Raw genomic sequence first — 131,616 nt, forward strand, 5'->3', positions numbered from 1 at the left:
CTCCAAGCCGGTGTGCAGGACTGATCAACAGTTACCGGAAACGTTTAGTTGCAGTTATTGCTGCACAAGGGGGTCACACCAGATACAGAAAGCAAAGGTTCACATACTTTTGCCATTCACAGATATGTAATATTGGACCATTTTCCTCAATAAATAAATGACCAAGTATAATATTTTTGTTTCATTTGTTTAACTGGGTTCTCTTTATCTACTTTTAGGACTTGTGTGAAAATATAATGATGTTTTCGGTCATATTTATGCAGAAATATAGAAAATTCTAAAGGGTGCACAAACTTTCAAGCACCACTGTATATGCTCATAATAGTAAACATCTGTATATTGGCAACCATTTTTGAGTTATAATGGAAAATACTTTATTTTGACTGATGACCTTGACACCCCTGGAATTTAACCCCCAACTGCTACAGAGCCTGTCCAAGCTACCCCATCATGCAGCATATGGTTGGAACCAGAATTGAAGTATGCACATTTTGGTTTTCTTTGAAGTCAAAATGATGAATTTGAAGAAAGTTATCACAAAAAAAACAATTTTGACCTTTCTGGTGACCTTGACCTTAACCCAATCACCCCCCAAAATTTAATCAGGTAATCTAAAGACTACTACTCACCTACCGTGAAAATTTAAACTCATCTCATCTCCCATCTCATTATCTCTAGCCGCTTTATCCTGTTCTACAGGGTCGCAGGCAAGCTGGAGCCTATCCCAGCTGACTACGGGCGAAAGGCGGGGTACACCCTGGACAAGTCACCAGGTCATCACAGGGCTGACACATAGACACAGACAACCATTCACACTCACATTCACACCTACGGTCAATTTAGAGTCACCAGTTAACCTAACCTGCATGTCTTTGGACTGTGGGGGAAACCGGAGCACCCGGAGGAAACCCACGCAGACACGGGGAGAACATACAAACTCCACACAGAAAGGCCCTCGCCAGCCACGGGGATCGAACCCAGAACCTTCTTGCTGTGAGGCGAAAGCGCTAACCACTACACCACCGTGCCGCCCAAATTTAAACTCCATCAGTGTAAAGCTATAGCCCATTGAAAACCCATGACCTTGATTTTGAACTTGATGATGATGATGATGATGAATGAACCCTTTATTGTCACTTAGTCATAAGTACCAGCCAAATTAGCCGTCAACCCGTCCGTACATATACACATACATACAATTGACACAGGGGGAGTAGACAGGACAGGAAGACAGGGATGAAAAATACAGAGTAACATGAGGGGAGGGGAGGAGAAAAAAGCAACCCCCACACTATGCTCCTGAGGGGAGTACAGTGTGGGAACAATAAAAAAAAAACACCTCAGCACATAAGCATAAAAATAACACAGTACACTTTACAACATGAAAACTAGGGACTCAAGGGGTAAGGGTGTGAGGGAGGGGGGCGATCATGGGAGGGGGGAAGGGGGGAAGGGCAGAGGTATAGGTAACCCAGCGCAAACAAGCAGTCTGGTCCTGCAGCTGAAGACGGCGCTTACCCACTTGTCACACTGGGGGTAAAAGCGGCGACCATGGGAAGTGGGGGAAGGAATACGAGAGAGTCTCACAGCAGTGACCTCCAGGGGGAGTTGTTGTCCCAGCAATGGCCTTGGCCAAGGCCAGTGCTGTCTGAGGGATCTGAAAGCAGATAAGATTGGGATTGTTTGGTCTTGGGGTGAGGAGACGCATTCCTTTACATGACTACTCTGTTTGTCCATTCTGGTCTCCGAATCGATCCATTTTCTTTTGCAAAGCCAAAAGCTTCTCCATGATGTTATCCATGTTGCGGTTCAAGTTCTAATAGCCACAGTCTGAGTGCCGACAGCTCTGCCCACCGCTCAATCATGTCGGGCAGCTTTATGGGGCTTTGGACAGCTGTCACCTTTTTCTGATTTCCTCGATAAACCAGGGCAATGCTTAATCCAATCAGCAAAAGTCCTGTAATCATGGTTCCGAATAGGTAGATGTCTTCAATGTCCTCCACAGAAAGAACCGCCAGGCACACAACCTGCCATCTCTTCCACGCATTTATCGTGTAGCCAGCTGCGAACATTCCGGCAGGATAGGCTGGTTCCCCCAAACCCAGGCTTCTCATTGAGAAGATTGTGTCAATTGCATGAAGAGAACAGTTTATCAATTTCATGATTTTTAGTTTGGAGAGCAGTGCAGAGAGAGTATCTCAAAAGTATAGACAATAGACAGATGAGACAGCAGAAGCAGGAAAGATAAGGGAAGGGAGAGGCAGAGAAATGTGACCGCGTTCCGTGAGAGCACGGAGAAGAACTTTCAAGGTCACTCAAGGTCAAAGATCATGATTGCAACTGAAAGCCCATATGGGGCTTCTTATACGTTGATAATGGTAAACATCTGGCTATCATGAACCATTTTAAAGTTATCACCCTTTGAAAACCCATGACCTTGAGTTTGACCTTTCAGGGTCATTCAAGGTCAATGATCATGGTGCCAAATGAAAGGCCATATGGGAGTTCCTATATGCTCAAAATAGTAAACATCTGTCTATCAGCAACCATTTTTGAGTTATAATGGAAAATATGTTATTTTGACCAAAAGGTTGACCTTTCCCGTGACTTTGACCCAATTACCCCCAAATTTTAATGAGGTAATCTACATTCCATTGCCCACCTACCCTGAAAATTTGAACTCAATCGGTGCAACCGTCTAGACGCTAGAATGTTAACAAACAAACCACACTGATTACCTCACCCCACCTACTCTGTCATGGGTGAGGTAGCAAACTCTTTGGACATTCATTGTAAAAATATGAACTCATATCAAAAATATCAATTTATCGATCTCACATTTATCCATCATTTCAGTTTGTGAGTTGTGTAAAATTTTATTATTATTGTGTAAAATTTTATTATTCTGGGGACTTTAATCATGCTACTTTGGACTGTACTTTGGCTGCTTTTTACCAGGCTGTGGATTGTCCAACAAGGAACAACAGGAAAATTGACTTGCTGTATGCTAATGTGAGGGATGCATAGAGAGTCACACCCATCCCCCCACTAGGGAAGTCTGACCACAACCTGGTTCTTCTACAGCCAAAGTACACCCCCCTGGTTCAAAGGCAGCCTGCAACAACTAGCTCCATCAGGAGGTGGTCCCCTGAAATTGAAGATGCCCTCAGAGACTGCTATGACATCACGGACTGGGATGTGCTGCTTAGCCCACACTGTGAGGACATAGAGGGGCTGACACACTGTCTGATGGATTACATCAACTTCTGTGCAGACGTGGTCTCCCCTGCTAAGACTGTACAGTGTTACCCTAATAACAAGCCATGGGAAACACAGGAAGTCAAAGCTGTCCTCAACAGGAAGAAGGCCACCTTCAGGAGCAGAAATAGGGAGGTGATGAAAGCAGCACAGCAGGAGGTGAAACACTGTGTGAGGGAAGCTAAGGACAGCTACAGGAGAAAGGTGGAGCAGAAGCTGAAGGGGAACAGCATGAGGGAGGTCAGGCCACAATGCAAAGACCAGAGTCATTGAGGGGACAGTGGAGAGGGCAAACAAGTTGAATGACTTATTCAACCAGTTCAACCAGCCCACGACACCCCCACCCTCCCCCTCACTGCAGCCATCTCTCCTTCTTCCCTCAACACACCTCCCCCCAGTCATCACAGCAGCCCCCTCCTCCCCCACCTCAACACAGACTCCTCCATGTATTACTGCAGACCAGGTCAGAGGTCAACTGAGGAAGCTTCACCCCAGGAAAGCAGCAGGCCCGGACAAGGTGTGTCCCCAACTACTGAAGACCTGCACTGCTGAACTGGGTGAACCACTCCAATGCATCTTCAACCTCAGCCTACAGCTGGGGAGAGTGCCCACCTTCTGGAAGACATCATGTATCGTTCCAGTTCCCAAAAAGAATCGGCCCAGCGAACTGACCGACTTCGGACCGGTGGCACTCACTTCACATCTGATGAAGATGTTGGAGCGGCTCTTCCTCAGCCTCCTCAGACACCAGGTACAACATGCCCAGGACTGTCTGCAGTTTGCATTCGGGGCAGGTGTTGGTGTGGAAGATGCCATCCTCTACCTGCTACACCAAGCTCACTCGCATCTGGATAAGGGAAATGGCACAGTGAGGATCCTCTTCTTGGACTTCTCAAGTGCCTTCAACACCATCCAGCCCCTATTGCTTCAGAACAAACTGAACAGTATGCAAGTGGACCCCTGCCTGGTCACCTGGATCTCCAGCTACCTCACTGACAGGCTGTAGTACATCAGGCTGAAGGACATCATGTCTGACACTGTGATTAGCAGCACCAGAGCACCCCAGGGCATGGTGCTGGCCCCTCTTCTCTTCATCCTGTACCCCACAGACTTCTGCTACAACTCGGAGCTGTGTCACATTCAGACGTTTGCCGATGACACAGCCATCGTTGGGTGTATCAGTGACGACAGAGAGGAGGAGTATAGGAGCCTGGTGAGGGACTTTGCTGTGTGGTGCAACTGGAACCATCTGCAGCTCAACACCTCAAAGACCAAGGAGCTGGTCATTGACTTTGGGAGGTCCAGACCAAGGTCACGACCAGTTCTGATCGAGGGAGTCGAGGTGGAGACTGTGGATTCCTACAAGTACCTCGGGCTGTGGTTGGACAGCAAGCTGGACTGGACTTGCAACACCAAATCACTTATACAGGAAGGGACAGAGTAGGCTATACTTCCTTAGGAGGCTGCGGTCCTTTAACATCTGCAGGAAACTCCTGTGGATGTTCTATCAGTCTGTGGTCGCCAGTGTCCTGTTTTACTGGTGTGCTGGGGGGGCAGCACATCCAAGAAGGACACATCCCGGCTGGACAAACTGATCAGGCGGGCCGGCTCTGTGGTCAGCATGAAGCTGGACTCTCTGGTGACAGTGGCAGAGAAGAGGTCTATGGACAAACTATTGAACATCATGGACGATGCCAGGCACCCTCTGCACACCATCATCAGCAACCAGAGGAGCCTGTTCAGTGACAGAATGCTTCTTCCCAAGTGCAGGACGAACAGACTTAAAAACTCCTTTGTCCCTCACGCCATCAGACTGTACAACTCCTCTCTGGGGGGGAGGAGGGGTAACAGGAGGACAGAGGACGGGAAGGAGCAGTAGCCTAGCCTGACAATAAGCAATACCGGACAATGTGCAATATAATGTGCAATATAAAGTGTAATATCTCTCTTGCTTGCCCCCCTTTCCCCCTTTTTTTTCTCCCCCTCCTCTCTCTCCCCCTTCCTCTCTTCCCCATATCTAATTCTTTTTATATTTGTATACGTAAATACTTAATTTATTTTAATTTATCTAGAAGTTTTTCTCAATTTCTTTTCTCTGTTTATCTGTAATGATGCTCCTGGAATCTTAATTTCGCAGAGGGAACCCTCCCAAAGGGATCAATAAAGTTTTATCTAATCTAATCTAATCTAATCTAATCTAATCTAATCTAATCTAATCTAATCTAATCTAAACTAATCTAATCTAATCTAATCTAATCTAATTATTAGAAGACAAGTAGAAGCCTTGATTTATCGCACGTCCGCTCAAGTACAGACTTAAGCACAGTGAAATTCCTCCTCTACATTTAACCCAGCTGAAGCAGTGAACACACACACACATGCACACACAAGTGAGCAGTGAGCACACACACACACCCAGTGCAGTGGGCAGAGATGCTACAGCACCCGGGGAACAGTTGGGGGTTCAGTGCCTTACTCAAGGGTACTTCAGCCCAACCTCAGGCCCTGGCTGCCCCATGTTAACCTCATCACATGTCTTTGGACTGTGGGGGAAACCGGAGCACTCGGAGGAAACCCACACAGACACGGGGAGAACATGCAAACCCCTCACAGAAAGGCCCTCGCCGGCCACTGGGCTCGAACCCAGAACATTCTTGCTGTGAGGTGACAGTGCTAACCACTACACCACCGTGCATTTATTTATTTATATATTTATTTATTCCCAGACTTGTATGCCTTCTGCAAAATACAGAATAAAAAAACAGACAATAAAAACATCTGTACAAAACACAACAGGGGTGTATCACATTTATTAAATGTGTGAAGTGATTAAGTCATAAATAGATTTGTGGTTTTTGTGTAGTTGATTGTTAATAATCACTTTGATGGAAGAAGAAGAAGAAGAGGAAGCAGTTGTATAATATATTACAGTTTCATATACATCACTTCAGAGTACACCAACTTGTCTGAGAAACAAACTCCACTTCCCTTCTTGGGAAACTGTAAAGCTGCGTAAGTCCAGGAGTCGACATGAGAGTCCTGGGAAAGATAAATAAATAAATAGTACAGAGTAACAGATGGGATACAGCGTGTCAGTGGTTTGTATAATGTGAGTGAATCTTAAATCTAAACCATTATAATTAGCACTGAATGAATGTAGCAGCATATAAAGAGGATGAATGAGTCAGGAAATGTGATTGGAGGTGAGATTTCTCCAGAACTAAAGGACACATCGACATTTAACCAGAATTACAAAAGAGTATATAAATACTATATCACCTGTAATCTACAGACTCACCTCCCTCGTTCCTGCTGAACCTTCTGTTGAAGCCTTCAATATTAATATGGAACAAACGCCGATTAGTGACAGAAGTGAACTGAAGTCATCATTATCTGATCACAGAATCACTTACTTTTATCCCACTTTCTTCTCATCAGTATGAAATAAATGAGACAGAAAATCAGAAGTGCACACAAACCCAAAGCCGTTCCCAAACCGAGCACTGAGGAGTGGAGAGATCTGGTCACTTCTGAGAATGTTATTTCACTATATTATGAATTAAGGATGATTAATTAATCGTGAATTATCAGGCATCTTACCTGTTTTCTCTTGTGTGTTCATGTTCGTGCTGTTTCCATGCAGTGTTGGTTCACAGCCCACTGAATTATCACCCAGAGCTGGTTTAGATGTTTCTGATTCAGTAGTAACATGTTCACCTGGAAACATTCATCATCATTCACTGACTTATGGGGCTTTTCCACTACCAACGCGGCTGAGTTGGGCTGAGCCGTGCGGTGCTGAGTTGGGCTGAGTCGAGCTGAGTGGGGCTGTTGGGGTTGCATTTCGACTACAACCGCGCTGAACCGTGCTGGCTGGAAGTGGGTGGACACATTGGGTGGAGTTAGCGAAAGTGGGTGGACGTCACGTGATGTCGTTAGGCGGCGCAAACAGTGACATCAGTGACCTTTTAAGCGGTAGTCTCTTGACCCGGATAGTAAACAATAAACATGGAGGACATGGAGTCGTTAGTGTTGCTGGTCTTGGTGCTGTGGCTTGTTGTCACCAACAACGCCAACAGATACTGGCAAGAGCGTATACCTGTAGATGAGGCGAGGCGCATAAGGCTTCAGAAAATCGTAATTCTTCTTCTTCCGGGTTTACGGTGTTTACAGATCCCAGCGTGCTCGCGGGGCATGTGTGGGCATGTGAGGACACTCCTCCTCACCAATCAGTGCACAGGGGAGTGTCTCCTCACGCCCCTAGCCCCACTCGGCTTGGTTGGGCTCACTTCAGCCCCACTCCAAAACCATGCGAGTTTTGGGTGCTGAGTAAGGCTGAAGTGAGCTCAGTCGTTCTGCTCTGAGGTAGTCGAAACGCGAGCCGTGTTGGGCTGAAGTGAGCTGAAGTGAGCTGAAAAAGGGTAGTGGAAAAGGCCCATAAAAGCCTGTAACTCAGTGTAGTTGAAGAAGAAAACACAGTGAACATTTCACTACTTCAGGATTATTTGTCTTCCAGGTTGAACATGTTAATGATAATAAGGAAAAATATCACGACATTAAACCAGGAGTTTAAGAAAGTTTAGTGGAAATCCTACCTTTAATTTTTAAATAAGTTCCATCTGCAAACACGGGGTCGGGATCCGTCAGTGCACAGTAGTACATGGCTTCATCAGACTGAGTGGTGTTTAAAATTTTTATATTTAAGCAGTTTGAAGATCTTTCTATTTGGAAACCTGACTTTTGGGATTCATTGTAAAATGTTTCTCCAACACTTTTATACACCGTGACTATAATCTGAGGTTTTTGTCTGTTCAGTTGCTTAAACCGGGCGGCATGGTGGTGTAGTGGTTAGTGCTGTCGCGTCACAGCAAGAAGGTCCGGGTTTGAGCCCCGTCGCCGGCGAGGACATTCTATGATGATCCATGAGAGGATAAATACTTGATACTCCCTATTAGACAGGCAGAACTGAGGATGCCTTTCGGATGAGAGGCGAAACGTCTTCAAGACTTTTCAAGAAAGTCCAGTTGCTCTCTTCTACCAACTACAGATTTCTGTGTGGAGTTTGCATGTTCTCCCCATGTCCGCGTGGGTTTCCTCCGGGTGCTCCGGTTTCCCCCACAGTCCAAAGACATGCAGGTTAGGTTAACTGGTGACTCTAAATTGACCATGAGTGTGAATGGTTGTCTGTGTCTATGTGTCAACCCTGCGATGACCTGGCGGCTTGTCCAGGGTGTACCCTGCCTTTCGCCCGTAGTCAGCTGGGATAGGCTCCAGCTTGCCTGCGACCCTGTAGAACAGGATAAAGCGGCTAGAGATAATGAGATGAGATGAGTTGCTTAAACCAGGCGATTATCCCAATTTCCTTTTCAGAAATACAACACTGCACAGTCGCCGAGTCTCCAATATCCACATTGAGCTAATATCAGGCTGATATACTCCTGACTCTGTGAGGGATTGTCAGCGTCTACCAGGTTGGACTGGATCTAGAAAAAAAAAAACATTATTTAAGTAATGAATACATTTCTGAAACCAATGTATATAAACTGTTATTAAAAATCACATCAGGAGATCCTTCAACATTGTGGCAGTTCGTATGAGTGGGAGGAGCACAGAAGGACGGCAGGCCAGAATCAAGTTCTGCACTTTTCAGTCACAATATAACTCTCCCAGCCACGCACACACACAAGTCATCTGGTTGGTGAGAGAGCTCTCCCTCTGCTCTCGCTCTCTCTTTAAATAGGGCACGGTCACTGGGGAAGACACACAAACACACGTTAATAGACCTCAGGTGCAGTCATTCTGCCACTTACCTTCCCTGCCTCCACCCTCTGGTCACAGACCGACGCTTGACCACGCCCCCGCTGCCACATACCCCCACCGCCCGACTCAGGCCGGGCAGCTGTCCGGCCTGCAGCCGACTCCCCCCCCTTGACGGGAGAGGAAGTCCGCCATGACCTTCTGCACCCCCAGCCTGTGGATCACCTTGAAGTTAAAGGGTTGGAGTGCAAGATACCAATGGGTGATCCGTGCGTTGGCATCCTTCATGCGGTGGAGCCACTGGAGGGGTGCGTGGTCCGAACAGAGGGTGAAAGGGCATCCCAGCAGGTAGTAGCGCAGGCGAGGACCACCCACTTGATCGCGAGGCACTCTTTTTCGATGGTGCTGTAGTGCCCCTCACGTACCGACAGCTTCTTGCTGATGTACAGCACTGGACGGTCCTCCCCCTCCACCTCCTGGGACAAAACAGCCCCCAACCCCCTGTCCGACGCATCTGTCTGTAACATAAATGGGAGAGAAAAGTCAGGGGAGTGTAACAGTGGCCCCCCACACAGTGCAGCCTTCACCTCAGAGAATGCCTGCTGGCATTGCTCCATCCACTGGACCGGATCTGGTGCCCCCTTTTTAGTGAGATCAGTCAGCGGGCTGGTGACGTCCGAATAATTAGGTATAAACCTACGATAGTAGCCAGCCAGCCCCAGGAACTGTCTCACCCCCTTTTTGGTCTTGGGCCTTGGGCAGGCCGCAATTGTTGCTGTCTTGTTAATTTGGGGACGCACCTGCCCGTTGCCCAAGTGGAAGCCCAGATACCATACTTCCACCCGCCCAATCGCACACTTCTTTGGGTTGGCTGTGAGACCCGCTCGCCCCAGCGACCTAAGGACGGCCCTCAGGTGTTGCAGGTGCCGCAGCCAGTCATTACTATAGATAATGATATCATCGAGGTACGCAGCCGCATAGGTGGCGTGGGGGCGGAGGACTCTATCCATCAGCTGCTGGAACGTAGCAGGCACCCCAAACAGCCCAAAAGGAAGTGTGACAAACTGGTGTAAGCCAAATGGTGTGGAAAAGGCCGTTTTTTCTTGGGATAATGGAGTCAAGGGGATCTGCCAATAACCCTTTGTCAAATCCAGTGTGGAGCAAAAGTGAGCCGTGCCTAGTCAATCAAGCAACTCATCAATATGAGGCATTGGGTACGCGTCGAATTTAGACACCGCGTTGACTTTTCTATAGTCTACACAGAACCAGACTGATCCGTCGGCCTTGGGTACCAAGACCACCGGGCTGCCCCAGTCACTGTGGGACTCCTCGACGATGCCCATTTCGAGCATGGCCTCGAGTTCTTCCCGAACCACTTTTTTCTTGTGTTCGGGTAGCCTGTAAGGGCGGCTGAGCACTACCACCCCCGGGGGCGTCTCAATGTGGTGCTCTATGAGACCGGTGCGGCCAGGCAAGGGCAAGAACACGTCCGAAAACTCAGTCTGCAACTGGGCAACCTCCGTGAGTTGGGTCGGGGAGAGGTGGTCTCCACAGGGGACCGGAGAGGTATGCGATGCCAATGCTCCCTTTTGAACCTCCGGCCCCAGCTCTGCCTTCTCCGGAACCACCGACACCAATGCCACGGGGACCTCTTCGTTCAAGAGTTTGAGCAGATTGAGGTGGTAAATCTGTAGCGCCCCACCCCTGTCCGTTCGCCTCACCTCGTAGTCGACATCCCCGACTCGCCGTGTGACCTCAAAGGGTCCTTGCAACTTGGCGATCAATTTGGAGCTCGATGTGGGCAACAGTATGAGTACTTTATCTCCCGGTGTGAACTCCCTAAGTCACATACCCCTGTCATGCAGGCAGGTTTGCCGTTCTTGGGCCTGCCGCAAATTCTCCTGGGTTAGGTGCATGAGTGTGTGGAGTTTTGCACGCAGGTCAATAACATATTGAATTTCATTTTTACTTGGTGAAGGTCCCTCCTCCCAATTTTCTCGCAGCACATCTAGAATGCCGCGCGGCTTACGCCCGTATAACAATTCGAACGGGGAGAACCACGTGGAGGCTTATGGGACCTCTCGCACTGCAAATAACAAGGGTTCGAGCCATTTATCCCAATTACGTGTGTCCTCGCTTACGAATTTTTTAATTATATTTTTGAGGGTGCGATTGAACCGTTCAACTAAACCATCCATTTGTGGGTGATAAACACTGGTGTGGATCGGCTTAATTCCTAATAACCCATACAGTTCGTTCAGTGTACGTGACATAAACGAGGTGCCTTGGTCAGTCAGAATCTCTTTCGGGATTCCAACTCGGGAGATGACGCGGAAGAGCGTTTCCGCAATACTGCATGCTGAGATATTGCAAAGAGGCACTGCTTCCGGGTATCGCATTGCATAGTCCACCAGAACTAAAATAAAGCGGTACCCTCGTGTTGACCGATCCAATGGCCCGACGAGATCCAGCCTAATTCTTTCGAATGGGGTCTCGATTAATGGGAGAGGGCGCAAAGGCACTTTTGGAATGGCCGCTGGGTTTACTAACTGGCACTCGCGACACCTCGTACACCACCTATGGACATCGCCGCGAATCCCTGGCCAATAGAACCGGGCCATTATTCGGGCTAGTGTCTTATCCTGCCCTAAGTGTCCAGCCATGGGATTAAAGTGAGCCACCTGGAATACCAATTCCCAGTGGCTCTTTGGAATCAAAAGCTGCGTGACTTGCTCTTTAGTCTGAGTGTCCTGCGTCACTCGGTATAATCTATCCTTCATAATAGAAAAATAGGGGAAGGACGGGGTGGCGTTTGACCATCGATTACTCTCACTTGGTCAAATGCATGCCGCAGAGTCTCATCTCGCGACTGCTCTAACAGGAAATCTGCGAGGGATTCCCTGAGAGAGGGAGGAGGAGCCTGCTGCTCCTCACTCTGACGCGGAGATGACGTAGACGGCTTTGTGACAGCTGCTCCCGCCAATGCGACACTGGGACCTCCCCCTGCTGAACTACGGCAGGACCCACTCTTCACTAAATGGCTCATTAACTCCCCAAATCCCGGCCAGTCAGTCCCCAAAATTATCGAGTGGGTGAGGTGAGGATTAACCGCCGCATTTACTCGAAATTTTTCCCCTCGGAAAAGAATGTGGACCGACACTAAAGGGTAGCTGTGAACATTCCCAAGCACACACAACACCTTCACCCCCTGTGCTCCCCCCAATGCCTCATCTTGCACCAGGCTTTGGTGAATTGAGGTCTGATTACAGCCAGAGCCCACCAACGCCTGATATGTATCCCCTTGGATACTCACCGGTATGCGATACACTCCAGCCCGATCGAAGGCAGCTCCTGCTGCGTCGGGGATCTGAACCACCGCACCCACTTCCATTTCCGAGCACTGCTGTTGGAGGTGGCCCAGCTCCCCGCAGTGCCAGCAAACCGACCCGGGCTTCCTCTCTGCACTGGTGCTCTGGGGCTCACTCACCTGAGGGGGGGAAGAGACAGACAAAGAACGGAAAAACAGGAGGGCACCGCGGGTGCGACGGGCTGGCTGGGGTGGGGCCGGCCCCCGTCTCCGTGGTGGGGGAACAGGGCGAGGATGAGACACAGGAGGAGAAGGGGAGAGAGAGAGAGAGAGAGAGAGAGAGAGGAGAGGGAAGAAGAGGATGTCCGCTGTCCTGCTGTCGGAACAGCCACCAAATGGTCCTCCGCCAGCTCAATGGCCTGATCCAGCGACGCCGGGCGGTGGCACTGGACCCACTCCGCGGTCCCCTCTGGTAGGTGGACGATGAACTGCTCCAGTCCCACCTGATTGATGATTCCCTCGGCGTCGCGGTTGTCAGCCCTCAACCACCGCCAGCAGGCGTCCCGGAGCTGCTGGCCAAACACGAACGGCCGGCCGACTTCCTCCAGGCGCAGAGTGCAGAACCGCTGTTGCTGCTGTTCGGGGGTGCACCCCACCTGCTGGAGGACGGCCTGGCAAAGGTCCGCGTAGACCAGCCAGCGGTCGGCAGGGAGCTGTAGCGTGGCCAGCTGCGTCTCGCCCCTTAGCAGGGGGAGGAGGCGCGCCGCACGCTGTTCCACCGGCCAGCCCGAGGCCTCTGCTGCCTGCTTGAAGAGCGTGAGGAAGGCCTCGGGGTCATCATGCAGGCCCATCTTAGTTAGGGTGAGGGGAGAAGGGCCCACGGCGGTGGAGGTGGTGGGCCCCGCCAACGCGAGGAGGTGCCGGAACGCCTGTCGATCTTCCTGCTGTGTCAACACCAGGGCCTCGAACCGGTGCTCTTGCTCCTTCCGGAGGGTGACTAGCGCCTGGTGCTGGCTCTGCTGGGCCGTAGCGAGGGCATGGACCAGGTCTGCGAAGGGGGAGGACTCCATGGGGCTGTTCTTTTCCTGTGCTCCATCCCGGGTTTCAGCACCACTGTGGCAGTTTGTATGAGTGGGAGGAGCACAGAAGGACGGCAGGCCAGAATTAAGTTAAAAAAAACTCTTTTGCTTTGCACTTTTCAGTTGCAATATAACTCTCCCAGCCACACACACACGCACACACACAAGTTGTCTGGTTGGGGAGAGAGCTCTCCCTCTGCTCTCGCTCTCTCTTTAAATAGGGCGCGGTCACTGGGGAAGACACACAAACACATGTTAATAGACCTCAGGTGCAGGGATTCTGCCACTTACCTTCCCTGACTCCGCCTTCCGGTCACAGACCGACGCTTGACCATGCCCCCGCTGCCACAAACATAAACAGCTTCACAAAGTGGTTGAGAGTAATAAGCTCAATTGACTTTATTTTTTTTAAATCTGTGAAACTAGATGTGAATAATTGACTCATATTACTTACACATGGTGCTGAAGATCAAAATTAAAATCCACAAACAAGTCATTTTTCATTTCTTCGTACTTCTACAGTGTTTGTATCTCATTTATGAGTAGAATATGAATGCACTTGAAGCAGGGTTTGGATTTATATTTATACTCCAGGCGCTCTGTACTGAACACGCCCCAGAATATGACGTGATTGGGTATAATAAAAAAAAAGTCATGATCAGTGAGCACATGATATTCTGATCTGCCTACATCGACCCCACATTGTTCCATATTTGTGTTTTGGTGTTGCACAGTGAGGTCTTGATAAAGATGTTCTGACAGAATGGAAAGTGTGGTTTACTCGCACACTCTCGTGCGCCTACACTAATGCCTTATTGTTTATTTTAATTGCCCACTGCATTAAACATGTGTGGACAAAATCTCGTCTCGTCTTCTTCCGCTTATCCAGGACCGGGTCGCGGAGGCAGCAGTCTAAGCATGGAAGCCCAAACTTCCCTTTCCCCAGACACCTCGGCCAGCTCCTCGGGAAGAACACCGAGGCGTTCCCAGGCCAGCCGAGAGACATAGTCCCTCCAGCGTGTCCTGGGTCTTCCCCGGGGCCTCCTCCCGGGGGGACATGCCTGGAACACCTCCCCAGGGAGGCGTCCAGGAGGCATCCGAAAAAGATGCCCGAGCCACCTCAGCTGGTTCCTCTCGATGTGGAGGAGCAGCGGCTCTACTCCGAGCTCCTCCCGAGTGACTGTGCTTCTCACCCTATCTCTAAGGGAGCGCCCAGCCACCCTGCGAAGGAAACTCATTTCAGCCGCTTGTATCCGCGATCTTGTTCTTTCTGTCATTACCCAAAGCTCATGACCATAGGTGAGAGTCGGAACGTAGATCGACCGGTAAATTGAGAGCTTCGCCTTTTGGCTCAGCTCCTTCTTCACCACGACGGACCGGTAAAGCGACCGCATCACTGCGGAGGCTGCACCGATCCGCCTGTCGATCTCACGCTCCATCCTTCCCTCACTCGTGAACAAGATCCCGAGATACTTAAACTCCTCCACTTGAGGCAGGACTTCTCCACCAACCTGGAGAGGGCAAGCCACCCTTTTCCGGTCGAGAACCATGGCCTCGGACTTGGAGGTGCTGATTCTCATCCCAGCCGCTTCACACTCGACTGCAAACCGCCCCAGTGCATGCTGAAGGTCCTGGTTTGAAGAAGCCAACAGGACAACATCATCCGCAAAAAGCAGAGATGAAATCCTGTGGTTCCCAAACAGGATTCCTTCCGGCCCCTGGCTGCGCCTAGAAATTCTGTCCATAAAAATTATGAACAGAACCGGTGACAAAGGGCAGCCCTGACGGAGTCCAACATGCACTGGGAACAGGTCTGACTTACTGCCGGCAATGCGAACCAGACTCCTGCTCCGTTCGTACAGGGACCGGACAGCCCTTAGCAAAGAGCCCCGAACCCCATACTCCCGAAGCACCCCCCACAGAATACCACGGGGGACACGGTCGAATGCCTTCTCCAGATCCACAAAGCACATGTGGACTGGTTGGGCAAACTCCCATGAACCCTCGAGCACCCTATGAAGGGTATAGAGCTGGTCCAGTGTTCCGCGACCAGGACGAAAACCGCATTGTTCCTCCTGGATCCGAGGTTCGACTATCGGTCGAATTCTCCTCTCCAGTACCCTGGAGTAAACTTTCCCTGGGAGGCTGAGAAGTGTGATTCCCCTATAATTGGAGCACACTCTCCGGTCCCCTTTCTTAAAAAGAGGGACCACCACCCCAGTCTGCCACTCCAGAGGCACTGTCCCCGACCGCCACGCGATGTTGCAGAGGCGTGTCAACCAAGACAGCCCCACAACATCCAGAGACTTGAGATACTCAGGGCGGATCTCATCCACCCCCGGTGCCTTGCCACCGAGGAGCTTGCAAACCACCTCAGTGACTTCGGCTTGGGTAATGGACGAGTCCACCTCTGAGTCATCAGCCTCAGTCTCCTCAGTGGAAGACATGACGGTGGGATTGAGGAGATCCTCAAAGTATTCCTTCCACCGCCCGACAATGTCCCCAGTCGAGGTCAACAGCTCCCCACCCGCACTGTAAACAGTGTTGGCAGAGTACTGCTTCCCCCTCCTGAGGCGCCGGACGGTTTGCCAGAATTTCTTCGAGGCCGACCGATAGTCCTTCTCCATGGCCTCCCCGAACTCCTCCCAGTTCCGAGTTTTTGCCTCCGCAACTGCCCGAGCTGCAGCACGCCTGGCCTGCCGATACCCGTCGGCTGCCTCAGGAGTCCCGGAGGTCAACATGGCCCGATAGGACTCCTTCTTCAGCTTGACGGCATCCCTTACTTCCGGTGTCCACCACCGGGTTCGGGGATTGCCGCCACGACAGGCACCGGAGACCTTGCGGCCACAGCTCCGAACAGCTGCGTCCACAATGGAGGTAGAGAACATGGTCCACTCAGACTCAATGTCCCCCGCCTCCCTCGGAAGCTGGGAAAAGCTCTCCCGGAGGTGGGAGTTAAAGACCTCCCCAACAGAGTGCTCGGCCAGACGTTCCCAGCAGACCCTCACCATACGTTTGGGCCTGCCAGGTCTGTCCAGCTTCCTCCTCCGCCAGCGGATCCAACTCACCACCAGGTGGTGATCAGTTGACAACTCAGCCCCTCTCTTCACCCGAGTGTCCAAGACATAGGGTCGGAGATCAGATGACACGACTACAAAGTCGATCATCGACCTCCGACCTAAGGTGTCCTGGTGCCACGTGCACTTATGGACACCCCTATGCTCGAACATGGTGTTCGTTATGGACAAACTGTGACTAGCACAGAAGTCCAATAACAAAACACCACTCGGGTTCAGATCGGGGAGGCCGTTCCTCCCAACCACGCCCCTCCAGGTGTCACTGTCATCGCCCACGTGAGCATTGAAGTCCCCCAGTAGCACAATGGAGTCCCCAGTCTGAGCACCCCTCAGTACCTCTCCCAGGGACTCCAAGAAGGCCGGATACTCTATACTGCTATTTGGCCCGTAGGCACAAACAACAGCAAGAGCCCTCTCCCCAATCCGAAGGCGCAGAGAGGCGACCCTCTCGTTCACTGGGGTAAACTCCAACACATGGCGGCTGAGCTGGGGAGCTATAAGGAAGCCCACACCAGCCCGCCGCCGCTCACCATGGGCGACTCCAGAGAAGTGGAAAGTCCAGCCCCTCTCGAGGAGCTGGGTTCCAGAGCCCAAGCTGTGCGTGGAGGTGAGCCCGACTATCTCTAGCCGGTACCTCTCAACCTCCCGCACAAGCTCAGGCTCCTTCCCCCCCAGCGAAGTGACATTCCATGTCCCAACAGCCAGCCGCTGTGTCCGGGGGTCAGGTCGTCGAGGCCCCTGCCTTCGACTGCCACCCAATCCACACTGCACCAAACCCCTACTGCTACCTCTGTGGGTGGTGAACCCACAGGAGGTCGGGCCCACGTCGCCTCTTCGGGCTGAGCCCGGCCGGGCCCCATGGGCAAAGGCCCGACCACCAAGCGCTCGCATACGAGCCCCAACCCCGGGCCTGGCTCCAGGGTGGGGCCCCGGCTGCGTCCTACCGGGCGACGTCACGGTCCTGGATTTTTTCTCCATAGGGGTTTTTTGGTGAACTGCTCTTGGTCTGGCCTGTCACCTAGGACCTGTCTGCCTTGGGAAACCCTAACAGGGGCATAATGCCCCCGACAACATAGCTCCTAGGATCATTCAAGCACACAAACCCCTCCACCACAATAAGGTGGCAGTTCTAGGAGGGGTGGACAAAATCACAAATACGTATTTATTTCCAGATACGTTGTGATATTTTCCAAAATGCAATAAAAATAAATATTTTTTTAACTGACAAAAGTCCAAAGAAAAGATTTTCAGTAGTTTTACTGACCAACTTGATTGTATTCTTGAAATATGAATAAAGTTAGAATTTGATGCCTGTAACCCAGTCAAGAAAAGTTGGGACAGAGGCATTTTTACCATCGGGTTACATCATCGTTCCTTTAATCATACTTTTATTTTAATAATACTTTGGTGCAGTGGTTAGCACTTTTAACACATGGATGCCAGGACCCAAGGTTTCCCAGCGGATCATTGCCCAGTGCAACACACTGCCTCCACCAGCTTGCCTTCTTCCCATCGTGCATCGTGGTGCCATCTGCAGAGTCCATCGCTCTCCAAGCTTGATCAATGGACCATTTAGAGAAGTCAGTTTGCCTAAATGCATGATTTTGGACTGTGGGGGAACCCGGAGCACCTGGAGGAAATGTGCACAGACACGGCCATGCAAACTCCACACAGAAAGGCCGCTGTTGGCCATGAAGTTCAAACCCAGAACCTTCTTGCTGTGAGGCAACAGCATTAACCACTGTACCACTATGCTGCTAAATAGTGGACAATAAAATTTTAAATACAATTATGATTGAAAATTGATGATTATTTTCCTAATTTTAATGCAGGTTGTGGGAAAACATAGAAAAACCACATGTTCGAAAACATTTAATATCCATAATGTCCTGAAAACCTCTCTGTTGTTATAAAATGGGACACTGGACACAAAGCAAAATTTTAAAAATAAATAAATAAATAGAAACTTCCAAATCATGATGACAGTCTGATCCTGCAACAGAGTTAATCTAAGCTGTGCTTCTTTCCACCCAGCCACAGAAACACACACACACACAAAAAAAAAAAAAGATATATATATATATATATATATATATATATATATATATATATATATATATATATATATATATATACTTACATTTACTCATTTGGCAGACCATTTCATCTGAAGTCATTTATAACTGAAGCTCAACTATAAAAGAAGCTTTATCTGTTGGGTTTTTGTACTTTTTTCTTTTTTTTTTACACTTACATGAATTAAAGTCAACAAAGGTGCAACACAACAGTCTTTTTTTTAATCACAAATATGTTCATTATTAACTGAGGTGAAACACTGCACACTTTAAAAAAAAACATGCAGTGCATTAACATGTATACAGAAGCAAAACCTGTGATCATTAATGTTACATCAGAACATAGGATTTTATTTCACACCAGAGTAGATGCAATCCTCCGAGAAGTCAGTCTTCCTTTTTTCAGCTTTGGCTTTCCTTTTGGCAAACTGTAAAGCTGCATAAGTCACCATTTCAGCATCGGATTCCTGAAAATTAAATTAAAATGTATGCAAAGCTGAGCATAAGGGCTATTTACAGAACATTAAGACCAGTATAAGCAGCAGGAGATGACAGTGTTGTAGTCGAGTCACTAAACCTTGAGTCCGAGTCCAGTCTCGAGTCCACAGTGTTCAAGTCTGAGTCATTAAAGAAAATTTCAAGTCAAGTCCACTATTGATTCGCGTTGAGTCTGAGAACAAGACTCCAACCGCACCATTTGACGGTGGCTGTTGCTGCCTTTATGTGTAAGCGTCTCTGCTACTGTGTCGGACTAACGTTCCTGCTCGACTGCGCCATTTTAGTTAACAGGCTACAGATAAAAAGCTTGTTCATCGCTCATCAAGCCCCGCCCAATATCAACAGGGAAAATAACATGAGACAGGGTTAACACTAGCTAGTTCATCACTCAGCAAGCCCCGCCCACTATTGAAAGGGAAAATAACATGAGAGAGGGTTAGCGACAAATGCACGGAAAGCCCCGGCCGGGTCCTGATAACACTCCTGGTCGTGTCCTGAGAGACGGTGCCAAGGCGCTCACAGATGTCTTTACAGACATATTCAACATCTCATTGAGCCAGGCTGTTGTCCCAAAGCCACCACCATCATCCCGGTCCCGAAGAAGCTGTCTCCCTCCTGCTTCAATGACTACCGCCCGGTCGCACTCACTCCCATCCTCATGAAGTGCTTCAAGTGGCTTGTCATGCGGCATATCAAGTCTGCCCTCCACTCTGCCCTGGACCCTTTCCAGTTTGCATATCAGTCCAACCATTCGACCGATGACACCATCTCCACTGTCCTCCACTTAGCCCTCACCCACCTGGAGACAAAAGACTCGTACGTCAGAATGCTGTTCATAGACTTCAGCTCAGCATTCAACACAATCATTCCTCAGCAGCTCATTCATAAACTGGACCAGCTGGGACTCAACACATCCCTGTGCAACTGGCTGCTGGACTTCCTGACGGGAAGACCACAGGCTGTACGGGTCGGCAGCAACTCCTCCAGCACCATCACATTGAACATGGGGGCCCCCCAAGGATGTGTGCTGAGCCCCCTCCTCTTCACTCTGCTGACCCACGACTGCACACCAACATCCAGCTCCAACCTCTTCATTAAGTTTGCGGATGACACGACTGTGGTGGGTCTCATCAACAATGGCGATGAGACAACCTACAGGAGTGAGGTGAGCCGCCTGGCCATGTGGTGCAAGGACAACAATCTCTGCCTGAACGTGGAGAAGATGAAGGAGATTGTTGTGGACTTCAGGAGAGTGCACACCCAGCATGCTCCACTAACTATCGACGGTGCTGCAGTGGAGAGAGTGAGCAGCACCAAGTGTCTGGGTGTGCACATCTCTGAAGACCTGTCCTGGAGCAACAACACCGCATCACTGGCCAAAAAAGCCCAACAGCATCTGTACTTCCTCCGCAAACTGAGGAGAGCAAGAGCCCCAGGCCCCATCATGCACACATTCTACAGAGGCACCATCGAGCACATCCTGACCAGCTGCATCACCGTGTGGTACAGCGCCTGCACCGTGTCCTGCTGCAAGACTCTGCAGCACATCGTGAGAGCAGCTGAGAGGATCATTGGTGTCTCTCTCCCTTCTCTTATGGATATCTATAACTCCCGTCTCACCCACAAAGCCATCAGGATTGCAGGTGACCCCACCCACCCATCTCACAGCCTCTTCAGTCTGCTGCCGTCGGGGAGGAGACTGCAGAGTCTCCGGGCCAAAACCAGCAGGCTCAAGGACAGTTTCTTTCACCAGGCAGTCAGGACGCTCAACTCCCTCCCTGTTCTGCCCCTCCTCCCTCCCCCCTCTGCCCCCTGCTACAGATTCTGCCCGCACACCCCCCTGCCCCCCCTTCAGCATCTGACATCATGTCACCCTCACAGTCCCCCACACACACACAACACACACTCTCAACATTCATTTGCACACTGAACTCAGGGACTGCACATTTCACTTCACCTCGCTCATTTGCACTATTCTGCACTACCTCACCTTAACAGCTATTAGTTTATTGTTTATACTGCTTATTTCATGTTTACCTGCTATACCTCAAGTGCCCTTGACTGTTTATTTTATGTCCTTTGCTCTTATATATATATATATATACACCTGTGAGTGTTTAGTCTATGTCTATTTCTTATCTAGTGTTTATACTGTTTATATTGTTCATTTCAGTAATTCTATTTTTATTTATTGCATTGCCTGTTTGCACCGTGGGTCAGAGAGGACTGAAATTTCATCTCTGCTGTATGTCGAGCATGTATAGAGTGCTTCGAGGTCAGCGCGAACCCAGTGGTGGCCATATTGGAAGTCAAAGGTCGCTGTGTCAGTGCATTGTTGTTGTTGAGCGAAGCAAAAAGGGGTGACAATGCCGAATATGTGTGTCATTGTTGGCTGTAGTAGCCGGGGGGAAAAGGGTGGCAAAAGCTTCCACAGACTCCCTAAAGTTGTGACTAACCAGGGAATTGCAGCACAGGAGAAAAGCGAACGGAGGAGACGACAGTGGCTGGCTGCCATCAACCGATCAAATTTAGGACAACTTGACTGTATCCGGATTTGTTCTGATCACTTTGTGACAGGTACGTTAAATTGTCTTGAATTTCATAGTTACTAAAATAAATGTGATACAAACTATTATCTTTTCTATGTACTTTCAGCAATGATTAATGGATATATTTGTCACATTAGGTAGCTTATGTCTACTGCAGTGCATTGTTGCATCAAATGGCATTGAAGATCTAGGCCTAGTAATGTTTATGTACACATGCTTTAGTTCGCAAAATGGACTTGGGTGAAACACTAGATAGTTCACAAGATCGATGTATGTCACATGTGGCAACAAGCTGGGGTCAGCTTTCCATTCCTTCTCACTAACAGTGTATGGATCTACATTCCCAATGAAACGTACCTTCTCAGCATAACGCTCCCGTGCCTGCTTATCCAAACTTTCACAGTAGTGCTCCATCACTTCAGATATCTAAATTCTTAAAAAATCCAAGCTTCTAAGCCCTCTAACGCGGAAACGAATCGGTGAATGTGTACTCTATGATGTGTACTCTATGAGTGCTCTGGAGCGAGTGACTTCCAAGATGGCCGCGCAGACCGCAGTGTTACTATTTTTAGCATCATCTCGGAGCACTCTATAGCATATTTGACAATAAACTTGACTTGACTTTACTTAACATTAGCTAGTTCATCGCTCAGCAAGCCCCGCCCACTATCAACAGGGCAATGAACATAGCGTGTCACTTCCTTCTCTGGGTGGAGTCTTACCAAATGACGATTGAAGTTCGAGGTCGTCCCCGTCGTCTCCTCGATAGTTCTTCTACATATGGAACACATAGCAGTGCGTTTTTTCCCACTGCATGAGAAGTCTGTATAAGCAAAGTGGATAATCCTAGCCGCGTCTCTCCAGGCATTTTAGCGCCATTAACGTTAGTTTGTTCCTGAACATGACGTATGAACAGGTGAATGTGCATTCTCTTGCACCAAATTAGTATAAAAATTAATGTAAATATCTTATGCCAAATTATTATGGCATGTTACAAAAAATAAAGAAAAAATCTGAGCCCTCGTCTCCAGTTTACGAGTCGGAATGCAGTTAATGCACGAGTCTGAGTCCAAGTCCGAGTCATCAGTGTTCAAGTCCGAGTCAAGTCACGAGTCCTTAAAATTAGTGCACGAGTCGGACTCAAGTACTACAAGCCTGGTATATGACTGTCTCAGCATATTAATAATATCCATTAGAAGTGAACAGTGAGCCATAGAGACACTCTTTCATGAATAAAGTAGAGATTATCAAAGCGACAGAAATTACAAAATTAATTAAAGAGAATATAATCGTATGTAATCGATGTTATATTTTCTTACACACGTACCTGCTTCGTTCCTGGAGAATCTTCTATGGAAGTGTGCACTATTAATACACAAACACACTTATTCAGTCATTTTTAACAAAACTGAACTGAAGGAAATTATTATCTGGTGAACAAAGCACTTACTTTTATCCCATTTTCTTCTCCTCAGGATGAAATAAATGAGACAGAAAATCAGAAGTGCACACAAACCCAAAGCCGTTCCTAAACCGAGCACTGAGGAGTGGAGAGATCTGGTCACTTCTTAATGGGCATCAAACACAATGAAAATTACATTAGTCCAAAAAATAACATCTAAAAAAATCATAATTTAGACAAATAATTCATTATGATTTTCAGATTAATGCATTAAAACATAATTCTACAACATCTGACCTGTTTTCTCTTGTGTGTTCATGTTCGTGCTGTGATCACACAGAGCTGGTTTCGATGTTTCTGATTCAGTGGTAAAACTCTGACCTGTAAACATTTATCATGAATCACGGACTAAAAATAAACCCTGAATGCCGTGTTGTTAAAGTTACCAAACACAGTGAACATTTCACTCCTTCACACACTAACAGTAATGAAGAATGAAACGTTTCTACACTTAACCAGCACATTATTCATTTCAGTAGAAATCCTACCTTTAAATTTTAAATAAGTTCCTTCTGCAAACACAGGGTCGGGTCTCGTCAGTGCACAGTAGTACACGGCTTCATCAGACAGCGTGGTGTTTAAAATGGTCAGATTGAAGCAGTTTCCATGTTGTTTAATCTGGAAACGAGGATTTTGGAATTCATTGTAAAACTTTTCTCTAGAAGCTTTAAAGAATCTGACGACTATCCGAGTCTGTTTTCTGTTTTGTTGTTTAAAAAAGATCATTTCTCCATCTTTTATTCCAAAAATACAACACTGCAGACTCGCCGAGGCTCCGATATCCACACTGAGCTCTTTACCAAACTGATAAACTGGTGGCACTGAGGATTGTGCAGTAACCCAGCGTCTACCAGACTGGACTGCATCTAGAAAAACAAAAATTAATTCAGCAAAGAATGTAATTCATTTTATTATGCATTAAACATCACCTTAATGCTGAGTTTCTCAAAGTTTTTGCAAACAGGGATCTGTTTAACTTTATAATAAATTACACAGACCCCAAAGAGATTTATTTTTAAAAACCAAATTCAACAATTTAACATAAGGCTCGTAATTTAACTTCTTAGAATAATTCCTTTAAATATTCCTCAAAACATTGGGTCCAAATTATTATTATTATTATTATTATTATTATTATTATTATCGAACAATTTGTTTTTACTTTAGTGAGTTTTGGTTGATCCAAGTTCTCAGTCAAACAGATGAATAACTACAGTACAGTATATGAATATGTTTACATGATGAAAATTGTTCGATTTACTTACACATGATGCCGGTGATCAAAACTAAAATCCAGAAACCAGTCATTTTTCAGTTCTTAAAAATTACACAGAGTTTGTATCTCGTTTAAGGACAGAGGATGAATGTGCTTCAGGCGCAGTTTGAATTTATATTTATACTATAGGCGGGCCGTACTGAGCACATCCCAGAATGTGACGACATTGGCCCTAGAAAGAAAAAAAAGTGATATATGAAGCAAGCATATGATATTCTTGTCTACCTACATCTCCCCCACATTTTTCTCTCTTGGTGTTTTGGTGGTCAGCAGAGATATCAAAAAGAATAGAATGGAAAATGTGGTTCACATGAATTCTCACGTGAGCCTACACTCACATCAACTGCTATTTTAATCTGAATAAACACTTGCCTCAATAGTAACGGTTATCTGGGCCAAAGAAGGGTGTCTGGCATTTGAATTTCAGCATTTCTGGGGGGCGTTTATTATTGTAAAACAGTAGCTCCAAAAGGGCACAGTGGTCACTGTCAGTGTAACTGTTCCTAATAGTCCTGGGTATGACTTTAAACTGCAACCAGTGGTGAGTCTCAGGTCCAGGTGGACTTGACTATTGGGGAAAGTGGAGTTATTCCTTAATCACCATTGCATCCAGGTCCACTCTGAACCGGAGGAGTGGTAGCACCTGGCTGGGTTCCAGCTATGGGTTCATCACCAATAAGGCATTTGTTGGAGGGCGCTTTTCAGTACATTGTGGCCGATGAACCCAACAGGGTCAATGGCACACCACCAAATGGCATGCAAAAAAGCCACTCAAATGGACAGTGGATGGCATGACTCGGCAAGTCAGTTGTCACTGCGGGGCAACTTCCATACCCGTCAGGTCTGTGGCACTTTTGTGTACCACTTGGCATCAGGTCTGGAGGTCCAGAAAGACAACCCTATGTGGGCATGACATCGTTTGTCTTACCTTACTGTGAAAGGTGCTTCATTAGGAGAGGAGAATCATGTGTGGGAGCTAATAAGACGTTCTGTGGCTCGGCCGGGCTGTTCGTGCTGCTGCTGCTGCGGACAGCTCTGTCACTCTGGTGCGGGCCTCATGACCCATCTGCATTTCTGTGCACCCTAATGAAGCAGTCATCTTCACTAGCGATGGACAGCTGATGACAACACTGAACTGTTCCTAACCTGAATATTGTTATTTGGTTTATAATCTATTTATAATGTCAAGCTTTGTCATTTCTAAATGTTTATAGCTTGACTTGTAATAAGAACTCCAAATTAGCCAAACCTGTGAAAACTATCCATCCATCCATTATCCATAACTGCTTATCCTGTACAGGGTCACAGGCAAGCTGGAGTCTATCCCAGCTGACTATGGGCGAGAGGCAGGGTACACCCTGGACAAGTTGCCAGGTCATTGCAGGGCTGACACATAGAGACAAACAACCATTCACACTCACAGTCAATTTAGAGCCACCAATTAGCCTAACCTGCATGTCTTTGGACTGTTGGGGAAACCGGCGCACCCAGAAAAAACACACGCACCCAACATGCAAACTCCACACAGAAAGGCCCCTGTCAGCCACTGGGCTCAAACCCAGAACCTTCTTGCTGTGAGGTGACTGCGCTAAGTGCTACACCACAACATGGCCCCCCTCGTGAAAACTAGTCCAGAATAATATAAATCACTGGGAGTGAAAGATAGAATGCCATCAAGTTGATCTCCATCAAAATCATTCATCCACTGCTGGAAACTCCTCACAGGCCACAGCCCACAGCTCCAATGAGTAATGAGGAGCTGTGGCTAAGTGATAAGCTGGGACATGCACCTTCTTAGATTTTTTTTGTCACTTGAACTGGTGGAGATCTCTCGATGATTAGATAAATCAAGTAGGTAGGTTGGTTCTATTATAGGTGGTGATCTACAGGGTCTGGATTGTGAACTCAGGACAGGGTGTCTGCATTTATCAGTTCTAGACCATTAGGAAAGAGTGAGTGAGAAAGGGATAAAGAACAGAGCCCAACTTTATCTTATGTGCAGGTTATGATGATCCATGTAGGTAACTAAGGGATGGAGGTTCCCTTCCAGCTAATGACACTTCTAGCCAATTGCCAGTTTAACTGCAAGGAGGTTTCGCTGACATCATAGTGGGCTATTGCTTAACCAGATCCCCTTGCTTCTGGGAGTACACATTTATCTTAGAGGTATATATCCAAAAATGAAGGGCAGAGGTAACAAAAAAACAGGTATTCTGAGATAAACCTGCATGTTGTCCCAGAATCAATCAATGTGTACTTTAACTTCATTTCAATCATGGAAGAGGCCATGCTAGACCACCAGCAGCCAATAAAGGGCAACAGTGGTGAACAGTGAGTGCAGCTTTTCCATAGAACTCAGTCACCCAGAATCATCCAGGCTAATTACCTGGGATTGCATGCACCTGCCAGGCAGGATATTTAAGGACAGGCTATGCTGCTGCTTCCTGTTGCACCTTTGTAGATGGGTGACCGGTATGGTATGTTAGAGCTTTGCTTGAGATGAACTGAAGAAGAAATATAAGCATCTGAAAGAGAAGTTATTCCATGCAGTGGTGCGGCGCATGCATTGAAGCATATAGATCCCAGGTTTCATCTCTACTTGGGGCTGCCTAGTGAAAAGTGTACCAATCACTTGAAAATGTTTACCTGCTGCCTTATTATTCATGTCTACAACCCTTGTTTGTCCTTTCACTCATTAGCAAGAAGGGGGTTTTACTCTGCAACTGGGTCCACAATTAGCGATCCCATTAGAAGCTCATTTAATTGACCTTAAATAAGGTGTGTGCTATCATGTTTGCTATATAATGTGGTATGCGATGTTGCTCCCTGATCAGGTCTCTTTGGGCAGCTCTCTTCAATTCTGGGGCTGATTTCCATTGGGTTTTGAAATCTACAAAACACCAGCCACATCCTTTAGCAGCATAATTGCTGTATAACACAGTATTATACAAGGCTCTCTCCTGTTTTCTTTTTTGCTTGAAGTGATGATACACTGTAATGAAATTTCAGTACCAGTCCCTGAAGTTATTGAAGCATTATAACCAGAAATGTAATCCTGATGTACAAAATGTTCACACTAAGCTTATTTTATAGGGTAAAAACACTTTATTTGGTTGTCTATGTATATTTTTTTTCTGAAACATTGTTATAATCTCACACTTTAATACAAACATTTCTAAAGATACAGTATTAACTTGGTGAGAAATCAAAAAAAGGACATTTTGTTCAAATCTGATCACTGACTGTATAAACTACTTAAAAGCATTTAAAGGATTACGGAAGGGAAGTCAGGAATGGACTAAACCTGAAGGAGGCCATCGTTAGATTGAAAAAACAAAATGGACTTATCAGAGATAACACAAACTTTTTAGAAGTAGCCAAATCAACAATTTTGTGCATGCACTGGCGATCTTGGCAACTCAAAAGCTCTGGAAGACAACTAAAGTGGATGATCCTAGAATTTTTTCCTTGGGGAAAAAAAATAAATAAAACCACTTCACAACATCTAGCCAAGTCAAGAACACTTTCAAGGAAGTAGGCCTATTATTGCCAAAGACTACAATCCAGAAATCCCTTCATGAATGTAAATGGAGTTTATTGCTCACGATGCAAACCATTGGTAACACTCTAGAAAAGAAATGTGAGATTAGACTTTGCTAGAAAGCCTGCCCAGTTCTGGAACAAGATTATTTGGACAGATTAAACCATGATTAATGTGTACCAGAACGACTGGAAAAGAAGAGCATGGAGAAGCAAAGGAAGGACTTGTGATCCAAAGCACATCGCATCATCTGTCAAACATGGTGGACATGGGTGTGTATGGCTGCCAATGGAACTGTGTCATTGGTGTTTATTGATGAAGTGACTGCTGATAGAAATGGTAGGATGAATTCTGAAGTATATAGAGCTATAAAATTTCTCCGCAATCAAATACTGCACATCTGATAGGATAGACCTTCACAGTACAGATAGATAATGACCCTAAATTTGTGTTGACACAAATTTATGAGGAAGTCATGGTCTAAAGGTAAGAAAAGCAGTTTTGGGACCAAAACATTGCTGGTTTGATTCCCTGGACCAGCAGGAATGGCTGAAGTGTCCTTGAGCAAGGCACCAAACCCCCAACTAGGCGCTGGAGTATAGCTGATACTGCTCTGGGTGTGTATGTGTGTATGCTCCTTGCTCACTTGTGTGTTTACTGCTTCAAATGGGTTAAATGCAGAGGAAGAATTCTGCTGTGCTTGAGTGTTGAGTGTACATGTGACAAAAAGTAAAATTATTCATGTTTAGACATTTTATTTACAAGAAAGATTGTATTTCTACTCATTGCGCAGTTTATTGGGTACACCATCAGTGTCCACTGTCCATGAATTGTCCATTTTTTAAGATAAATCTACCACATAAGTCACTTTGTTGGTGTCAAGTCACTGATTGTAGATCAACTGTTGGTATACACAATCTATCAGCCTCCTTCAAGCCTGATTAATAATCAGGACATGTGTATGTGGGGTGGGTGGGGGGTTTGCTGATATGAGTGTATCAGGGATTTTGAACCACTGTATTAAATAAAATGTACTTTTATTTCACAGTCCATCTTGTAGTAGGTGTACATGTAGATTGTAAATCAGATTCATATCCAGATTCTTTGCACCTCAACATAATCATAAAATATTAAAGGTCCCATGGCATGGTGGTTTGTTGATGCTTTAAACGGGCTTGTGGAGGTTTCCGGATGTTATATCCGCAGCCTTTCTCGAAATGAACCCTCGGCACGTAGATATAGCCTCCTGGGAGAAAGCCCCATTTCAGCGCTTTTCCCAGTGCGTTGTTTTGCTAATGAGAAGCAGGAGGCGGGGAAGGGTAGAGGGTGGGGGCGGGTCTTATCATTAATATTCATGACATGTAAACGTGTTACCTCTGATTGGCTAACAGCACTGTGACGCTACCTCCAGTGGGTCAGAACAAGCGGATGTGGGTGTCTTACTATGGCGAGAGAGAAGGAACAAACCGCGAAGGGAAAAATACCGCGCGCTGACGTCATTAAGGTGTGACGAGAGGAAATAAAATAAATTCAACAAATGTTTGGGTTTTTACTGAACAAACAAACAAATAAAATGAACGAGTGACTTAAAAAAAAGAATGTGGGTGTCTTTGTAAAAACTGTTTTGATTGGCTATTATAACAGAGCATGCTGCATGCTTTTTGGTTTTGTAGCGCAGAGTACCTGGCTAACTGCAGGAAGCGGTTAGCTGCACAGCTAATGTAGCCATTGCAAGGCTAACGTGGCACCGATTTTAAAAAAACGGCAAAACGACTTAACAGTTATACACTTATTTGTTCGGTGTTTGTGGCTGATGCGGCAGGGATGCTTGGTACGGACCCAGGCTTCAGTGACAGTTGATGCGCAAAACCTGCCCTGTACTGTCCCAAGTTGTGGAAACATTCATCAGGAAAATGCTTCCGACAAACATACACCATCTTAGGTAGACTCGACAGCGTATTATTGAAGTAAATAAAATTAAGCCACTGCGTCTTCAGGGGCTCTCCCGTCGGCAGTAAAAACAGACTCCTTTCTGTGTTGTCACATCCATGTACAGCGCAACTTCCATGTTTGGTGGCAACTTTTGAGCTGGGCGGGGCAATCCATACAGTGGGTGGGAATCCAGAGGGGGGGCGTGGGGATCATCTCCCTTGCTGACGTAGGCAAGGGAAGAGTTTATCAACGCGCCGTTTTGACGCGCCATTCTCAAATGTTGGGCATAGTTTGGTTTACACATTATGAAATTTCTAGCCACTGGGGTGACTTAAGAAGGTCAGAGGAACTCATTTTAACATTAAAAAACCTCAGAAAGTGAAAATTTCATGCCATGGGACCTTTAAACAGTTCTTCCACAAAATCGAGTCGTACATGAGTTGATAGCCGATGAGCTGCGTAGCACCGAGTTAGCTATAAGCCATGTATGATGAGATGGAGTGGAATAACTGTTTTATTCTCTCCATATTCACTGGATTTTGAGAAATGGAGCATTTTTATTTTTTGCAAATTCGATAAATAAAAACTTTATACGAAATGTCTGACAAAATAATTTCTGCTTAGAATGTAAACAAACCAGCAAAATGACAGGAGCAATTCTGAAAAATGCTATAAAAAAATAAATAATAATAATAATAATAATAATAATAATAATAATAATAATAATAATAATTCTTGAAAAATAAAAAGATGCATTCTTGCCATCAAATACTTTTGTTCTATATTTTGTATTTTTGTGGTTTTATTTTCGAGTAGAGTTTTTATTTCGTCCTCGGTTGGTTCAGCAACACACTCCACCATTTAGTTTTTCTCTACTCATGGTATATGAGCTGATATCCTAGTAGTAGACTAGCCAATCAGAGCGTGCGATTGCTCATATCCAGTGAATGTGGATAGAATAATATATGCCCTCCAGAAAGGAGGAGAATTATACAAGGAGGTTTTTCTCATAAATGTCATCACCATGATACATCATGACCCATCTATTTTCGTGATCTAGAACCTTCTGGAGAGGTGTTACCATAACTCCATGGCACACATGGATAAAACTTAGATCTTCCACATACTACTTCCAGCAAATTTCAAAACCAGGGATTTGGCGGGAATTAGAGAACTTCAGAGTTAATCAGTGACGGTGAGACATCTCACTTCAGAGTACACAACATCTTGAGGTGGTTTGTTGTTCTTCTTCCTCCTGCTTTTGGTTTTCTTCTTATTGAAATGTAAAGCAGCGTAATTCATCTCCACATCATGACTCTGTAGGAATGAATGTGAAAGATTTTCCACTTAATAAATAAGAAATCGGCACAGACAGTAGTTCAGGCTGCTAACAGTAACTCTGCTTCATTACAGCACACCATCATTGATTATTTTCCTATAACAGCACAGCAGAGTGTATTCAATGCCTATGGGAGTGTATATATAAGCTGTACCTGATCAGTTGCCCTTTCTGTCACAGCACCTTGATGAAGTCTGTCTAAATAAAAAGGGGGAAAACAAATGTCCATACTGATTACAATGTATTATTTAGTTGTAATTTTAACCTGGATACCCGAATCAGTAACATTGTCTTTTGATTTTAAACATTTTTACAAAAGGATATTGAATAAAGAAAATGAACAGATTCTTGGAATTTTCCTGAATATTTCCAGACATGGATTTAATGTGTAATATGTTTAAAATTTCTTAACTTTTCATATTATTTGCTTAAACATCCAAATTTACACCATTTCTACACAACCTTAGTGAACATATAAAAATACTTACCACTGTGGTGTTTATCATTTGTCCGTTTACAAATTATAATGGTTTGAGCCATGATCAGAATCCCACACGCTCCCAAAGACGCTGCCAGGACAATCAGTGAAGGATTCGCAGACGTCGCTGTGTGATTAAAGAAAAGAAACAGTAAAAAGAAAGGTGTGTATATGGTCTCGTGTCAATCCACCAGATTTTCATACCAGATGATCGGATGATGGATTTTGAGTTCTTCCTGCTCTCATTACACTCCCAAGCCTCTGTATGCAGGAAATACAAACCAAAGTGAAATTGGACCAAAGGAAATTTACTGTAAATCTGACATGAAATCATGTGTGCGCAAACCAAAATGGTCCCTTCAACTAGGTCTAAAGTATATTTTTGGACCAAAATGACACTACTCCAGGGATGTGAAATGGAAAAATCCGAGGACAACTTGCACTATCTCATCTCATCTCATCTCATCTCATTATCTCTAGCCACTTTATCCTGTTCTACAGGGTCGCAGGCAAGCTGGAGCCTATCCCAGCTGACTACGGGCGAAAGGCGGGGTACACCCTGGACAAGTCGCCAGGTCATCACAGGGCTGACACATAGACACAGACAACCATTCACACTCACATTCACACCTACGGCCAATTTAGAGTCACCAGTTAACCTAACCTGCATGTCTTTGGACTGTGGGGGAAACCGGAGCACCCGGAGGAAACCCACGCGGACACGGGGAGAACATGCAAACTCCACACAGAAAGGCCCTCGCCGGCCACAGGGATCGAACCCAGGACCTTCTTGCTGTGAGGCGACAGCGCTAACCACTACACCACCATGCCGCCTCTCATTCAAAGTTTGAGGAATAAATCTTATATTGCTCAACATTAAGTCTGTTCAGCTTCATTTGCCTGAACTATGTAGTTTCTGGGGATATTTACATCTCATCTCATCTCATTATCTCTAGCCGCTTTATCCTTCTACAGGGTCGCAGGCAAGCTGGAGCCTATCCCAGCTGACTACGGGTGAAAGGCGGGGTACACCCTGGACAAGTCGCCAGGTCATCACAGGGCTGACACATAGACACAGACAACCATTCACACTCACATTCACACCTACGCTCAATTTAGAGTCACCAGTTAACCTAACCTGCATGTCTTTGGACTGTGGGGGAAACCGGAGCACCCGGAGGAAACCCACGCGGACACGGGGAGAACATGCAAACTCCGCACAGAAAGGCCCTCGACAGCCCCGGGGCTCGAACCCAGGACCTTCTTGCTGTGAGGCGACAGCGCTAACCACTACACCACCGTGCTGCCATATTTACATCTCAAATAATATTTTTTTAAACATCCTGTATTATTCATGCTGCCTTTTTTTATTACATCTGGTTTTACAGTTTCAATATAACATGAATAAATGAACAAATGAGAACTGTGAATTAGTGACTAGATCAATATAAATGATCATTTTATCTGCAAGAGTCCGGCGTGGCTGCAGGTTTTCATTTCTGTCAAACAGAAGTAAAACTGCACTGCAAAAAAAAAAAAAATCTTAATCTTCTCATCTCATCTCATTATCTCTAGCCGCTTTATCCTTCTGCAGGGTCGCAGGCAAGCTGGAGCCTATCCCAGCTGACTACGGGCGAAAGGCGGGGTACACCCTGGACAAGTCGCCAGGTAAAGGTAAGGATAAGAATTAGAAAATTATCTGCCAGTAGAAGAAAAAGCTATTTCAAGCTTGAAATTGCAAAAAAAAAAAAAAGAAAGAAAGAAAGGCTAGAAATAAGTTTAACAGTCATATGTTTGGGGTATTGTAATCTCATCTCATCTCATTATCTCTAGCTGCTTTATCCTGTTCTACAGGGTCGCAGGCAAGCTGGAGCCTATCCCAGCTGACTACGGGCGAAAGGCAGGGTACACCCTGGACAAGTCACCAGGTGTATTGTAATCTTTCAAAAAAAAAAATTTATAAATTTGATTCTTACCGTCTTAAAGAATTCAAGTCAATTTGTTTGTGAAGCATTTTTAAGAATAGACGTTGTCGCAAAGCAGCTTTTGAGAAAAATATAGATTTTAAACATATGAATTAATTAACATTTATCCCTGATGAGCAAGCATGAGGTGATGGTTTTGAGGAAAAACTTCCTCAGATGACACAAGAAAGAAACCGTGAGAGGAGCCAGACTCAAAAGGGAACCCATCCTCATCTGGGTGATAACAGATAGCATGATTATAAATAACTCGCTTTTATAACTGTGTCCTATATAGTGAAAAAAGTACAATTGTGTAACCAGGAAATTCATTATAGTTTTAACACAAAGTCTGTTTTGTTGAAGTTATAAACTGTTCATTGCTGGAGACTTCAGTGCAAAACTGTTCATGCCAGCTTCCATAAAGCCCCACACTCCAACAGAACAAAACCACAACATATCTGAAAACCCCATAAGATTCGCTACAACAGGTTTATCACTTTTTTTAAACTCTCCAAAGACTTACCCAACTGTACTCGAGTCCCGTTCCCAAAAATGATCTTCCCACACACGGCCACAGCGCAGTAGTAAGTTCCAGTATCATTGATGCTGAGGATGTTCTTGGAGAAGTCGTACACACAGGTGTGTGTAGAAGAGCCGCTCTCACACTGACGGCTGCTGTTGTGATGAGTGTAAATGATTTGAGGATGGGATTGTGGTGAAGCAGCTCTGAACCAGAGCACTTGGTGTTCTGCTGCTCTGCTCTCAGAGAGAACCGAGCACTGCAGAGTCACTGACGCTCCTGCAGGAACCGAGTCCAACACGCCGCTCTGGATCACGGAGATATCCAGATGTCGTTTATCTGTATAATAATAATAGAAAAATGTAAATTGGTAATGCAGAAGATTTATAACATACTGGAGCTGGCTAACTATAACTGTACGTATAGTCAGTTCATAAACTTTGTACAATGTAAGTGGCTCTGAAGTAAAATATTATAACAATACAAATTAAAAAATCATTGAGTATATTGATTACCTGTTACAGATAAAAATATTCCACTAGAAAACTCAATAACGTTCACTCGAGATGTTCCACAGAAGTACATCGCTTCATCATCTTGAGTAGCATGTAGAATAGTCAAAAAGTATTTATTTTCAGCTCTGTGGAGTTGAATGGCCGTCTTATTAAATGGTGGTAAAATCATTTCAGTGCTCAATAGTCCGATCATCCCGACTGCCTGAGGGATCCCTCCTAGTTTTTGCTTATACCAAAGTACAAGATTACTTGATTTTACTCCAAGTGTGCACTGAAAAGTCACAGCGTGACCAAGATCAGCAGAGATTAGTGAGACGGTTTCATCAAAATCCACAGATTGTGTGGAGTCTGCAAAAATATACACATAAAAATGAATATTAATGATAGCCATACAAAGAAAAGGCATGAAAGAGTCAAAAAGTCAAAATATTTCAATATATACAGTCCTGTGCAAAAGTCTGTAGAGCAAAAATGGCTTAAATACTATAAGCAGTAAGCCATAATAAATGAAAGTCAATATTTGGTGTGGGACGAAATTCTCTTTTGCTTTAAAAAAAAACAGAAATAGTAGTCTCAGGTTAGACAATGAGTGCAGTTTTATGTGGAAATGAGCTGTAGGTTTTACTGAGCATCTTCCAGAACCAGCCACAGTTCTTCTGGACACTTTGACTGTCACACTTGCGTCTTCATTTTCCACCAAACCCCATGCAGCAGCCTTCAAAGTGGTCTCTTATAGAATATACTGCTCAGATACAAACCTTTTTTTTTTCTGTAATTTTGTGCTGGGGAAAAAATGAACATTTGGGACTCTACAATGTTTTTGTAATGTTTTGACTCGATAATGTGGAAGGCATAAAATAGAAATCTATAGCAAAGTTTGTATGGAAAAAATATATATATATTTTAGGGTGCCAAGACTTTTGCACAGGACTGTGTAGTGTGTGCATGTGTGTGTTTGTATGTATAAAGATCAAACTCATAGTGAGGAAAATGTTAAATGTTGGTAAAACGATCAGCTAAAACCTTAACAGACTGAAATACCTCAATGCATTAATTGCTAAAAATAAAATAATAAATGTTCCGGTGTTAAACGTGCGATCTGAACTGTGTGTGACAGCGAACAGTAATGTCCATTTAAATGTGTGTATTAAAAGTTTACTTACACATTTTGTAGAAAGAGAAAATGAGAATCCAGACCAGAGCCATGTTCACGACAAAAACCATGAGTTCAAATGTTCTAATGCCAAAAGCACAAAGCACTTGAAGGTCAAACCCTTTTTGAACCTCACTGGCTCTTACGTCACAAGATCATATAAAATTTCCACTGTCATGCTGTGGAGCCTGCTTCAACCACCAGAAGTCAGTGGTGCGAACAAAAAAAAAAATCTGATTGATGTTTACTTTAGAGATGCAGAATGTACACTACCATTCAAAAGTTTGGGGTCACCCAGACAATTTAGTGTTTTCCATGAAGTCACACTTTTATTTACCACCATAAGTTGTAAAATGAATAGAAAATATAGTCAAGACATTTTTCTGGCCATTTTGAGCATTTAATCGACCCCACAAATGTGATGCTCCAGAAACTCAATCTGCTCAAAGGAAGGTCAGTTTTATAGCTTCTCTAAAGAGCTCAACTGTTTTCAGCTGTGCTAACATGATTGTACAAGGGTTTTCTAATCATCCATTAGCCTTCTGAGGCAATGAGCAAACACATTGTACCATTAGAACACTGGAGTGAGAGTTGCTGGAAATGGGCCTCTATACACCTATGGAGATGTTGCACCAAAAACCAGACATTTGCAGCTAGAATAGTCATTTACCACATTAGCAATGTATAGAGTGGATTTCTGATTAGTTTAAAGTGAGCTTCATTGAAAAGAACAGTGCTTTTCTTTCAAAAATAAGGACATTTCAAAGTGACCCCAAACCTTTGAACGGTAGTGTAGGTTTGCACAAACCAATAATATGTGAATATCAAATCATCGTACGGGAGAGCAGGATGAGTTTTCAGCTTTTGTATATTGTGTGAGATTCTTTGTAGGTCACGTGACCTTCATATTGCATTAGAGAGTATTTACTGTATCCTCTTAGCACAACATAACTTTCTCAGCTTGTCACATATACTGGCTTTCAGATTTCACTTTTTCTGTCATTATTTTTACAGGGAGACATGGGACGCTGAGGGGAGACATGGGACATTATGTTGGGGGACTTGGGACATAGTAGGGAGACTTGGGACAAATATAAAATAACTAGCTTAAGCCTAGATGTTTTAATTTTTATTTATTATCCAAACCTGTAACAGATATGAACTGTATGAACACACAATGCTGGTCCAAAAACAATGTCAGTTTACCCAAAACCTGACTCGACAAAACAGTTCCGTTCTCAAGAAGGAATAAAATAAGATTAATCTTCATACAGGGACACACCCACATTTTTAACAAACAGTTTAAACAATTTTATACTTGTAAACCACAAGAAAAAACCTGTAACATGAAGCACTGTAGGGCGGCACAGTGGTGTAGTGGTTAGCACTGTCACCTCACAGCAGGAAGGTTCGAGCCCAGTGGCCAATGAAGGCCTTTCTGTATGGAGTTTGCATGTTCTCCCCGTGTCCGCGTGGGTTTCCTCCGGGTGCTCCGCTTTCCCCCACAGTCCAAAGACATGCAGGTTAGGTTAACTGGTGACTCTAAATTGAGCGTAGGTGTGAATGTGAGTGTGAATGGTTGTCTGTGTCTATGTGTCAGCCCTGTGATGACCTGGTGACTTGTCCAGGGTGTACCCCGCCTTTCGCCCGTAGTCAGCTGGGATAGGCTCCAGCTTGCCTGCGACCCTGTAGAACAGGATAAAGCGGCTAGAGATAATGAGATGAGATGAGATGAGATGAGATGAGATGAGATGAAGCACTGTAGGGCAGCACAGTGGTGTAGTGGTCAGCACTGTCACCTCACAGCAGGAAGGTTCGAGCCCAGTGGCCAATGAAGGCCTTTCTGTATGGAGTTTGCATGTTCTCCCATGTTTGTGTGGGTTTCCTCCGGGTGCTCCGGTTTCTCCCACAGTCCAAAGGCATGCAGGTTATGATGTCATGAATCTGGTGTTAACAGCTACACCCATTTTGGGTTGAAAATGTCATATGTGAAAACAGAAATGATGGCATTCAATGTGAATGAAGACATTAAAAGTCAGAAGAGTATCATTTGCATCAGTGGTAACAGGATCAAGAATGTGCAAAGCTTTAAATGCCTTGGTATTTAAACAATCTAATGTCTAGACGGTTGCACCGATTTGACTTCAGATTTTCAGGGTAGGTGGTCAATGGTCTGTAGATTACCCAATTAAATTTTGGAGAGGCGGTACGGTGGTGTAGTGGTTAGCGCTGTCACCTCACAGCAAAAAGGTCCGGGTTCGAGCCCCGTGGCCGGCGAGGGCCTTTCTGTGTGGAGTTTGCATGTTCTCCCCGTGTCTGCATGGGTTTCCTCCGGGTGCTCCGGTTTCCCCCACAGTCCAAAGACATGCAGGTTAGGTTAACTGGTGACTCTAAATTGACCGTAGGTGTGAATGTGAGTGTGAATGGTTGTCTGTGTCTATGTGTCAGCCCTGTGATGACCTGGCGACTTGTCCAGGGTGTACTCCGCCTTTCGCCCGTAGTCAGCTGGGATAGGCTCCAGCTTGCCTGCGACCCTGTAGAAGGATAAAGTGGCTAGAGATAATGAGATGAGATGAATTTTGGGGATGATAGGATCAAGGTCACCAGAAAGGTCAAAATCTTTTTCTTTTTTTTTTTGGCGATAACTTTCTTCAAATTCATCCTGTTGACTTCAAACCAAAATGTGCATCTTTCAATTTTGCTTCCAACCATATGCTGCATGATGGGGTAGCTTGGACAGTCTTCATAGTGGTTGGGGTTAAAGGTCAGGTGGGTCAAGGTCATCGGTTGAAATAACATTTTCCATTATAACTCAAACAGTTGCCGATAGACAGATGTTTACTATGATGAGCATATAGGGACTCCCATATGGGCTTTCATTTGGCACCATGTTCTTTGACCTTGAGTGACCTTGAAAGGTCAAACACAAGTTCATGGGTTTTCATAGGACTATAACCTGACAGCTGATGATTGAGAAATATTACCATTATCAACAAATAGGGGCGGCACGGTGGTGTAGTGGTTAGCGCTGTCACCTCACAGCAAGAAGGTTGGGTTCGAGCCCCGTGGCCGGCGAGGGCCTTTCTGTGCGGAATTTGCATGTTCTCCCCGTGTCCGCGTGGGTTTCCTCCGGGTGCTCCGGTTTCCCCTACAGTCCAAAGACATGCAGGTTAGGTTAACTGGTGACTCTAAATTGACCGTAGGTGTGAATGTGAGTGTGAATGGTTGTCTGTGTCTATGTGTCAGCCCTGTGATGACCTGGCGACTTGTCCAGGGTGTACCCCGCCTTTCGCCCGTAGTCAGCTGGGATAGGCTCCAGCTTGCCTGCGACCCTGTAGAACAGGATAAAGTGGCTAGAGATAATGAGATGAGAGCAACAAATAGGTATAAAATAAGTGCTTCCAGGAGAGGTTTGTTTTGCCTAGCAACACTTGTTTGACGAGGGATAGAAATCAAATATACCATGCACTGAGAGGTGCCGGGAATTATAGATTCTCTTCGGTGACTGGTGTAGTACTGTTTTCTTCAGGGCTGTGTCTCTCAGAGAATCCATAATTTCAACCAGAGCCTCTCAGTGCATGATATATTTGATATGAATGAGTGCTTAATAAAACACATACAGTGCCTTTGATGAAATTCATTTTATTTCAATTAACATTGTTTTGCTCAGTAATCTCTCCATAGTGATGTTCATTATAGGTCAAAGTCAGCATTTGCATATTTAACCACATGAGAGGTCAAACAAACACATTTAGTTTGTTTCATCACTTTTTATTCCATACCAGTTGCTACAATGAGAAACGGAGTTAACCAATCAGGATTGTGCTTTTTTCCTGCTTCTGTATGGTAGTTACATACACTCTGAGCTGAGGGATATCAAGGCAACAGCAGAGGAAGTGTGTGTTCAAGGGTCGGAGTGGAAAGAAAGATGAAGGAAATCGGAGTAAATTTCAGTAAAAAAAAAACAGGATAATGTTTTGTTCACTTTTAACCTTATAGCTATCAGCTAACACTAGGTGAGGTTTTGATAATAACTCTCAGGCTCATTCAAGGAATTCATTCCGGGATATAAAATTTATGACATAACCTCCAGGAAAGTTGGCGGTTTTTATGTTTTCGCGTCTGTTTGTTTTTGTTTGTTAGATTGTTCCCAGTATAACTCAAAAAGTAGTGAACAGATTTGGATGAAATTTGGAGGAAAGGTGATGGGCTAAAGAACACTTTATTAGATTTTGGAGCAAATCCGGATATGTATGTGGATCCAGGCTCCAGATATGTATTCAGATCCAGGACTTTTTTTTCTATTCCCAATGTAACTCAAAAAGTCATGAACAGATCTGGATGAAATTTGGATTTGGAGGAAAGATGGGCCATTGGTTTAAGAAAAATTGTATAGATTTTGATGCAAAAAAAATCTATTACAAATATTGAAAAAATACAAATTATAAAATGCATATCTTGCAAAATAATATTCATAAAGGGAAAAACTGTAAAAATAAAGAAAAAGTGCAGTATTCAAGTCTTTAATACATGAAAGGACTCAGTTTCATGAAAAGTTCTTTATTTATGAAGGGGTTTTTTGTTTGGTTGGCTGTTTTTTTTAATGTACAGCCATATCGCTGATAGAGATTTTCTGTAATACCCATATAGTGCACTGGCTGACATGCTAACTAATCAACGTTCGTTATTAGTCACTAAAATTCAATGAGAAAGGTTTTATGCTTTGTCCTGATCCTCTGTACTGTAACTGCAACAGACACATAAAGTGTATAACAGTCTTTTCTTCTCTTCACACTTCTGTTACCCTGCAGAGACCTTGACCTCAATTACATTTAGTTTTTAATCATCACCTTGTAATGTTCCATGGTGTTAATTTCAATTTCCAATCAGGCTAAAGATTAAAAATATGAGAGGAATTAAGATTAGACACACTCCAATATTTATGACCTAAGAAAGAGGAGAGTAAATCACGTCAGTGTACACATTATCATGAGCTCGTTCTCTCTTCCCTCGTGTTTTACTGAAGTGTGAGGCAGCAAAGTTCAGCTCTACAGCATCACGTCTCTGTGGGAATGAAATATGAAATGATTACTTGATGGAAATATGAGCACATTGTAACAGTTAGCCTGTTTGAGCAGGATTAGATTTCCGAGGAATGTAATGTGGACAAGATGAAGTCAAGACACAGCTTTCATCTGAATCTGATACAAGGTTTAGGTCAGTTCATAATAATAATAATAATAATAATAAACAACTCAGCATTAGTGACCTGATTTGGTGTTTTCTTGACCCCAGAGTCTTGAGATCTCCCTATAAAAAGAAAAAGTATATTTATGTTGAGATCCAGATTTAATATACAATATAATGTTTAATGAGGACTCAATGTAGTAATAATAATAATAATAATAATAATAATAATAATAATAATAATAAACTTATATTGTGCCTTTCTCACAGCCAAGGTTGCTTTACAAATACAAAAAAAAAAAAAAACTGTCCACCAAAGAGGGTCAGGATGTAATTCCAGTGGCGTAGCTACCCACAGTCCAGCCAAAAGGTGCATGAGGGTATGTCCCACACCGCCTGCACGGCCGCCACGACACCGAACAACATCACTCAGAACACCGCGCCAAACACAGAAGCACCGCCACACAGAGCGCTGGATAACCCTGATGTTAAAAAGAGCAACGAGCTCACTGCAGTCCATAGTGAGCAGCACAGGCATCACCCACAGTGCACCAAGGCCTGAAGGAAACCGACACCCAAAACTGGGTCTGGAGCTACACCACAACCAGCAGGCAAAACATTCAAACAAAGAACAAACATCAAACTGTAGAAACACAAAAAGAAAAACAAAGGGGGGAAATAAAAATAAAAAGCTCCAGTGAGAAGTGGCAGACAAGATGCGCACAGCGTCGTCTCAACTGGAAACAGAAACGGAGTAAACGTGCAGCAGTTTGGGGGAAAAAACAAACCACTGGATGTGACTGAGGCTGAATTCTGGAGAAAAAATAATGTAAAATCAGGTTTTGAGAATTGGGTTGGGGGTTGTTTTTTTCTCCCTGTACATACTTTAACTCCTCATTTTACCTAAAATTATGTAGAAATGTTTAAAAAATTAACTTTCTGTCTTTGTGCGAAGATCATGTTGGATAGAACAGGATCCATTTTAATAAACACGATGAATAAAGATACATCGTTCTCATGTTCATGCTTATTACTTTGATATTTTATTTGTAAAATTAAATGGAAATTAAATCAATATATCCAGAAGCTGTGGCTTTTAGACAATGTTTGTGTGTTTCAGTGGAACTGGACTGAAATTGTAAAATGTAAATTCCTCCTTTTCACTTTTTTTTTTTTGCAGTAAACAGATTTTTCACAATTAAATGTTAGAAATTTATTGAGATAAATGCAAAAGCATATGTTTCAGTTCAGAAAACCAATTAGTTTTCATAAATAAACAGTAAATCGTAGTAGAACATATCAATATTTTGCCATGTGAAGGTTTCCCCAACCCCCCCCCCCCCCCCCCACACACACACACACACACAAGATTGTTTATATTGCAGAATATTTCAATCCACAACCTTACTGAAGACTCACCACAGCAATATTCACAGTTTCTCCCTTTACAGCTGAAAACAAGAACAAAGATCAGAGACACACACACTCCCAAAGCTACAGCGAGAAAGATCACTGCAGCAGGATCCCAGGATTCTGTAAATAAATAAATAAATAAATAAATAACATAATAAAATGCTACATCACATTTCATGTCGATATAAAATAATGATTTTGTCCTGTGGTTATAACGATCGTTATTGTACTGATTGATGGCAATCAAAATATCGACATTAAACACAAATTAAAGAAAACGTTACGATGGAAATATTATTATATGCATTCTCTGAGAAAGTAAATGTGATCTTACACTTCTTACCCAACTGTACTCGAGTCCCGTTCCCAAAAATGATCTTCCCACACACGGCCACAGCGCAGTAGTAAGTTCCAGTATCATTGATGCTGAGGATGTTCTTGGAGAAGTTGTACACACAGGTGTGTGTAGAAGAGCCGCTCTCACACTGACGGCTGCTGTTGTGATGAGTGTAAATGATTTGAGGATGGGATTGTGGTGAAGCAGCTCTGAACCAGAGCACTTGGTGTTCTGCTGCTCTGCCCTCAGAGAGAACCGAGCACTGCAGAGTCACTGACGCTCCTGCAGGAACCGAGTCCAACACGCCGCTCTGGATCACTGACACTTTTACATCTCCATCACCTGTTCAGAGTGACAGAGACAGAGTGAGTGAGATCTTTGTTTATTTTAGACTTAAACCTACAATACATACATCTCACACAAAAAATGACAAAAATCCAACCTTTAATTGGAATAAATTCATTCAGATGAAAACAAATCTCTTGTCAAGAAATAGTTTCAATTCGGGCATTGTCATAAATAAAGGACATACAGTCAGTTCTATCACATTATTTCAACCATTATATGGATAATCTGTATAATAAGTGGCAAAGTTGTTTGTTTGTTTGTTTGTTTGTTTGTTTGTTTGTTGTCTTGAGCTAGCATCACCATTTCTCAATGGGTTTTCACCAAATTTGGCAAGTAGGTCCAGGGATGACCTGGAATTTTGCAGATATAAACAAAATTCATGTATGGGCCCCAGGGAGGTCTCTGGGCGATACATCCACCCATCCCCTCCCTCAATACCTTTCACATTACATTTATCAACACAAACTCTTGACAGATCTTCACTAAACTTGGCACGTAGATATAGGAGATAACCACAATTTGGCAGAACTCATCTCATCTCATTATCTGTAGCCGCTTTATCCTGTTCTACAGGGTGACAGGCAAGCTGGAGCCTATCCCAGCTGGCTACGGGCGAAAGGCGGGGTACACCCTGGACAAGTCGCCAGGTCATCACAGGGCTGACACATAGACACAGACAACCATTCACACTCACATTCACACCTACGGTCAATTTAGAGTCAGCAGTTAACCTAACCTGCATGTCTTCGGACTGTGGGGGAAAACGGAGCACCCGGAGGAAACCCACGCGGACATGGGGAGAACATGCAAACTCCACACAGAAAGGCCCTCACCAGCCACGGGGCTCGAACCCGGACCTTCTTGCTGTGAGGCGACAGTGCTAACCACTACACCACTGTGCCGCCCTGGCAGAACTCAGAAATTCCATATTGGGGTTCCTGGTGGGCTGCTGGGTGGTGGATGTTTTGATTTTTGTTTGTCTTGGGTTAACAACATTTCTTGATGGATCTTTGCCAAATTTGGCATGGAAGTCTGGGTCAACCCAGAATTTTGCAAAACCCGGGCAACACCGGGTAACCTGCTAGTTTAATAAATAATGCAAGTTGAAACAAATAAGTATATACACTACCATTCAAAAGTTTGGGGTCACCCAGACAATTTTGTATTTTCCATGAAAAGTCACACTTTTATTTACCACCATAAGTTGTAAAATGAATAGAAAATATAGTCAAGACATTTTTCTGGCCATTTTGAGCATTTAATCGACCCCACAAATGTGATGCTCCAGAAACTCAATCTGCTCAAAGGAAGGTCAGTTTTATAGCTTCTCTAAAGAGCTAAACTGTTTTCAGCTGTGCTAACATGATTGTACAAGGGTTTTCTAATCATCCATTAGCCTTCTGAGGCAATGAGCAAACACATTGTACCATTAGAACACTGGAGTGAGAGTTGCTGGAAATGGGCCTCTATACACCTATGGAGATATTGCACCAAAAACCAGACATTTGCAGCTAGAATAGTCATTTAGCACATTAGCAATGTATAGAGTGGATTTCTGATTAGTTTAAAGTGATCTTCATTGAAAAGAACAGTGCTTTTCTTTCAAAAATAAGGACATTTCAAAGTGACCCCAAACTTTTGAACAGTAGTGTATACTGAGAGACTGTAACCCTGCTGGAGGTCAACAGCAATGTAGAGCATTGACAAGTTTGTCACACATAGTACATACGGTAGGTATGGAATATACTGCAATACATGGAGGAATGGAGGAAGCCATTGCCTAAGAGTTAAAGAAGCAGCTTTGAGACAAAAAGGTTGCTGGTTTGATTCTCTGAACCTAAGAGCAGCAAGAATGGCTGAAGTGCCCTTGAGCAAGCACCTAACCCCCAACTGCTTCCCAGGCTGCTCCGGGTATGTTGTACGTCGCTGTGGATAAGAGTGTCTGCTAAATGCCATTAATGTAATGCAATGAATAAACAAATTGTAATCATACAAATGGACAAATGTTCAAATTCTTACCTTTCACTGATAAAAATGTTCCATTTCCAAACCTTGTGAAAAAATCTCTCAGTCCGCAGTAATACATGGCTTCGTCTGATTTTTCCACATTCGCTATTTTTAAATGGAATCTCCTTTCTTCTTTCTTGATGCCGAATCTTGGTGACTTGAACTCATCTTCAAAACTGGGTTGGTGATGAACTGTGACTATTACATGGGGCTCCTGTCCTACTTTTTGCTTGTACCACATAATGACTCCGGTGTCATGTTCTCGCAGTTTAAAACAGTGTAGAGTCACGTTCTCGCCAACATCAGCAGCGATCATTGAGTTTGGCTGACTGATATCATTTATCTGTGTAGAATCTAATATAAATGGTTAAAGAATGAAACAAGAGCAAATAAACCAAAACATTATTCTAAATCTCATACACTGAGATCATCATCTTACAAATGGTGTAATAATAAATAAAATACTGTTTGTTTTTCCAGTTATGTGCACTTTGAATAAGATTCAATAATTTGTTGTACAACTTGAGCCATCGATTACAAAAAAAAATCTTTATGACGATCTGTATATGATCAAGAACACGTCCATGGACACTTACCAGTTTGATTAAAAAGCACCAGTGTGATCCATATCAGTGTGATCATCTTCGGTGTGAGCTCTGTGTGCAGGATGTCTCCTCTCGCTGCGCTGTCAGGTGGTCCGACTGAGCACTTCTCACTTTGGGACAAAGATTTATGGTGTGAAACTGACAGTGTGACTCTGAGCTGAATAACTGAGGCCCCTAGTGCTGTTCCTGGTGCTTTTGTGAAACGTTTCATGGTTTAGCATTTAAAGGCAAGTTCATATAAATCGTATTTTCTTAAAAAAAAAAACACTGCGCTGCTAGTTTAAATGCACCAATGTCGTTAGTAATAAACTGGGAAGTTGAAAGTTGTTGTGTTGAATGTATGTGGGGGTTTTTTTCCTTAAGAAAATAGCATTTATACACAACAACTTTCAACTTCCCAGTTTGTTAATGATGAGATTGGGATGGGCATGTTTTGGTTTTTTTTGAAGGAAAGAACAATGAAATCTGCTTAATCTCTTTCAACTGTTTGGTTGTACAGTTGGCTGTTTTGGGATTTCCCCCATGTGTGTGTACCAATGTAAAGCATGAACACACACTCCAGGTGTGTGTGTTGTGGCTCTTTGTGTGTAAGTGTGAGTTAATTTGTGTGGGTGGGTGTTTCACACTCGTGTCTTGTCCATTGGGGGGATGTTTGCTCTTGCAGTCATGAAATCTTCTCAAACATTACACTACGTTCCCTTTTATTAATTCCTGTCCTGGTATAACAAATACGCTACCGGCTACAGTATATTTATTCATCTTACAGTGTATTGGTACAGTTTAACCTTCTAATGACTAATAATTATCTCATCTCATTACCTCTAGCCGCTTTATCCTGTTCTACAGGGTCGCAGGCAAGCTGGAGCCTATCCCAGCTGACTACGGGCGAAAGGCGGGGTACACCCTGGACAAGTCGCCAGGTCATCACAGGGCTGACACATAGACACAGACAACCATTCACACTCACATTCACACCTACGCTCAATTTAGAGTCACCAGTTAACCTAACCTGCATGTCTTTGGACTGTGGGGGAAACCGGAGGCGACAGCGCTAACCACTACACCACCGTGCCACCCACTTGCCATCCACTTGCCAGTACATTCAAATGATATCTAAAGCTTCTTTTTCTGACATATGATCATGAATAGATGTGAGATGTCTGCATGTTTATGGGTGGAGTTTAATTCAGGCCTAAAAGCGGCTCCTCCTTCACTAGTGTGTGGCACGAACCAATCAAATTCTTTCTCTCTCTCTTTCTCCATTATGAGTCTGACAACTAAGAGCTGTACAAACTAACATCTCATCTCATCTCATTATCTCTAGCCGCTTTATCCTTCTACAGGGTCGCAGGCAAGCTGGAGCCTATCCCAGCTGACTACGGGTGAAAGGCGGGGTACACCCTGGACAAGTCGCCAGGTCATCACAGGGCTGACACATAGACACAGACAACCATTTGCACTCACATTCACACCTACAGTCAATTTAGAGTCACCAGTTAACCTAACCTGCATGTCTTTGGACTGTGGGGGAAACTGGAGCACCCGGAGGAAACCCATGCGGACACGGGGAGAACATGCAAACTCCACACAGAAAGGCCCTCGCCGGCCCCGGGGCTCGAACCCAGGACCTTCTTGCTGTGAGGCGACAGCGCTAACCACTACACCACCGTGCCGCCCACAAACTAACATATTAAAGAATTTATCATTATATAAAACAAATGTAATTTAAATGTTTCCTGGATTTTAGCACACAGTCGATGACCGTTCAGTTCGTATACACTCTGCACTGAGTTTACATGTCAGTATTCTTCATACCGTATGTAGTGTATATAAGGTGGTAAGGCGTGTGCTTGTGGTTTTGTAGCTCTGTTTGTCTCTTTGCTCCTTCACACACTGCAGCTCTGAGTGTTTCATCTCTGCAGGCCGCTCTGACCGCCCGAGTTGCTTTTCTCACAAACACCATCAGGTTCTCGCCTCTCAAACTTTCCACAGGATGTGCGGTTATTTTTTTTTTTCTCTCTCAGACCACGCTGTTTTTCAGACACGATGCAAAATTAGAAACATCTTCATAGCCTTCATATAGATGTGTGAAATTGTAACTCCTCTCTTCTAAAGCACCAGATTTCACTTTAATCTGCTCTAAACACACAGCAGCATGGTCACGGAGTTTATAAGCCGTCAGATAGAATGTTATTTACACACTCAGTTACTCAGATTCACTTCATCCTCATGATGATGAGCTTAAAAATGGAGTTTTGTTTATATCATTATTGTGTATTTACGGTACACATTACATAGAGTAGCTGTGTGTGTGCATGTGTGTAGTTTGTTGCAGGCAGAATTTTTCTTTCTTTTGCTAATTTGCTTGTTTTGCTGTTCAGTATAAATCTGTGTGCTCGGGTAAACAGGAAGGCACAGCGAGCAAAACCCACACTGACTGTTCCACACCACTCTCAGCTTTAACTTCCCACACCAGACCTGTGTGTGCATTCTGTGTGTGCTGAGGGACAGTGAAGGGGAACGAGCTTCTTATGAGGCCCAGAGCTGTGAGAAGTGCAAAGTGGTGTGACGGGTAAATGACACAGCCGGCTTGAATGCAGCAGAATGGAGAACTGATCAGTCAATAAAAACAACACTAGAAATACTCTGAGGAATTGTGAAATTATAATATAAAATGTACATAATGTCGTAAATCACCTTGCTGTCCATGGAACAATTTGTTTTATCTGTAAAATATGGAAAAATCCAAAGACGTTATAAAATAGAAGCCTCACTATCTTATCAGTCTTCTTCCTTCATTACCTTTTGTCGTTACAACAGCTTTCCACACTCTTTTTATTTTTTAAAACATTTTCTCAGCCAGTTTCATGACTCAGACCCGTGATTTCGTCATGAATTAATGAAGCTCTTTGTGCTGAGAACGTCTGGGTTTCTTCACTCTCTGCTGGAGAACATGTGCTCTGGTGCACTGGGTTTAGACCACATCACTGTCGAGTCCAGCTCAACTTCTTAAAAATCGTCATTTACCTTAAAAATGCATCTCAAATGTCTTTAAGTGCTAAGAGGTGCTAAAAGTCTTCACGCCTCCATGTGTGAGGTCGAGGTTCAGTAGCAGCTCAACAGCCTGCACTGAACTTCCTGAGAAGAGGCTTATGGGAGGAGCTTCTTATAAGCCACCAGATCACTTTTTTTTTTCTCTCATTAGCTGCTGAGTTGCTGCAGGGCTCAAAGATCATCTTTTATTTGTCCTGATCTCATTAAACATCTGCAGGTGTTTGTTTCTCAGGTACACTGATCCCTGTGACCTGCATCTCTTCTTTATTTATGAATGTTTTGTAAAAACTATGAATAGTTTGAAGTTTGCTTTGGTGTAAGAGGAATAAAACCCTTTGGGATGTGCTGATAAAGGAAAATGATCAACTTCAGAGTGGTAACAGTAACTTTGCTTCATCACCCCAACCCCATTATTGATTATTTTCCAATAACAGCACATCCTCGAATTGAGTGTTTTATTCCTTACATAGTCCTGAAGGCTTACTGAAAATACAGTTTCCTGTATTATATTGCAGGCAGGGCGGCACGGTGGTGTAGTGGTTAGCGCTGTCGCCTCACAGCAAGAAGGTCCGGGTTCGAGCCCCGTGGCCGGCGAGGGCCTTTCTGTGCGGAGTTTGCATGTTCTCCCCGTGTCCGTGTGGGTTTCCTCCGGGTGCTCCGGTTTCCCCCACAGTCCAAAGACATGCAGGTTAGGTTAACTGGTGACTCTAAATTGACCGTAGGTGTGAATGTGAGTGTGAATGGTTGTGTGTGTTTATGTGTCAGCCCTGTGATGACCTGGTGATTTGTCCAGGGTGTACCCCGCCTTTCGCCCATAGTCAGCTGGGATAGGCTCCAGCTTGCCTGCGACCCTGTAGAACAGGATAAAGCGGCTAGAGATAATGAGATGAGATGAGATATTGCAGGCATTTTGCAGACGCTTTTATCCAGAGTGACATACGACACACCCAGAGCAGTCTGGGGAGCAGTTGGGGGTTAGGTGCCTTGCTCAAGGGCACTTCAGCCATTCCTGCTGGTCTAGGGAATGGAACCAGTGACCTTTTGGTCTCAAAGCCACTTCTCTAAAGATTAGGCCATGGCTTCCCCTGGTTGGCCTTTTCTTATAGCAGGGTTCTCCAGAAAATCTGAAGTAGCTGGCCAAAAAAAATAAGTAGTAGGTGGCATACTAGTGGCGTCTGAGGGCATATACCCCCACCATCCCACCCCAGAAAATTTTAAAAAATTACATGCCTTCTGGTGGCTTCTGGCAGGCTTGTAGTACTCGAATCCGACTCGTACCCTAATTTTAAAGACTAGTGACTCGACTTGGACTTGAACTCGGACTTGTGCATTAACTGCATTCGGACTTGTAAATTGGAGATGAGGACTTGGATTTTTTTCTTTATTTTTTGTAACATGCCATAATAATTTGGCATATTTATATCTACATTAATTTTTATACTAATTTCATGCAAGAGTGTCACACCTGCACGCCTTGGCATGTGCATCAGATAGACTCTCGGGTGTGCTCCAGACAGCGCGAGCACTGAGCAAACTCTTGCACACACATGCCGTAAACGACTCGCACCTGCACAGGATTAAGGCACAATCAGTGCACCGATATAAAAACTGTGAAAACGCATTTACTTTGCAAAGTATTTAGTTGCATTGCTGACACATTACCGAGCCTTATTTCCTTGTTTGGTTTCCTGATTTCCTGTTTCTCGCCTTTGATTCTTCCAAATCTACGATAGCCTGTTTGTGCCTCGCTTGACCTATTGCCCATTTCACCGTTTTACGATTTTGCCTGCTGTTCTGGATTGTTCACCATCTTCACTTGTATTAATAAACACACCTTCTGCACTTACATCCGTCTCCCAACCATCTCTGACAGAATACTTCACACTCCCTGATAAAGAGAAGCACATTCACCTGTTCATACGTCATGTTCAGAAACAAACTCATGTTAATGGCACTAAAATGGCCACCATCAAACGGTGAGGTTTAGTGACTCAACTTTAACACTGACTCACGGTTTAGTGACTCGACTTTAACACTGGCTTCTGGTTCATTCTCAGCTCATAAATTATGAACCATTTCCCAGTAAAATACTTGCGAAATATGTATGAAATTTCCCTACAGATGTGTGTGTGCTTGGCTTTCTCAGTTCCCCTTTGTAGTACACTACCTGGCTCTGTAGCATAACTACATACGCTATGACGTGGTCACGTGGTCCGGCTCAGCCAATCAGAGTGTGAGATTCGATCAACAAATATGGCGTCGTTTTAGGTCATGCTAGACCCAAATCAAAGATGATTTCATGGTGAAAAAAAATTGTATTTGCAGTGAATTTTGGGCAATGAAGATGATCTAAATTGCTTGAACATTGAAAGGCAAGCTTTTATTTTTTTCTGGGATTGAGTAGCCAGCGCAGACCGTCTGTTTAGGCGGAGAAAACCACTGGTCGGAAGGCACTTGTGGACATCTGTGTTTCGAGCAATAAAAACAAATTTATCTTGACATGACTTAAAGCCACAGCATTGCAACCACAGGCCAAACCCAGAGTAACTCAAAAATCCCCAAATGTATCTCCATCATGAGGTCTGTGTGGCTAAAACACACTCTCACGGTTTCTGTGGCAGAGCACGTGACGTGACATGACATAACTTTTTTTTTGAGTATTGTTCTGATTCTTTTCTTTCACCCACTCAACACTTTACATGTCATGGGGTGTTTTTTTTTTTTCCTCCCTCAGTAAGCCCTGTCACACAGCACTGGCTCCATCTAGTGATACGGTATTTGCATTTTTTTTAATTATTATTATTAGCCAATATTATCCTGTGTTTGTGTTTTAAACTGTGTCTTAATCAGAAAAACATGAGCCATATAACTACTTCAGACTGTACCTTTATTTTTCAGCTATTCTATTGGCTTACAGCAGTTTCTCATAGCAGGTTTCTCAGCAGACAAACCAAATAAACCCTTCAGAAGCCTTAAAGGAAGCTATTTTCTGAAAGTATAAGCTGCTTGAAAATCTAGATTATTCCCACATGTGCTGTTATCTTAAGTCTCTCACACAGTGCTGTAAATCAAGTGTGGTTTTTAGTATATCAGGCCACGCCCACTGGGACACTTCTCTGGTGGTTTTACATTAAAATCATATACGTTGGAGAATCAGTGTATGTTCTGCTTCCTTGAACAATGAGATGTAGAGTGACTGTAGCAGGCATCCAGATGTTTCAGGCATAATGAAGTTTGCTTCTTTAGTTTTTCACTGGATCTGCGATGCTAATTTTGTGTGTAATGGACGTCTGTCTCAGCCAGAATAATTTCTATCACCCATGCACAAGTCTTTGTATACTTGGCTGAAATTACATCAGTCACTAATGTTATTTCTGATTGTGCAAGATGTCCATGTGTTCAACTACGCAGTATGATGGTGGTGATGATTATGATGATGAGGATGATGATGGTTGTGATTTATGATGGGGACGATGATGGAGATTTATGATGGTGGTGGTGGTGGTTTATGGTGGTGGTGGTTTAGGGTAGTGATGATGGTAATTTATGATAGTAATGATGATGGTGATTTATAATAGTGACGGTGATTTATGATAGTGATGATGGTGATTTATAATAGTGATTATGGTGATGGTGATTTATGATGGTGATTTATAATAGTGATTATGGTGATGGTGATTTATGATGGTGATTTATGATAGTGATGATGGTGATGATTTATGATAGTGGTGATTTATGATCATGATGAGGATGGTGATGGTGATGGTGATTTATGATGGTGGTGGTGATTGTGATGATGGTGGTAATTTATGATGATGGTGATGATTCTGATAAGGATGGTGATTTATGCTAGTGATGATTTATGATTGTGATGATGATTATGATGATGGTGATTTATGATGGTGATGATGGTGATTTATGATAGTAATGATATGATAATGGTGATGGTGAATGATGATGATGATGATGATGATGATGATCATGATGGTGATTTATAATAGTGGTGATGGTGATTTATGATAGTGATGATGATGATGATGATGATGAGGAGGAGGAGGAGGAGGAGGATGGTTGAACTGATAAAAAATACACTCATTTTCTCAACACTGTTACCCTAACAACTTCATACAGCATTCATAGATTAGGAACACACAAACACACACACAAGCAAATAAGCATCTGCCATCAACATTAACTTGTAGAAATGAAAAATGCCCAGTGTGCTCAGCACAGGCTCCAGATTCACCATTTTGTGCTTCCTGAAGGTGAGTGAGTGAGAATTAGAGCTCCGTTTCTGTTGCTAACTCCTGTGGACCTCGTGGACAAACTGAGGAAGACCTGCATTATTGAAGGAACTGACTGTATGAATATTTAACAAATGCTTCATCCTCTTTCTTTGTGTGCATGCAGTTATGGAGACATTCATGAGATGGAGATAGACGTTTTGGAAATAGTCCTTAATCTGACTCGGTGTTTTATACATGATTACTGATGAAAGGTGTAATTATCAGGGGCAGAAAGGACATTTAATTGACAGCAATTATCTGTTTGTTTCATCTGGGTTTCACTGAGCAGCATGTACAAAGCAGAAACACAATAGAGTGTGTGTGTGTGTGTGTGTGTGTGTGTGTGTGTGTGTGTGTGTGTGTGTGTGTGTGTGTGTGTGTGTGTGTGTAAATCCCCAGAAAATGTCTTATATGGGATTGAAAGGTGTGGGAATGGTGTCACACAGCCTTGGACACAGCTGCTTCCAAATGGAGCAGAAAATCATCTGAGCTGAGACCACACACACACACACGCACGCACACACACACACGCACGCACACACACACACACACACACACACACACACACACCAATAATCTGTGTTTCAACATGCAGCACAACAGATTCATGTGAAATAAAGCTGCATTCTCTAAAGCACTAGAGAGAAAATAATTAGCTTCTGATATACAGTCAATTCAGAACATAATAATGAAACCCGATTTTTCTTCTTTTAAATATAACAGCCTTAATTCATCAGAATTTTTTTGATATTTTAATCATTTATGGATGTGTATTCCCTCCAGGCAACATGAACAATTCTGGATTGCTACAGCAAAAATCAGCAACCAACTTTGTGTCCTAATATTTTACAGTTTTTCAATGAAATTGAGTCATACATGAGCTGATAGCAGCTATAAACCATATATGACGAGATTGAGTGGCATAACTATTTTAGTCTATCCACATTCAATGGATTTTGAGAAATGGAGCATTTTTATTTCTTTTTTTTTTTGCAAATTTGATGAATAAAAATCTTATAGAAAATATCCGACAAAATCATTTCCGCTTAAAATGTAAACAAACCTGTGAAATGACAGGAGCAATTTGTGAAGAATGCAATAATAATAATAATTCTTGAATAATAAAAAAGATGCATTCTTACCATCAAATACTTTCATTCCATATTCTGTTGGTCTTTTTTTGTATTTTTGGGGTTTTGTTTTCAAGTAGAGTTTTTATTTCATCCTCGGTTGGTTCAGCAACACGCTCTCATTTTGTTTTTTCTCTACTCATGGTATATGAGCTGATATCCTAGTAGTAGAGTAGCCAATCAAAGCACATGATTGCTCATATCCAGTGAATATGGATAGAAAAATAATCAATAGAAATAGAAAAACTTTGTCATGTGATCCACGGGCAGCCAATTTATTTTTTACTTGATCTATTTGTTTGTATAATAATAATAATAATAATAATAATAATAATAATAATAATAATAATTTTTGCTTGCTTGTTTATATGGTTACTGTATTACTTTTAATTTTTAATATTAAACATTTATTAACCTGTGATGACCTGGTGACTTGTCCAGGGTGTACCCCGCCTTTCGCCCGTAGTCAGCTGGGATAGGCTCCAGCTTGCCTGCGACCCTGTAGAACAGGATAAAGTGGCTACAGATAATGAGATGAGAACATTTATTAAATATCTGGGTTATCACATATCACATGTCTCACCCAGTTTGTTATTACTATTTTTTATCTTATTTTTTATTTATATTATTGTTACTTTTATTAAAATAATTTTAAGGATTTCTACTACATATTTATTTTATTTATTTTCCTTATTTTCTGCGTCTTCCCTTATTTTCTCTTATTTTCTTATTTTCTCTAAAAACACAAAATTAATTTTAATCCAGTTTAACAAAAAATATTTCTCTCTCTCTTTCTTTCTGTGTCACTCTCTCTCTCTCTCTCTCTCTCTGTGGCTGTTTGGCTCCTCCCACTTGCCATGCACTTTGCCTTGCCTCCTGGCTCGTGCTCTGAACACAAACCATGATAGTCAGTGAGATATTATGGTTTATAGTTAAATATTATGATTTATAAAAACCCTGAAAGTTCATTAATCCTCAAAAAAGGCTGCAGTTTGTTCATCGTTATTGATTTATTCGGTTAATTCTCCCTGGAGTTCCTGCTCATCACCTTTATGTGCTTGTTTTGTTCTATGGTGAGGACTGAAATGAAGTTATCTGGCTTCATTAACACTCTTTTCCTGCTGTTTTTGGTTGCCATGGTGACAGGTGAGCACTTGAGCTTCTTTTATAATCTCCTCAGAAACTGGAAACACTTTTAGCATAGCAGTTTAATCATTCGCTTATTTTAATACAAAAACATTCTTTGTCTTCTTGGTGTTTAGTCAGATTGTATTTTAAATCTGGTAAATTAACTAACAAATCCATTACTCATCAATACTTTCTTTAAATATCAAATTATTTAGTTTAAAAGGGAATTAAAGCTCACAAAGCTGTGTGTGAAAAGCCTTCTGCTGTCACTAAACATATTTAACATCAAAACCATCCAAAATATTCATTGTTTTATTTGTTTTTAGTGATTTAGTGATACAGAAACAACCGTGGCTGATTTCAAATTTGCTTCAGACTGCTCTCTATTTGTGTATAAATGCACATAACTGGGATAATGGTTTCTACTTTCTCGGCAGTGCACTCTATATCCAGTGAAAAGGTGATTGGGACTGAGCCATTGCCCAATCCGGTTATGCTGAATAAGAGAACGTGTCCAGTTTCCGTTTGTCCTTCTTTGTATTTCAGAGTGTCTCCTGCTGCTCCATTATTAAGTTCAGTATCTGAAATTACCAGTGTGAGGTTTATGATGCTAAAATAGAAGCAATAAGTGACACTGATCTGCAGATACTTGTGCATCTGATGACTGTGTGTGTGTGTGTGTGTGTGTGTGTGTGTGTGTGTGTGTGTGTGTGTGTGTGTGTGTGTGTGAAGCTGCAGGAGAGTTCATGTCCCTGGCTGAGAGGGAAGACGCCCTACTGAGGGACCTTTTTCAGAGTTATCAGAAATGGGTGCGGCCTACGCAGCATTCCAACAACACTGTCAGAGTGCGCTTTGGTCTGAAGATCTCACAGCTTGTAGATGTGGTAAGAACTTACACACACACACACACACACACACACACACACACACACATGCACAGTCAGACGTACACACACTCCAAATATTCGGCCCTGTATTCTGATTTAAACTGGAAATGTGAGTGTCTTAAACCAGAAGGATTTACCATCTTTGTTTCTTTAAAAATCTCTTTTTTGTTGGATCCCAGTCCTGATACACACCTCTCATCTCAAACATATGCCCTGTGAACCCCTCTGGCATTCTTTTTTTATGGGAAAAATAAACTCTATTCACTTTCAGTTCTGTCCCTAAAACAGTCGCTGTTCCTGGTGCTGGAACAGATCTGTGTTGCTCTCCATGGTGCTGAAAGTCACACAATACCTGCAGCAGCTCTTCCATTATCCTCTACCCTTTTACCTGATGTCAGTCTATCTTGGTCTCACATTCATCTCTGAGAGCTTTTCCTTGTTCAGGCCAATGTGATGGGGGAGTGAATTATTCACAGTGCTAACCCTCCTCACTCTGTCTCATTTTTACTTAATAGTGTCCTGTCGACAGAGGTGATCATTTTATATTTTAGGGCAAGGTTGCTGTGAGATTTTATTTTTAGGTGATGGTTTATTGTGTGCATCTGCACTGCTGAAATGGTTTTGTTAATGGACAGTGAGTTTAGTCAGATCTCCAGTCTCAACAAAGCTCTGAGAGGCCCAAGTTAAAACAGGGTTTTTTTCCTGGCCTTGGTTTTCCAAACCAGTCACAGTTCCTGGTCACTCTTAGTGCTTGCACTGATTCTCTGATTTGTGTTTTTGGCTTGGTTTCAGTGTTTCCTTGAATGTAGGATTCATATTTATTAAAAAAAAAGTATGCTTCCACACCCACTTCAGATTTAAATATAAATACAAAAAAAGTGAATATTTGATGCACTATACAGATAGTGGCACTGTGTAATACCCCTAATGAACAGTATGTGTTTTTGATTTGCAATTACTTGTGACTTTCAAGGGTTAAACAATTACAAGAGATAGTTTTCATGGAAAGTAAAATATTTGATGATGCACTGCCTAGGACAGTCATGTAGGGTTGGAATGACACATCGACATAATCCATTATGTTGATGATGTAACTACATCTATTTGTGTGGAATGTGTCTGTTACTGATAACTAGTTCATGGCAGCCTTCAAACATGGCCACCATGGACTACAATCCCCAAGCACCACAGCACCCTCCCTCTCCTGAATTCTGATTACTGCCACACCTGGTCCTCCTCCCAATCAGCACACCCTATTTAAAGGCAGCAATCACAAACACATGATGTGAAGTATCATTCTGTGTCCCTGGACCTGATCATACCAAGCTGTTTGCCATTCAGTGTGTCTTTAGTGACTTTGACCCTGTTTATATTTGTATTCGGACTCCGAGCCTGTTATTCTCCTCTGACACTCTGTTTGGCATGAACCTGACTTTGATTCTTGTCTCATGTCTTGGATTTGGCTACCAGTTTGCGATGCAGCAGCTCTCCCCTGCAACTGTGTCTGTAAGTGCCTGCACCCGCTGGCAGCATCAATGAGCCACACTATATACATTAATCCCCATTTTGGTGGCTCCCACTCCCAGTCTTGCTGAAAATGAGACTTTATCCCAAAAAACCCGTACCTGATCTTCCAAAGTGTGGGATTTTTTTTTACACAGACCTAATAAAATGGTGGTCTGTACCCTTTGTCGAACTGAAATGGCCTCCCACTGCAACACACCTGCTATGCATGTGCATAGCACACTTTGGACCAGGTTTTTGGGGAAAAAGTCTCATTTTCAGTATGCCCATAATTATTGATGAATATACGGTGTCTTGCAAAAGTATTCATCCCCCTAGGTGTTTGTCCTGTTTTGTTGCATTACAAGCTGGAATTAAAATGGATTTTTGGAGGGTTACACTAAAACATTTTAGATTGGTTTAACTAGGAAATGCAAGTTCACCTGCTGCCTTGAAAATGCAATTTAACTCAATTTGATGATTATCTTTGTTTCAGCTCAGAAAAAGTCTCAATTAGTCAAGACAACTAAAATATTTTAAGTCTAACCTTTTGAAAACGCACAGATTAGTTCAAATTAAAACACTTTTCAGAGCTCATTGAGTTAAAGAGAAAAAGTAAGTGGACATAACTAAACAAGGTTGAAATGTTTTACAGGGTAGCACCATTTGATTTACACAACATGCCTACCACTTTTAAAGGTGCAAATTGTTGTTTTATTGTGAAACAATAATTAAAATGAAAAAGCAGAAATCTGGAGTGTGTATAGGTATTCACCTCTTTTCATATGAAACCCCTAAATAAGAGCTGGTCCAACCAATTCACTTCATAAGTCACATAATTAGTTTATTAAGATCCACCTGTGTGCAATCAAAGTGTCACATGATGGCTGTATAAATCAACCTGTTCTGGAAGGACCCTGACTCTGCAACGCTACTAAGCAAGCAACATGAAAACCAAGGAGCCTCCAAACAGGTCAGAGACAAAGTTGTGGAGAAGTATAGATCAGGGTTGGGTTATAAAAAAAATATACCAAACTTTGAATATCCCACAGAGCACCATTAAATCCATTATAGCAAAATGGAAAGAATATGGTACTGCAAGCCTGACAAGAGAAGGCCGCCCACCAAAACTCACAGACCAGGCAAGGAGGGCATTAGTCAGAGATGCAACAAAGACACCAAAGATAACACTGAAGGAGCTGCAAAGATCTACAGTGGAGATGGGAGTATCTGTCCATAGGACCACTTTAAGCTGTACACTCCACAGAGCGGGGCTTTTTGGAAAAGTGGCCAGAAAAAAAGCCATTGCTTAAAGAAAATATGTTTGGAATTTGCCCAACAGCATGTGGCAGACTCCCCAAACACATGGAAGAAGATTATCTGGTCAAATGAGACCAATATTGAACTTTTTGGCCATCATGGGAAATGCTATTTGTGGCACAAACCCAACACCCTGAAAACACCATTCATACAGTGAAGTATGGTGGTGGCAGCATCATGCTGTGGGGATGTTTTTCATCTGCAGGGACAGGAAAGCAGGTCAGCACAGCAAGAAAGATGGATGGCACTAAATACAGGGCAATTCTGGAGGAAAACCTGTTTGAATCAGCCAGAGCTTTGAGACTGGGATGAAGGTTCATGTTCCAGCAGGACAATGACCCTAAACATACTGCTAAAGCTACACTGGAGTGGTTTAAAGGGAAACATTTAAATATATTGGAATGGCCTAGTCAAAGCCCAGACTTCAACCCAATTGAGAATCTGTGTCATCACTTGATTGTTGGACACCAAAGCAACCCATCTAACTTGGAGGAGTTGGAGCAGTTTTGCCTTGAGGAATGGCCAAAAATCCCAGTGGCTAGATGTGCTAAGCTAACAAAGACATACCCTAAGAGACTTGCAGCTGTAAATGCAGCAAAAGGTGGCTCTACAAAGTTTTGACTTTTGGGAGGGGGGAGGGTGAAAATCTATACACACTCCATATTTCTGTTTTTTTCATCTTAATTATTGTGTCAAAATTTAAAAGGAAAAAAACTATTTTCACCTTTAAAGTAGTAGGCATGTTGTCCAAGTCAAATAGTGCTAACCCTCAAAAATCCATTTTAGTTCTTGCTTGTAATGCAGCAAAACATGACAAACACCAAGGGGGATGAATACTTTTGCAAGACACTGTATACTGTGCAGTGCATCTACACATTCCATGCAGATATTTATGTAATAGATTACATCGATGTGTCATTCCAGACCTACAATCATGACATAACCTTGAGACATATTCTACAGGATGTATCCAGAACTGCTTTTTTGGGGAATTACAGTTTACTTGTAGCTGAATTGGGGTTATATACTTACTGAAGGCAAATATGTATTGCAAAGCTTCACTTTGCTTTAAAGAAAAATAATGATGTTGGTATCCCTTGTTGCTCCAGTCATGTTAATCTTTCTCTATACAGGATGAGAAGAACCAGCTTATGACCACTAATGTGTGGCTGTGGCAGGTAAATTTATCAACTCCAGCTGATATTGTTCATAATGAAAGTACAGTTACTGGTGTGATAAATCACTAAATCACTGAATAGTGTTGTGAATCGAAATTTCTGTAAACTCAGTTAACGGTTTAAACCTGTAGTGTATTAACACAATTAAATTCTTGACTATTGTGATTTTCTGTAAATTTGGACATGTAGGAGTGGGTGGATTATAAACTGCGCTGGAACCCAGAGGATTATGGCGGTATCACTTTCATCCGAGTTCCTTCCGAGAGCATTTGGCTGCCTGACATTGTTCTATATGAGAAGTATGTTTGCCTGATCACATCCCCTGAGACGCAAATGAACTTAAGCTCTTGGATCCAGATGAACACATTCTAATTGTTTGTTTACAAAAAAAAGTGCTCATTTTGGATACATTCTTCTTTAACATGACTTTGCATCATGTAGGAAGTCATAGGCTTGGAAGTCATGACCTTATGTCATCTTAAGTTAAAAATACTACACTTACTACACTTTAAGAAATGTTTATGCATGTTATGTCAAAGGGTTTATGGAGGTGATATGTGGCCTGATGAGCACTACTGTGTTTTTGCAGTGCTGATGGACGTTTTGAGGGCTCACTAATGACCAAAGCTATTGTCAAATATAACGGCGCTGTCACCTGGACCCCTCCAGCCAGCTACAAATCAGCCTGCACTATGGACGTGACATTTTTTCCATTTGACCGCCAAAACTGCTCCATGAAATTCGGCTCATGGACTTACGATGGCACCATGGTGGATCTGGTTCTTGTAAACCACAAAGTGGACCGTAGTGACTTCTTTGACAATGGCGAGTGGGAAATTCTGAGCGCCACAGGCACCAAGGGCAGTCGGCATGACAGCACACTCTCCTACCCCTTCATCACCTACTCCTTCATCCTGAAGCGCCTCCCTCTCTTCTACACACTCTTCCTCATTATCCCCTGCTTGGGGCTGTCCTTCCTCACTGTTCTGGTGTTCTATCTTCCATCGGACGAAGGCGAGAAGGTCACGCTCTCCACATCCGTACTTGTCTCCCTCACTGTCTTCCTCCTGGTCATTGAGGAGATCATCCCATCTTCATCCAAGGTCATCCCACTGATCGGCGAGTACTTACTCTTCATCATGATCTTTGTCACTCTGTCCATCATAGTGACTGTGTTTGTCATTAATGTACATCACCGGTCCTCAGCTACCTACCACCCAATGGCACCATGGGTACGTGTGCTTTTCTTACAGCGCCTGCCTCAGCTGCTGTGCATGCAAGCTCACACTGAGCGATACCTTTACCCTGAGCTGGAGCCACACAGCCCTGACTTCAAACCACACATCAGAAAAGCTCCACCAGGCCCCGAGGGTGAAGGTCAGGCTCTGGTCAACATGTTGGAGAAGGCCACTTTCTCTGTCCGATACATCTCACGCCACATTCGGAAGGAAAATTTTATCAGAGAGGTACGAGGAATGATGCTTACTGTTACAAATGTTCGCATGTAGGCTACATGGGGGGGGGACAGTTAGGTTGTTTTGAGGGATTCCTCAAAGGGTAAGGGTACTTGGACCTTGTCTCATAGGGACTGCATGACACTGCACTCTTTGAAAATGTCTGCCTCTTAAGACCTTAAGGTAGAACAAAATATTCCAAATACTTATAGGTGAATGCCTAACAAGTTTAACTTACTTACTTACTGCTCATTATGCCTCCTGGCATGTAGGGCTGCAATAAAGGTCCTCCACTCCTGTCTGTACTGCACCAGCTTCTGGACAGTACCCCAGGTCAGGTCCATGGTCTTCATTTTCTCCCCCACAGTTCGACACCAGGTGATTTTGGGTCTCCCTTTTTTCCTTTTGGTGTCCAGTGCAGGGTGTTCTTGGGATGCTGTCTTGTTTTGTCCTCAACAGATGGCCAATCCACATAGATGGGTGGCATGGTGGTGAAGTGGTTAGCACTGTTGCCTCACAGCAAGAAGGTTCTGGGTTTGAACCTCACAGCCAATGGGGGGCCTTTCCTTTCTGTGTGGAGTTTGCATGTTCTCCCCATGTCTGCGTGGGTTTCCTCTGGGTGCTCCAGTTGCTCCAGTTTCCTCCATAGTCCAAAAACAAGGGCACCTAACCCCAACTGTTCCCTGGGCACTGTAGCATAGCTGCCCACTGCTCTGGGTATGTGTGTGCTAATTGCTCACTCGTGTGTGCATGTGTATGTTCACTGTTTCAGGTGGGTTAACTGCAGAGGTTAAATTTCACTGTGCTTAAGTCTGTGCTTGAGTGTACATGTGATAAATAAAGGCTTCTTGGCTTTTCAATCTAGTTCCACCACCTTCTCATGAGGATGGTGTCCATGCTCTCTTGTTGGCATTGACCAAGGAGTTCTTGAGTGGATACTGTGTTGGGTCAAAATATTCTTAGCATTCTTAAGTTCTTAGTATGGAAGTAATGGGTTCAAGGCATTAAAAAAAATGATCAATTTGGAGTTTGTACCACACACCTGACCAGTTAGAAAAAAAGGGTTCTCCAAGGGTTCAGTGGAAAGTTAAGAACTCCAAAAATTTGGTTCTACTTGGAACCATGTCTGATAGGAAAATATTGTTGGATAATTCTACATGGAGCCTTTAAGGACAACTTTTATTGACAAATTAATGTACATATATGACAGTGATGATATACAGTGCCTTGCAAAAGTATTCATCCCCCTTGGTGTTTGTCCTGATTTGTTGCATTATAAGCTGGAATTAAAATGGATTTTGGGGTGGTGAGCATCATTTGATTTACACAACATGCCTACCACTTTAAAGGTGCACATTGTTTTTTTTATTGTGACACACACAATAATTAAGATGAAAAAACAGAGATCTGGAGTGTGCATAGGTATTCACCCTCCAAAGTCAATACTTTATAGAGCCACCTTTTGCTGCAATTACAGGTGCATGTCTTTTGGGGTATGTCTCTATTAGCTTAGCATCTCTAGCCACTGGGATTTTTGGCCATTCCTCAAAGCAAAACTGCTCCAACTCCTTCAAGTTAGATGGGTCACTTTGGTGTACAGCAATCTTCAAGTTATGACACGATTCTCAATTGGATTAAAGTCTGGGCTTTGACTAGGCCATTCCAAGACATTTAAATGTTTCCCTTTAAACCACTCCAGTGTAGCTTTAGCAGTATGTTTAGGGTCATTGTCCTGCTGGAATGTGAACCTTCATCCCAGTCTCAAACCTCTGGCTGATTCAAACAGGTTTTCCTCCAGAATTGCCCTGTATTTAGTGCCATCCATCTTTCCTTCAATCCTGACCAGCTTTCCTGTCCCTGCAGATGAAAACCATCCCCACAGTATGATGCTGCCACCACCATGCTTCACTGTAAGGATGGTGTTCTCAGGGTGTTGGGTTTGTGTCACACACGGCTTTTCCCATGATGGCCAAAAAGTTCAATTTTTGTCTCAGTCAATCAGAAAATCTTCCTCCATGTGTTTGGGGAGTCTGCCACATGCTGTTGCGCAAACTCCAAATGTGATTTTTTTAAGCAATCACTTTCCTGGCCACTCTTCCATAAAGCCCCATTCTGTGGAATGTATGGTTTAAAGTGGTCCTATGGACAGATGCTCCCATCTCTACTGTGGATCTTTGCAGCTCCTTCAGTGTTATCGTTGGTGTCTTTGTTGCGTCTCTGATTAATACACTCCTTGCCTGGTCTGTGAGTTTTGGTGGGTGGCCTTCTCTTGTCAGGTTTGTAGTGGTGTCATATTCTTTCCATTTTGCTATAATGGATTTAATGGTGCTCTCTGGGATATTCAAAGTTTGGGATAACCCAACCCTGATCTATACTTCTCCACAACTTTTGTCTCTGACCTCTTTGGAGGCTCCTCGGTTTTCATGTTCCTTGCCTAGTAGTGTTGCAGAGTCAGGGTCCTTCCAGAACAGGTTGATTTATACAGAAATCATGTGACAGATTATGTGACACTTTGATTGCACACAGGTGGATCTTAATCAACTAATTCTGTGACTTATGAAGTGAATTGGTTGGACCAGCTCTTATTTAGGGGTTTCATACAAAAGGGGGTGAATACCTATGCACACTACAGATTTCTGTTTTTTCATCTTAATTATTGTTTGTGTCACAATAAAACAACAATGTGCACCTTTAAAGTAGTAGGCATGTTGTGTAAATCAAATGGTGCTAACCCTCTAAAAATCTATTTTAGTTCCAGCTTGTAATGCAACAAAACAGAACAAACATCAAGGGGGATGAATACTTTTGCAAGGCACTGTATATTATAATGATGATGATGATGATGGATATTAATCATGATGCTCTTTTGTTCCTCCAGGTTGTGCAGGACTGGAAGTTTGTGGCTCAGGTGTTGGACAGAATCTTCCTCTGGGTCTTCCTCATTGTGTCTATATTAGGCACCATCCTCATCTTCACTCCTGCTCTAAAGATGTACTTGCTGGCTTCATCTCCTCCTTTAGCTCCATAGAGCACAAAATACATTCATTCCCTCACCACACTTACGTTACAGCAGATACAGCAACATTCTACTATTAACAACATTATACAGCATTCGTAAATCAGGAGAATGCACACACACACACACACCAACACCACCATCTATACTGAATAAAGTAGTAGGCTACAAAACATTTGACTCATTTTCATATTACATGTTTACATTCCACAGAACCACGAAAGTCTTCTCTGTCCGTTTTCCCGCACAGACGTCTATTCCGCAGCATGAGTTTTAGGAATGGCGTGATATCCTTTTTCTTCACAACACATCGCACAGTCAAAGCATCCCAGCTGAGGAGCACAAAGACACAGTGATGTCAAACTCAAACAGAAAAACGGACAGATTCTGTTCATAATAAACAAGGCAGGATTGCAGGATGTGAATCTCTGTGAACTTGCAAATGAACAAAATAAATATCCACTCATCTGCTACTACAAGAGGGTTTTTGCTGAAGCAGCATGAGCTTTTTTTTTCTTTTTTTTGCTGTCCGAAAATAAATCTTTATTATTAAAGAATACACTATTTAAAATCAAAACAATACATACATTTGTGTGTGTGTGGGGGGGGGGGGGGTTGTTTTTTAACTGTGAGGTATTTCAAATGGGAAGCTACCCTCACTGGCCGCTTTAATAGAAACTTTCCACCTACACTACCGTTCAAAAGTTTGGGGTCACTTTGAAATGTCCTTATTTTTGAAAGAAAAGCACTGTTCTTTTCAATGAAGATCACTTTAAACTAATCAGAAATCCACTCTATACATTGCTAATGTGGTAAATGACTATTCTAGCTGCAAATGTCTGGTTTTTGGTGCAATATCTCCATAGGTGTATAGAGGCCCATTTCCAGCAACTCTCACTCCAGTGTTCTAATGGTACAATGTGTTTGCTCATTGCCTCAGAAGGCTAATGGATGATTAGAAAACCCTTGTACAATCATGTTAGCACAGCTGAAAACAGTTGAGCTCTTTAGAGAAGCTATAAAACTGACCTTCCTTTGAGCAGATTGAGTTTCTGGAGCATCACATTTGTGGGGTCGATTAAATGCTCAAAATGGCCAGAAAAATGTCTTGACTATATTTTCTATTCATTTTACAACTTATGCTGGTAAATAAAAGTGTGACTTTTCATGGAAAACACAAAATTGTCTGGGTGACCCCAAACTTTTGAACGATAGTGTACAGAACTGTCGCTCATTCAACTCAGTGTTTTTTGTTTTTCGCACCATTCTGTGTATGGAGACTGTGTGAGGAGTGAAAACCCCAGGAGATCAGCAGTTTCTGAAATATTCAAACCTTCATGCTCCATGTGGCTCAAACCAACACCCATGCCACAGTGAAAGAAAGAAAGTCACACTTCACTGTGAGATCACAATTTTTCCCATTTGGATGTTTGAACATTGTGAACATTAACTGAAGTTCTTGATTTGGATCTGCATGATTTGATGCATCGTGATTGGCTGATTTAGAGAACTGCATCCAACAGCAGATGAAGCAAAATCAGTATGTGACTGTAAAACTGTATGAGTTCTTTCAGATAAACAGTCATGCAAATTCATCAAAACATCAACTGGCAAGTTTTTCCAAGCAACTTCGAGAACCTGTTCTGGTTCTTCCAGGTACTTTGGCTCTCAGTTGCTTTTTTCTGCAGGTAAAACCAAATAGCTTTCATTATTTATTTATAAGAATATTTTTCACAGTTATTTGTGAGTTTGAATCATGACAACGCCATCAGGAGTCCGAGAGAGCAAAACTGAGCATGCTTGAGGGAGATGGAGAGTTGGCTGGTGGGGGAAAGTGGCCAAGAAAATAGTGGGGGAAAGAGTCATATGTGTGTGTGTGTGTGTGTGTGTGTGTGTGTGTGTGTGTGTGTGTGTGTGTGTGTGTGTGTGTGTGTGAGAGAGAGAGAGAGAGAGAGAGTATTACATACACAGTGTTATTACCTTGGACAGGAAGTAGATCAGGAGGCTGAGTAGTAACAGTGCGAGCACCACACTGAGCAATATCACCCACCAGGGGACTCGACTGAGAAAAGTCAGCTTCTTCTCTGGGAACACTGTTAGTCTCACCTGCATATAACACACACACACACACACACACACAGAGAGAAAGAGATTTAATATAATTGCATCAGCTTAATTGATTTACATATATCATGATAGATGAGCAACTTATAATTATAACACTAATTAATAATAATATGTATTTATTCTATCCACATTCACTGGATATGAGCAATTGTGCACTCTGATTGGCTACTCTCCGACTAGGATATCAGCTCATATACCGTAAGTAGAGAAAAACAAAATGGCGGAGTGTGTTGCTGAACCAACCAAGGACGAAATAAAAATTCTACTTGAAAACAAAACCCCAAAAATACAAAAAAAGCAACAAAATATGGAATTTGATGGTAAGAACGTATCTTTTTTTTATTTTTCAAGAATTATTATTATCGCATTTTTCACAAATTGCTATTGTTATTTCACCGATTTGTTTACATTCTAAGTGGAAATGATCTTATTTGTATAAAGTTATTTATCAAATTTGCAAAAAAATGAAAATAAAAATGCTCCATTTCTGAAAATCCAGTGAATGTGGATAGAATAAAAGTCATTCCACTCAATCTCGTCGTACATGGATTATAACCAACTCCGTGCTATGCGGCTCATCGGCTATCAGTTCATGTATGACTTTAAACTTTATAGAGTTTATTTATTTGTAGACAAATTGCTCTTCATCCACATCTGTCATGGATCTTGGCCATTTCAATAGCAATGTATTCATAAATATATTTTAAACACACATATATCTCATTATCTCTAGCCGCTTTATCCTGTTCTACAGGGTCGCAGGCAAGCTGGAGCCTATCCCAGCTGACTACGGGCGAAAGGCGGGGTACACCCTGGACAAGTCGCCAGGTCATCACAGGGCTGACACATAGACACAGACAACCATTCACACTCACATTCACACCTACGCTCAATTTAGAGTCACCAGTTAACCTAACCTGCATGTCTTTGGACTGTGGGGGAAACCGGAGCACCCGGAGGAAACCCACGCGGACAACATGCAAACTCCGCACAGAAAGGCCCTCGCCGGCCACGGGGCTCGAACCCGGACCTTCTTGCTGTGAGGCGACAGCACTAACCACTACACCACCGTAACGCGCGCACACACACACACACACACACATATATACATATGCATATATTATAAATCCTATTTAGCAGTTTTTTTCATGCTCAGGATCATTTTTTATCAAGCTTAACATCACCTAAAGTTTGACCTTGACCTGATATTCGTTTCAAGTGACCAAGACAGATATTTACTGAGCTTCCAGTGTATTAAGATCTTTTTTATGCTGTTCTTTAATGACAGTAATATCTGTATCATTCAGCATGACTTGTTCTTTGTGCACTATCTTGAACTGGTAGAAAAATAGTCCAGATCTCATCCACACCCCAATGTTCCAGTTTAGTTCCATTTTTAATTTGCAGTTGGACAACACTTTTAGTTGTTGCTTCTGCTAAACTAGAGTGCGTTTAGTTCTATACCTGTGTTTGAGACTCCTGAAGCCTGATGTTCTTCTGAGATCCATCGAGACTGAGAGAAGCGTTTAATCCAATGTCCAGATAATTCAGGGAGCTGTATTCCTGTTCAACAAATCACATTTAGTATTTGCACACTATTTAATGAAACCATTTTAAATACTAATTTTTTTATGCACAAAAAAAAAATCTGACCGCATGCAAGTTCAGTCCAATTCACCTCAACAAAAGTTTTGCTCCAAAGTCGTGAGTGCAGAGTAACTGCAGTTCTGTCTGCTGCCTTTAGGGGGCATCTGAGCTCCACACACTTTAATTCATCACCACATTTCTACAATAAGCAGAGAAAGAGTAAATAGCTGATGTGAGGTGGTGTGTTGTACTGCTCTGTTCCTCTGTTTCAGCTGCCCAAAGTCAGCATGACGTATGATCAGTACTTCTATTGCTGATAGTGAACAGGATATAAGGGTTAAAGGGGCCGGATCAACCTTCCCAGAATCCTCTGCAACAGATAGCAAGTTGCAAATTTCAATGCATGCAATTCTTTGTTTGCATGTAACGTCATAGCTAATTATGATAACTATGAGGCTTTGACCCAGAAGTGGGCCATGTTGGAGGATATACACAAACTCACGTGATGCACACTTACTAGAGAAGATATCCTCGAGAGGTTGTTATGCTCAAGAATTCCTTTAGTTTCTTCACTATGCTACTCTTTGTGCTGTAATTGGATGTGGGCACAACTCTATTCGATACAAGGGGACTTGTAAGTTCTTTAGAATTCCAGCAGTTATAAATAATCAAGGAGGAAAAAAAAACAAGAGAGTTGTCCATGGAGCGTAGACATCAATTGCTGTCCAACATAAACCGGGCTGATCTAAGCGATGAGAAAGCAAAAACCACATGAGTCTGCAGTGAACATTTTATCAATGGTAAATGCTACAAACTAGTTATTAATGAAAGATCGCAATATATAAGAAATATTGGATTGTTTAATAGCCTGGTCATGCAGAAATGTGAAAGACTGATGACAGTAATGGAAAGAAAGCGAGAAGAAAAGATATGTTATAAACGAAGGAAAGGAAATGCAGGACCAAACTAATAAATATGGGCGGTCAGCGAGCACCTCGGTGTGATCAGCTGTTCGTTTAGCGACAGAATGATGGAACTGTCAATGCACGCTCAAAGGTAAACCTGTAGATGGCAGTAATGCAACACTGTGGCTGCCAGCTGCTGTAAAACCCAAAAGAAGAAGGTACCGTAAACCTGTGCATGCGCACACGGACTTCCTCTGTCTGCTTGACTGCACCAAGCGAGCGATTTCATGCACATTTATTTGCTTTAATCCCCTCAAATTAAATAACTTCCCAGCCACAGAATGGCCTGATATTTTGTGAGATACAGTGGTGCTTGAAAGTTTGTGAACCCTTTAGAATTTTCTATAGTTCTGCATAAATATGATCTAAAACATCATCAGATTTTCACACAAGTCCTAAAAGTAGATAAAGAGAACCCAGTTAAACAAATGAGACAAAAATATTACACTTGGTCATTTATGTATTTATTGAGGAAAATGATCCAATATTGCATATCTGTGAGTGGCAAAAGTATGTGAAACTTTGCTTTCAGTATCTGGTGTGACCCCCTTGTGCAGCAATAACTGCAACTAAATGTTTCCAGTAACTGTTGATCAGTCCTGTACACCGGCTTGGAGGAAATTTAGCCCATTCCTCCATACAGAACAGCTTCAACTCTGGGATGTTGGTGGGTTTCCTCACATGAACCCCTCACTTCAGATCCTTCCACAACATTTCGATTGGATTAAGGTCAGGACTTTGACTTGGCCATTCCAAAACATTAACTTTATTCTTCTTTAACCATTCGTTGGTAGAACGATTTGTGTGCTTAGGGTCATTGTCTTGCTGCATGACCCACCTTCTCTTGAGATTCAGTTCATGGACAGATGTCCTGACATTTTCTTTTAGAATTCGCTGGTATAATTCAGAATTCATTGCTCCATCAATGATGGCAAGCCGTCCTGGCCCAGATGCAGCAAAACAGGCCTAAACCATGATACCACCACCACGTTTCACAGATGGGATAAGGTTCTTATGCTGGAATGCAGTGTTTTCCTTTCTCCAAACATAACACTTCTCATTTAAACCAAAACGTTCTATTTTGGTCTCATCTGTCCACAAAACATTTTTCCAATAGCCTTCTGGCTTGTCCACGTGATCTTTAGCAAACTGCAGACGAGCAGCAATGTTCTTTTTGGAGAGCAGTGGCTTTCTCCTTGCAACCTTGTCATGCACACCATTGTTGTTCAGTGTTTTCCTGATGGTGGACTCATGAACATTAACATTAGCCAATGTGAGAGAGGCCTTCAGTTGCTTAGAAGTTACCCTGGGGTCCTTTGTGACCTAGCTGATTATTACACGCCTTGCTCTTGGAGTGATCTTTGTTGGTCGACCACTCCTGGGGAGGGTAACAATGGTCTTGAATTTCCTCCATTTGTACACAATCTGTCTGACTGTGGATTGGTGGAGTCCAAACTCTTTAGAAATGGTTTTGTAACCTTTTCCAGCCTGATGAGCATCAACAACGCTTTTTCTGAGGTCCTCAGAAATCTCCTTTGTTCGTGCCATGATACACTTCCACAAACATGTGTTGTGAAGGTCAGACTTTGATAGATCCCTGTTCTTTAAATAAAACAGAGTGCCCACTCACACCTGATTGTCATCCTATTGATTGAAAGCACCTGACTCTAATTTCACCTTCAAATTAACTGCTAATCCTAGAGGTTCACATACTTTTGTCACTCACAGATATGTAATATTGGATCATTTTCCTCAATAAATAAATGACCAAGTATAATATTTTTGTCTCATTTGTTTAACTGGGTTCTCTTTATCTACTTTTAGGACTTGTGTGAAAATCTGATGATGTTTTAGGTCATATTTATGCAAAAATATAGAACATTCTAAAGGGTTCACAAACTTTCAAGCACCACTGTATTACAGAAATAAACATGTATCACAATGACCGAATCTCAGAGGGAACTAAATTTCACCGATTTTATGAAATCGAAAGGCCGTCTAGCACTTGTTCTAATACGTTATCTTTTCATTTTTAATACAATATCACACCACGACTTACATGGCGGACATGCCGCATAGCCTACAACTAAAAATAAACAGATTTTTAAAAGTGTTGCTGATGTTTTTCCAATGTATAATTGTTGAGAATGTGAAGTTTATTTCACATTTATGGAAAGAGTTATTTACTGACATACTAAACCAAAATAGCCTCCACGAACATCTTCTATACTGCGCCATATTGGCACGGCAGAAATTTTGGTGTGTTTTATGTGTTCCATTCCTTCTGTTGCCAAAGGTGTGTAAACTGCTGTCGTTCTTTCCAGCACAAGTTCTAACCCATCCACTGTGCTTTAATAAAAAGTGTGTAAAAACTTTACCAGGTATTTGTAATGTCTCTTGCTTCCAAATAAGGACAGGAGTCCATCAGTGCTCAGAGCTGAGATCTTCGCTTCATCTTCTGCTTTCCGTTTTCGTCTGAACACCACCTGCACAGAGTCAACAAAGTCCAGTCACTGAGATCCAGGAAGGGGAAATGAGAATAACAGATGAGGCAGGATGGATAAAAACACTGATACAGTGTGGTGTGTGAAGTGTCCTTGACCTCCTGAGTGTGTTTCAGAGAGTTGATTTCTGAGGCTGGACTGCATGCGATGATCTGGTTGTTCGGTCCAGTGATCTGCAGCAGGTACAGGAGCCACTTGCCTTCTTTATTCTCCTTTGGCCACTGGATGTTGAGGGTGACCGAGGCGAAGGACTTCAGAGGTCGACCCATGTTACTGATCTGAATTCGCAACAGTGATCAGAGACTGTAATTACTGTATAATAAAGTGTATCAATAACACAAATGTGTTCCATTCATCCTTCCATCCCTCCATCCATCTTCAATAAGTACTTTATCCTGGACAGGGAGCCTATCCCAAATCCAAATTGGACAAAAGGCGTGTTGTTAAATTGCTATTTATAGCTTTCGACACACTAGAATATTCATTTACTGTAGTCAGTTGTGTTTCACCAACTAAACAACACCTTCAAAAAACTTAGATGATGGAATATTATTGTGTGTGAAATGACCTTGACCTGAAGCCATGGCCTTAAGGTTAGAGAAGCAGCTTTGTGACAAAAAGGTCACTGGTTTGATTCCTAAGAGCAGCAGGAATGGCTGAAGTGCACTTGAGCAAGGCACCTAACCCCCAACTGCTCCCCAGGCTGCTCTGGGTATGTTGTACATCACTCTGGATAAGACTTACTTACTTATCCTCTTTGCTCCCACTGGAGCATAAGGTCTCCACAAGATCCCTCTATCCGGCACAGTCTTTTGCCTTGGTCTCAGCCTCACTCCAGGTGATCCCAGTTTGCCTAAGTTCTGCTTCAACTGTCCTTTGCCAGGTGTTCCTTGGCTTGCCCCTTGGTCTCTTGCCTTGTGGGGTCTATCGCAGTGCAACCATCACAATACTTGTCTGTGGCATCCTCAGCACATGTCCTAGCCATCGAAGTCGTCTATACTGTATTTCGCCAGCGATGCATGTGGTCTGGCTGAGCTGGAGAAGGTCTTTGTTAGAGAGCTTGTTGGGCCAAAATATTCTGTTTATCCTCCTGAAACACCCATGGTGGAAACTGGATAATGTTTCCAGGTTGAACTTGGTGACTCTCCAGCATTCACTCCCATATAGAAGGATGGCCTTGACATTGCTGTTATAAATGTGGATCTTGGTCTTGCAGCTGTACTGCTTGGACTTCCAAATGAACTTGAGCTGATGAAATGATGCTCTTGCCTTTACCAGTCTGTTCTTGATGTCTGTCTTTGTTACATCTTCTGTGCTGATTACTGACCCCAAGTATGTAAAATCACAGACTTGTTTGATGGTAGTCCCTTCTGTGCTGATGTTACTGGCATTGGTGGTATTGAAACACATCTATTTGGTCTTGGCACCTAACCCCCAACTGCTCCCCAGGCTGCTCTGGGTATGTTGTACATCGCTCTGGATAAAAGCTTCTGCTAAATGCCTGGAATATAATTTGCTTATGGCATGGTGAGAGTGTGGAAATTAAAGAAATTGTCACCAAGAGGGGGTGCTGTCTTATAACCCTGACCAGTTTAAATCACACATTATACTCAAGGATTTTAAAAATGATGTGCCTATATCTACATTATTAACAAACAAGAGACAGCAGGGATTGTTGAGATGTAATCTGGGGTTAGTGTAAAGATCAGGGAAGGATTTTTCCTTTTTTTTTTAAGTTTGATTTGGGTTAATGGATTTACCTCTGATGAACACTTGCCATAACTTGGAATCACATGAAAATGTAGTAATAATAATAATAATAATTAGAGGTACTGTGCCAAGGGTACAGTGGTATCCCATTTCCACACCTGAGGCCTTGGGACAAAGTTCAAGGTCACAGAACTGAGAGAAATGAGGCCACTTGTCTGGAATCTGATGACAAAGGGAAAAGTATATAATACTTCCATGGTTAATAATATTAACTAAGTTCCTATCTTTCACCAATTTCTTGATGCAGGCCAGTGAAAAATATGCAGATCATTGATCTGACCTGTCAAGGTCACTCCAAGGCAAAACCAATGTTCCCAAATGAAAGCCTATATATGACTTCCTATTCATGGTTAATAGTAACTATGGCCTTATCTTGCTCTGTTTTTGAGATATAGGCCATTGAAAATATGTGACCTACAGTAATATTGACCTAGGTCAAAGGTCAAGAGGTCAAAACTATAAATATCCATTAAAGTGTGTTTTTCTATGGCAAAGGAGCAAGCCTAGCTCAAAGACCATGAAAAAATATACAAAACTCTGACTTTTTGCTACAGAGACACTTAATTGACAAGTTCAAGGTCACGTAACTCAATGAAAATGGGTCAAATCGCTTAACTGATGTGAACTGTTTTGAAGCCCCCCAAATGGGTTCTCTGTACCCAATGTGGTGAAAATTCATGAAAAAATGAGGGAGGAATAGCGATTTAACGCATAAGTAACCTTTGACCTAATTATGTCAAACGGTCAAGGTCAGAGGTTAAATGAGTGCAAAAAAGTATTAAGGTACACCACCATTCAAAAGTTTGGGGTCACCCAGACAATTTAGTGTTTTCCATGAAAAGTCACACTTTTATTTACCACCATAAGTTGTAAAATGAATAGAAAATATAGTCAAGACATTTTTCTGGCCATTTTGAGCATTTAATCGACCCCACAAATGTGATGCTCCAGAAACTCAATCTGCTCAAAGGAAGGTCAGTTTTATAGCTTCTCTAAAGAGCTCAACTGTTTTCAGCTGTGCTAACATGATTGTACAAGGGTTTTCTAATCATCCATTAGCCTTCTGAGGCAATGAGCAAACACATTGTACCATTAGAACACTGGAGTGAGAGTTGCTGGAAATGGGCCTCTATACACCTATGGAGATATTGCACCAAAAACCAGACATTTGCAGCTAGAATAGTCATTTACCACATTAGCAATGTATAGAGTGGATTTCTGATTAGTTTAAAGTGATCTTCATTGAAAAGAACAGTGCTTTTCTTTCAAAAATAAGGACATTTCAAAGTGACCCCAAACTTTTGAACGGTAGTGTACAAGAGCCATGGAAAGAATGAAAGAGCATGAAAGAATTTTCTCTAGCTTGTCCTGGTACTGTACCAGGTGGTCCCATTCATAGCCATTCCTGAAAACTTTATGATGTCATAAAATGATGACATGCGCCATGTGATGTCATGCATGATATGGAGATCACAGATGGTCACTACCTATAAGCACACCAAGTTTCACCCAGATATCTTGAAAATTGAGCGAGAAATGACCCTTGTCTAACTACTACTATGACGTGTACACTAAACCTAAGCAATTTCAAGATCCCATTTACACTGAAGTGGAAATGGGATAATAATAATAATAATAAAAATAATAATAATAATAATAATAATAATAATAATAATTCTTAAAAATATTCAATGCAGAATTCAAGACAGTGGTTCTCAGTATGGGATATAAGGACCCGTAGTGATCTGTGGGTTTTTGTTTTTTTAGTTAGTTAGTTAGTTAGTTAGTTAGTTAGTTAGTTAGTTAGTTAGTTAGTTAGTTAGTTAGTTAGTTAGTTAGTTAGAGTGGTGAAAATCACAACCCAACTTTATCAAGCATGTAATATTTACAGTTGAGTTTTTCACTGTGTGTGACTGGCCTCTTCAATTGAACAGGTTTTTTTGTTTTGTTTTTTCCACTTTTTTATTTATTTTACTTTATCATTTTTTATACTTTTAGTGCACTCTATTTTTGTTACTGTCTATTCCTGACTCTTTCTATCTGTGAGCTGCTGGAACATGTAAATTTCCCCACCAAGGAATGAAAAGTTTATCTTATCTTAATTCAATAATTCAAAATCATTCTTATTTTTATTTTTTTTAAATGTCAACTGGTTCGGTAGATTAAAAAGCACTATGACTCTAATAAATGAGATTTTTATCAATGGAATATAAATTTTATTCATGATCATAATGTTTGTCTCAGAAATATTATATATTACTTATTTTATTAGTTATATATTTTATGAATTTAATAATGCAGATCTAGATTGTTAGCATAAGTTTATACCAGGGATGAGAATGAAAAATATTTAAAAAGTCTGAAAAAACCAGGGCGGGGCCCATGGCCCAGGGGGGCGGGGCCCATGGCCCAAGGGGGCGGGGCCCATGGCCCAAGGGGGCGGGGCCCATGGCCCAAGGGGGCGGGGCCCAGGGGTTCCAGGGGCTAATGATTTTTGGCTTTTTTTTTTTTTAACCCCAAAACCATTAATTTTATCAGCAAAAAGTTGCAATGTATTTGAAAATAAATTCCCCTTCTTGGTGGACTACCAGGTGAAAATGGTTAATATGGTACAAGAGACTTGTTTTTAATCAATTCACATTTGATGATTTCAAAAAATCAATGCACCTTTTAATATAAACGAGCTCTACAGTATTATATTTCTGCATTTTAGCTATTCATGTCTTTGAATATTCTAATCCTTTACAATGAAGTGCAAACCAGAAAAAAGTTCTGTCATATAATTCTCTGAAGCTTTCTTCTGATGTTATCATGGTAGCAGGAGGTCTTGCATATTAAGCAGGCAACATTCAACATCACTCATCACTTCCCTTTCAACTGTTGTGTGTACTAACTAGGTTTTATCTGGACAGGATGTTGTGTAATGTAATACAGATACCATACGGTCAATTTGAAGATCGAGATGGTGATTTTGAGTTAAAGAACAGGCATGTACAATGGGCATTACAAATTGGAATTTTTTTTTTTAAATCAAAAACTATAAGTTCATCTCGGCCTAAAAAAATGTGGGCAGACGCTCCCGCGCGGCACATCCCAGCAATTCCCCCTCATGAAATGAGCAATAAGTAGGAGAGTTATACACGGTATCATACCTAAAATTTTATCAGAAATATAGATATGATACTATGATTCTCCCCAACATGCTACATTAGACAAGCTAACCTCATTTATAAAAAGATACACACTTTTATATATGACGTGTATTTGATATATATATGATGTATATTCATACATTGTTACTTTACGGAAATCTTCAATAAGTTTGGTCTTTTCATGACAGCCTGTTGTAGACCTAAATACAGAGGTGTCAGAAGTATTACCATTTATTACTCAAGTAGAAGTATAGATACTGTGGTTTAGAAATACTTTTCATGAAGTAAAAGTATCAACTGAAGCTTTTTACTCAAGTAAAAGTAAAAAGTATACTGATTTCTAAACTACTTTAAAGTACAAAAGTAAAAGTAATGAAAGAGGAAAAAATGCTATTAAGGACAAAGGCGCAGCCTAGAAGTCCACGTACAGTACATTCTCCTCCTGACCCATTAAAATGTGTTTCATGGAGCACAAGTAATAATGACTTGTTGTCTGTAAGTGTTGCAATGGTGTAAAACTTCATACCTCAGAAGTAAGTTATCAATCCATTTTTATTGAAAATGTATATATTAAAAAAAACATTGTAATGTCCAAAATATTGTATAACGCAATATTTTTGCAGTATGCTGGCAATCATTTTGTGTCCAAAGTTGCATTGCATTCACTGTCTAAACGGCAGTAATAATACAGTATTTGAATGCTATGAATGAATGAATGAATGAATGAATGAATACTACACTAACACTACTGTAAAATTGCAGTTTTTTTCTTTTTCATATGGGACGTGCAGTAGAGGCAGCAGGTTCCAGTTAAAATGCAAGAAAAACACTTTCTCATCCCTACTAGTTACTGGCTCACCGAGAGAAGTCAACAGAATGTTTGTGTTCCAGCAATGCGAGGCTGAACACAAGCGAGGAGAGAAAGGGCGGCCGCTGGAATGCCGACACACTACAAGCTAATATAACGTTTACTAAGCTAAGACCTGTCACTTTACTCACTAACACCCACCAAGATACCATAACTGCGTTTGTAAACTTAACCTGACTCAGAAAAGAGAATGCCGCATATGGTTCGGGGGGGGGGATTCCGCTCCTGACAAACGAACGAGAGCCCGCAATTTACTAACGGTGTCGAAGTCAGAGCTCTGACTGCTGTGTGCTTGGAGCGCCCTGAGTGGCAGTTTATTAGGTGGACAAAGTAATAAAGTAATATAAAGATTGGCGCAATGAAATGCAAGTAACGAGACTATTATAAATGTAATGAAGTAAAAGTAAATGCTTGAAAATGTAACGAGTAGAGATAAAAAGTAGGTTGAAAAATTATTACTCCAGTAAAGTAGAAAGTACCAAAATTTCTACTTAAGTAAAGTAACGAAGTATTTGTACTTCGTTACTTGACACCTCTGCCTAAATATAATGCACATGAAATGACACTCCTCACCTCAACATGTCCTTTACAATCATTTAAGCCACCATGGGCAATGCTGAAATCACTGCTGCAAACAGTACATCGCGCGAAACTGTCATTATTTTCTAACTTTATTAGACAGGGAGATTCTTTTGTGTAATCTGAGCTGAAGTGGGTTTTGTACTTTCGTTTTTTGGGGCACGCGCTCTCTCTCTGATATGCCGGTCCTGTAGGCTGCACTGACTCAACTGAAAACTTCGGTCCTCGAGAAAAGGGATAAAAGCCCGCCCACACTGAAAGCTGATTGGCTTATTTTGCTGAGTAACCCAATCAGGATGCTCTTTGTCTGGCATGCGCTACATGAACAGGCACACAGGCAGTGTTGCCACATTGGGTGGTTTTAAGTGCATTTTGGCAGGTTTTGAACATATTTTGGGATGGAAAACGTCAGCAATATCTGGCAACACTGCACACAGTCTCCCTCGCGCACACACATTCTAAGATGCGTGATGCAGACCTTAATGTTGCGCGCGCACGCTCTTGCTCGCTTCTATCAATATGCAGGAGACTCCCGGAAGCTCTGGGAGACTTGGGATGTCTGCATTATAAGGTGACCACAGATCGTTAATCATACCCCCCCCCGAAAATTTCTCAACGGATTTACATCGATCTCAAAAACGATCATTTTGGTCTGAAAAAGTCGGAAATCCGCCGATCGGCGGAAAATTCTCATCCCTGTTATACACATATCCAATGGAAATCAGCATCAGCTGAGTGGATCTTGTGTTTAATAAAGATATCTATCAATTAATCTACTCTTTGAATAGCTGAAATATATATATTTCAGGGTTTGTGGAATTTATTTCCCAGATAAATGAAAGCTAGAAAAAGTTTGAGAATGCCTGATCTAAGAGACTTTTTACAAAATGTCATGGACATACTGTAAACTCGTACTGCACAGGTTCTCCGATCTCATGGGATTTGTTCTCCTCCACTTCTCGATAGTACACTTGAGAAGGTTTGGCCAGTCTGCAGAAATAAAGCAGTAACACAGAGAGGTGAGTAATCCTGAGGAGGCATGTTTACACAGGGAGAGGAGTGGCAGGAGTTCAGCAACACAAGACCACACCATCTGTCACATGAGCATCATAAACCAATATAACGAGACACTTTATTTTCTATAATGGAAAGTTGTACTTACCCAAACACTTTCAAATAGAGCTCAAAGAAAACTCGAGCCTCTGCAACGATCTCTGAAATATTTTGCACGCTGATCCTAAAGCAACATAAATATAACAACGCTCATCATGAATTCAGGGATTACATTCCAGGCATGTAGCAGATGCTCTTATCCAGATCAGTATACAACATACCCAGAGCAGCCTGGGGATTAGGTGCCTTGCTCAAGGGCACTTCAGCCATCCCTGCTGGTTCAGGGAATCAAACCAGCAACCTTTTGGTCCCAAAGCATTAGACCATGGCTAATGATTTAATTTCAGCTTGCTTGAGCAAGGATGTCTCGAAAACATACTGCCCAGACCACTACATCCTGTATTTCTGAGCATATTACAGCTGAGGACAAAAGTTTGCACCCCCTCATGTTTTTTTTAATAGAAATAAATGAATATACAAATTAATTATAAATGACGGTGAAAATAAAATATGGGAATATAAGAAGACAATAACCAATAAGGTGAAACAAAAAAGATTTCCGTAAAGTGTCAGATTTCAGAAAGAGGTCTGTGTGAGGTGAAGTGGTGGACCATGGGAGATGGTTTGAGGGTTTGGAAAGGAAAGAGAACTAAGATGATCTAAAATCTGTTCAGAGGGTATGAGATTGTTATAAAGACAAAGGGCCTTACAGCCCAGTTCCACAATGCCAATAACTATAAATAAATGGGTCCCCTGCAATTTATGTGGTTGGTGGTCACACCAGACTGATAACGATACCTATATCCCAGGCCTGGGTTTATCCATATCGGTGAAATTGCTTCTGGAGCGATTTTTTTTTCCCCAGGCCTGGACCTGATAAGGTAAGATATTTTAATTGTGAACTTCAGTAGTCCAAACATTTAACTGTTTTCTACTTCTTAATTTTTTATCCATATGAACTCAGGAATCAATCTGTAATATACTGAAACATCCATGACCAATTCGTAAATTATTAGCATCCGTGATGCAGCCGTATTACAATCCGTAACCACTCTGTATTTTGCATCCTTTTTTATTAGATTTCCATAATTCGTGACCTTTCCGTATTTTATCATGGGTTGTTTTGAAGTCCAAGCTTTACAGTATGACCTGGAATAATGTGCTACTACATGGAAAAAACTTCCATGACTATTCCTAAGTTGCATGTGTTTATTTCCCTGAGTGTCAGGACCAAGTGATATAGTCAGGATTATAGTTGTGGTGTTTCTGCTCCAGACTGGAACTAAATTCAGACAGAGGGAGAGTCAGAGTTGTAGTTATAGGTATAGTTATAGTTATTGGTGTTGTGGGATCGGGCTCTTATTTCATAAACATTTAGTAGAATTGTTTGTAGATGTTTTCACAGTCCATATGAAATTAACATTTCTCCCAGATTCTCTTAGATGAAAAGAAACATCTGTAAACCCAACACACCAAATGTCACCAAAGAGTTGCTTAATTTTGTCCTAGGGTATGCAAACTTTTGCACTTGACCTTCTTATATAATATAATGTAATTTTTAGTATAAATACAGAGGTGATTATAGAAAATCACGTGCACTGATTGGTCGAGAAATTCGGACTATGTCTCGATAATCACCTCGAGCGACTCGGCAAAATGGCGGCTGATCGCTTCATCGCCATACATGAGGAAGAATTACAAATGATGAAAGAAAATGCTGTTCCTAAAAGCACTAAAGATGCTATGAAGTTTGGTCTAAAACTATTCAAAGGTAAGGTGGAATTGTGATTTATTTAATCGATTTCAAAACAAACAATTTTATGTGACTCGGCATAGATAAGTGATGCAAGTCTGTGCCGTTATTGCATTTGCATGACGCTTTTGAAGTTTGAAATAATTTTTTTTAATATGATTTTTTTAAATAATCACCTGTGTATTTATACTAAAACAATTATCCACCTCAGACTCAGTGAATATCAGTGAATAATAACCTCAACTTCATCTCAGCTATTATTCACTGATATTCACTTCATCTTCAGTGAATAATTGTTAAAGATTATATTATGGAGTAATTTTATGTTAAATAACTTAAATATTGTGTCTCACGTCTGGAGGTTCAGTGTCACGTTGACATCCGTTATGCTCGGGGTCAGACGATCAGTGTTTAGCAAGAGATAAAATGTTTCCTAGAGAATTAATAATTAATCATATTCAATAAACAAAACCAGGGTAAGTAAATACAATAAATATAATTAACAGTTATTCCACGAAATCAAGTCGTACATGAACTGATGGCGGCTATAAGCCACGTACGACGAGATTGAGTGGAATAACTGTTTTATTCTATCCACATTCACAGGATTTTGAGAAACAGAGCATTTTTTTTTGCGAATTTGATCAATAAAAATTTTATACAAAACGTCTGACAAAATCAATTCCGCTTAGAATGTAAACAAACCGGCAAAATGACAGGAGGAATTTGTGGAAAATGCTATAATAATAATAATAATAATAATAATAATAATAATAATAATAATAATAATAATAATAATTCTTGAAAAATAAAATAAAAAAGATACGTTCTTATCAAATATGTTCATTCCATATTTTGTGTTTTTTTGTGTTTTTTAGGGTTTCGTTTTCAACTAGAGTTTTTATTTCATTCTTGGTTGGTTCAGCAACATGCTCCGCCATTTTGTTTTTCTCTACTCATGGTATATGAGCTGATATCCTAGTAGTAGAGTAGCCAATATCAGAGTGCATGATTGCTCATATCCAGTGAATGTGGATAGAATATATATTTTACCTCTGCATTTCTTTTGACAGGATTTCCTAAATCACATTCCACTCTCGTTTTATGCCCATCCACGTCACACTGCACTTTCTGCTTAAAAGAGACAAAAAAAAAAAAAGATTGGCATGGAGATGAAAACATGGAGTCACTGTAATGCCTGTGATGAAGAACACTTCAGACTTCAGGGAGTGCAGTTGGAGAACAATATCCACCATCAGTGTGGAGACTTTTCTTCCAATTTCAAATTTAATTCTAATTTTATTCTATATTGTGGCGGCACGGTGGTGTAGTAGTTAGCGCTGTCGCCTCCCAGCAAGAAGGTCCGGGTTCGAGCCCCGTGGCCGGCGAGGGCCTTTCTGTGCAGAGTTTGCATGTTCTCCCCGTGTCCGCGTGGGTTTCCTCCGGGTGCTCTGGTTTCCCCCACAGTCCAAAGACATGCAGGTTAGGTTAACTGGCGACTCTAAATTGACTGTAGGTGTGAATGTGAGTGTGAATGGTTGTCTGTGTCTATGTGTCAGCCCTGTGATGACCTGGCGACTTGTCCAGGGTGTACCCCGCCTTTCGCCCGTAGTCAGCTGGGATAGGCTCCAGCTTGCCTGCGACCCTGTAGAACAGGATAAAGCGGCTACAGATAATGAGATGAGATGAGATTCTATATTGTATCATCCATAACAGCCCACACTGGTCCACACTCATGTCCTCAATGTCTAAGTCAGCATTATTCCTTGACTTTCATTTTGATTGAGTTTTGTTTTATTCGGAAACTTACACTATCTTGTTTGAGGATGACCGATGATAAAGGTAGAGATTCTGGGAAGGTTGCAACCAGTTGAGCGAGATGAGCATCATCTCCTCCATGATTCGTGATTGTGATCTCCAGAGCTGTGTTCCCAGCACCGGGTGAGATTACAGCCATGCCATTCTCCCTTTAATACACAACATGGAGATCAAGCACAGAAAAAGCAAAGCACACTGAAGAGGGCTCTCTTTTCTGAGGCCCTGATTTGTTGAAGTTGTAAAGTATTAATGGAGGATTGCGTCTTTCAGATGAGTGAATTAGCTTGTTGTAAAACTGTATTAGGAGAAAAACAACCCTCCCATAAAAAAGCTAAGAACTCTTAATTTTCCAAAGAATATTGAAAGAACGTTTTGTTTTTTTCTAAAAGTCTACTTGTTATAAATCTGTAATCCGATGACTATTTTCTCTAGTCCAGCTGCCAGTTAAAGTATCCTAACCCTTTTAGTTAGGATGAACCTTAAAGGTCACCTATTATACCCCTTTTCCACAAGCTGACATGGTTCTCTGAGCGCTTAATGAAATATCTGAGATGCGCTTTGATCAAAATACCACAAGGATAAAACACCACAGCTCCTTCTCACCCTGTCTAAACAGCCCTGTTTAAAAAAAAACAGCTGATTTGAGTGCCTGTTCCTTTAAATGATAATGAGCCACTGTTTACCCCACCCCTTTTCTGTCAGCCAATCAGATAGCACTCTGCTCCCCTCGAGTTCACTGATGCCTCTTTTCCACCAAATCAGTTCCAGGGCTGGTTCAGGGCCAGTGCTGGTGCTGGTTCACAACTCGTTCAACTTGCGAACCAGCTGAGAACCAGTTTGCTTTTCCATAGCTCACGGTGCTAAGGGAAGCCACGTCATTACGTCGCTGTATACGTCAGTTACGTCGTTGTATACGTCATTACGTCGCTGTATACGTCAGTTACGTCGCTACGTTTGCATAAACCTTGGCACGAATATCGAAGCAAAAACAACACAGAAGAAGCAGCAGCAACAGCAGCAACAACAATAATAATAATGTTTCGATTACGTTCATTATGTCTTATATTAAATATAGTTAGTTTTTTTTTCTTTTTTTATCAGACATCTAGTTTTTGGGTTTGTTTACCTGACATGTTTCGACGTACGACTGTCGTCTTCCTCAGAGTGTCACCGGATGTTAATTGGTGACGCATCTTTTATCAGCTGATGTTTCTGAAGGCGTGGCCTTCCTGTCTGGATTGACAGGTCGGTCACGCTTTCTACTGTCTGTTCGTCCCCTGCAAGATGGCACTCTAGGTGTGGGAGAGCATGTATGCTCCCTCATCCCGGTTGATGGTCCTCGGGCTTCGCTTACGGATCTCTATGGCCTCCCTGATCCAGCACTGATGTTTGGTATCTTCTGGGGGAATGCCAGAGTCATCCGCACAGAAGATAACAAACATCAGCGCTGGATCAGGGAGGCCATAGAGATCCGTAAGCGAAGCCCGAGGACCATCAACCGGGATGAGGGAGCATACATGCTCTCCCACACCTGGAGTGCCATCTTGCAGGGGACGAACAGACAGTAGAAGGCGTGACCGACCTGTCAATCCAGACAGGAAGGCCACGCCTTCAGAAACATAAGCTGATAAAAGATGCGTCACCAATTAACATCCGGTGACACTCTGAGGAAGACGACAGTCGTACGTCGAAACATGTCAGGTAAACAAACCCAAAAACTAGATGTCTGATAAAAAAAGAAAAAAAAAACTAACTATAAATAATAATAATGGATGACTTCGTGTTTGTACAGCTGCAGCTTCTCGTCGCTTAAAAATGGCGATCTTTCGCGGTCTTGTTATTGTTGTTGGTCTTAACAACTCCGCCCCCCTGCTGACGTAAGCGGTTCTTTCCTCTGGCCCAGCAGAGAGTTGGTGCTAGCCTGGAACCAGTTTTTCTGGCCCCAGAGCCAGTTCTTTGTCAGTGGAAACAGAAAACCCGGTTCCAAACTAAGCACTGGCCCCGAACCAGCCCTGGAACTGCTTTGGTGGAAAAGGGGCATGAGAGGTTCAAAATCACTTTTCTCGACATCTTTTTGTGAAATCCTGTGTTCATTCACCCTTTTTTATTAGTTCACGGGGAACCATGAAGAAACTTTTTATCAGTTTTACGGTTTGATCAAGTCAAACAACCTAAAACAACGCAAGTGTGAGGCATTTTTCATGCAAGCAATGCACCTTCTCCATACAAATCCTTTGTCAACTGAGCTTTGGTAGACCACCAGCTAAAGATTTGAGTAACTAATGAGGCGGATGTGACGTCACATGAAACAGGAATATTTCTCGAACATTTTCCACCTGTTAGTTTAAAAAAATTTTAAGTATTTTAGGCAGCAGAACAGTGAAGTTACCTGGCTAGTGGTGAACATGAGTCCTGATGTCGGTCTTTGGTGCAGAAGTTGTACCTGAGCTGCAGGTTACTCTGACAGATATTATCACTTCCACAGCCAGGGTTCAAAAACGTGAACTGAAAATGTGAGAAAAGGTTCATTACAAAAAGCCGGATACGTCAGAGTTCATCTTTAATCATGATACACACTTTGGCTGTGCTTTCCTGAGGCTGGAGATCATTGAGCACTGGCTGGAGAGCAGGTAGAGAGCTTTGGCTCAGTGTCTGAGGAGGACTGTCCTGCGGCAGAGACACTGACACACTGACAGGGATTTCTGTAAGCTTGTCCTTGGTGTTGGCCTGGAGGTACAGACAATATTTCAAACTACAAAAAAAAAATATATATATATATATATATATATATATATATATATATATATATATATATATATATATATATACACAGTGGTGCTTGAAAGTTTGTGAACCCTTTAGAATTTTCTATATTTCTGCATAAATACGGCCTAAAACATCATCAGATTTTCACACAAGTCCTAAAAGTAGATAAAGAGAACCCAGTTAAACAAATGAGACAAAAATATTATACTTGGTCATTTATTTATTGAGGAAAATGATCCAATATTACATATCTGTGAGTGGCAAAAGTATGTGAACCTCTAGGATTAGCAGTTAATTTGAAGGTGAAATTAGAGTCAGGTGTTTTCAATCAGTGGGATGACAATCAGGTGTGAGTGGGCACCCTGTTTTATTTAAAGAACAGGGATCTATCAAAGTCTGATCTTCACAACACATGTTTGTGGAAGTGTATCATGGCACGAACAAAGGAGATTTCTGAGGACCTCAGAAAAAGCATTGTTGATGCTCATCAGGCTGGAAAAGGTTACAAAACCAGGATGGCTTGCCATCATTGATGGAACAATGAATTCTGAATTATACCAGCAAATTATAAAAGAAAATGTCAGGACATCTGTCCATGAACTGAATCTCAAGAGAAGGTGGGTCATGCAGCAAGACAATGACCCTAAGCACACAAGTCATTCTAGCAAAGAATGGTTAAAGAAGAATGAAGTTAATGTTTTGGAATGGCCAAGTCAAAGTCCTGACCTTAATCCAATTGAAATGTTGTGGAAGGACCTGAAGCGAGCAGTTCATGTGAGGAACACCACCAACATCCCAGAGTTGAAGCTGTTCTGTACGGAGGAATGGGCTAAAATTCCTCCAAGCCGGTGTGCAGGACTGATCAACAGTTACCGCAAACGTTTAGTTGCAGTTATTGCTGCACAAGGGGGTCACACCAGATACTGAAAGCAAAGGGTCACATACTTTTACCACTCACAGATGTGTAATATTGGAACATTTTCCTCAATAAATAAATGACCAAGTATAATATTTTGTCTCATTTGTTTAACTGGGTTCTCTTTATCTACTTTTAGGACTTGTGTGAAAATCTGATGATGTTTTAGGTCATATTTATGTAGAAATATAGAAAATTCTAAAGGGTTCACAAACTTTCAAGCACCACTGTATATATATATATATATATATATATATATATATATATATATATATAGACAGTGCATACGGAAAGTTTTTTTTTTTAAGTTTTCCAACCATTGGTGTCATCTTACAATGGATTCAACTCATTTTTTTCATCAAGCTACACAAAATTCTCCACAATCCCAAAGCAATCCAAATCAAAGTGTTTTGGAATGTCTTCTAAACATAATAAAAATAAAAGACTGATATCACATTTACATCAGCATTCATACCCTTCACTTCGTACTTGTACAATGACAGCATCAAGTCTTCTTAGGAATGATCCAACAAGCTTATCAGACCTTTCTTTCAGAGGTTTCTCCCATTTATCTTGGCAGAATTGTTCAAGCTCAGCCAGGTTAGATGAGGAACATCAGTGCACAGCTTTATTTGTTCTCTTGTTGAAACGTAAATCTTTGTCCCAGCCTGAGATCTTGTGCACTCTGGAAGATCTTCACCCAGGATTGCTCTACATGCTTCTGCATCTATCTGTCCCTCTATCCTGACTAGTCCGCCAGTCCATGTCACATCCTTGAAGCATGATGCTACCACCACCAGCATGTTTGACTGTAAGGATGCGATAAATGAGATGATGCTTAATGCCAGGTTTCCTCCAGAGTGGAACCGTCAGGGTCTTCTAGGCATTCAGAGAAGGCCCAAACATATCAGCGTTTCAAATTTAATTTCTTTCATTCTTTCATAATTTCATCATAATTATTCTCTTCTAATTTGGCCCCATTTTCTGTCAAATTTGCTTCAGAAATGAAAGGATTCAAATCCTGAAAACATTAAAATCGAGTTATCCAATGAGATTTTTTTGCTTATTGTGTCTAGGCTGAGAAGAGTTTAGAGCTGCTCACTCATTGGTTAGGATTTCATTGCTGGAACAGAAGGCCATGGCAGTGTATGTTATGTAGGAAGTGACAGATGAATTAACCAATCAGATTTTGATTTATAGTGGGAGGGACCAAAATTTTATCACCCTAGACCTTCTCGAAGGCCAATGCGAGTTTAACCATGAGTCGGCACCATCAGCGCAGCAGTGAAGTCACCTTCCAGCCAGTGTAGCATTCATCAGTAGTGTTAGCGAATGCTAATAAAGCAGTCAAGCCAGTGCTATCGAGAGCAAGTAGCACAGGCTAACGACCAAGAAACTAAGATTTCTGTCTCCAGACCCTTCTTCCACACTGCACACTCGCTACAGTATTTTTCACTCAGACTTAAGTATTCATCTCCCTATGTAATTTACTGAGTTATTTTTTAAATCAACACCGACAGCTACACACAATGGAGCGACCTGGCAGCCTGCCGCTAATCCCTTACAAAATCCTTTGCCCTGTTTCTTTTTTGGTGTCTGGCTAAGTTTTGGCTGAGCTCAAGTCCTAGCTCTAATAGTAACAGTTCTCCACTGACATCCTCCATGCATACCACTGGAAATTGTGGCCAAATAGATCAATCCTTTTTCATCAGCCCAGAGGATCTTGTTTCTCATGGCTGAGAGTCACTCCAAGTGGGCTCTGATGTGAGGGATGTGCTCTCTTCATGAGGAAAAGCTTCTGTCCGGCCACTCGCCTGGTGGACTGCTGCGCTGATGGTTATCCTTCTGTAAGGTTCTCTGTAAGATTCTGTCTCCACAAAGAAACTCTGGATCTCATTCAGTGACCTTTGGCTTCTTGGTTACCTGTTTGACCAAAACCCTTCTAATCTACGGTTACTCATTTTAGCTGGATGGCCAGATCCAGACTGGATGAGTCCAGATTTCTTCTGTTTGGGAATGATGGAGGCTCTTGGGTGCTTTCAATGCTGCAGAAGTTTTCTTTTGACCCTCCCCAGATCTGTGCTTTGACAAAATCCTGTCTCACAGGTCTACAGACAATTCTCTTGACCTCATGGCTTGGTTTTCTCTTTGACATTTTGGTTTTGGTGTCTTCATGGCAGATTTTATCCCTTTATTTGGCAAACACTGTCCTATATGTTCATATAAGTTAGGTAAGAATAAATATGATGAAAAGCCATGGATCACTAGGGGGTTACAAAATGCCTGTAAAAAGAAAAACCTACTGTACAAGCAGTTTCTAAAAACCAGAACCAAGGAGTCTGAATGCAAGTATAAAAAATATAAGAATAAACTTACTAATATATTAAGAATTAGTAAGAAGGACTACTACCATGGAAAATTGGAACAATATAGAAATGCTACTAAAGACACTTGGAAAATTCTAAATAGCATCCTTAAAAATAGTACTGGTAAACTAGGATATCCTAATTATTTTCTTAAGAATAATCAACCGATCTCAAGTGTAACAAAAGAGACAGCAAATTAATTTAATCACTACTTTGTCAATGTTGGATACAACCTAGCCAAGGATATTGATGACCCGAAAGAAAAGGATGGGATTGATCAAAACATTATTGATATAAATCCAGACACCATCTTCCTAAGGAAAATAGAAGAGAAGGAACTAGTAGATGTTGTACGTAAATTTAAAAATAAAAGATCAACTGATTATACTGATATTGATATGACATTAGTAAAAGATATTATTGAATATATTGCAAAACCACTAACATACAGTGGTGCTTGAAAGTTTGTGAACCCTTTAGAATTTTCTATATTTCTGCATAAATATGACCCAAAACATCATCAGATTTTCACACAAGTCCTAAAAGTAGATAAAGAGAACCCAGTTAAACAAATGAGACAAAAATATTATACTTGGTCATTTATTTATTGAGGAAAATGATCCAATATTACATATCTGTGAGTGGCAAAAGTATGTGAACCTCTAGGATTAGCAGTTAATTTGAAGGTGAAATTAGAGTCAGGTGTTTTCAATCAATTGGATGACAAATCAGGTGTGAGTGGGCACCCTGTTTTATTTAAAGAACAGGGATCTATCAAAGTCTGATCTTCACAACACATGTTTGTGGAAGTGTATCATGGCATGAGCAAAGGAGATTTCTGAGGACCTCAGAAAAAGCGTTGTTGATGCTCATCAGGCTGGAAAAGGTTACAAAACCATCTCTAAAGAGTTTGGACTCCACCAATCCACAGTCAGACAGATTGTGTACAAATGGAGGAAATTCAAGACCATTGTTACCCTCCCCAGGAGTGGTCAACCAACAAAGATCACTCCAAGAGCAAGGCGTGTAATAGTTGGCAAGGTCACAAAGGACCCCAGGGTAACTTCTAAGCAACTGAAGGCCTCTCTCACATTGGCTAATGTTCATGTTCATGAGTCCACCATCAGGAGAACACTGAACAACAATGGTGTGCATGGCAGGGTTGCAAGGAGAAAGCCACTGCTCTCCAAAAAACTTGCTGCTTGTCTGCAGTTTGCTGAAGATCATGTGGACAAGCCAGAAGGCTATTGGAAAAATGTTTTGTGGACGGCTGAGGCCAAAATAGAACAATTTGGTTTAAATGAGAAGCGTTAAGTTTGGAGAAAGGAAAACACTGTATTCCAGCATAACAACCTTATCCCATCTGTGAAACATGGTGGTGGTAGTATCGTATTTTGGGCCTGTTTTGCTGCATCTGGGCCAGGACGGCTTGCCATCATTGATGGAGCAATGAATTCTGAATTATACCAGGGAATTCTAAAGGAAAATGTCAGGACATCTGTCCATGAACTGAATTTCAAGAGAAGGTGGGTCATGCAGCAAGACAACGACCCTAAGCACACAAGTCGTTCTACCAAAGAATGGTTAAAGAAGAATAAAGTTCATGTTTTGGAATGGCCAAGTCAAAGTCCTGACCTTAATCCAATCAAAATGCTGTGGAAGGACCTGAAGCGAGCAATTCATGTGAAGAAACCCACCAACATCCCAGAGTTGAAGCTGTTCTGTATGGAGGAACGGGCTAAAATTCCTCCAAGCCGGTGTGCAGGACTGATCAACAGATACCGGAAACATTTACTTGCAGTTATTGCTGCACAAGGGGGTCACATCAGATACTGAAAGCAAAGGTTCACATACTTTTGCCACTCACAGATATGTAATATTGGATCATTTTCCTCAATAAATAAATGACCAAGTATAATATTTTTGTCTCATTTGTTTAACTGGGTTCTGTTTATCTACTTTTAGGACTTGTGTGAAAATCTGATGATGTTTTGGGTCATATTTTTGCAGAAATATAGAAAATTCTAAAGGGTTCACAAACTTTTAAGCACCACTGTATATTTGTAATCAATCACTTCAGACCAGCATATTTCCCAAGACAATGAAAATAGCAAAGGTTATACCTATGTACAAAAATGGTGACACATATTTTCAATTTATAGACCAATTTCTCGTCTTCCTCAGTTTTCCAAAATACTTGAAAAATTATTTGTAAACAGACGGGATAAATTCATAGAAAAACAATGTCTTGACCGACCATCAATATGGCTTTAGAACAAATTGATCGACTACCATGGCAGTTATGAATCTAACAGAACAGATATCAACAGCAATAGACAAAAAGGAATTTACAATTGCATGTTCGTTGATTTAAGAAAAGCATTTGATACAACTGATCATAAACTACTTATGGACAAACTTGAAAGATATGGTATCAGAAGAATGGCTTATAAATGGATTAATAATTATCTAGAAAACAGAAAACAGGATGTACAATTAAATAATGTGAAATCAGATTTTATGAATATAACTTGCGGAGTGCCTCAAGGTTCAGTCTTGGGACCCAAGTTATTTATATTATATATAAATGATATTATGAACATATGAAGGGTTTTAAATTTTGTTTTGTTTGCTGATGACAAACTTATTTTGTTCCAGAAAAGACTTGGAGAAACTGCGTAAAACAGTACAAAAAGAATTACTAACTTTGAAAAGATGGTTTGATATTAATAAGTTATCACAAAATCTAAATAAAACAAAATTTATAATTTTTGGAAATTGTAAAATTAACTGTCTAGTACGTATTTTAATAGATAATACAGAAATAGAACATGTATATGATAACAAATTCCTAGGTGTACTTATTGATCACCAGCTCTGCTGGAAGGCACATGTTAAACATGTAAAAACAAAAATGTCCAAGTCTATTGCAGTACTTCATAAAAATAAACACATTCTAAGCCAAAAATCATTGCACTTACTTTATAATTCTCGGCTTGTTCCATACATAACTTATTGTGTGGAGGTCTGGGGAAATGCATGTACAGTGGTGCTTGAAAGTTTGTGAACCCTTTAGAATTTTCTATATTTCTGCATAAATATGACCTAAAACATCATCAGATTTTCACACAAGTCCTAAAAGTAGAAAAAGAGAACCCAGTTAAACAAATGAGACAAAAATATTATACTTGGTCATTTATTTATTGAGGAAAATGAACCAATATTACATATCTGTGAGTGGCAAAAGTATGTGAACCTCTAGGATTAGCAGTTAATTTGAATTTTAAATTAGAGTCAGGTGTTTTCAATCAATGGGATGACAATCAGGTGTGAGTGGACACCCTGTTTTATTTAAAGAACAGGGATCTATCAAAGTCTGATCTTCACAACACATGTTTGTGGAAGTGAATCATGGCATGAATAAAGGAGATTTCTGAGGACCTCAGAAAAAGTGTTGTTAATGCTCATCAGGCTGGAAAAGGTTACAAAACCATCTCTAAAGAGTTTGGACTCCACCAATCCACAGTCAGACAGATTGTGTAGAAATGGAGGAAATTCAAGACCATTGTTACCCTCCCCAGGAGTGGTCGACCAACAAAGATCACTCCAAGAGCAAGGCGTGTAATAATCAGCTAGGTCACAAAGGACCCCAGGGTAACTTCTAAGCAACTAAAGGTTTCTCTCACATTGGCTAATGTTAAAGTTCATGAGTCCACCATCAGGAGAACACTGAACAACAATGGTGTGCATGACAGGGTTGCAAGGAGAAAGCCACTGCTCTCCAAAAAGAACATTGCTGCTCGTCTGCAGTTTGCTAAAGATCACGTGGACAAGCCAGAAGGCTATTGGAAAAATGTTTTGTGGATGAATGCGACCAAAATAGAACTTTTTGGTTCAAATGAGAAGCGTTATGTTTGGAGAAAGGAAAACACTGCATTCCAGCATAAGAACCTTATCCCATCTGTGAAACATGGTGGTGGTAGTATCATGGTTTGGGCCTGTTTTTCTGACTCTGGGCCAGGAGGGCTTGCCATTATTGATGGAACAATGAATTCTAAATTATACCAGCAAATTCTAAAGGAAAATATCAGGACATCTGTCCATGAACTGAATCTCAAGAGAAGGTGGGTCATGCAGTAAGATAATGACCCTAAGCACACATCATTCTAGCAAAGAATGGTTAAAGAAGAATAAAGTTAATGTTTTGGAATGGCCAAGTCAAAGTCCTGACCTTAATCCAATGGAAATGTTGTGGAAGGACCTGAAGTGAGCAGTTCATGTGAAGAAACCCACCAACATCCCAGAGTTGAAGCTGTTCTGTATGGAGGAACGGGCTAAAATTCCTCCAAGCTGGTGTGCAGGACTGATCAACAGTTACCGCAAACGTTTAGTTGCAGTTATTGCTGCACAAGGGGGTCACACCAGATACTGAAAGCAAAGGTTCACATACTTTTGCCGCTCACAGATATGTAATATTAGATCATTTTCCTCAATAAATAAATGACCAAGTATAATATTTTTGTCTCATTTGTTTAACTGGGTTCTCTTTATCTACTTTTAGGACTTGTGTGAAAATCTGATGATGTTTTAGGTCGTATTTATGCAGAAATATAGAAAATTCTAAAGGGTTCACAAACTTTCAAGCACCACTGTAAAACAACCACAAACCTGATCTTCATATTGCCGAAAAGAGCTATTAGGATCATATACAAAGTATGTTATAGTGAACCAACCAATCAACTGTTTATAAACTTGAATATCCTTAAATTTTGTGATTTTGTGGATTACAAAATTGCTCAATTTATGTTTAAAATCAAAAACAAAACTGCCCCTGACTGTTTTCAGAGGTTCTTTCAAATCAGAGAGAGTCATTATGAATTGAGAGGAACTCATATGTTAAAACAAAGTTCAAAACAAATGTGAAACAGAGGTGTAGATCTATAACAGGAGTTAATTTATGAAATGATCTTGAAAATGAAATTAAACTGTGTAACACACTTAAATACGGAAGCCGCGAGAGGCCCTTCATATAATCTTTTTTTATTCACCTTGTTATCCCGAGATAACGACATAATTAATTCAGGATCTCGAGAAAACAACACAACTAATTCGAGATCTCGAGAAAACAAAACCGTTATTTCGAGATCTCGAGAAAACAAAACAATTATTTCATGATCTCAGCTGGATCACTGTATCTCCTTCGGTAGAGACGAAGCCGGGCCAGTCTTCTGTGGAGGTGCCGCGGACTAATTTTGAAATTATCCCTTAATGCAATCTCTCCCTGTGTCAACCCCTGATCAAAATATTGCCTTATTAGGTGATCGATTATTCCAGACATTCTAATGACCAAAGTTGCGTCTATACAGAATGAGAAATAGCCCCAAAGTCAGCATATCACAAGTCTCTTGGCGCACCTGAATGAACCATTTCTCAGCTGTTTACTCAAGATCATGAAATAATTGTTTTGTTTTCTCGAGATCACGGAATAATTGTTTTGTTTTCTCGAGATCTCGAAATAACGGTTTTGTTTTCTCGAGATCTCGAATTAGTTGTGTTGTTTTCTCGAGATCCTGAATTAATTATGTCGTTATCTCGGAATAACGGTTTTGTTTTCTCGAGATCTCGAATTAGTTGTGTTGTTTTCTCGAGATCCTGAATTAATTATGTCGTTATCTCGGGATAACAAGGTGAATAAAAAAACAAGGATTATATGAAGGGCCTCTCTCGGCTTCCGTACTTAAAGGCTTTAAAAAAGCATACAAACATAAGACTATCAGTCAATACAAAACCGAGATATGAAATATGTTTGGGAAAAAATGATTTGATTTAAATTTGATCCAGCTACTTGATATGTAATGCTACAGAATCCGAAAACGTCAAAATTAATACGTATGTTTTGGTGTTCATTTGAAATTGAAAGCTGTAAAATTGTATTGAACAAAATGTAACAGATACTATTGTTACTATTATAATTTTATTTTGGTTTTTTTTCCTTTTTGTTTCTTTCCTTAATTCCTTTGGCATAAAAAAAGAAAAAGAGAGTCTTTAAATTATGAAATGTGATAAGGGTAGACGCAATAAGCTTTTGCTTCAGTCGAATCCTTTTCGGTCTTTCTTGCTGATATGTATGTAGCCAGTGTGTATGTTATTGAAAGTTGAAATGACCGAAATAAATAATTAAATCTAAATCTAAACATACACTTTATATAGACAGGTGTTGCTTTTGTAATTATGCCCAATCGGTCAATTAGGCACAGGCTGATGGAAGAAGGATCATCCAGAGGTCAATGGTGAATATCATAACCAAGGGTTTGAAGACTTAAATGTGATATTTTGGTGCTTTATTTTAGATAAATGTACAAAACATTCCATTTGTCATTGTGGAGTGTTGTGTAGATTGATGGGAAAAATGAATTGAATCCATTTTAAGATGAGTCTGAAACATATCATCGCTGCCATTCGTATATGAGTATGGTGTCTGAATGGATTAATGGAACACAGGTTCAGCTATGACCAATCTGTTGATTGTCTCATCACCATTGGGTGGTGGCCTTCCTATGTTCATGGCGCACGGATTCTTCAATAAGTCTAGTTTCCTCAAAGTGAAGGACACCGTCGCGGGTTATGTTTTTCCAAACATGCAGATCCATTGCTAGTTGATCCTACTCTTTAGGATTGATTCCACATTTCAGCAGGGAGGACTTTAGAAGGTCCTTGTGCCTTTTCTTTGGAGCGCCCACTGGCCTACTACCATGAGACAGCTGCGAGAAGTAGATTTGTTTAGGAAGACGATAGTCTGGCATTCTACAGAGGTGACCAGCCCACATTAGCCAATGATGCAGAAACATAAAGTGTGGAAAACATACGGTACCAAAGGGTCTGAAAACTTTCTATACACACTGTAATAACACAGTGAAAAGAAAAGGAAACGCAGAAGGTTTAGTACCCGGAGCCGGAGGCGGCTTTGTACACATTGTTTTTGACCTTGTGTCTGGAGCACAATGTTTCCTTGAGGATTGTTCTGGAAAACTAGGCGGGACCGATGACCATCCTGAACCCACTGTTCATCAGCATTCAGCTTGTACAGGATCTCTACAGGAGCATAGAGATGAAATTAAAAGGCTCATAAAGCAAACTGAGTAGTCTGAACTTACACGGGTCATTCTAGAATTCGGCGTACATTTTGTGTTGCCAAGAGAAACCTTCAGTTATTTTTTCAATGATGCAAATTATGACAAACTTTCACCAATAGCAATGCTTGATGTACATTTTGGACCCAATTTATCCATAAAATATTAACTAAATGACTCCCACCCCTCCCCCCACATTATTGGCCATCTTCAACTCCTGATTCATCGATTCAACTCGAATAAAAATAAGTGATTCGGTCTAACAATCTGGTTTTGGGGGCTTATTCTATTAACTGTTATAAAATCATCTCATCTCATCATCTCTAGCCGCTTTATCCTTCTACAGGGTCGCAGGCAAGCTGGAGCCTATCCCAGCTGACTACGGGCGAAAGGCGGGGTACACCCTGGACAAGTCGCCAGGTCATCACAGGGCCGACACATAGACACAGACAACCATTCACACTCACATTCACACCTACGGTCAATTTAGAGTCACCAGTTAACCTAACCTGCATGTCTTTGGACTGTGGGGGAAACCGGAGCACCCGGAGGAAACCCATGCGGACACGGGGAGAACATGCGAACTCCACACAGAAAGGCCCTCGCCGGCCCCGGGGCTCGAACCCAGGACCTTCTTGCTGTGAGGCGACAGCGCTAACCACTACACCACCGTGCCGCCTGGAATATTTTTTAACGGTTCTAATGGTCTTGTCAACTCTGTTGACTCTGTTATAAAATCCACAAAGATTTTTAATAATAATCCACATGACACCTGCACCAAGTGATGTCACTTCCTCTGGCGGAAAATTTCAGAAAGGCAATGAGGTATGTTATATGTCTTCTTTCATTAATTTGAACAAAATGTTGAGGATTTTACACCAACAGTAGATTAATCATTCGTCAAATCTGTTACTGTGATATCGCCGTGAATATCTCACTCATTTTGTAAAAACAATAATGTGATTAAAATCCATAACGATTTGTTTTTATACATGCCGTGTGGTAGCTAGTTTGAGGTTAGCATGTGGAGTTAAGACACAAAATGGTGGACACTGTCAACTCTGTTATTGTCGAGTCTGTTTGTGGATTGCCCAGTTTAGTGATAACAGAGTTGACAATGACTGACTTTTTTTTTCTTCTTTCAACACTTGAAATGTACCCGCAATTATAGAATGGACCGTATACATATCATCTATATAATAAGCAGCATTGTTTGTCTTGAGCTAACGTCGCCATTTCTCGATGGATTTTCACCAAATTTGGCAAGGAGGTCCAGGGATGACCCAGAATTTTGGAGATATAAACAAAATTCATGTACGAGCCCCAGGGAAGTCCCTGGGGGGCACAACATCCACTCACACCCTCCCTCAATGCCTTTCACATTACATTTATCAACACAAACTCTCGACAGATCTTCACTAAACTTGGCATGTACGTACAGGAGATTGCTAAATTGTGGTTGAACTCAAATTCCATATTTTGGCCCCAGAGGGTCCCCAGTGGGCCCCTGGGTGGTGGATGTTTGTATTTTTGTTTGTCTTGGGTTAACATCACCAGTTCTCGACGGATCGTCACCAAATTTGGCATGGAAATCTAGGTGCAACCCAGAATTTTGCAAAACCTGGGTAATGTTGGGTAACCTGCTTGTTACATTATATACATAATATCAAAGCTATGGGAAGCCATGGCCTAATGGTTAGAGAAGCAGCTTTAGGGCCAAAAGGTTGCTGGTTTGATTCCCTGGACCAGCAAGAATGGCTGAAGTGCCCTCAAGCAAGGCATCTAAACCCCCAGGCAGCTCTGGGTATTTTGTATGTCGCTTTGAATAAGAGCAACATACTAAATGTCTGTAATGTAATATTTCTTCACTCATCCATCGGGCTTCATCTGTTCTACAGAAATGTAAAGTATTTATCAGTCATTTATAAAGCTGTGTGTGATTGGTGTCAAAGGTCAAACAGGGAACTAAAACTTCTCTCCAGATTAGATTAGATTAGATTAGATTAGATAAAGCTTTATTGATCCCTTTGGGCGGGTTCCCTCAGGGAAATCGAGATTCCAGCAGCATCATTACAGATAAAAAGAGAAAAGAAATAGAGAAAACTTCTAGATAAATTAAAATAAATTAAGTATTTACAGATACAAATATATAAAAAGAATAAGATATGGGGAAGAGAGGAAGGGGGGGAAATAAATAAATAAATAAATAAATAAATAAAGGTGGGGGGGTGGCGGTAGGAGAGATATTGCACATTGTCCTGTATTTACACAAGTTTAGTAACAGCTTTATCCTGATGAGGGTGGATGGGATGCCAATGCATCACAGGGCACCGTGCACACATACTGTACATTCACATCTTGGACAGAGAATCCACCTCCTGGGATGTGAGAGGAAACCAGAGAACGTCCTTTTGTAGCGCGCCATTTAATTTGTATGTTCATAACCAAACAGTATTGCACTCACCCAGTCTGGGGTTATACGTCTCTGGGTAGGTCGTGTAGGAGAAGCAGGATTCAGCTGTTATAACACTGAAAGATTTCCATGTAGGCATTAAGTAAAAATGCCAGACACATTTTCCAAAGTCCAGAATGAAGATGAAAAATTGGACTGCAAAGAGTTTGTTTTTTGTATGTGTGGTTTTTCCTCACCAGTGACCTTTCTGGCAGTCTCCTTCCTGGAAGTTAATTTCACGAGGTGTTAACGTCAAGGTTTTCTCCATGCTAATGATTGGTTTAGCTCTTAAACATAAAATGAAATCCAGTATTACAAAATCACAAAAGCCAAGTTTGCTGGACATAGGATGTGTGTGAAAGGAAACTGAAAATAGTGTGTTACCTGTAGACCAGTACACTGTCAGAAAGTGAGCCCACGGCTAAGTCTGGATAGCTGTTCCCATCTATATCCATGTTTCCAGCCAGGGAATAGCCAAACAGCTTGATTCTATGGGGTTTACCCTGTAAAACCTCCAGAAAGAGAACATTACAGATGAAAATGGTTCTTTCCACTGGCACAGCATAGCATATTTCAGACTGAATAAATAATTTTCACCTACTTGGTTCTCTTTTTGTGAAAAGTGTCCAGTTTTGCCAAGGTAAATGTACACTGCACCATCACCATCATTATCATAAGGTGCTCCAACTGCAAAATCTGTCAAAATCAATCAAGATTCTTCAGACTCCTGTGAAATATAATCACTCGGTAATTATATTGAGTTAATTAGACAAGATGACTAACAATGTCTGTACTGCACTGTGTCTGGTATAAGAACATGAGTCTTGGTGTGTTTGCCTTTTCTGATACAAACCATTGTATCCATCGTGATTGATGTCCCCAATGTTTGCTACTACTAGTCCAAACATGGACTCTTTATTGCCGGTAAGAATGTCTGGTTGTAATCTGTCCCAGTCTTGGCCGTCTCGACGGTTTATGTAGACGTAAACAGCACCTCCAATTCCTGCCTCCATATCCGTCGAGCTGTACTGAGGAGCACCGACTACAAGATCATCCCATCTGGTAAACCAACCAGAAGAAATAATGTTAGGTTTTTAAAATTAGAGTGGAAAAAATAAACAAGAACAACAACAGCTAATGATAATTATAATTTAGTTTTGGAAGGACTGGAATAAATAAAAAAATAAGTTTCACAACATTATTTATTTTGAATTCTGATTTGACATGAATATATTTATTTACTCAGCATTATTTCTTCCCATTGTCACATTTTTTTTCCTTTCTCAATCGATATTAAAACAATATTTTATTCCTAATAAATAAGAACAAACATTTCAGATTTGGCTTTTCCACTATCACAACCAAAACCAAGTTACAAAATACTGGTCTTTCTCTTTCAAAATTCTCTCAAAATCTTTCATCTTTAATGAAGCAAAGCTGGCAGCCATGTTTGTTTACAAATTGTCTCAGTCGCTCGCTAGTGCAGGAAGTTTTACATCTCCGACGTGTGGTGTCATGTTGTCTTGACAACCATGAAATATCGTAAACCATATTCAACGCTCATTCTCTATTGGGTAGAGTGATGTAATACACGTAGGATAAGCGATATGCTAACAATATTGCATGCTATCAAACCAAATGAATGAAACCCGCTAGAAGGGAATACAGTTTTTATTCTATCGAAAAAGTGTCCTGTATGAATAATAATAATAATAATAATAATAATAATAAGCAAATACAATGTAAGTAAGAGCCAAGTACAGTATATTAGATCAAGTGTGATGGGTCTCTACCTCTAGACATCTTACCCGTCTGCATTAAGGTCCATTATAGCCAGTGAGTAGCCAAAAGAGGACGCCAGACCCGGGCCTTGGAGAGTGTGAGCTACCCTCAGACTGCTCTCAGACTTCACAGTTTCAGGTTTTAAGATCAGAACCTCACCGCTGAGATTGCCACGTGGTGCTCCCGCCACGATAACCTGCTCTCCTTTCTTTAACAGATTCATTCCTGAGTCCAGAGCAAAGCCTGGAAAAGTGTAAAATATCAAAGAACAACGTGTCAAATGGATCTTGGATTGTCTGATTCTATGACTGGGATCATGAGCCTTCAAATGAGAGTCCATGGACCAAGAAACCATTGATTACATTTTGACGCAAATCCGAATATGTATTTCAACACAGTAAACATCTGTATATTCTAATCTCTGGCTTGGAGGAGGGATATACTTGGCAGACTTCCCTTCTCGTATAATATCTTTTATTCTATCCACATTCACTGGATATGAGCAATCATGCGCTCTGATTGGCTACTCTACTACTAGAATATCAGCTAATATACTGTGAGTAGAAAGCAAAATGGCGGCGCATGCTGCTGAACCAACTGAGAATGAAATAAAAACTCAACTTGAAAACAAAACCCGAAAAAATATCAAAAACCAACAAAATATGGAATGAAAGTATTTGATGGTAAGAACTTTTTTTTTCAAGAATTATTATTATTATAGCATTTTTCACAAGCTGCTCCTGTCATTTCACCGGTTTGTTTACATCCTTCATCTTTAAGCATTAAAATTTGTTGAATTTTTTTTTAGACTGGTTCAAAAACTCGAAGTTTGAAAACTACATTAATGAAATGTCCAAGGAAGGATAAAATAAATGTCGAAAGCTATTCTATGCCTCGGCACGACAGCAAGATGGCACTTTCTACAAAAAAACAACACTAAATTCAATTCATGCAGCCATTGATAGGTTTTTAAGAAGTCCACCAAAGCGGAAATGATTTTGTCGGACATGTATAAAGTTTTTATTTATCAAATTTGCTAAAAATAAAAATGCTCTGTTTCTCAAAATCCAGTGAATTTGGATAGAATAAAACAGTTATTCCATTCAATCTTGTCGTACATGGATTATAACCGTGATCAGCTTATATATGACTCGATTTTGTGGAATAACTGTTAATTTTTTTTTTCGCGGTCTGGTTTCCATCAAATCCTGCGCGCTCATTGGCTGGCGAGCGGGTCTGTATCCTACCATACCGACCCCAGTTACGGACCCTGGTTACGGACCTCTGGTGACTCACTCGTTCACAACAACAACAAACATAGTAGCATTTTTTGTCAACATTTATTTTTTTTATAAGATTTATTTATAAGATTATCAAAAATCTTATAAATTTTTGCCAGCATTTCTCAGGAGACTAGCATTAATTTTACATCATGGATAGCGATAATGACAGTCTTTACAGCGAAAGCAAGTTTTACTACCCTGAGGAAGAAGAAATAAAAGAAAACATTTCAGGAGAAAGCTAAAAACCTCTAACTGTTGCTAATGCCAAGCAAAAACATGGCTGAATCCTGAATGACTCAATTTTGTATAAATAGGGGACTACATAGGCGGCAAAATGTAGTTTTTTTTTCCTGCCATGGAAGTGCACTTGTATACCGAGGAGGAAGCCATTTGCATTACAGCCGTGAATGAGGACTCAAAATGGCAGCTCGGCTCGGTTTTCCCTTTCGGGCGCTCTCGTTTTCTGTTCGAATTTGGTAAAGAAAACAATAAATATATTATTTACCAGCTTAAGGTCGGTCTGTATGGTGAAATACCGTGACCTCGGCCTTGAATACTGACCTCAGCCCAGAGGGCCTCGCTCAGTACTTTCAAGACCTCGGTCACGGTATTTCACCATATGGACCTCCCAGTTGGTAAATAACATATGTATATTTTATGCATAAAAAAGTTGATGTTTTCCAAACGGGATCGAGAGAGGACTTTCTTTCAAGTGGGAAAAATAACATCATAATATCTTACTGAAAATGAAATTGATAAGATGTTTATATCTTTTAGGCATGCAGTGTGATTTACTGCAACCTGAAAGCTGCTTCAACAATAATGATTAAGTTTGTAAATTAATATGACTGAAGGGCAGGTATTACACTTACAGAAGCACTTTTTTGACAGTTTGAAGTAATTCAGGAGATGGTTTTAAGTCATTTAAGTGCTGAAAATGGTCTGAAACTATGATATCATTACAGCAAAGTGTATTCATTAAATTGACCCCGATAAACATACAGGATTTGTATTTGGAAATGTATGTCAGAAAATTGAACTCATCAGAGAGCAAATGAAAGCATTGAACGTCTCACCTAAATAGCTGCTGATGCTCAGAGGAATGTGCCTTTCATTAAACATATTCTGGTCTCTGGTTTCATAGGAATCCAGAAAAAAGTTTTCAATCGGCTCCATGCGGACAGTACCTGCAAAAAGTCAGGAAGTGAAAATGATTTCTGTTTTGCCTTCAGGAAGACTGCAAACTATTATAATTGTCTAAGGTAGATAGATAATGTAACTGCAAACTGTACTTTTCCTTGTCACTGGTGTAGCACCAAGTACTCTACAGTGTCTTGCAAAAGTATTCATCCCTCTTGGCGTTTGTCCTGTTTTGTCACATTACAAGTTGGAATTAAAATGGATTTGGGGGGGTTAGCACCATGTCATTTACACAACATGCCTACAAGTTTAAAAGTGCAAATTGTTGTTTTATTGTGACACAAACAATAAGATGAAAAAAACAGAAATCTGGAGTGTGCATAGGTTTTCACCCCCAAAGTCGATACTTTGTAGAGCCACATTTTGCTGCAATTACAGCTGCAAGTCTCTTGGGGTATGTCTCTATTAGCTTAGCACATCTAGCTGCTGGGATTTTTGCCCATTCCTCAAGGTAAAACTGCTCCAACTCCTTCAAATTAGATGGGTTGCGTTGGTGTACAGCAATCTTCAAGTTATGCCACAGATTCTCAATTGGCTTGAGGTCTGTGCTTTGACTAGGCCATTCCAAGACATTTAAATGTTTCCCTTTAAACCACTCCAGTGTAGCTTTAGCAGTATGTTTAGGGTCATTGTCCTGCTAGACCGTGAACCTTTGTCCCAGTCTCAAACCTCTGGCCGACTCAAACAGGTTTTCCTTCAGAATTGCCCTGTATTTAGTGCCATCCATCTTTCCTTCAATCCTGACCAGCTTTCCTGTCCCTGCAGATGAAAAATATGCTGAGAGCATGATGCTGCCACCACCATGCTTCACTGTAGGGATGGTATTCTCAGGGTGTTGAGTTTGCGCCACACTTGGCATTTCCCATGATGGCCAAAAAGATCAATTTTAGTCTCATTTGACCAGAGAATCTTCTTCCATGTGTTTGGGGAGTCTGCCACATGCTATTGGCCAAACTCCAAATGTGTTTTCTGAAGCAATGACTTTTTTTCTGGCCACTCTTCCATAAAGCCCCACTCTGTGGAGTGTATGGCTTAAAGTGGTCCTATGGACAGATACTCCCATCTCCACTGTGGATCTTTGCAGCTCCTTCAGTGTTATCTTTGGTGTTTTTGTTGCATCTCTGATTAATGCCCTCCTTGCCCGGTCTGTGAGTTTGGGTGGACGGCCTTCTCTTGTCAGGTTTGTAGTGGTGCCATATTCTTTCCATTTTGCTATAATTGATTTAATGGTGCTCCCTGGGATATTCTTTATAACCCAACCCTGATCTCTACATTTTCACAACTTTGTCTCTGACCTGTTTGGAGGCTCCTTGGTTTTTATGTTGCTTGCTTAGTAGTGTTGCAGAGTCAGAATCCTTCCAGAACAGGTTGATTTTTACAGACATCATGTGACAGATCATGTGATACTTTGGTTGCACACAGGTGGATCTTAATCAACTAATTATGTGACTTATGAAGTGAATTGGTTGGACCAGCTCTTATTTAGGGGTTTCATATGAAAGGGGGTGAATACCTATGCACACTCTAGATTTCTGGTTTTTTCATCTTATTTATTGTTTGTGTCACAGTAAAACAACCCCCCCACCCCCCACCAAAAAATCCATTTTAATTCCATCTTTTAAAGCAACAAAACAGGACAAACACCAAGGGGGATGAATACATTTGCAAGATATTGTACATGTTTTGTACCTTTTGTGTGTATAGTATACTTTTACAAAAAAAAATTATAATAGTAAGGGTATACTTTACCGCCAAAGTTTTGACACATTTAATATCCCAATAAAATATGTTGTGTACCTTTCCAGTCATAGGCTCCTGGCCCCGAGAACACGATATAGTCCTTATCCTTGGTGAAAGCTGCAGAGACGCCCTGCTGGCAGTAACCGAACATGTCTTTAGCTTTGTGCCGATTGAGGCAGAATGTCCTCATATCTTCAACAATCAAGTTCTGTTCCAAGATGAAGCACCTGCCCAGAACCAGCTGACTGTCTTCTATCCACTGCTGGTAGCGGTGAGCACAAACCTGAGTGGATGGAATTCCAGCAAATTCAACTGGAAATCAATGTCAAGTTTATACCTTAATACCACTGTAAAATTTATTTAACAGACCCAATACGCTGTGTCTTATCTCCATTTGCTTAATAAACAGTGCGTATAAGAGGAATGGGAACTGATTAAAAATACAGTACTAGCCTAAAGTTTGTATACCCCTACTCTACTCATTCATAGGGCTTTTTTCCTCTCGCCCATGACAGAGTAAGTGGGGTAAGGTATTGTAATCAGTGCGGTTTGTTTGTGTGTCTGTTAACAATCTAGTGTCTAGCCGGTTGCACCAATTGACTTAAATTTTCAGAGTAGGTGGGCAATGGTCCATAGATTACCTGATTAAATTTTGTGGGTAATCCAATCAAGGTCAAGGTCACCCGAAAGGTCAACCTTTCAGTCAAAATAACATATTTTCCATTATAACTCAAAAACGGTTGCTGATAGACAGATGTTTACTATTATATGAGCATATAGGAACTCCCATATGGCCTATCATTTGACACCATGATCTTTCACCTTGAGTGACCCTGAAAGGTCAAACTCAAAGTCACGGATTTTCAGAGGGCTAGAAGTTGAAATCGGTTGATGGTAGACAGATATTTACCATTATCAACTTATAGGAAGTCCCATGTGGGCTTTCATTTGGCACCATGATCTTTGACCTTGAGTGACCTTGAAAGGTCAAACTCAAGGTCATGGGTTTTCAAAGGGCTATAACTTTACACCGATTGACTTCAAATTTTCAGGGGAGGTGGGCAATGGTCCGTAGATTACCTGATTAAATTTTGGAGGTGATCAGGTCAAGGTCACCAGAAAGGTCAAAATAGTTTTTAGAACAGGATAAAGCGGCTACAGATAATGAGATGAGATGAGATCTTGCTTCAAATTCATCATTTTGACTTCAGACCAAAACAAAAATGTGCATCTTTCAATTCTGCTTCCAACCACATGCTGCATGATGGGGTAGCTTGGACAGTCTCTGTAGTGGTTGGGGGTTAAAGGTCAGGTGGTTCAAGGTCATCGGTCAAAATAACATTTTCCATAATAACTTGAAATCAGTTGATGGTAGATGGATATTTACCATTATCAACTTATAGGAAGTGCCATATGTACTTTCATTTGGCACCATGATCTTTGGGGCGGCACGGTGGTGTAGTGGTTAGCGCTGTCGCCTCACAGCAAGAAGGTCTGGGTTCGAGCCCCGTGGCCAGCGAGGGCCTGTCTGTGCGGAGTTTGCATGTTCTCCCCGTGTCCGCGTGGGTTTCCTCCGGGTGCTCCGGTTTCCCCCACAGTCCAAAGACATGCAGGTTAGGTTAACTGGTGGCTCTAAATTGACCGTAGGTGTGAATGTGAGTGTGAATGGTTGTCTGTGTCTATGTGTCAGCCCTGTGATGACCTGGCGACTTGTCCAGGGTGTACCCCGCCTTTCGCCCGTAGTCAGCTGGGATAGGCTCCAGCTTGCCTGCGATCCTGTAGAACAGGATAAAGCGGCTAGAGATAATGAGAATGAGACCATGATCTTTGATCCTGAGTGACCTTGAAAGTTCAAACTCAAGGTCATGGGTTTTCATAGGACTATAACCTCACAGCTGATGACTGAGAAATATTACCATTATCAATATATAGGTATAAAATAAGTGCTGCCGGGTGAGGTTTGTTTTGCCTGGCAACAGTTGTCTGTATTTTGTATTTTCTACATTGTAGAACAACACTGAAGATATCAAAACTATGAAATGACATCTGGGACATGTATGAAATTACACTCACTGGCCACTTTATTAGCTACACCCATACTGTACATCCACCTGCTGTTTGATGCAGTTCTCTGATCAGCCGATCCCTTTACAGCAGCACAGTGCATCAAATCATGCAGATACAAATCAAGAGCTTCAGTTAATGTTCACAATGTTCAAATGTCAGAATGGAAAAATTGTGACCTCACAGCGTGACTTTCTTTCACTGTGGCATGGGTGTTGGTTTGAGCCAAATGGTCTGGTTTGAGTATTTCAGAAACTGCTGATCTCCTGGGGTTTTCATACACACAGTCTCTATACACAGAATGGTGTGAAAAACAAAAAACACTGAGTTGAATGAGTGACAGTTCTATGGGTGGAAACAAATGCCTTGTTGATAAGAAAGGTCAGAGGACAATGGCCAGATTTTAGGTGTTTCGAGCTTTTTTGCCAGGAAGGCTATAGTAACTCATATAATCACTCTTTACAACCGTGGTGAACAGAAAAGCATCTCCGCATCCAACAAAAACAGAAGACCACATTGGGTTCTGCTCCTGCATCCAAGAACAGGAATCTTAGAATCAATAACAAGTCCCTATTAAAGTGGCCAGTGAGTGTATGTGGCAAACAAAAAGTGTTAAAAAATCAAAGTTTGAAATTTTAGGTTCTTCAAAGTATCCAGTGTTTACCTTAACCCTTGCAAAACATATGCACGCCCCTTCTAATGCACAACATGGGTCAAAAATGACCCGCATTCATTTTCCAGGTTATTTCATGCTGACTGAGATTTTCTTTGCTCTATCTTTTGAAATCAATTTATTTTATGATTGAATATTCCAAGTATTCTTTAAATATCTTGTTTTTAATTACCACAAATCATTCATTTAATTTTTTCTTTCCTACTTTATGAACAAAAATACTTTTTATATGACTACACATGGGTCATCCAAGTGTGATTTAAAATTAAATGTCTTAATACTATAATAATAATTTGTTTCAAGTAATTACTTTAGCAGTGAATGGGGCCAGTTATTTATTTATTAACTATGTAGTTAGCTAAGCCAACTACAATAAAATTAGCTAACTAAAGTAGAATATGTCGACAGCTAGGTAGCTAATAGTAATTACTTGTAACTTTCTGACAAGTAATCTACTCACTCTCAAGGGAACCTAAACATCATCAATTTTTTTCTAAGGTAATGTTAGAACAATTGAAAAACATTACTTCCATGTATTAGATGGGTAAAGGGCGCTGTGCTGAGCTGTGAAATGTCTGACACAAGCACAATTCACAGTTCCCACCAAACGCTGGAGTAAATGCATGCGGGTCAGTTCTGACCCATGTGTGTAAACTTGATGTAGAATTACAAAAGCTGTGCTTGTTCATAACTTAAGAAAGGAAAAATAAAAATGATGATTTGTACTAAACAAAAACAAGATATTTACTGCATATTTGGAAAAGTAAATGACAAAATGAATTTATTTCAAAAGTAGATCATAGAAACACTCAGCCATACATGAAATAACCTGGAAAATGAATGCAGGTCGTTTTTGACTCATGTTGTGCATTAGAAGGGTAACGATACAAAAACGGTTTTTATTCAAAAAGTAAGAAAGGAAAAAATAAAATAAGGATGTATGATGATCAAAAACAAGTTAATTGAGGAATACCTTGAATACTGAATGATGGAATTAATTTATTGCAAAGATATAGAAGATAAAAACTCAGCTGGGTCACTTTTGACCCATGTTTTGCATCAAAGGGTTAAGGATGTTTTGCACACTATTGACGTTATCTTAACCAGCTTCATGACGTAGTCACCTGGAATGCTTTTCAATTAACAGATGTGCCTCGTCAAAAGTTAATTAGTGGACGAGTTTCTTGCCTTCTTAATGCGTTAGAAATCATCAAACGGTAAATAATAAATCATAAAAATACTCTCTAAAAAACAGCCCTATTCAACATCACACCTGTAGTAATCCATATTTTGTCAAGAGCAGCTCAACTAAGTGAAAAGAAACGACATCTGTCATCACTTTAAGACATGAAGTGACAATTTATAAAAATTAAAAAGAAACCATTGAAGTACAAGATGTGTCCAAACTTTTGTCTGGTACTGTGTGTATATTTTGAATTTTCAGACATGTTGCTAATTTTAATGTCACTGTAATCAAATATTTTAAATTCAGTATCTGAAATGAAACTGGATGATGTGTGTGTGATGTGTGTATGATGTTAAATCAAATGCAACATTAACGAGTGTTGTTATTATTGTGTGACATTTTATGAATGAACTCACCACCACTTTTCCTCCTGGGCCTTGGCTTTTCACATGCACACCCATCCACTGGTTTTCCCGGTGGTCCAGTCCCTGTTCTGGCTTTGAATCTGTCAGTCAGTTATGACACATAAGAAGGATGGATATGAAATCTGAATATCATAAATCATTCATGTCATCATGAATATTTACAGAGAATCACACAAACCGTCAGCGTCCACTGGGATCCGTTCACAGTCATCACTCTGTGTTGTGAACTTACAGCGATAGAGACCTCCAGTGATGTTGGCTTTCTGACTGGGTAAGGCTTTCGCATGTGGAGCACCAATCAGCAAGCTGAGGTCAGAAATGATTTTGTTACGACAGTGACAGATGATGATGATTATTATTATCTCATCTCATCTCATTATCTCTAGCCACTTTATCTTGTTCTACAGGGTCGCAGGCAAGCTGGAGCCTATCCCAGCTGACTACGGGCGAAAGGCGGGGTACACCCTGGACAAGTCGCCAGGTCATCACAGGGCTGACACATAGACACACACAACCATTCACACTCACATTCACACCTACGGTCAATTTAGAGTCACCAGTTAACCTAACCTGCATGTCTTTGGACTGTGGGGGAAACCGGAGCACCCGGAGGAAACCCACGCGGACACGGGGAGAACATGCAAACTCCGCACAGAAAGGCCCTCGCCGGCCACGGGGCTCGAACCCGGACCTTCTTGCTGTGAGGCGACAGCGCTAACCACTACACCACCGTGCCGCCTATTATTATTATTATTATTATTATTATTATTATCTGAACGATGTCTGAAGAATTAAAGGCAACAAATTAATTGTATCTCAAGGTGCTTTGCTCCTCTGGAGGTTCTTTAGGCAGGTGATGAAAACACAACAATTGCATGCTGATGTGGACCAAAACAAGGCCAGGTTGTATATGTGTAGGACTAAAAATCAGTTACATGTTATAGTTATATCGAACATATGGCAATTTAGAGTATATACTCAATATAGACCGGTGACAGTGTTGTAGTCGAGTCACTTAACCTCAAGTCCGAGTCCAGTCTCAAGTCCCCAGTGTTCAAGTCCGAGTCATTAAAGAAAATTTCAGTCGAGTTCGAGAACAAGACTTCAACTGCACCATTTGATGGTGGCTGTTGCTGCCTTTATGTGAAAGCATCTCTGCTACTGTGTTGGACTAACGTTACTGCTCTACTGCCCCATTTTAGTTAACAGGTTACAGATAAAAAGCTTGTTCATCGCTCAGCAAGCCCCGCCCACTATCAACAGGGCAAATAACATGAGAGAGAGTTAACACTAGCTAGTTCATCGCTCAGCAAGCCCCTCCCACTATCAACAGGGCAATGAATATAGCGTGTCACTTCCTTCTCTGGGTGGAGTCTTGCCAAATGACGATTGAAGTTCGAGGTTGTCCCCGTCGTCTCCTCGATAGTTCTTCTACATATGGAACACACAGCAGTGCATTTTTTCCCACTGCACGAGAAGTCTGTATAAGCAAAGCGGACAATCCTAGCGGCGTTCTCTCCAGGCATTTTAGCGCCATTAACGTTAGTTTGTTCCTGAATATGGCGTATGAACAGATGAATGTGCATTCTTTTACAAGAAATCAGTATAAAAATTAACGTAGATGTAAATATAAATATCTTGTACCGAATTATTATGGCATGTTGCAAAAAATAAAGAAAAAATCCAAGTCTTTGTCTCCAATTTACGAGTCCGAATGCAGTTAATGCACGAGTCCGAGTCCAAGTCCGAGTCATCAGTGCTCAAGTCCAAGTCAAGTCACGAATCCTTAAAATTCGGGCATGAGTCGGACTCGAGTACTACAAGCCTGACCGGTGACAAATTAAAGGGGAAAAAAAGACAGTGGCTCTGTTATACTGTTTGGGGGGGCATTTGTTTATTTATTTTTCTACAATCATTTGGGACCCTTCAGAGTGAAGCAACATTGCACATCTGTGTAAAGTTTGTCTTTCTGATCACATTTATCCTACAGTGAACCATTTCTATTCTAATGGGCGTGATCTCTTCCAGTTACCCCGCCCTCCATCCACACTGATCTGAACTACAAGGCTCTCTGAATGATGCAATAATTTACTTAAAAATAAGGACTTGAGCATGAAGCTGTAATTCTCCAGACCTGATTTAGTGCCAATGTATGCCAAAGAAGATCAAGCCAGGGTTGGGTTGCCAGGTCTCAGCGACATTTCAGCAAATAAATCTCAAAAATCAAGCAAAAAGACCTGAAACTAGTCCAGAATGAATGAGAATTTTTTTTTCTCAATCTTTGCATGGCAAACCATGGTGCACATGGATTTCTGATTTTCAGCATCTGCAATACATCTTTTTATCATCACCATCAATAGTGGACTCGACTCGGACTCAACTCGAAATTATTTTTAATGACTTAGACTTGACTTGGACTTGAACACTGGGGACTCGGGACTGGACTCGGACCCGAGGTTTAGTGACTCAACTACAACACTGACACACACACACACACACACATACAGTATATGCCCCCACATTGCTGCTAAGGCACTGATCACTTTCCATTCAGGGCTGTAATTATTACAATGTTTACAATCTGTGCAATATCTGCTTACACTGCACTTTATTTTACTGACTTGATCACTTTACACATAGGAATATACACTACCGTTCAAAAGTTTGGGGTCACTTTGAAATGTCCTTATTTTTGAAAGAAAAGCGCTGTTCTTTTCAATGAAGATCACTTTAAACTAATCAGAAATCCACTCTATACATTGCTAATGTGGTAAATGACTATTCTAGCTGCAAATGTCTGGTTTTTGGTGCAATATCTCCATAGGTGTATAGAGGCCCATTTCCAGCAACTCTCACTCCAGTGTTCTAATGGTACAATGTGTTTGCTCATTGCCTCAGAAGGCTAATGGATGATTAGAAAACCCTTGTACAATCATGTTAGCACAGCTGAAAACAGTTGAGCTCTTTAGAGAAGCTATAAAACTGACCTTCCTTTGAGCAGATTGAGTTTCTGGAGCATCACATTTGTGGGGTCGATTAAATGCTCAAAATGGCCAGAAAAATGTCTTGACTATATTTTCTATTCATTTTACAACTTATGGTGGTAAATAAAAATGTTACTTTTCATGGAAAACACAAAATTGTCTGGGTGACCCCAAACTTTTGAACGGTAATGTAAATACACCTAGTATTTACGTCACAATATCTGCCTACACTGCAATTCCCCCACTTACTTTATCTTGTATTTTATTTATATTCTTTTATTTAGAGTTGCTGTTTTGTCTGAGTGCTACCAAATGAAGTTTCATTCTATAATTACAGTGACAGTAAAGTCTTATCATAAACTTCTCAGCTTGCCTCATATACTGGCCTTCAGGCTTCACTTATTGCCTTTTTTTTTTGCAGTGAGACATGAGACATTCACAGGAGATATGGAGCAAAATAAAATAGCTAGTTTAATCCTACACGGTTAATTTTTATTTATGATCAAAACTTGTACCATATGAACCGTATGAAAAAATGTCAGTTTACCCAAAACATGACTCAATAAAACAGTTCCATTCTCAAGAAGGAATGGAATAAGTTTAATCCTCAGACAGGGACATGCTCACATTTTAACAAAAATTTTAAACAATTTTATATTTGTAAACCACAACAAAAAAAAAAAAACCTGTAATATGATGAACTGTCCCAACTCTCCCCATGAGGATATTTTGGAGGGAAAAAAATGCTTAAATGTTTTTCTCCAGAATTTAATTTTAATAGATAATACTATGTCTGGTAACTTGAGGCTCATACAACCCCGATTCCAAAAAAGTTGGGACAAGGTACAAATTGTAAATAAAAACGCAATGCAATGATGTGGAAGTTTCAAAATTCCACGTTTTATTCAGAATAGAACATAGATGACATATCAAATGTTTAAACTGAAAAAATGTATCATTTAAAGAGAAAAATTAGGTGATTTTAAATTTCATGACAACAACACATCTCAAAAAAGTTGGGACAAGGCCATGTTTACCACTGTGAGACATCCCCTTTTCTCTTTACAACAGTCTGTAAACGTCTGGGGACTGAGGAGACAAGTTGCTCAAGTTTAGGGATAGGAATGTTAACCCATTCTTGTCTAATGTAGGATTCTAGTTGCTCAACTGTCTTAGGTCTTTTTTGTCGTATCTTCCATTTTATGATGCGCCAAATGTTTTCTATGGGTGAAAGATCTGGACTGCAGACTGGCCAGTTCAGTACCCGGACCCTTCTTCTACACAGCCATGATGCTGTAATTGATGCAGTATGTGGTTTGGCATTGTCATGTTGGAAAATGCAAGGTCTTCCCTGAAAGAGACGTCGTCTGGACGGGAGCATATGTTGCTCTAGAACCTGGATATACCTTTCTGCATTGATGGTGTCTTTCCAGATGTGTAAGCTGCTCATGCCACACGCACTAATGCAACCCCATACCATCAGAGATACAGGCTTCTGAACTGAGCGCCGATAACAACTCGGGTCGTCCTTCTCCTCTTTAGTCCGAATGACACGGCGTCCCTGATTTCCATAAAGAACTTCAAATTTTGATTCGTCTGACCACAGAACAGTTTTCCACTTTGCCACGGTCCATTTTAAATGAGCCTCGGCCCAGAGAAGACGTCTGCGCTTCTGGATCACGTTTAGATACGGCTTCTTCTTTGAACTATAGAGTTTTAGCTGGCAACGGCGGATGGCACGGTGAATTGTGTTCACAGATAATGTTCTCTGGAAATATTCCTGAGCCCATTTTGTGATTTCCAATACAGAAGCATGCCTGTATGTAATGCAGTGCCGTCTAAGGGCCCGAAGATCACGGGCACCCAGTATGGTTTTCCGGCCTTGACCCTTACGCACAGAGATTCTTCCAGTTTCTCTGAATCTTTTGATGATATTATGCACTGTAGATGATGATATGTTCAAACTCTTTGCAATTTTACACTGTCTAACTCCTTTCTGATATTGCTCCACTATTTGTCGGCGCAGAATTAGGGGGATTGGTGATCCTCTTCCCATCTTTACTTCCGAGAGCCGCTGCCACTCCAAGATGCTCTTTTTATACCCAGTCATGTTAATGACCTATTGCCAATTGACCTAATGAGTTGCAGTTTGGTCCTCCAGCTGTTCCTTTTTTGTACCTTTAACTTTTCCAGCCTCTTATTGCCCGTGTCCCAACTTTTTTGAGATGTGTTGCTGTCATGAAATTTCAAATGAGCCAATATTTGGCATGAAATTTCAAAATGTCTCAATTTCGACATTTGATATGTTGTCTATGTTCTATTGTGAATACAATATAAGTTTTTGAGATTTGTAAATCATTGCATTCCGTTTTTATTTACAATTTGTACTTTGTCCCAACTTTTTTGGAATCGGGGTTGTACTTTAATTCCTAACAAATCCGCAATTTGTTTCCCCAGTGTCCATTACACCAAAGAATGGAAGTGGAGGTGAAGTAGGAAATACTTTTAAAGGTTTGGTTGATAAAATATATTCTTGTACAAACCTTACTGCAGTGTCCAGCTCCGTGACTCCAAAGGAAGTCAGTTACTCTAAGGGCCAACATCGAACTTCTGATGGAATCTAAAACATCCATCCATCCATCCATCCATTATCAGTAACCATTTATCCTGTGCAGGGTTGTGGGCAAGCTGGAGCCTATCACAGCTAACTATGGATGAAAGGCAGGGTATACCCTGAACAAGTCACCAAATCATCACAGGTCTAACAGATAGAGACAAACAACCATTCACACTCACATTTACACCTACAGTGGTGCTTGAAAGTTTGTGAACCCTTTAGAATTTTCTATATTTCTGCATAAATATGACCTAAAACATCATCAGTTTTTCACACAAGTCCTAAAAGTAGATAAAGAGAACCCAGTTAAACAAATGAGACAAAAATATTATACTTGGTCATTTATTTATTGAGGAAAATGATCCAATATTACATATCTGTAAGTGGCAAAAGTATGTGAACCTTTGCTTTCAGTATCTGGTGTGACCCCCTTGTGCAGCAATAACTGCAACTAAACATTTCCAATAACTGTTGATCAGTCCTGCACACCGGCTTGGAGGAATTTTAGCCCATTCCTCCATACAGAACAGCTTCAACTCTGGGATGTTGGTGGGTTTCCTCACATGAACTGCTTGCTTCAGGTCCCTCTGTGAGGAAGTGTGTGATGAATAAAGTTGTGCTTTCTTTGCTTTCTTTCTTTTATCTTTCTGCAACATTTTGATTGGATTAAGGTCAGGACTTGGCCATTCCAAAACATTAACTTTATTCTTCTTTAACCATTCTTTGGTTGAACAACTTGTGTGCTTAGGGTCATTGTCTTGCTGCATGACCCACCTTCTTTTGAGATTCATTCATCGACGGATGTTCTGACATTTTCCTTTAGAATTTGCTGGTATAATTCAAAATTCATTGTTCCATCAATGATGGCAAGCCGTCCTGGCCCTGATGCAAGAAAACAGGCCCAAACCATGATACTACCACCACCATGTTTCACAGATGGGATAAGGTTCTTATGCTGGAATGCAGTGTTTTCCTTTCTCCAAACATAACGCTTCTCATTTAAACCAAAAAGTTCTATTTTGGTCTCATCCGTCCACACAAACATTTTTCCAATAGCATTCTGGCTTGTCCATGTGATCTTTAGCAAACTGCAGATGAGCAGCAATGTTCTTTTTGGAGAGCAGTGGCTTTCTCCTTGCAACCCTGCCATGCACACCATTGTTGTTCAGTGTTCTCCTGATGGTGGACTCATGAATATTAACATTAGCCAATGTGAGAGAGGCCTTCAGTTGCTTAGAAGTTACCCTGGGGTCCTTTGTGACCTCACCGACTATTACATGCCTTGCTCTTGGAGTGATCTTTGTTGATTGACTGCTCCTGGGGAGGGTAACAATGGTCTTGAATTTCCTCCATTTGTACACAATCTGTCTGACTGTGGATTGGTGGAGTCCAAACTCTTTAGAGATTGTTTTGTAATCTTTTCCAGCCTGATGAGCATGAACAACGCTTTTTCTGAGGTCCTCAGAAATCTTCTTTGTTTGTGCCATGATACACTTCCGCAAACATGTGTTGTGAAGATCAGACTTTAATAGATCCCTGTTCTTTAAATAAAACAGGGTGCCCACTCACACCTGATTGTCATCCCATTGATTGAAAACACCTGACTCTAATTTCACCTTCAAATTAACTGCTAATCCTAGAGGTTCACATACTTTTGCCACTTGCAGATATGTAATATTGGTTCATTTTCCTCAATAAATAAATGACCAAGTATAATATTTTTGTCTCATTTGTTTAACTGGGTTCTCTTTATCTACTTTTAGGACTTGTGTGAAAATCTGATGTTGTTTTAGGTCTTATTTATGCAGAACTATAGACAATTCTAAAGGGTTCACAAACTTTCAAGCACCACCATACGGTCAATTTAGAGCCACCAATTAATCTAACCTGCATGTCTTTGGATTGTGGGGGAAACCAGAGCACCCAGGGGAAACTCATGTAGACATGGGGAGAACATGCAAACTCCACACAGAAAGGTCCCTGTCAGCTGCTGGGCTTGAGCCCAGAACCTTCTTGCTGTGAGGCAACAGTGCTAAACACTACACCACCATGCCGCCCATGAAACACTTGCAGTTGACAGGTATATATAATATATACACTGAATTTCCAGTTTTATCAATCCCACATCTGCCAGTATGGTGTTTACTAATAAATCCACTATAAATGAACTCACAGTTGCTGATCAGTAGGTTTGAGTTGGTGGTGCATTGCAAGGGAATATCCAAACAGGCTCCCAGCTTCTCCATTTTTCCTCAGAATGTTGATATTATCCAGGTTGAAAGCAGATCCATGTTGCAGATTCAGGCCACTTAGGAGCCACAGACTCATGATCAGTGTTATCCTCTGGATCTCCATGGTTCTCCTGATCCACAAGAGTTCCTCTGGATCTTTCTGGTTTTCCCTGTAATTCAGAAAGTGTCAGAAGTTGCAGATGACTGCCGAATTGCTGGCAGACGAGGCGTGGTGTGGTGTGGTGTGGTGTGCTTAGGCGTGGTGTCTTTTCAGCTTTCTCACGAATTCACTGGGTGTGTACAGACAGTAAACAGTTGTATCTCAAGATAAAGTAAGTAAATGTTTAGCAGCTGCATTGTAGATGATATGTAATGATTGGCTCACATTGACCATTAATCATTGGAATTAAAGCTACAGGGAGTGCAGAATTATTAGGCAAATGAGTATGTTGACCACATTACCCTCTCTATGCATGTTGGCCTACTCCAAGCTGCATAGGCTTGAAAGCCTCCTACCAATTAAGCATACCAGGTGATGTGCATCTCTGTAATGAAAAGGGGTGTGGTCTAATGACATCAACACCCTATATCAGGTGTGCAAAATTATTAGGCAACTTCCTTTCCTTTGACAAAATGGGTCAGAAGAGGGATTTGACGGACTCAGAAAAGTCAAAAATAGTGACATATATTGCAAAGGGATGGAGCACTCTTAAAATTGCCCAGCTTTTGAAGCGTGACCATCGAACAATCAAGCGCTTCATTCAAAATAGTCAACAGGGTCGCAAGAAGCGCGTTGAAAAAAAAAGGCGCAAACTAACTGCCCGTGAACTGAGGAAAGTCAAGCGTGAAGCTGCCAAGATGCCACTCGCCACCAGTTTTGCCATATTTCAGAGCTGCAACATCACTGGAGTGTCAAAAAGCACAAGGTGTGCAATACTCAGGGACACGGCCAAGGTAACAAAGGCTGAAAAACGACCACCACTGAACAAGACACACAAGATGAAACGTCAAGACTGGGCCAAGAAGTATCACAAGACTGATTTTTCTAAGGTCTTATGGACAGATGAAATGAGAGTGAGTCTTGATGGGCCAGATGGATGGGCTCGTGGCTGGATCAGCAAAGGGCAGAGAGCTCCAGTCCGACTCAGACGCCAGCAAGGTGGAGGTGGGGTACTGGTATGGGCTGGTATCATCAAAGATGAGCTTGTGGGACCTTTTCGGGTTGAGGATGGCGTCAAGCTCGACTCCCAGTCCTATTGTCAGTTTTTGGAAGACACCTTCTTCAAGCAGTGGTACAGGAAGAAGTCAGCATCCTTCAAGAAAAACATGATTTTCATGCAGGACAATGCTCCATCACACGCATCCAAGTACTCCACAGCATGGCTGGCCAGAAAGGGTCTAAAGGAAGAAAGATTAATGACGTGGCCTCCTTGTTCACCTGATCTGAACCCCATAGAAAACCTGTGGTCCCTCATCAAATGTGAGATCTACAAGGAGGGGAAACAGTACACATCTCTGAACAGTGTCTGGGAGGCTGTGGTTGCTGCTGCACGCAATGTTGATCGCAAACAGATCAAAACACTGACCGAATCCATGGATGGCAGGCTTTTGAGTGTCCTTGTAAAGAAAGGCGGCTATATTAGTCACTGATTTTTTTTTTTTTGAATGCCAGCAATGTATATTAGTGAATGTTGAGTTGTTATATTGGTTTCCCTGGTGAAAATAAATGAGTGAAATGGGTATATGTTTGTTTTTTGTTAAGTTGCCTAATAATTATGCACAGTTATAGTCACCTGCACACACAGATATCCTCCTAAGATAGCTAAAACTAAGAAAGCCCTACTCCAACTTCCAAAAATACTCAGCTTTGATATTTATGAGTCTTTTGGGTTCATCAAGAACATAGTTGTTTTTCAATAATAAAACTAATCCTCAAAAATACAACTTGCCTAATAATTCTGCACTCCCTGTATAGTGATTAAAGCATGTCTAAAACACAGGAAGTGCATCATGATTTGGAAACCTGGTTGGTCTGAAACGTGAATGCAATGTGCTCTGGGTTATTTTATATTAAAATCCTTGTGAAGATGCTTGGACCACCCAGATCACTGCTGGCAGATATAAATATTAGTAGTTGTAGTAATAGTAGTAGTTGTTGTAGTAGTGGTGGTGCTAACACTATATATTAAAGCGCCCTTAAAGCACTTGATTTAAGATCCACCTGTGTGCAATCAAAGTGTCACATGATCTGTCACATGATGTCTGTATAAATCAACCTGTTCTGGAAGGACCCTGACTCCGGCGCCTGGAAAGGGAGGTCTGAGAAATGGCGGTAGAGAGTGGAGGTGGGCTCTTGCGTGAGTTGAGTGATGGAGCGGAAATGGGAGGAAGTGACGGTAGTTTGTTTGGAAGTGAGCTAGAGATGGAAGGAGAAGACGAGGGAAATTCAAATGAGAAATGGGAGAAGAAAGGAAAAGCAAAGAAGAAAGGAAACAAACGAGGTAGAGTGTCTGATGGTCACTCAGAGTCGGATAAAGATAGAGATAGTAAAGCAAAGCGAGTGGCAAAACATAACGGTTTAAAGGTAAAGTTCCAGTTTGACCCCCCTAGCTCTATCAATCCACCGAGACTTACCAAAGCGCTTCATATAGCTGTAGGTACAGTGCAGGTTACACCACTAAGGGACGGTAGTTTAATTATTGATTGTTACAATGCCGCACAGCGGGATAAGCTACTTGGAATAACTGTAATGGAAGGAAAGAAAATTAGATGTACTGAATGGGAGCGTAAGAAACTTGAGCTTGGTGTTATAACTGGAGTCTCTACTGACCTGTCATGTGAGGATATTTTGAGCAATGTATCAGGAGCCAATGTGGTCAAATGCAGAAGGTTGATGTACACCCGAGATCAAATAAAACAAGAAAGCCTGTCCATTCTGTTATTTTTTGATGAGAAGGAATTGCCCGTAAGAGTTAGAGTAGGATATATGAGCTTCCAAGTTCGTCCATACATACCGCCACCGTTACGGTGTTTTAACTGCCAAAAATTTGGGCACGTAGCAGCCATTTGTAGAGGGAGAAAGCGGTGCGGCAAGTGCGGAGGAGAAGATCATGAGTATGGCCAATGTCAGGAGGGCACTAGTGTCAAATGTTGCAATTGCGGGGGCTCACATAGCGCAGCATACAAAGGTTGTCAAGTACACAAAAGAGCGGCTGAAGTGCAAAGAATTAAAGTTGAGGAGAAACTTACTTATGCAGAGGCCATTAAGAAGGTTGACAGGAAAAGAAAACTAGAAACTGGCCAAAGACAGCAGAGACCGGGCCAAAGTGTTTTTTCTCAGCATAGTAATGAAATACCTAGGCAGATAAATAAGGAATCTATAGCAGTGGATAGTGTGAAATTCTTGGCATTCCTTGCCGAAGTCATAAATTGCTCAGCATTAACAGATAAAAAAAGTGAGAAGATAAAAATCATTGTCAAAGCTGCACGGAGGCATTTTTGGGTGGGGATGGAAGTTTCATTTGAGGAAATTAATAGAACTCTAAATACTCTCCAAGGTGTGCAACTAACATCACAGCCAGTTTCATGTGGGGGTTCCTAATGGTTTTTATTATTTTGCAGTGGAATGCTAGAAGTCTATGCTCTAATGGGCAGGAATTTAAAAAGTTTATTGAAAATTTAGATGTTAAACCTAGTGTTATATGTGTACAAGAGACATGGCTTAGGCCTCATTTGGACTTTGTTTTAAAAGGATATGTGACTGTGCGTGGGGATAGGAATAATGGTCCTGGTGGAGGGGTGGCTATATTTGTCATGCAGGGACTGGGTTATAGAATAATTAAAGTAAGTAGAGAGGTAGAGGGGATCATCATTGAGGTATGGATAGGCAAATGTAATTTTTTCATTGTTAACTACTACAATCCTTGTGAGGTACTAAATAAAGATGTTTTAGTTTATGTTTAGAAAGTAGATGTTTAGAATCTCACAAAATGGTGTGGTGTGGGGACTTTAATGTGTATTGAGGTATTTCACCTGACGTCACAGGGTCACGTGACGCCCCGGTGTCCACCATTTTGGACGGCAAGCTAGCTAATGTCAACAACAGTAGCTAGTATGTTACTGTAGCAATATTTACGTTCAGTCATTTGGATGACTGTTAAAACCTTTCAGTCTCAAGTTTTTCCTTTACTGTATTTACTAGTTTACTGAGCTAGCGCGCGATGGCTCCCGGCTTGGCCGGCGAGCGCGCGATGGCTCCTGGCTTGGCCGGCGAGCGCGCGATGGCTCCCGGCTTGGCCGGAGAGCGCGCGATGGCTCCCGGCTTGGCCGGCGAGCGCGCGATGGCTCCCGGCTTGGCCGGCGAGCGCGCGATGGCTCCCGGCTTGGCCGGCGAGCGCGCGATGGCTCCCGGCTTGGCCGGCGAGCGCGCGATGGCTCCCGGCTTGGCCGGCGAGCGCGCGATGGCTCCCGGCTTGGCCGGCGAGCGCGCGATGGCTCCCGGCTTGGCCGAGCGCGCTAGCTCAGTAAACTAGTAAATCCAGTAAAGGAAAAACTTGAGACTGAAAGGTTTTAACAGTCATCCAAATGACTGAACGTAAATATTGCTACAGTAACATACCAGCTACGATGTTGTTGACATTAGCTAGTGCTAACAGCTAGTTGCTAATACACTGCTACAACTACACCGACCCTAATAATACAGTTCTTAGTCATTGCCTGGTAACAGCAAATTTATAATGGGCCATGTCTCAACAGACTAAGAAGTTATTTCAATGACATTTAATAACATTTTGTTTATCCTGAGGACCGAAAGTAAATGAAAATGTGAACAAACCTTAGCTGTAATAAGATGGCGACCACCGGCTCCAGGGACGACCCGCTGATGTAGGCATGTTACCCAGCCTGACACAAAATATTTGTAGGCATCCAAACTCGTATACGCTTTCAGATCAATACCTGTGTATGGCGATGGGTTTTTAACAACATAGGTATACAGATCATGTGGGCCGAAGTCAGGTAAAGACGAGGGCTTTGTGTACTTCCGTATGTCAGTGAACAATCCTGGTGGAAGCAGGTAAACGTCGTTCTCTAAGCCTGCTCACATCAATTTTTGCAAATACCTCTCCCTCTGCTCGCCCTGTAAATGCCCTACATTACTGGATAGTGAAGGTGTTTTCTGCATCTCGCTCCTTTTTCTTTTATGTTTTTCGTTTGTCGCCTTCCTCGCATTCAAACTGATTCGAGCCGTGACGTCCAAAATGGCAGCATCACATGACTTGGTCACGTGAGTGAAATACCTCAATAGCACCCTATGGGGGAGTACAGAAACCAATAGCAATGGTAATGTAATAGAGGAATTGCTAGAGGAAAGGGATCTTATTTGCCTCAATAATGGGAGGGGAACAAGAATTGACGTTTCAAGTGGGCGGGAGACAGCTATTGACCTCACCTTGGTATCAGCACAGTTTGCAAGATGTTCTAAATGGAAAGTTATGCAGGATGACTGTATTGGCAGTGATCATTACCCTATCATGTGTGAAATTGGAGTGGGGCCAATCCAGATTGAGGAGGTTATCTTCCCTAGGTGGGATTTTAAAAAGGCCAAATGGGATGATTTTAGTAAAATATGTAGCTCGAGACCGATGAGTTTTAATTTAGATCCGCATGAGAATGTTAATGTTGTTAACAGGAAGATCACAGAGACATTGCACTCCTCTGCTCTAGAATTCATTGGAAAAACAACAGGCAGGGGGCAGCGTAAAATGGTGCCTTGGTGGACGGATGAGTGTAAGGAAGCAATTCAGGTAAGAAATAGAGCTTTTAAAAAGGTTAAATCAACCTTTTCTTTTGCCGATTTAGTTGAGTATAAAAAAGCTCAAGCTATGGTTAGGAGGGTGATAAGGAAGGCAAAGAGAGAGCGATGGAGAGAATTCTGTGACTCTATCGGAAGAGAGACCGCAATTAATGATGTATGGGGGATGATAAGAAGAATGGGAGGAATAAGGAGGGAATATTCCTTACCAGCCTTACAACTTAATGGTGAAATTATGAGAACAGCTAAGGAAAAAGCAGAAGCTTTAGCGAAAGTGTTTGTCAGAATCCATAGTGTGGATAATTTATCTCCTGAGGTCAGAGTGGCTAGAGAAGAACTGGTAAGGCTGCATCCTAATGTTCTAGAGAAAAAGGCTGTTACAGATGAGGCTTTTGATGAGCCATTTTCTATGTTTGAGTTGAAGCGGGCTCTAAATGGAGTTAGATCTACATCTCCAGGCAAAGATGAAATTTGCTATGTAATGGTGGATAAATTGTGTCCTCAGGCACAAATGGTAATTTTGCAGTTGTTTAATTTGATATGGGAAACAGGGATTATTCCATTAGCTTGGAAACACTCTGTTGTGATTCCGATTTTGAAACCAGGTAAGGAAAAGAGTGAGGCATCAAGCTACAGGCCGATTGCGTTGACCTCTAACCTCTGTAAGTTAATGGAGCGGATGGTCACAGATAGGTTGTCTTACATTGTAGAAAAGAGGGGTTTAATCAGTTCCTACCAAAGTGGTTTTCGTAGAGGAAGGATGACTATGGATCCTGTGCTGTGTCTGGAAGATGCAATAAGGAAGGCTCAAGCAAACAAAGAGCAAGTTCTTGCAGTTTTCTTTGACATAGAAAAGGCATATGACATGCTATGGCGTGAGGGACTCCTTATTAAATTAGAGGCAATGGGAATAAGTGGTAGGATGTATAACTGGGTGATGGATTTTCTGTTAAATAGAACCCTTGAGGTGCGTGTTGGACAGTCACATTCTAACACATATCCTGTGGATAATGGAGTTCCTCAGGGTAGTGTATGCAGCCCTCTGTTGTTTAGTATAATGATTAATGACATATTTTTAGACATAGACGTTAATATTGGGAAATCTTTGTATGCAGGTGATGGAGCACTGTGGGTCAAGGGCAGAAATTCAGCTTACATTAGTAAGAGACTTCAGGCAGCAGTCAGTCTTGTGGAGAATTGGGGCACTAAATGGGGCTTTCGTTTTTCAGTAGAGAAGACACAGGTTATATGCTTTACCAAGAGAAGAAACATTCCTCCTGTACAAATTACCCTGTATAGGCAGCCACTCAAACAAGTGGAGGTAGTAAGGTTTTTAGGGGTTTGGATGGATTGCAAACTGACTTTCAAGGATCACATTCAGAGAATAGTTATTAAGTGTAAAAAGGTAGTAAATATACTTAGGTGTCTAGTGGGGAGTGATTGGGGTGCCACTATGAGGTCACTTAAACAGGTATATATTGCACTTATCAGGTCTACATTAGATTATGCATGTATAGCATATAGATCAGCAGCAAAGACACATTTACTGAAGCTTGATGTAATTCAAGCACAGGCATTACGAGTGTGCAGTGGGGCATTTAAGACCTCCAGCTCTTCAGGTAGAAGCAGGGGAATTGCCTTTGTCCTTAAGACGTCAGCAGCTGGCTATGGTATACTGGACGAACTTGCAGGGTCATAAAGAGGCTCACCCTACCAAGTACATTTTAAATCAATGTTGGGAACATGTTAAGGCAGATTTTAATAGTTTTGGGTGGGTCGGGAATGGTCAGGCTGAGGAACTTGGCCTAACTGAGTTGACCCACAGTTCTATGGTACCTCTACCGGTTATTCCACCTTGGCTGTTTATTATGCCTATGGTGGATCTTGACTTAGTTAAAATGCGTAAGGATGCTGGGGAGGACAGTGATGTGAATTATTTGATTAATGTGCACATACAAAACAAATATCCTGAAGGGGTTCAGATTTTTACAGATGGCTCTAAAGACCCTGAAACAGGGAAGACTGCGGTTGCAGTCTTTATCCCAAAATATAACAAAGAAATATCAAAAAGGGTGTCTGACCACCTAGCAGTTTATTCAGTAGAATTATTTGCAATCTGTCTTGCACTGGAATGGATTGAAGAGGTTAAAACTAGATATAATGTTATATGTTCTGACTCCATGTCAGCATTGACCAGTATTCTACATGGCAAGTCAGTGTGTAGACCTGACCTACTGTACGATGTCCTTCAAAGTCTCTTCAGACTGCATCAGCAAGATATTCTGGTTAATTTCTTATGGGTTCCATCTCACTCAGGTATTGAAGGGAATGAGGTTGCAGACCAGCTTGCCAAAAATGCTTTAAAATTTGAGGCACAGTTTAATATCCCACTGAGTAAAGCAGAAGTTAAGACCATCATAGTCACTAAAATGCTAGGACTATGGCAGGGGCAGTGGGACAGGGAGAGTAAGGGCAGCTTTCTGCGCACTGTACAAAAAAAGGTTCCCACTAGAAGACAGGATACTTGGAGTCGGAAAGAAGAGCAAGTTATAACAAGACTTAGGATAGGACACACTAGATTAAATCATAACCTCTACATCATTGGCAAGCATGCCACAGGTCACTGTGTTAACTGCAGCGAAATGCAGACTGTTAGACATGTTTTGTTAGAATGCCAAGCATACAGTAGACAGAGAAGCATTCTACTAGAAGAGGTTCAAGAACTAGGGGAGACCAGTCTCTCTCTTGAGAGATTATTTGCCTTTTCAGTACCGTCAGCTTGGAGATTTGTTCTTATGTTCCTGAAGAATACTGGCATTTTTGACAGGATTTAGTTAATTTTTTTTTTTTTGTCACTCCTCCATTGAAGCTCCATACCTCATTGCAATGTCGCAATAATACAGTTGGTGGCGGTAATGCACCATAGTGGATGCCAACCGCCAATAAATCGGAAAGAAGAAGAAGAAGAAGGACCCTGACTCTGCAACACTACTAAGCAAGCAACATAAAAACCAAGGAGCCTCCAAACAGGTCAGAGACAAAGTTGTGGAGAAGTATAGCTCAAGGTTAGGTTATAAAAAATATCCCAAACTTTGAATATCCAACAGAGCACCATTAAATCCATTATAGCAAAATGGAAAGAATATGGCACCACTACAAACCTGACAAGAGAAGGCCGCCCATCAAAACTCACAGGCCAGGCAAGGACGGCATTAATCAGAGATGCAACAAAGACACCAAAGATAACACTGAAGGAGCTTCAAAGATCCACAGTGGAGATGGGAGTATCTGTCCATAGGACCACTTTAAAGTGCACATCTTGGGTATATTTAGGAGCAAGATCAATGTAATTCTCTTATTTTCTATAAAACTTTGGTCAAATATGTCACATTTTGCATTTTGTGCAATTTTTTTACCTTGCGCAATACCAGAAAAATTCAGTTGAAATCAAGCCATTCGAGGCAAATTCATCTGCCTCTGAAAAAACTTGCCATTTGGATTTCCGTGACATCACGTGCGGGATGCCTCCTTCTGAATCCCATGTCAGCGTTGGTTTGTTTATGAGAATACGAGCTGGTGGTTTTCTGCAAATTTCTTCAATGTTATCACGTAATTATTAAAATGGTTAACAGATGTATCATAGGAGGGTGTAGCAACACCAATCATGATGGGATTAGTACTCATCGTTTTCCAAAAGACCAGACAATGAGAGAGAAATGGGAGCATTTCGTGCGAGGCACCCGGAAAAAGCCGAGGACCAAGCAGAGCCGAGAAAAAGACCAAGAAAATCGGCAATTCACAAGTTGACTGTTGCCAGGGTAAGAAATAAGAGAGACTATACTCTAAATTAGGTGTTCTTGTGTTTGTGTGGTACACGGATAATGTTATTTATTGACACACACAAAAGTAAACAACACGAAAGCGCTGGGCGATAATACACTTACTTCACATGTATCAAGGGATATGCATGTCAGGGCTTGAGATCTTGGGACCTGTCAAACACATTAAATGTATATACAACCCTGCTTAGCCGATTCCATGTGTGTAGCTTATGAAATCTTTCTCCTACAGGAGCCAGTACTCTTCTAAATGAAGAAATATATAAATACATAATAGTAATTAGAAAAAATATGATTTATGTAACAATAGCTAGATGAGCATTGATGCATGAATCCATAGGTTTAGAAGCTCAGGCTACAATTCCATATTTCAATGCAAAATTGCTAGCTGCTAAACTTGGTCTACACAGACTGTGCACTGAATCCATGCAAGCTCTCGTAGCCTGCTGGCGGATCCGCACGTGACGTCACGAATCTGGCTCCAGACTTCCTTGGGATTTTTCCAGACGCGTTTTGTTATTTTATTTTTTTCTAATGTAGACAGATGGCCTTGTGCAAAATTACCCTTCTGGATGAGTGTGACATACTTTCATATAAAAAAAAAACACTATAAAATTGGTCTAGATTATGCACTTTAAGCCATACACTCCACAGAGCGGGGCTTTATGGAAGAGTGGCCAGAAAAAAAGCCATTGCTTAAAGAAAACCCATTTGGAGTTTGCCCAACAGCATGTGGCAGACTCCCCAAACACATGGAAGAAGATTCTCTGGTCAAATGAGACAAAAATTGAACTTTTTGGCCATCATGGGAAAAGCCATGTGTGGCACAAACCCAACATCCTGAGAACACCATCCCTACAGTGAAGCATGGTGGTGGCAGCATCATGCTGTGGGGATGTTTTTCATCTGCAGGGACAGGAAAACTGGTCAGGACAGAAGGAAAGATGGATGGCACTAAATACAGGGCAATTCTGGAGGAAAACCTGTTTGAATCAGCCAGAGCTTTGAGACTGGGACGAAGGTTCACGTTCCAGCAGGACAATGGCCCTAAACATACTGCTAAAGCTACACTGGAGTGGTTTAAAGGGAAACATTTAAATGTCTTGGAATGGCCTAGTCAAAGCTCAGACCTCAATCCAATTGAGAATCTGTGGCATAACTTGAAGATTGCTGTACACCAACGCAACCCATCTAATTTGAAGGCGTTGGAGCAGTTTTGCCTTGAGGAATGGGCAAAAATCCCAGTGGCTAGATGTGCTAAGCTAGTAGAGACACACCCCACGAGACTTGCAGCTGTAATTGTAGCAAAAGGTGGCTCTATAAAGCATTGACTTTTTTTTGGGGGGGGGGGGGTGAATACCTATACACACTCCAGATTTCTGTTTTTTTTTTTTTCAATGTGCACCTTTAAAGTGGTAGGCATGTTGTGTAAATCAAATGGTGCTAACCACCCAAAAATCAATTTTAATTCCAGCTTGTAATGTGACAAAACAGGACAAACACCAAGGGGGATGAATACTTTGCAAGGCACTGTACATAATTACCTGTTTATCTTCCATCTGTTTGATGCGTGACACGGTGTGCTGTCGTGCTGTCGATGTTTTGTGGTGAAAGAAAGTCGGGATCGCATCTAGCTTCAGTTGTTGTTTCTGCCTTGTGTCTCACTTCTTCTTCCCAGTGATTTTTTTTTTCATCCAAGTCCTCTACAAATCCACAACTTTATGTAAAATGCTCACTGCACAGTTTGCTGCTTTTTCCAGGAGTAAAGTTTTCTCACTTGACTTGATGAAGCCACTCAGACAAACATCTCCGATCCAGGACAGAGTGAAGAAGGCATGTGGAATCCTACGTCACGCAGCACCACCCTTATTGTCACCTCCTAATACATCCATCCAGGTATCTGGCGAATCCAGTATGGCCACGCCCGGGGAAATGGCCCAACAGACTGATGTTACAACTTTAACATGTTTTTTAAGCTAAAGTCTGCTTAATTTTTTTCCTCTAGAACATCTTGTATTATATTAATGTATAATGATGACGTTTCATAGCCCTGTAATTTCAAAATTTCCTGGTTAATCGCTTTAAAGCGGTCGTATTATGTAAAGCTCACTTTTTCAGTGCACATACATTTGCGTATCTGGAGCCTACCAACCCACAAACTCTGAAATAAAACAATCCAGTCAATTTCTTTTGGGCTCCAATTTCAGAAAACATGCGATTCAACAAGCTGTATAGATTTGGCTCCTCTTCGTACAGTATGTAAAAAGGGGAGCTTATTAGAATTATACCACCCCCTCATCTGAATATCTCCACCCACGGCTTGAGAACTGCCTTTTCAAAGGATGCACCTATTTTTTTCTCACAAGTGCCAGACCCACGAGCGTTCTGTTGAAGTGAGCTGGGAACATCGTTACATTGACCCCCAGCCTCAAAGGACAGAAATATTGATTGAGTTTTTCCATCAAAAACTGAGTTTATTATTGATAGAAAGATCCTAGCTACAGTCAGCAAAAACTGTCAATGATTTATTTGATTGATTGATTGATTGATTGATTGATTGATTGATTGATTGATTGATTGACCCAAAGCTATTATTAGACAGTTAGGTTGATTATTAAACCTACCTGAAATTTTAACATGACTAGGAAATATGATACAAATAACAAAATGTTTAAAATGTTTTTTTTTTAATGTATATAGGTTATTTATATGGTTATAAATTTTTAAAAACTCAAATGACTTTATTAAAATTATAAACAATCTAGTATTGGCTCATTCGGCTGACAAGTAATGAGCTTCTGCCATCATGTGTTGTCCGTCGTCCATCCGTCCATCCAGTGTCGTCCACATGTCGCAAAAATCGCTTCTTCTCTCTCAATTCTTCACCAATTTGTATTCTTTTTGGCAGGAAGGTAGGTCTGCCTGGGGTGCATATTCTTGGGTTTCAGTCATGTGACTTTTCTTAGCAATTTCACTTCTGGGAAAACACCTGGTGGTCTAGCAAACCAAAACGGCTGCTGTAGTGCAAACAACTAGCAATAATTTATCAGAGTATGTTCATAATCTAGAAGCCACTGCTCACTTTTGATATATTCAGAAGATTATGTGCAATGGACTCGACCCCTACAGTCTGGGAAAGAAGGATTTGTCATACGATCTCGAAAACGACCCTTCAGTTGAGTTCCCCGACATCTCGAGCTATCTGGTGTTGCAGACGTCCTTCTACACTGCAAAACAGATGAAAGTGTGGAAGAGTATGGAGGCTTACAACTTTTTTGTATGTAGCTGGGTAAAGGACCTCGCTATCAAGTCGCTGCCGAATGAATCCTGTATTGTTTTTGCCCGTGGAAGTATGTTTTGTTTTGTTTTTTTACTTTTCGTTCACGTCTTTACAATGAAGCGCTGCAAGTTGAAGTGTAAACAGCCAACAGTTGGCTTGATTCTCACTTGTGTTGGTTCTTATCTCTCAGCTAAATCATTCACAAAGATCATCAGAAACCCCTTTAAAGACCTAGATCTTAGTTAAACAAGATGGAGAAGTGATCATGGCGCATTGTACTGTAACTGTACGGCTGGGGAACAATTTTGTCACGGCCTTCATGCATATGGACTTTGTGAGGAAAGAAAGAGCTGGGGACTTTCATGCTTCATGACTAAAAAAAAAGTACCGTAAAATAACGACACACAGCAAGAAAAGTACTTGGAAAACACTAAGGCCAGAGCTGAGAGGGAAATACAAACCTTTCACCAAGTGATCACTGCAAACTCGAGCAAGCGTCGATTCGGCTCCCTTCGATTTCAGTGAGAGGTTCAAAAGCCACCTTTCTCCACATCTTTTAGTAAAATCTTGTGTTCGTTCACCCCTTTTTTATTAGTTCACAGGGAACCCTGAAGAAACTTTTATCAGTTTCATGGTTTGATCGATTCGAAGAACCTAAAACAACGCAAGCGTAAGGCATTTTTCATGCAAGCAATGCACCTTCTTCGTACAAACGCTTTGTCAACTGAGCTTTGGCAGACCACCAGCTAAAATTCTGAATAACTAATGAGGCGGAGGTGATGTCACATGAAACCCAGCAATAGCTTCTATACAAATTTGCATAATTGCAATTAATAATGAAGATATGGAGTAATTAATCAATCCCTAATGAGCAGTTTCCATACAAATCGCTTCTTCTCCCTTAGTTCTTCACCGATTTTGATTCTTTCTGGCATGAAGGTAGGGGTATCTAGGATGCATATAACTTCTACTCAGATTTGCTTCATTACAATTATTAATGAGGTTATGGACTAATTAAGCCTTAATTTTCAACAGCAGTTCAACAAAAATCGCTTCTTCTCGGTCAATTCCTTGCCATTTTGAATTCTTTCTGGAAAATAAATCGGTATTCCTAGGGTGGATATAGCTTCTATGTATAGCTTGTATATAGTGTATATCACTTGAAACATTTACTGCGCAAGACGGCCCACTTTAGGTCATTCCTTCTGGACCAGACGTAGCTGGAGTGAGCGACGCCATCATTGACGGTCTCGTAAATAAATCTGATGGACATATTTGTGAACACAAACCATTTCAGCATTTTTAGATTCACTTTCCATATTTAATATTTCCATTGTGTCACATTGTGCTTGGTCTCTGGCCATAATAGTACAGTAATTAGGAACAAAGTAGCTACCAAAACACAGGAAATAAGTATGCTGTCACTAGATGGTGCCAGTGCAGTGTTTCAGGGCTCATGGAGTGAAACTCTGACATACAAAGGGTTAAAGAGTGTGAGAACTGTAGATTTCGAGTGAAAGAAGAGAATTAGAGATGATGATGAAGGAGAAGAAGCATGCACTTACAGAAACATTACGTCATATAAGAAGACGGTAGAAAAGAAACAGTGAGAGTGTTTTACCCACGTAGACCTCGTGATGATGGGGATAAGTGAGGAGATTATTTAGAGTTACTCTGGGTTTGGTCTGTGGTTACAGGGCGGGGCTGTGGCTTTAAGTCATGTCAAGATGAATCCATTTTATTGCTATAAGAAATAAGACGGGGGCGGCACGGTGGTGTAGTGGTTAGCGCTGTCGCCTCACAGCAAGAAGGTCCTGGGTTCGAGCCCCGGGGCCGACGAGGGCCTTTCTGTGTGGAGTTTGCATGTTCTCCCCGTGTCCGCGTGGGTTTCCTCTGGGTGCTCCGGTTTCCCCCACAGTCCAAAGACACGCAGGTTAGGTTAACTGGTGACTCTAAATTGACCGTAGGTGTGAATGTGAGTGTGAATGGTTGTCTGTGTCT

General features: G+C 41.6%; 2 protein-coding genes and 1 long non-coding RNA gene across 4 annotated transcripts; 1 reads left to right on the forward strand and 2 right to left on the reverse strand.

Moving 5' to 3' along the window:
* Positions 1–31,041: 31,041 nt before the first annotated feature.
* Positions 31,042–31,704, reverse strand: LOC132890028 (uncharacterized). The gene is made up of 3 exons (XR_009655138.1): positions 31,639–31,704; positions 31,305–31,348; positions 31,042–31,128 (listed from the first exon to the last, which is right to left on the reverse strand). It is a non-coding gene; the product is annotated as an uncharacterized LOC132890028 (long non-coding RNA).
* Positions 31,705–52,682: 20,978 nt separating this feature from the next.
* On the forward strand, positions 52,683–64,645 carry chrnb3b (cholinergic receptor nicotinic beta 3 subunit b). Its single transcript, XM_060927247.1, has 6 exons — positions 52,683–52,734; positions 56,008–56,159; positions 60,119–60,163; positions 60,353–60,462; positions 60,753–61,629; positions 64,496–64,645. Exons 1-6 carry the CDS (start codon positions 52,683–52,685, stop codon positions 64,643–64,645), a joined length of 1,386 nt encoding a protein of 461 aa, XP_060783230.1.
* On the reverse strand, positions 64,445–116,845 carry itga6l (integrin, alpha 6, like). 2 transcript variants are annotated; one of them, XR_009655192.1, is made up of 26 exons: positions 116,627–116,845; positions 109,031–109,158; positions 108,844–108,932; positions 104,562–104,787; positions 102,641–102,751; positions 100,308–100,524; positions 99,353–99,558; positions 99,101–99,195; positions 98,884–99,011; positions 98,697–98,786; positions 98,512–98,576; positions 95,864–96,009; positions 85,447–85,596; positions 85,259–85,374; positions 82,862–83,018; positions 82,105–82,182; positions 81,405–81,484; positions 79,348–79,422; positions 79,088–79,175; positions 71,915–72,094; positions 71,691–71,798; positions 68,439–68,546; positions 68,225–68,323; positions 66,614–66,739; positions 64,830–64,965; positions 64,445–64,637 (listed from the first exon to the last, which is right to left on the reverse strand). XR_009655192.1 is itself a non-coding variant. In XM_060927246.1 (25 exons), the coding sequence occupies exons 1-25, from the start codon at positions 116,806–116,808 to the stop codon at positions 64,888–64,890; spliced, it is 3,126 nt and encodes a 1,041-aa protein (XP_060783229.1). In that variant the 5' UTR covers positions 116,809–116,845; the 3' UTR covers positions 64,445–64,887. The 2 variants fall into 2 exon arrangements, 1 of the variants encoding a protein (XP_060783229.1); XM_060927246.1 differs by having other exon boundaries at positions 64,445–64,965.
* Positions 116,846–131,616: the final 14,771 nt, after the last annotated feature.

This window comes from Neoarius graeffei, chromosome 8, assembly GCF_027579695.1.
Source record: "Neoarius graeffei isolate fNeoGra1 chromosome 8, fNeoGra1.pri, whole genome shotgun sequence".
NCBI lineage: Eukaryota > Metazoa > Chordata > Actinopteri > Siluriformes > Ariidae > Neoarius > Neoarius graeffei.

Bases quoted from the DNA above. Each gene is read 5' to 3' on its own strand.
- itga6l (XM_060927246.1), bottom strand. From the start codon at position 116,808: ATGGAGATCCAGAGGATAACACTGATCATGAGTCTGTGGCTCCTAAGT. The intron at 85,597-95,863 runs GTACTAAACCTT...CTGTACCTCCAG, and splicing joins AAAGCCGCCTCCGGCTCCGG to GCCAACACCAAGGACAAGCT. The intron at 79,423-81,404 runs GTGAGACACAAT...ATGTTGCTTTAG, and splicing joins GTGACACTGAACCTCCAGAC to GATCAGCGTGCAAAATATTT.
- chrnb3b (XM_060927247.1), top strand. From the start codon at position 52,683: ATGATGATGATGATGATGATGATGATGATCATGATGGTGATTTATAAT. The intron at 60,164-60,352 runs GTAAATTTATCA...TTGGACATGTAG, and splicing joins CTAATGTGTGGCTGTGGCAG to GAGTGGGTGGATTATAAACT. The intron at 61,630-64,495 runs GTACGAGGAATG...TTGTTCCTCCAG, and splicing joins AGGAAAATTTTATCAGAGAG to GTTGTGCAGGACTGGAAGTT.